Genomic DNA, 144,179 nt, shown 5'->3' on the forward strand with positions numbered 1-144,179 from the left:
TCTGTCCTCCCTCTCACTGTATGTAACTCTCTTAAAAAAAAAAAAAAAAATCCACCAAAGAACTAAAGCCATGGTTCTGAGCTCCTGAGTGATTTTTGGGAATGTTCCTCTCTGATTCATCACTTCTTCTAATCCTCTCCACAACCTTGGCATCTTAGGTTTAAAACAATGTCTCAGCATTACCTTTAGGACTTTTTTTTTTTTTTTTTTTTTTTTGAAAACTAGAGTTTTTGATGTCTTGCATAAATGGCAACTGGTTGAGAGGGTTATAGAATCCTTATCAACTGTTAAATGTGCCCAGATATCAGAGCTAATAAAATATTTTAAAAATAGTGAAGCACAGTCACTATCTCACTTAGGACATCTTCCCTTGTCTTTATTTCTTTAAAATACAATTTTAATAGGATTTTATTATATTGAGGTGCCATAATTGAGTCTTGTTATCCTTTGAAAAGGGTTGATTTTGTTCCTCTGGAAACATTACAAAATAACTGGGGATGCCACCACTGATGTCTACCTAGTAAGTAGGGGCTAGGGATATTCTAAAATGCATACAACAGTCCTTACAACAAAGAATTAACTAGCTCCAAATGTCAGTAATATCGAGACTGACAAAGTTTGCAGCCTATTACTTGTCATTTAAGTTCTCATTTTTTTTTTTTCCACCTTATTTGGGTCAACACCAAATTAAGAGGCAGCACAGTATAGTGTTTAAAGGTACAGCCTATGGAATTGAATTACCTGGGTTGAAATCCTGATCCTGTTAGTTGCTGAAGAACATTAACCAGTAGGAAGTACATTTAATTAGTAATGTAACCTTTCCATGCCTTGGTTCCCCATCTGTAAGCACTGGAGAGAATTTATTGAAATTCTTAAGAAAATTAAACAAGTTTATAAATTAAAACCCTGGTCTGGCGTCTTTGGTATCCTCAAAGTGTTTCAGGAGCACTGGTTATTTTCCTTTTAAATAAACACAACCATTAACTTCACTGTTGAGTCAAAATAGGAAGGCACTGAATGAAAAACCCAGAATAAAAAAGCTCAGGGATTGGGGTCTGTGTCATGCCATCTTTTCAAACCATGAGATGGTGGTACAATTAACAGTAGCTCAAGAGAGCAGTGGGAAAAAAAAGAATAGACAATATCAGAATACATTATAAGCTACAAATCTTTATGAAATATCTCATTGATGCAGTAGCCTATATGTGTATATTTGCTTACAATGTTAAAATGTATTTCTGGATATGAAAGTATGATAGTAAAAAAGATGGAACTCCATCTACTAGCTGGCCTTTTGAGTCAACTCTTCATCATTATATAATTAGCGTCATGTCTACTTTGGACATTTTGCTAAGCTCTTCAAGGTAATAAAAGATAACCCAATAAAATATGCTAAGGACATGTCATCCTTTCTATGTGAAAAATGATAGATGTTTTATCTAAGTCTTTGGAAAAATTTGGCATGCTAGAAGTATCTTCTCGCATGTGTTGTTGCAACAATGGAAAGTGTTGCTCACTTAGCTCATCAAGCTCATCACTAGCTTTGAAGGTAGTCATTCCTTAGTTAACTATCATCATCATTATTATTAATAATACGGTGAGCACCAAACAGACCAACTGAGTAGGGCAGCTGTAAGGTCTGTAAATAGTACTAAAAACATTAATGTAATAATCATAGTGCCCACAGCTTCTAAATATTACATGATCATATACATGAAATTAATGATCTTAAAAACAAAAACCAGAACAGCACATCTTTTTAACTCTTTATGATTCACATTTTGAACAAAGGCCAATTATGTGAATTGTGGTTGCTGGCTGTTTAACTTAAAAGAAAATTAGGGCTCAAAATTGAGAAACATCCAATGCATGTGCTGAATGAAATCCTGCATCAGGCAGAGCTGGCAAAATTAAGATCTGTACCATTTCCTTCCTGATAGCCTGAATGTCTTTCAGTGAAGCATTAATGCCATCTGAACTTGTCCCTGTTACTTTTTTTGCTGGTCTTCTGTACTAGCCTTTCAGATATCCAAGGGAAAGAATTTTCTTACTTAGATAATAGTCAGCATAAATATTTGTGGAATTTGTTATAGTAAACAGTATTTTTAATAAAGATTTTTATTTTTTATGATTTGTAAGTCAGAATTAGAGAGAGATCTTCCATTCCCTGGTTTACTTCCCAGATGGCCACAATAGCCAGGGCTGCTTCTTCCAGGTCTGCCACATGGATGACAGGTACCCAAATACTTAGGTCATCTTCTGTTGCTTTTCCCAGGCCATTAACAGGGAGCTAGATTGGATGAGGAGCAGCTGGGATGGAATCTGGCACTCATACTGGATGCCAGAATTGTAGGCAGTGGTTTTCTATACCACATCAGCAGCTCCCACAAAGATTTTATTAATTGCTGACTGTGCTTGCCATAAAGTCTTAAGAATTTAAAAAAATAACAATGCATAGTTTCTAATCTTAAGAATTTTATTGATTTAGAAGGGAGACAAAAGAATGATAGTTGTATGATATGAAACAGGTCCAGTAAAGGGTCACCTGTTGGTGTAGAAGCTGGAAGCTCCAGGTGTCCAAGCTGTGTTTTAGATGCCTTTAAAAGGTGAATTATGATGAAGAAATGCATGTAAGGCATGTGAAAGGGGAAAGTGCAGAGAGAAACTGCTGGAGTTGAATTGCATTTTTAAGATTTATTTTTGTTTGAAAGAGTTACAGAGAGAGGTAGAAACAGAGAGAGCAAGAAGTCTCCCATCTGCTGATTCACTCCCTAAATGGCTGCAACTGCCAGAGCTGATTGGATCTGAAGTCAGGAGCTTCTTCTGGGTTTCCCACATGGGTGCAGGGCCCAAGGAGTTGGGCCATCTTCTGCTCTCCCAGGCCATAGCAAAGAGCTGGATTGGAAGAGGGGCAGCCAGGACTTTAACCTGCTGCACCACAGGGTAGGCCCCTAAACTGTATCTTGTATACAAAAAAGATCGGATTGGCCGGCGCCGTGGCTTAACAGGCTAATCCTCCACCTTGCGGCGCCCGGTTGGGGCGCTGGATTCTATCCCGGTTGCCCCTCTTCCAGGCCAGCTCTCTGCTATGGCCCGGAAAGGCAGTGGAGGATGGCCCAGGTCTTTGGGCCCTGCACCCGCATGGGAGACCAGGAGAAGCACCTGGCTCCTGGCTTTGGATCAGCGAGATGCGCCGGCCGCAGCGGCCATTGGAGGGTGAACCAACGGCAAAAAGGAAGACCTTTCTCTCTGTCTTTCTCTCTCACTATCCACTCTGCCTGTCAAAAAAAAAAAAAAAAAAAAAAAAGAGAGAGGATGGTTGATAGGCAGGAAAGAGACATCAGTGGACTGAACACTCAGTAAATAATGGGAGGCTGTGGAGGTCAGTGCAGTATAAATGGAAGGCCTGAAGAAGGTATGTGGTAATGCTACCAAATGTTTACTGGGCACACACTACAGTACACCAGGTATTGAAACATAATGCCTAAAAAATTTCTATATTAGGCAAGTTAAACACTGAAAAATATGAGAATTTGTTGGAATTACAGGCAAGTCAGGGAAGGTCTCTGAGGAAGTGACATTAAACTGAGACATGAGTGGCCAGTGCTGTGTGGACCAGGTTAAGCCACTGCCTGCAGCACTGGCAACCCATCTGGGCACTGGTTCTAGTCGGGGCTGCTCGGCTTCCCATCCAGCTCCCTGCTGATGTGCCTGGGAAAGCATTGGAGGATGGCTCAGGTTCTTGGGCCCCTGCACCCATGTGGGAGACAAAGAAGTTCCGGGCTCCTGGTTTGGTCTGGCACAGCCCTGGCCATTGCTGTGGCCATTTGGGAAGTGAGCCAGCAGATGGAAGAGTTCTTTCTCTCTCCGTCTCTGGCTCTCCCTAACTTCACTTTTCAAATAAATAAATAATAAATCTTTTTTAAAAATTGAGACATGAAGAGAAAACTGTTTTATAGATGTCATCTGATTTGAAGCACCAAGGGTGCTTTTTCATTAAGTCCTGCAAAATCCTCTATATCCCTCCTAAAGTAAGCTACTTTTGCATTTATTGTTATTCTACCACAGCATCTAAAATCATTGTCAAATTTAAAAAATAAAGTGATGAGGACAGCATTAACAGTGCATAATTTTTGCATCGTTCACATACTATTATAATTAGCTTAAAATTTAGAAGAGGTTGTGAAATAAAAGGTCAGAGACTCAGGAGCACTGGGGTAGGGCTGGGGGAGGGCAGCAGAAAAGGTAAAGGGAAGATAAAAAATTGAATAATTTAAAATGCCAAATGCCTTTCAAAGTTCAAATAAAGTCTCAGCACTGACCATTTAATGTAATAATTTGGAGGTCTGTGTTAAACTATTTTCAGCTTCAGGGAAAAAAGCATAAAAGCATAAAAGGCCAAAAAACAAGACTGTGGATTGAGGAATTCCCATCGCGGAATGTGGTTGAGAAGTGATGCTGTCAGGATGACTGATTCTCATTTTTTGTTAAGGAAGGAAAAATACAGATGGTGTTCAGTAGGCTTGGTATGGCAAATAACTTGTGACAGGGGACATTATCATGAAACCATGCATTATTAATAACTTGTATCTCCTTAAGATACTTCATTCATGTAATAAAATTAGTTAATATATTCAGGTTTTCCAGGAAACAATTTCAGATGCTTACAAATGCTTAACATTTACACTAGAGGTGCAAATCTTTAAGATGTGAAATAGTTATTTTTGGAATTTCTTCCTGCCTACAATTAAGGGAGATAAAGCAGCAGGCATTAGGAATTAAGGTGTCCCAATCCTACATCAGAGTACCTGGGCTCACTCCTTTCTCCACCTTTCTGCCAATGCTGAAACTGGGAAGTAGTGACAATAGCTGAAGTAACTGGGTTCCTGGCACCCAATTATCCTGTGTCATCCACGTGGGTGCAGGGCCCAAGAACCTGGGCTATCTTCCGCTGCTTTCCCAGGTGCATTAGCAGGGAGCTGGATCTAAATGGGGCACCCAGGACTCCAACTGGTGCCCATATGGCACGCCAGTGTTACAGAATGAGGCTTAATCCCCTATATTACAACGCCAGCCCGTTTGTACATCCTAATTTGGACTTTCTTTTTGTAACGATCAATGACACTGATAATGAAGAGGAAGTATAAGCAGGAGTATGTTCTTTAGAGGTCTCACAGTGTTGTTTTTCATAGTCAATTTTCTGGTCAAACTCATCTTTACTACTTCATTTCTATGTGCTGATTAATATGCCGTGTCTACTAAAATCAGCTTTTTTTCAGGCTTGTCAGTTCATACTTTGTTGTCTGGCCTAACAATTCAGTGCTAAATTTTCTTTCTTTCTTTCTTTTTTTTTGACAGGCAGAGTGGACAGTGAGAGAGAGACAGAGAGAAAGGTCTTCCTTTGCCGTTGGTTCACCCTCCAATGGCTACTGCAGCTGGCGCGCTGCAGCCAACACACTGCACTGATCCGAAGCCAGGAGCCAGGTGCTTCTCCTGGCCTCCCATTGGGTGCAGGGCCCAAGGACTTGGGCCATCCTCCACTGCACTCCCAGGCCATAGCAGAGAGCTGGCCTGGAAGAGGGGCAACCGGGACAAAATCCGGCACCCCGACAGGGACTAGAACCCGCTGTGCCCGCGCTGCAAGGCGGAGGATTAGCCTATTGAGCCACTGCGCCGGCCTATCAGTGCTAAATTTTCATTGCTCTGCTCTATCTTGCTTGGGATGTGTAATAAAATTCCTGCGTAAAAAAACTAAGTGAAATGACTTGCCAAAGATCCGAAAGACAAGGTTTTTCAGAAAAAGATGAAAAACAAAGAGGTAAAGACAAGCTAATATCAATCATAACTTTCAGACACCGGACAGGTGTGATTAAAAACTGAAAATCACTAGCGCTTACCATCTTCTCCTGCCTAACAAATGAAGGGTTGCAAACTTCGGTTTGGTGCTCTGTTTTTGCAAACACAACCTCAAAGTCCCAATGACTTAGGTCTTACCACCCTGCCATACTCCTGGATTAAACAGGAATTTTAAAAGTGTAATTACTCTACTTGTAACATCGGCTCGATTTTCGTACTCAAACCTTGTGACTTCAAGTCATTGCCCGTGACTTATCATCTTTACAAACGCAGATTTCTCTGACATTCTCTCATGCTAACTGCTAGACCACAAGAGAAGTCAGTATTTAAGACGCTAAAACAGAGTGGTCGTGGCGTTTTCATCCCAATCGGCTTCTACGTTTCCTACACCCTACCTGTCCTGAGAAAAACTGCGCCGTCCCACCCTTGCAGAGATATCTTGGACACCTGACGGCTTCCCGAGGTCCCAGCAGTCCGAGTTTTTGGGGCGGTGGCGGCAGGCCTGCCCGAGTCAGGCATCCTGTCACAGACCTTGGATCAGTCCCGTGGGTTGTCCCGAGGACAGGCGACCAGGATACCAGATCCTCCCCGGGCTGGTTCCGCTCCTCCGCCACTGGCTCAAGGGGAGGAGTTCCCTTTGACTCCTGGCTGATCCCAAATTCCGAGGGGTCGGCCTAGCTTGGGCCTACTCGACGCAGCAACGAAGGTCAGGCTCACCTTGGGAACCTATACGCCCTGAGGCGGATAGGACCAACCAAGTCGTCCCAGCAAACTCGCCCCAGGTCAGGGCAGGACAGCCTAGACGCGCCTGGCCCAAGTCAGCGGGAGGCGGAGACGCACCGATCCCGGCAGCCCGCTGACTTCCGCACCTGCGCAGACGTCTCCCTACGCCGCCCGGGCAGCCCAGAGCGCCCCTCCCCCCCGGACTGGCCGCTTCCCGGCATGCTCCGCGGAGGAAGAGACGGAGTCGACAATAACAAACCCTGCCGCGGCTGTGTCCGCGGCCCTGCGGAGACCTCGGCGCTGCCTCTGGGTCCCTTGGTTGTCCCGGCCCCTCGGCTCTGACCGGCCGCGGCCCTTTGTTCCTCGGCCCCCGACGCAGAGCCGAGGGGCCTAACCAGGTCCTTCTAGCCGACCCCTCCCTCCTGCCCGGAGTTTGGGGCCGCGGCGGGCGGGCGCCCGGGACGCCGGCGTTTGGGTTGTTTGACGGTGCCGAATGGGCGGTTGGTAGCCGCCGTCTAGGACTAGGCGGCGGCGGAAGATGGTGCCGGGGGCCGCCGGCTCTGCTGTTGCCACCGGTGGAGGAGGAGGCGCTGCCGGGTAAGTGCCGCCACCGCCCGCGGCCCCTTCCCCCCTCTGGACGCCGCGGCCGACCGACAGGTCCCGGTACGGTGGGCTGGGGACCCGGGGTTCGGACTGGCGCGAGCCAGGCCCGCGCACAGGTGTGTGCGCCCGCGAACCTGGGTGTCCGCCCGGACAGGTGTTTCCCAGCTGCCGTGTTCCCGGCGCCTCGGGCCCTGGGGTGACAAAAGCAGCTCCAGCCGAAGCCCCACCGGGCTGCGGGAAGTGTTGATGTTGAGGCCGGGCTCGCTGGGTGCCAGGCTGCCTGTGGCTTCCTTGGCCGGTGTCCCTGAGGTTCCTCCCTGTTCGCACCTCGATCCGCACCTGGCCCAGTGGCGGGAGTGGCCAAGGGCCAGAGACACCTGAACCCACCGGGACACATCCTCACAAGTGGTCACCTCTGGCAGGGCTCAGCCCTAATGTCGTATTGAACTCGGAAACCGTGGAGAGGGGTTGGGCGGAGGCCGAACGCGGCGCACGGACTGGAGAACCGGAGCGATGATGTCTTTGTCCCGACCCCGGGAGTGCGAGGATGGGTATAAAGTTACTCCTAGCAATGACTCAGCCTCTGCCCGCCCAGTGATAGATTTGGGATAGGGTGTGCGTGCGTATTTCACAACTTCTTGGTAGAAACAAAAATACATCAGCCAGCCGGAGGAGAGGCAGCTTCAGACTGGAATAACTATAGTTTTCTGTTTAGGATTTCGAAATGTAGGCTTTTCCGTCATGACTCTTTTGAAAAAGTGTGGTCGTACCATGAAGTGGTGTAGGCCTGGGTGCCAAGGAAAACTGATGTACTCCCTGTTGATAGAGAAGAGACATGCCAGACATGCAGCTAAGCGGGAGTACTCCCTTCACGTCTGTAGTAACACAATCAGTGTACCTATATTCCTAGCAATTCTTTATTACTGTTCGGAGTTTCTTAACTGTGTGTGTTGATGGAGTTTGTATGATTTACCTGAACGTTTGGAAAGTTAGCAGTTTAAAAGGAGACTTTGGATTTATAGCGATCTAAATGTATCTTTAACCAAAGATGTTATACTTCTGTAGGTGATCCAAAGAGAATCCTTCTAATTCTTGTCAGTTATTACTTGGAGAAGCTTAGGGACTACTGAGGATAGTGGCTGATTTTATTTTTTTTGGATTACTGAATTTATAGGCAGCCAACTTCTAAGGTGTGAAAATCATTTTCTTTTTGTGTTTAATGTTGTAACAGAATGTGGCCTGAATAAACATTGTCTTAGTAACATTACTCTCTCTCTCTTTCTTTCTTTTTTTATTTTTTGCTGTTTATGGTTTGCTCAAAACTTAGCTTTATTTCAGGGATGCTGTAGGCACATAATGTTTATTTTATAAATCTGTTTATGGAATTTGGATATGAAGTCAGGCCTGAATTAAAAGTAATTTTATTCAGTATGTTTTGACTCTTTTATATTAATTAATTGTAATACAATTTAATTATTTATGTTGTTATTGGGTGTTGGGAAAGACATGGAAGCAATACTCCTGTGGCTGAAAATTTTTCTGGCCCTTGCTTAAGATACAGGGTCAGAATGCATGGCAGATCTACTTTTTGCAAGTAAAATTTGTAAAGGCCAAAGGGCAGAGGACACAGATCTTTGTTGTTTTGCAATTTTTACTTATTTATTTTCATTTAGTTTGAAAGACAGATGGGGGCCAGAGAGACAGAGGGAGATAAAAACACGCAGAGAAACTGAGTGTACCCTTCCATCTGCTTTATTGTGCCCCAAATGTTCACAACAGCTAGGACTTTGCCAGTCAAAGCCAAAAGCCTATAAAGCAACTCCATGCAAGTTTCTCACGTGGGTGGCAAGGGACCCAAGCACTTAACCATCATCTGCTCTATCCTAGGATGCCCATTAGCAGGAACCTGGATCACAAACAGGAGCAAGGACTTGAACCAGACACTGATGTCCCAAGTGGCATAGTAACTGCAGAAAGCCCCAATTTTGAAAGCAAATGTTGATAATGTAGACTTAAAAAGCTTTTATTTGGCCTCTAATTTGGGGATTATATTTAAATTTTTATTCATTCAGCAAACATTTTGTCACTAAAATGCTTTACTTTGCAGATTTGTATCATTTCTGAATTTTTTTTTGAAAATCATGGCTAGTAAAATTTTATTACTCAGCTGGTGATATTCTCTAACCCTAAGTAAGTACTGGCCCAAGAAACATGAGGGGAAGTCTAGCAAATACTGGCCCAAGAAATGTGAAGGAAAGTCTAGCAATCCCTCTCAACACACATTCAAGATCTTTTTAGTACTTATTTGCTATAATGAGACCATTAGACCAGTTACTACAGGGACTATAAGAATGTTTAAGAAATTTTTTCTTTATAAAAGAAAATTGGAGTCCTGTAGATGGATATTATTTGAAATCACTAGAAAGGATTTGAGTTGTTTTTATTTTTAAGATCTATTTATTTATTTTGAAAATCAGAGCTGCAGAGAGAGAGGGAGGGAGAGGCACACAGAGAGATCTTCCATCCACTGGTTCACTCCCCAGAGTTCTGCAGTGGCCAGCACTGGACCAGGCCAAAGACAGGAGCTTCATCCGTATCTCTCATATGGGTTGCAGGGACCCAAACACTTGGGCCATCCTCTGCTACTTTTCCCATTTTATTAGCAGGGAGCTGGATGGAGACTGGAACAGCAGAGACGTGAACCAGTGCCCATAAGGGATGTCAGCATTGGAGGTGGCAACCTCACCTGCTTTGCCACAATGCTAGCCCTGGGATTTGAGCTTTTATAGGGCATGTGATGGTATTTCTGGAAGAAGAAAAAGGATGAGGTGATAAATCACTTGGGCTCTGTTTAAAAATGACCTAGCCATCTTGCAGAGTTGTGACATTCATTGTGACATTCACTTGCTGTTTTGGGCACTGCTGTGTAAGTACAGGGGATTTAGCAGTGAGCAAATGAAACTAAAATCCCTATTATTCAAAGAAAATATGGAGCAGGAGAGTGTTAAATGCTAAGGAGAAAAATAAAGTAGGAAAAAGAGGATTGGCAACATTTTGAAATTTTAGATAAGTTGAATGAGGTGACCTCATTGAGTAAAGGCTTGTAGTAAGAAAGCTATGTGTGCTGACCATCTGACAGAATAGTAAATGCAGATATTCTGAGATCCATGGCATCTAGAAGAGAAAAAAGGAAGAGGTTACTGAGACAGGACTGGTATGAAAGGGGTGGGGGGAATAGTGGTAGAATCAGGGGGTCTCTACAGATATTCAGTCTTTAAAGGGAATAGCAAGTAACTGGAATATACTCTAGCTTTGCTTATGGAAATGCTTAGAAGTGAGTTCCAGTAAATGTAGCAAGACTAGGAAGCATTCTTTTATTCACTGCTAGCTTCACCAGCATCACTGTGCACAAAAATGGACATAGATATACACAAGGGCACTTCCAGAAGTTAGTGGAAGAGTGGAATCAAAACAGGTTTATTTTGATGCAAAACAGTTTTTGAAATCCATATAGTTTTTGAAAATTCATTTTCTTGGGAGGCAAACAGCCAGACAGATAGCTGGAGATAGTGGACAGCAGCTGGGATGAGCCAAGCTGAAGCCAGGACCTTCTAACCCAATCCGTGTCTCTAGTGGGTGCCAGGAGCCTAATTACTTGAACCAACCCTGCTGCTTTCCAGGGTTTGCATTAGAAGGGAGCTGGAGTCAGGAGACAGCCAAAGTCAGTCGTTGAACCCAGGTACTGATATGGGACATGAACCTCTGAACCACTAGGCTAAATGTTCGTCCCACTTCCCACCTCTAATGCAAGTTTTTCATAATACACATTTACATGAAGATGCTATTTATGCACAGATTTCAGGGTGTGTTTTTTTTTTTTTTTGCACCAAAATAAACTTACCTAGTAGAAGTACACACACACATGTGCAACCAGGTACTTCCAAAAGTTCATGGAAAAATGCACATTAGGAAAAATAAGCTTATCTGGCTAGTTCTCTTTTCCCACAAAGTGTTTTAAGTGCCCTCACATGTATATATGAAATGATGAACCATTGGGAATCTCATAGAATGTAAAATGACAAATGCAGATTGTTTTGAGATGGTAGAATAAATCCAAGGCTAAATAAGCAGATTGTGGAGTGTAAGGGTGAAGAGTTTGTACTTATTCTTGTTGGTAAAATGATATAAAGATTAGTCGTTACTTTTCTCTGATTCTTTCATTATTGTAGGCCTAAGAAACCCAATTTACCTATGCAATGGATCTCTCATTATCCAGGTTCCTGAGAGGTTGGCATTTCTTTCTGTCCTTCTATGAAGTTCTGATCATTACTTTTTGCAAGTACATAAAATATTTTAGTACCTCTAAGCACCTTTATTTGATTGGTGTTTCTGCTTTCACAACTGTTGACTGAGGGCTTTAAGGATTGTGGAACAACAGTTTTCCCATTCATGAATTTAAAATGATTCTCATTTTATTTGGCTTGTAAATATGTTAAGAGATGCAAATAATTGTGACAGGGTTTCAGGTCTTGTTGATTTGGGACTATTTAGATTCCCTTCATATTCTGCACATTAATTGTTCAATGGTTATCCAGCTTATCTGTCGAAATTTTAATCAATTCAGTGGAGTGCTGTTATTTCCATGACTTTTTTTTTTTTTTTGACAGGCAGAGAGGACAGTGAGAGAGAGAGAGAAAGGTCTTCCTTTGCTGTTGGTTCACCCTCCAATGGCTGCTGTGGCCGGTGCACCGCACTGATCCGAAGCCAGGAGCTTCTCCTGGTCTCCCATGGGGCGCAGGGTCCAAGCACTTGGGCCATCCTTCACTGCCTTCCTGGGCCACAGCAGAGAGCTGGCCTGGAAGAGTGGCAACCAGGACAGAATCCGGCGCCCCGACCAGGACTAGAACCTGGTGTGCCGGCACCGCAAGGCGGAGGATTAGCCTGTTGAGCCACGGCGCCGGCTTATTTCCATGACTTCTGGTAACATTTACTGCAAAAAGCACATGTCTGCATAATTTTTTTTGGGTATGGTTATATCCAGACAAGATAGTCTTAGTTTAGTAGAGTGAAGTAGATTCAACATTGGCTATATAGATAATACCTTTTTAACCTAATAACCATTGTAAAATAAAAATATAACTAACTTGCATCATATAGTTTTATGAATGATGAAACACCAAAATCAATAATGTTTATGTACTCTTTGTGCAAACATTTTTATGTTATATAGTTCAAGCAAGATGTATAGTAGTATGCGTAGTGTTATGTTTATAAAACTAAATTGGTTTTTTTTTTTTTTTTAATTTATTTAACAGGTAGAGTTAGAGACAGAGAGAGAGAGAGAGACAGAGAGAAAGGTCTTCCTTCTGTTGGTTCATTCCCCAAATGGCTGCTATGGCTGGCACTGTGCCGATCTGAAGCCAGGAGCCAGGTGCTTCTTCCTAGTCTCCCATGCGGGTGCAGGGGCCCAAGCACTTGGACCATCTTCCGCTGCTTTTCCCAAACCATTATCTGGAAGCTTGATCAGAAGTGGAACAGCCAGAACATGAACTGTTGCCCAGATGGGTTGTCAATATCACAGCCAGTGGCTTTACCGGCTATGCCACAAAGCCGGCCCCATGTCCTGCTATTTTTACCTTTCTGTGGCTGCTGCCTTTCTAAATGTTATCTCTCTCTGTCTCTCCTTTTGGTACTGTCCTTATATGGGGTTGCTTGTCTACTTGTAGACAAGGCATACATTTAGAGGCCCTGAATCTTTATGAAAAGGTTTTTCTCTCAGGGAGTTTGAGGAAGATTCTCTTCCCTTTTCTCTGACCTACTCTTCTTTCCTTCTTGGTAGAGCAGGGGCATGTCAGATGGGAATACACCTGATTTCAAGAAACAAAAGACTCCCAGTTTTCAGTCCCTGGGAAACCTGGACACTCCCATTTGTGGTGGATGTTATTTTCATGGAAGCTAGAGCCAGTGACTCTTCACTGAGGCAAAATTGCTAAGATTTTCAATTTGTAGCATTGGAAATCAGGAAGAATTACTCCCCAGGCCGACACTGGCATAGCTGGTAACGCTGCTGCCTACAGTGCTGGCATCCCATATGGGCACCAGTTCAAGTTCTGGATGCTCTACTTCTGATTCAGCTCTCTGCTATGGCCTGGGAAAGCAGTAGAAGATGGCCCAAATCCTTGGGCCCCTGCACCCACGTGGGAGACCTGGAAGAAGCTCCTGGCTCCTAGCTTTGGATCAGCGCAGCTCCAGCTATTGCAGCCCTCTGAGGAGTGAACCAGCAGCTAAAGATATCTCTCTCTCTCTCCCTCTCTGCCTCTGCCTCTCTGTAGCTCTGCTTTTAAATAAATAAATCCTTTAAAAAAAAATTGCTCCCAATTTTCTTTTTTCTATGAAGTATTTCATCTACTGTAAGCAGAGGCATCCAAATTTCATGTTTTCTTTTCAACTTGAAAGCAACTTGAAGGCATTTGTATTCCTATCACTAGTAGAGTATCTGGCAGATTTTTCAGAAAGTTTGTGGTAATGTGTATTACAAAAAAACTATGCATGAATTTCAGTTGTTTTTGGCACCAAATTAAACTTATTTTTAATTTTTTTTCCATGAACTTAAAACTTTTTAAAATTTATTTTTGTTTATTTGAAAGTCAGAGACAGAGGCTGACAGATTCCATCTGCTGATTTACTCTCCAAATGTCCACCACTTCTGGGTTTGGGCTGGGCCAAAATCTGGAGTCCAGATGGACACTCACATGGGTGTCAAGAACCCAAGTACTCGAGCCGTTGTAGGTAGCTCCCAGTGTTCGCATTATCTGGATGCTGGAATCTGAAGTGGAGCTGGGACTCTTAACATAGGTGCTTGGGCACAGGATGCAAGTGCCCCAAACAGTGTCCTAACCACTGTGGCAAATGGTATGAGCACAATGAAGTTGTTTTTTTTTTTTTTTTTTTTTAATTGATTTAAAAGGCAAAGTGATGGAGAGGGAGAGGAGGAGAGTATGGAGAGAGGGAGGGATCAATCCTCCATCTGCTGGTTCACTTCCCAAATGCCTGCAATAGCTGGGTCTTGACTAGTCCAAAAGAGCCCATACCCCATCTCGTTTCCCAGAGGGATGGCAGGGGGCTTAGGTAATTGGAGTGTTCTGATGCTCTTCCAAGCACATTTGGAATCTGGATCAGAAACAGAGTAGCCAGGACTTGAACCAGCACTCTGATGTGGGATTTCAGTGTTGCAGGCCATGGCTTACGCAGCTGCACCACAGTGCCTATCCTCCATCATGCATTTTTTGAAGCTCCTTCATATTAGATACTCTTTAAATATTAAATGAGTGATAATGAACATATTTAGTTTTGAACATCAGAAATTGGGTATTCTGCCTTTCATCTCCCTGTATGAGGAGGTTAATTCTAAGTTTTGAATGGTTGACAGTAGGCTGAAATGACTGACCTAATAATAATCATCACAGAAGCAAGCTCAAGAGAAAATTGTAAATTAATCTCTAGCTGATAAGTTCATTTTTTATGAGTCTATGAAGGTTTTCTGGTTCGTTTTTGTATATATAGAGGCATGAAAGTCCAGTCATTGTTCCTATACATATAGAATTAAGTGAAGATCAATATTTTACCCCTATGCATTATCCCTATACATCTAGAATTAAATAAGATTATTTTTAATGCCTTTCCTTCTCCCCCCTTATTTATAGCTGATTATATCCCAGAAGGACCTAAGAGAAGCAAATAATGTCAAGTTTTTTTTTTCAACCGCATAATTTGCACTGTTTTATATGGCTCTTTTTTTTTTTTTTTTTTTAAAGATTGATTGATTTATTTGAAAGTCAGAGAGAGAGAGAAGTCTTCTATCCACTGGTTCACTCCTCAAATGGCCACGATGGCTGGAGCTGGGCCATTTCAAAGCCAGGAGCCAGGAGCTTCTTCTGGGTCTCCCTTGTGAGCACAGGAGCCTGAGGACTTGGGCCATCTTCTGTTGCTTTCCCAGGCCACAGAAGAGAGCAGCAGGGACTCGAACTGGTGCCCATATGGGATGCTGACACTGCAGGCAGTGGCTTTACCTGCTACACCACAGCGCTGGTCCCTTATATAGCTCTTCAAGAGCTCTGTAAATTCAAAGGAAGGGAAAAGAATACTGTGAATCAGAAAGACTTCCCAGAACTGGTAATAGAACCATACTTGAATTTTTAAGGATGAGTAAAATTAAGATAAGCAGAGATGGGGGGTAATTTTACTTGGTAGGAAGATGTAAAGTGAGGGTATAGGTTTCATGTGATATTTTTAGAAGGGTAAACTGGAATTAATTTTAATGTCCATGGTGCTGGAGTTTATTAAATAAAGTCAGAGTTGCCACCCTTTTTTAAGCTTTACATTCCTGTATCTGAAAAAATTTTGACATAGGTTGCTATCTTTCTTATCTATTCTGTTAAATGTATCATTTCACTTTATGTTATGTAGACGTTGTCTCTGCCTGAGTGGTATTCAAATAAGCGTAGATCTTGTTCCAAAGACTGCCATTTTTATGTCAGTCTAGCCCATGTCAGAGCTGGCAAATTCATATGCTTAGAGGACAGCCCAATAATGAAATTAAATGAAGCTGTCTGGGTACCAAACCTGGGGCCACAGGAGAGGTAGCTCCCAAGTTACAAACAACATGTCATGTTGGACCACTGGTTGAGCCCTTTTGTCTGTAAGATAAAGCACTAGGGAAGATGCCTAGTTGCTATCTATGGTGTTTGTAACTGGCAGTGGGAATGTTCTGGAAGGCTATAGTCAGGATAGAGATTTAAAGGCAGACAGAAGTTTGTGGGGTGTAAAGTAAAGGTTATGTCATTGCAAGACAGGGTTGGATTGTAAAGGGGAGAATGGATAGGATTTGAACAGAAGTAACAAGTTTAGGATAGCAGGAGTAAAGTAATTTGATTGAACTGTATGGAAATTTAGATATGTTGAGTTTGAGGTAGCAACAGGATCTTTAATTGTAGACAGCAGTGCTAGTCCTATGCTCAGAACATAAATCTGTGTGAATCATAGCACCTGATGTTTGCATTGTGCTTTGTTCCATATATATGTTCATTACTCAGAAGACTCACTGCAACCCTGTGAGACAGATAGTTTTTTTTTTTCCCTTTTTGTAATTAATAGAATAAACTTTTTGCACCAAGGCAATAAAAGTCACGTAGACTGTAGGGGCAGGAGTTCAATATAGGTCTTCTGATTCCTTATCTCATGCTATTTTTACAGATCTATTCTTTCTCTAATGTCTACATTAAGGATAACAATTGGAGGAAAAACTATGACTGACTATTTAGGAAAGATTATATGGGATCTACATAAGGATAACAATTGGAGGAAAAACTGAATGACTATTTAGGAAAGATTATATAGGGTGGGGCAGAACTCTTTTGGTACCTCAGATTGGTTTCTGAAATGGGGAAGTTGGTGGAATCTTTGGCCCTGTGGGTAGGACCAACTCTTCAGGGGCAGCCATTCAGGTTTCTTCGTAATGCATGGAATGTCACCATTTTCTAAACAATGGAGATAATTTGTTTTTCCATGAATTATAAAACTGATTTTAAAGGAAACCTGAGAAGGTGAAAATCTGGTGTCCAGAGATAGCTGGTGTTGAAAGGATTGTTGCAGTCTTTTAAAGTGATTGTATACATAAACAGGTCCTTCTGAATTAGTTGTGCAATAAAAATTCAGAAACAAACTTGATATATTATGTAAATTTTATTGGATGATAAATATATTGCTAGTCAGTATGTGTAGATATAAATGAACATTTTTCAGTTTCTAAATCACGTCACATTATGTAGTTACATCATACTGTATTTTACAAACCACAGTGGATAGTCAGTTTTCTATATTTTTTATTGATAATGGTGTAATGAAGCTCATTCAGTGTATACCTTTGTACACCTGTCTCATTGTTTGCTTCCAGTACATTCTCAGAAGCTGAATTACTGATTTGTACATTTAAAATTTTGGTGTTTATTGTCAGTTTAAATCTCCCTGTGAATCTTATCAGTTTGTTGTCAGAAATGTTCCAGTGGGCCCACTGTTGTCAACACTTAGTACTTATTTTAACCAGTAGTTGTAATCAGAAGGGTAAAAAATGGTATCCCATTGACATTTTTAGGTCTCTTTTCTTTTTCTTTGCCTTTTTTTTTTTTTTTAAAGATTTAATTATTTGAAAGGCAGAGTTAGAGGGAGAGACAGCAGAGAGAGAGAGAGAGAGAGAGAGAGATCTTCCATCCTCTCTTTCACTCCCCACATGGCCACAAAAGCCAGGGCTCGGCCAGAAGCTTCTTCCCTGTCTCCCAAGTGGGTGCAGGGCCCCAGACACTTGAACCATCTTCCGTTGCTGTCCCAGTGCATTAGCAGGGAGCTGGATCGGAAGTGAAACTGCCAGCACTCAAATTGGTGCCCATTTGTGTTGCCAGTGTCACAGGTGGCAGCTTTATCTGCTATGGGCAGCAGCTTTGATAGTATGTGCCACAATGTGACTGTGCCACAATGCTGACCCCAGTTTTTATTTCTGAAGTGCCTCCAGATAGTTTATTTTTCCTGATGTTACAGATAGCCACCTGTTGTAATGCTATTTAAAAAATTCATCCTTTCCCCCAGTTTGAAATTTTACTACAATATCTGTGTGTGTGCATATAAAAAGTGTTTGGATCTGCTTTGTTTTCTTCATTATTTGCTTATTAATGTGTCACAATCCCACACTGTTAACTACTGTGAGTTTATAGTATGTATGACATGTTTTGGCAATCTGCATTGTCTCAATACAAAAAATTCATGGAATTAAAAGATAATGTGTGTTCTGGTGCTGTGGTATAGTGGGTAAAGCCGCCTGTGGTGCCAGCCAGTTCGAGTCCCGGCTGCTCCACTTCTGATCCAGCTCTCTGCTTTGGCCTGGGAAAGCAGTAGAAGATGGCCCAACACCTTGGGCCCCTGCACCTGTATGGGAGACCCGGAAGTAGCTCCTGGCTTCGGATCGGTACAGCTCTGGCTGTTGCTGCCAATTGGGAAATGACCCATTAGATGGAAAACCTCTCTCTTTCTCTGCCTCTCTTCCTCTGTCTGTGTAACTTTGACTTTCAAATAATCTTTTTTAAAGAAAGAGATAATGTAATAGATTCGGTAGTTTGCCTGGCAGTTAAGATGCCTGTTGTGATGACCACATCCCACCTGACTGTGGCTCCTGACTCCAGCTTTTTGCTGATGTAAACCCTGGGAAGCAGTGGTCATGGCCCAAGTAATTTAATTGGATTCTTGCCATCTATGTGGGAGACTTGGGTAGCATTTCCAAAGCTCCTTGGCTTTGACTTTGGCCTTGGTCTTTGCCTAGCCCCTGCCAAAAGACAACGTGATTTTTTTTTTTTTAACTTTTATTTAATGAATATAAATTTCCAGTATACAGCTTATGGATTACAATGGCTTCCCCTTCCCATAATTTCCCTCCCACCCGCAACCCTCCCCTCTCCCGCTCCCTCTCCCCTTCCATTCACATTAAAATTAATTTTCAATTCTCTTTATATAAAGAAGATCAATTTAGTATATATTAAGTTAAGATTTCAACAGTTTGCACCCACATAGAAACACAAAGTGAAACATACTGTTTGAGTACTAGTTATAGCATTAAATCAAAATGTACAGTACATTAAGGACAGAGATCCCACATCAGGAGCAAGCGCACAGTGGCTCCTGTTGTTGATTTTTTTTTTTAATGAACTCTTTGAAGTCCTCTTGTATATGTTAGATAATTACTGTCTTCAGGAACAAAAACCAAAGGCAGTATTTAGGCAAATGATCATGTAATAATTTTAAGAAAATCTCAATTTTTGAGTTCCTTACCTGTTAGTTTTAGTGTAGAATTGGTTTGTATTATCTTGCGCAATACTAAGTATGACTTAGTTTATTAAAAGTTAGGAAAATTTTTATATGAAATGAGCATCATGTCAAATTTTAGGAAATCTTGACCATTTGAAAATAATAAAATAATACGGTTGGCCTTCTATGTCTTTGAGTTCCACATCTGTGGAGTCAGTGAACTACTGGCAAAAAATGTTTAAAAAAAAATTATATCCAAACTGAACATACACAGATTGCCCCACCCTTTCAGTGATTCCTTAAACAGTATAGTATAACAGCTATGTATATATCACATACATTATATTAGGTATTTTAGGTAATTTAGAGATTTCAGTATGGAGAAGGATATTCAGGGAATATGTGGGTGGATTAGATGCAGATTTTGCACCATTTTATATAAGGGACTTGAGCATCCCAGATTTTGGTTTTGGTGGAGGTGGTGGGAGAGGTAGCTCCTGGAATCAATCCTGCTGAAGGAGGATTGTACTTAAAATACTACTAGATTTATGTAAGACTTAAAAGTAAATTTGTAATCCCTTTAACAGTGGTCGATTTCTGTGTACACCTTATTATTACATGGAATGACCCATTTGTGGAATTTAATGGGTTATATATGTTAAAAGAAAATGCATATGAGCATTCCCAAAAGTTGCAAGTTGATAAAAGGATCAGCTCTTTTTTTAGCGATAGTTTTCTTATGTCAGTGGTTTGCTAAATGTACACTTTTTGGGGTATTTAACACAATTAAGTTTATTGTAATTTTTATTTTAATGTGATTAGGCTTTTGGAAGGCAGACTGTGTAGCTCTAGAGTTGATTTTGGTCACTGGCACACAGATTTTCTTGTACAGTTAATATTTATTCAGTAACTGTTAGAACTGAGTTTAATAAATAATCTGAATACATAGCATTTTTATAAGATTAGGGGAATTATCTAGCATACCTTTTTCTTTTTTTTTTTAAAGATTTTATTTATTTATTTATTTGCAAGTCAGAGTTACGCAGAGAGAGAGAGGTCATCCATCCGATGGTTCACTCTCTAATTGGCCACAACGGCCAGAGCTGCGCCCATCTGGAGCCAGGATCCAGGAGTCTCCTCAGGGTCTCCCATGTGGGTGCAGGGGCCCAAGGACCAGGGCCATCCTCCGCTGCCCTCCCAGGCCACAGCAGAGAGCTGGATCAGAAGTGGAGCAGCCAGGTCTCTCCCATATGGGATGCTGGCGCTTCAGGCCAGGACGTTAACCTGCTGTGCCACAGCACCGGCCCCTAGCATACCTTTTTCATTTTGCAGATAAAGAAGCAGATTTGAAGTAATTGGATGACTTATTGTCAAGGTGTGAAACTAGAATTAAAATCCATATCTCTTCAGTCCAAGTTTTTATTTCAGGATGACTATCTACTTGGGTCCCTAACATCACCTTTTTGCTTAATGTTTTAAGTGACTTCAGCTTTATTGGGGTCATCTTGTATTAGAAGCATATAGATATGTACATGAATTATACATTCTTATAAATAGTACTCCTGTGAATTTTCTTTGAGCTACTTGCTTTGTGATTTCAATTGTGGCTGCTTTACCTACTATGCCACAGTGCTGGCTCCATCAGTTTTTTGGTTCTTGTTTTAGTCTATCCATGATTTTAGCCTCAAAATTGTTAGACTGTCCATTATCTCTAGGTAATATGTTAGTAATATGTGGTGTTTCAAAAAGAGGCATAATGAATGACCAACTTTTCTCTAGTCATTTACAATACAGTTTGGCAATGTAATGTATTTGGCAAAGCATATCAAGCATTTATTTATGATTTTTTTTAATCATTAGGCAATTTCATCACTGTGTGAACATCATAAAGCGCAGTAACACAAACCCAGATAGCATAGCTTACTACACACCTAGGCTGTATTTTTTTTTTTTTTTTATAGCCTATTGCTCCTAGGAACATGATGAACAATGCAATATGAGATAAAACTAAGCAAAAACTCCGTAAACATAAGGTGTAGGAATCCGCTCTTGGCCTAATGTGGCAATCTGTTTTTTGATAATCTTTTTTATGAGTAGAAGGCATATGCTCTAAAATAATTATTTAAAAATTAGCATATTAACTGTATAAACCAGAAACATAGTCATTTATTGCCGTTATCCAGGATTATATACTATCCACAATTACACTGCTATACTTTTATTTAACTGGCAGGACAACAGGTTTGTTTCCACTGTCACACCACAAACACACGCATGATGCATTGCTCTATGACCTCAGGACAGCTATGACATCCGTATATGGTAGGAATATTTCAGCTCCCATCATAATCTTATGGGATCATCTTCTGTCATCGGCTGAAACATCACTATGCAGCTCATGATACATTTCTCTTCTGTTCACTTGTTTTATCTATCTATCTATCTATCTTTGCAGCTTATTCTCCCCCCCATAAACCTTTTATGCAAGTATACAAACTTCATGCATTTCATAAATACAAGTTTAGAAACACAGTGATGGTGATTCTTCCCACCATACCTACCCTCCCATCTTTTTCCCTCCTTCTTCTATTCCCATTCTTATTTCTTTACTAACATCTATTTTCAATTAACTTTATACACAGAAGATTAACTCAGCACAAATACTATGAAAAAAAAAAAAAAACCCTATTCCTCAATAGTTCTTTGATTTCGCTTTTGATTTCTTCAATGACCCACTGTTCAACAGGAACATACTGTTCTGTCTCCATGTGTTTGCATATGTTCTAGAGACTCTTGAGTTGTTGATCTCCAGATTCATTCCACTGTGGTCAGAGAAGATGCATGGTATGATTTCAGTTCCTTTGAATTTGCAGAGACTTGCTTTATGGCCTGGCTTGTGGTCTATCCTAGAGAAAGTTTCAGGCATGGGTGAGAAGAATGTGTTTTCTGCAACTGTAGGTTGAAAAGTTCTGTAGATATGTTAGGTCCATTTGGTCTATAGTGTTGATTAACTGTTGTTTCCTTGCTGATTTTCTGTCTGGTTGATCTATCCATTGCTGAAAATGGGGTATTGAAGTTCCCCATTACTATTGTATGGGAGTCTATGTCTCCTTTTAGATCCATCAACATTTCTTATAAATAGCTAGATGCCCTGTAATTAGGTACATATACATTTATTATAGCCCCCTGTTAATTTTTCTAGCCAGACTCAGGTGTCTCCTCTCGACTGGTTGCTGGATGTTGGACACGAGCTGTTACAGGTTTTTTTTTATGTCCAAAATGGCACCCTCCTGCTCTTGGGTAGTTACACAGTTGGTCGAGAACAGAGAAATGTACCCCGCCTTTTTTCCTCTAGGTTGGCAAGTGTACTGTCCCCCAAAGGGCTCTAAGCCAGACTCATGCCAGACTCTTCCCACAGCTTTATTGCCAGTGGTTAGGGTGCTGCAATCTGGCCTCACCTCACAAAGATGGTGCTGAGGCCCTCAGCTGCTTGGGTCCTGAATTGTGCATGTCCACACCCTCCACATATATCCATGGTGTCCCTCTAATTTGCGTGGAGTTTTCTCTGCAATTTCTCCCTAACTCTTCCCTGAAATTGCAGTCTCTCCACATTTTTTTTAACTATGTTATCCTAGACTTGAGCAGTAAGCTCCCTCCTCATTCCACCATCTTGGTGCCTCTCCCTCTCTTGTTTTTATTTATGTTCTTTAAACACTATTTACATGGGTTGAAATTTGAACTATGGGCTGTAAGTGCTTTAGAATATGGTAAAATGTTAGCCAATAGATTGGGGAAGACTTTCACATGTTTCTGAGTTCTTGGTTGGAAAGTGGAAGATGCTGAATGACATGAGTAAAGTCGCTTGAAAGCAAGTTTGTCTTATGTTAGGACAGCTTAAATGTTGTGGAGCTTTATCTAGTGAGCCATAGAGGGTAGCAGTGGAATGTTAGTCTAAGGAATTTGTACTTTGTTGAGTAGATGTTATGACATCTTCTAAGTTTGGTGAACTAAGAACTAACTCAAAACTAAGAACTAACTACCATACTGTTTGGAGAACATTGTTCTCCTAGATGTAGTATTCTCCTAGATGCAGTCTGGATATAGAAAGAATGTAATCCTACTCAGAACTAAGATATGCAGAAGAAAGAACTGTGAATTAGGTGACTTAATAGGAATAAAGTGGAAGAGAGGGCTCAAGAGTTAGTTGACAGTAGTGGGACCACCCAGGGTATACTTAGTCACATATGATGTTAAACCATATTAAGCCAAATTGATTTGCTTTTTTTAAAAAAAAAAAAAAAAAGTAAGAGCCTGAAACATTGGTTAATAACGAAACAGCCAAAAACTATCTACTTGGATATGATCTCTTACTATTTGAACTCTGCTTTGTCATTTATGTGAAGACTGCTAGTGAAATCCTCAACAGGTACCTTTCAGTGCTTTCTGTTATACTAAAAGATTATTTCTTGTCTCTTGATAACATTTTTGGAATAGTTACGATCTTAAGTTGTCATTGCACTTCATTGCACTAATAAGCTTTATTTAAATATTTTTTTTTTTTTTTTTTTTTTTACATTTTAAGATTTTTATTTGTTTGAGAGGCAGAGACACACACAAAGAACTCCCGTTTTCGTTGGCTCACTCCCCAAATGACCAAAGCTACGGAACTCATTCCAGGTCTACCATGTCAGTAGTAGGAACCCAATTACTTGAGCCATTATTCCTGCCTTCCAGGGTCTACATTAGCAGGAAGTAGGAGTCAGGAGCTGAAGCTGGGAGTCAAACCATGTACTCTTATGAGATGCAGGTGTGTTAACCGCTAGGCTAAATTCCTGCTCCTAAATGAAGTCTTTATGTGGATTATTTGTTTTTTACAGTAGCCTCTGAGGTAGGTATTACTAACATCCCCATTTACAATTTGAGGAATGAAAATTTGATAAATGCATACTGATGAGGAAGTTTTTTAATCTATAATTTTTGTTTTGATAGTAAAGGCATGTGGTCCATGGATTGGCTGTAGAAGATGCATATCAATAGAATTTTATAATTTTGATTTAGATTACACAAAATTGGTATTAGTATAGGTCTCAACATTTCTTTTAAATCAGAGAATTTAAAACAGCATGAATAAATGTTTTATTTGTACTGTTAGCCACATACATCATTAAATTTTTATTAATCATATAAATTCATTGTTTAATTGTGTTCAATTTGAGGAATATGGAAGAATGGAATTTTTTAAATCCATTATTCTTGTTGTGTGAAGCTAAACCAAAGCTAAAGCCACCTAGAACTGAAAACAGCATCCCTGTTCAAAGAACATATTTAAAGTAATTTTTTTAGATTTGTTTTATTTCTTTGAAAACAGAGATACAGAGAGAGGTAGAGACAGAGAGGTCTTCCATCCTCTGTTTTTTTCCCCAAATGGCTGGACCAGCCAGAGCTGAGCCAATCCAAAGCCAGGAGCCAGGAGCTTCTTCCAGGCCTTCCACATGGGTGCAGGTACCCAAGGACTTGGGGTCCTCCACTGCTTTTCCAAGCACATTAGCAGGCAGCTGGATCGGAAGTGGAGCAGCTGGGACTAGAACCTGTGCCCATAAGGGATACCAGCACTGCAGGCTGGGGCTTTAACCCATTGTGCTATAGCACTGCCCGCTAAAAAATATTTTTAAGCGAAGAATTTAGTTGTGAAGGAGCTCAGTGAGAACTTGAGATCAGGGACCTTTATTAAGAGATTTAGTTGATGAAAAGTGGTGATCTGTGTGAGCAGAAGTGGGGCACAGTCTCTCTTGTTTGACCACGCGATAGCATGTGTGCAAGAGAGTAGTGGGACTTTTTCCCATTTTCTGGCCTTTCGGTATCCTCTAACCTTTATATGAGTGATCTTGATAAAATTAATGGAAAATGCATATTGTGAGAATATTGTGCAAAGATTGATAAAACTGCATGATGATAAATCTTTCAGTTCCATTTTTCCATGTCATTTTGAAGTGTCCTTATTGGTTAGGTATTGGTGCACTGTGGAAGTTTGTGTGTTTCTACTGTACATACACTCATAGAAGCTATGATTTTATAAAATTTATTCAAACCTTTACATTTACCTGTAATTTACAGTTTATAGGCATTATGGAATAGAAACAATCATCTAAACTTAGAATTCTATGAGCATTCCATGGTACAATGACTTAATCTTTTCAGCAAATAGTTTCAAAAAGAAAAGAGAATAGAAGACTTTTACAGGTTAGGAGAGAAATAAGAGACAAAAATTATAACATAGACCTGTTTGAAAAAAAAAAAAAGGCCGTCACCGCGGCTCAATAGGCTAATCCTCCACCTTGCGGCGCTGGCACACCGGGTTCTAGTCCCGGTCGGGGTGCCGGATTCTGTCCCAGTTGCCCCTCTTCCAGGCCAGCTCTCTGCTGTGGCCCGGGAGTACAGTGGAGGATGGCCCAAATGCTTGGGTCCTGCACCCCATGGGAGACCAGGATAAGCACCTGGCTCCTGCCGGATTGGAGGGTGAACCAACGGCAAAAGGAAGACCTTTCTCCCTGTCTCTCTCTCTCACTGTCCACTCTGCCTGTCAAAAAATAAAAAAAAAAAAATAATAACATAGACCTGTTTGGATTCTAAATCAAATCAACTGTAAATAGACATTTTGGGATAAGTATGAAGAGATTCCATCCACTGGTTGCCCCAAGAAATGCCCACAACTTGGTGGGGTTGGGCCATGCCAAAGCTGGGAGCCTAGAACTCAGTCCAGGTCTCATTTGGGCATCATATATCCAAGTCTTTTAGCATGAAAGTGGTTGGAAGTGGAGTAGCCCAGACTGGAACCCAGGCACTCAAATATGGGATGCAGGTGTCCCTAGTAGTGTCTGAATTACTGTGCTAAATGCCTACCCCCCTCCTTCAGTTTTTATAATGAGATCTGTCCTAGTACACTGAGGGTTTTTTAAAATATTATTATTATTATGAATACTTGAATTTTTATTGGTTAGATGCTATTTACTTTTTTGCAATCATTTTTTTCATGTTCAAACTGCCCCATCATAGCCAACCTAATCTCCACCCCAACTATGCTGCTCTGGCAGAGGTCTTTGACTCTAATAAATCTTGCTATTTAAATCTCAAAAAAAAAAAAAAAGTTGATCTCTGCCCTTTTGCCATGATCTCATTAGTCTTTTGATAACTTCCTCGTTTTATGGCATATTAAGCTGTTCCAGGCTTATATGATTGGTATATTTTCTACTTTAGAATCAGCTGTTTCAGCAAAGCTTCCTTTCTGAAACCACAATATGGCTGTGCAGTGCAGTGAGTTTAGCTTACTCTAGCGAACAAAGGAAAAAGACTGCCCTCACTCTATACCAGCTGACTATAAATTGCAGATTCCTCATGACAACTCTCTAAAAAAAATCCTTAGTAAAGCTCACAGAACCAAAGGAAGCACACTATACTTAGAAGTACTATATAGCAAAAGATGAAAATTAAAATCAGGCAAAGGAAGATACACAGAGAGCAAGATCTGGAAGGGCTCCAAATGCAGAGCGTCTGACCTTTGTCTTCTGTGGAGTCAAACAGCATTTACCTCCCCTTAGCCACCATGTGCTAACATGTACAGAGTGTTCCTAGCTAAGAAAGTTTTTGGTGCCCAGTGTTTTTTATTGAGGCTCGATCACATATTGTCTGGGTGGCTGATCTTTAGACTTCAGCCAATCCTGAAGGTCAGACTAATGTCTTTGATGTCCATTTACGTTGGACAGCAGAACTGCTATTGTGGGTCTTCAAACTCCCAGGCAAATTAAGGTAATCCTATCAGGCTGGATATTCCAGGGGCTTCAGAATCACCTCCCAGTAGCCAGAAGGCATAGATTAGACCTGTAACTGGGTAAGGTCAGTTCTTCACTATATTGGGTACAGTGGGGACTGAGAGCTTTAGGGTTGTCACTCCTGTTCTACCCTCTCCCAGTAGAGCTGTGGAAAAATGGAAAGAGAAAAATTCCTTGTTTATAATAGTATTTCCAAAGTAGTTTTTCATGAGCACATACTTATTTGAAAAGCAGAGTTATATATAGAGAGAGATGTAGAGAGAAATAGAGACAGGGCTGGTGCATTTCCTAAATGGCTACAATATTTTAGCAACCTAGAACTCCATCCAAATATCCCACATGAGTGGCAGAGGCCCAAACACTTGGGTCATCTTTTGCTGCTTTCCCCTGGACATTAGAAGGTAGCTGGATTGGAGCAGCTGGGACTCAAACTGGCACACATATGGGATGCTGGTATTGGGGGTGGCAGCTTAACCCACTGTGCCACAACACTGGCTTCCAGTTTTACTTATTTTATACATTTTATCCCTTTTTTTTTCTTTGGCTGAAAATCTTGAAATCTTTGGTTGAACTTGCTTGTTTGATAGGTGAAAAATGCTGTCTTCTACTTCATGTATTTGACAGAGCAGGTTTCAGATGTTTTTAATATTTGTTAGCCAAATTTGAATTACCTACTCAAGCCTCTGGTCTGCTTATTTTGAATCTTTAGTGGGTTTTTAACAATTTTTGGGATGGGGCCAGCGCTGTGGCTCACTAGGTTAATCCTCCACCTGTGGCGCCGGCATCCCATATGGGCACTGGGTTCTAGTCTCAGTTGCTCCTCTTCCAGTCCAGTTCTCTGCTGTGGCCCGGAAAGGCAGTGGAGGATGGCCCAAGTCCTTGGGCCCTGCACCTGCATGGGAGACCAGGGAGAAGCACCTGGCTCCTGGCTTTGGATTGGCGCAGCACCGGCCGTAGCGGCTATTTGGGGGGATGAACCAATGGAAGGAAGACCTTTCTCTCGGTCTCTCTCTCACTGTCTGTCCAATAAAAAAAAAAAAAAATTAAAAAATGAAAACAATTTATGGGAATTTTTTTTTTAAAGATTTATTTTATTTATTTGACAGGTAGAGTTACAGAGAGAGGTAGAGACAGAGAGGGAGGTCCTCCATCTGCTGGTTCACTACCCAGATGGCTGCAACGGCTGGAGCTGTGCCGATCCAAAGGCAGGAGCCAGGAGCCTCTTCCGGGTCTCCCATGCAGGTCTAGGAGCCTAAGGATTTGGGCCATCCTCCACTGCTATCCCAGGCCATAGCAGAGAGCTGGATGAGAAGTGGAGCAGCCAGGACTCGAGCCAGTGCCCATATGGGATGCTGGGGCTTCAGACCAGGGTGTTAACCCGCTGAGCCACAGCGCCGGCCCCGGGAATTCTTTTAAAGATTTACTTATGTAGTAGAAATGGAAAGTGATAGAAAGGGAAAGACAATGAGGTATATTCCATTTGGTTGTTGACACCCCAGATGGCTGCAGTAGGCAGAGATGGACCAAATTGAAACCAGGAAACTGAAACTCCATTTGGGTCTTCTGTGTGAGTGACAAGCGCTGAAGTGAGTGACAAGCGCTGAAGTGCTTGGTCCATCTTCCTGCTGCCTCCCTAGGTGTTATCAGTACGAAGCTGGATTGCAAGTAGTGCAGTCAGTACTCGATCCCACAAAAGAACTTGAACCAGTGCTCTGATAGGGGATACTGGCGTCAGAAGCAGAGGCTTAACCTGCTGCACCATGAGGCAGGCTCCCGGAACACTTTTAAAGGCTAAAAATGCTAATAGTAATCCTTTAGACCCCTCTTGTACTGTCATATTTTACCAGTTTTGTGGAGGAAGTAGTCACATCTTTGGATATTCAAAAGTAATGATGAGGCTAGGTGATGTAAATAGCTTATTTCTTTGATTCTCACCTTTTCCCTTCCACTTTAAGTCAAAGAAGACGTCATTTCTATAGTCAGTCCTTGATCAGTCTGTGGTCTATTAGAAAGAAAACTGGGAAATTGGGCGTTTCCTGAGTGACTTCTGTTATTTCCATCACTCCCATATGGTGTTACTGTTGCAAATTGTGTGAGTTTTCTAGGAGGCTTCAGTCCTTGAGAATTAGGTGCCTGGTAGTAGCTGAGCAACTCTCACTGATAGGTACAATTGATAAAGCTTTAGAGCAGAATTCTCAAACTTTTTCTTCGAAGTACCAGTGGCTACCTATTTTAGACTTTGGTAATAGGAGAAATTGAGGCTGTGATGAAGGTTCTTAAATAACAAGAGAGAAAACTCTTTGTCAGGACCAGTTTATCCAGTACAGGGTATCCAGTGGTAGCGGGCATGCTTTGTGCCTTGGTGCCATCAGTTGGATACTTGCCCTGGTTTTAGATGGATTACCTGTGGGGGATGGGCCTGGCAGCCTGGGAGTGGATGCCACAATCATTTTACTTTTAAGAGATTCACAGGTCCTGAATCACTCTTCTCATCTTCCTGAAAGCTGAGTGGAAGGCCACATGGTCTGTTTGGGCTCCCACTCCAGGGCTGAGATTGTATTCTTCTCTGCCCTGCACTTGTTCAGCAGTGGCAGCAACTGTGTATATATGGCTCCAGTGTATGCCCTAGGCAGCAGGAGGCAGCTCTGGTAGGGAATAGGTAAGGGTGCAAAGGTGAGGCCCCTGTTAATGTTTTTTACCTTGAGCTTTGGTTCTTCTGTGTACATTTCTTTTATCTATGAAATTTTCAGTGTACACATTCCCAGAGTAACTCATACTGCCAGCCTGCCCAGGTGTGGAATTTCTAGTCTTTGCTGCATGCCGTGAATTGTCTTTTAATTTGTGGACCAAGGAAATCTTGTTATCCCAAGACCTAAAATGGTCATATAAAGTGGTGAAATTAGTGGGAGGACAAAAAGTGTTGAGATTTCTAAAGGGTTTGCAAAATTCCAGATAATAGAATTAGTTCTTATTACATGCATTTTCATGTAAGGGATTTTATTGTTCAATAGTATGATAATGTTCTTTTTTCCATATTGATCCATTCAGTACAACTCTGGTTGTACTACTTTCTTGCTGTGTGGCTTTGGGAAATAACTGAACTTTGAGCAATCAATCAGTGGAAGCTGTTGCTGTGCTGACAATATCATTATCTTTAAAGGAAATCCAATGAAATGTAAGTGTATACTTTGAATTTTGTTTTTATTTAAAAATGAGTGCTTTTTTGTGAGAATATGTATATTTTATGCCCCCCCTCCCCCCCAAAAAAAACTTTCATTTAAGGAACACAAACTTCATGCATTTCACAAAGTACAACTCTAGGAATATAGTGATTCTTCCACACCATACCTGCCCTCCACCCACTATCTCACTCCACCTCCTCCCACTTCTCCAAAGTCCCATTCTTCACCAAGATCCATTTTTGATTAACTTTATATACAGAAGACCAACTCTATACTAAATAGAGTTCAACAATTTGCACGAAAACAACAACAAAACTGTTCCTCAACGGTCTAGACCAGGGCTGTTCGAAGTCATTGCCTCTTGAAGTCAGTTTCTCCCCCCTGCTTTTTTTTTTTTTTTTTTTTTTTTTTAGAAACTTAATTAACTTTACAGAAGCACCAAGAATATGTCTTTTGTAAGCACTTAGACATAATTATAGTACAACTCTGAGGACAGAGGTCTTGCATGGGAAGTTAGTGCACAATGACTCTTATTGTTGATTTAACAATTAACACTCTTATGTATGTCATCAGTGATCACCTGAAGCTCTTGACATGAGCTGCCTAGGCTATAGAATCCTTTTGAATCCACAAACTCCATCAGTGTTTAGACAAGGCCGTAAGCAAAGTAGAAGTTCTCTCCTCCCTTCAGAGAAAAGTACCACTTCCTTTGACAGCTTCTTTCCACTGGGGTCTCATCCACTGAAGTCCTTCATGTAAGACACTTTTGGCCACAGTGTCTTGGTTTTTCATGCCTGAAATGCTTTTGTGGGCTTTTCAGCCAAACCAGAATGCCCTAAGGACTGATTCTGAGGTCAGAGTGCTATTTAAAATGATTGTCATTCTATGAGTCTGCTGTGTGGACTGCTTCCCATGCTGGATCTCCTTTTTAATTCTATTATTATTACCAGACACTCAGTCCAATCCATATGATCACTTTAACACTTAAGGTAGTATTTTTACCACCCAGCCTAAGGGGATTTGGGGCTCCCATGGCAAGTTTTTTAAACTGTACTCTGTCTTCTATCCACTGGTTCACTCCTTAAATGACTGCAATGGCTGGAGCTGGGCCATTCGGAAGCCAGGAGCCTGGAGCTTCTTCAGGGTCTCCCATGTGGGCGCAGGGGCCCAAGCACTTGGGCCATCTTCTACTGCTTTCCCAAGTCATAGCAGAGAGCTGGATCAGAAGTGGAGCAGTCGGGACTCGAACTGGCACCCATATGGGATGCCAACACTTCAGGCATCAGCTTTACCTGCTATGCCACAGTGCAGGCCCCAATTGGTGCTGTTCATATTGAGTGAATCTGTGTTCTAGCTCCTAGAATTTTTATTTGCTAAGACTCTTCCTTAAGGCAAATTGAATAACTTCTAAATTTGTATCCTACCTGCAAATGGAAACAGTAATAATATTAACATCTTACACATTTGAAAAATGAAGTGATACATATAAAACTTCTTAATTTAATGAGTGGCATGTAATGAATTCACTCATTATATGTTAGCAATCATTTTTATTTATCTTAAGTAGCATATGTGGAATAAAAAAAGAAAATTTGTGGCCATAAAAGCCACAAACCTGACTTTTTTTTTTTTTTTTTTTTTTTTTTTTTTTAAAAGACTACAAGTGCTATTGACCCATGTGGAAATGATGCCTTGTCTTACTGTGCCGATTTTTTTCTGTTCTATTCTTGGGTAGGCCTTTGATGTAGCTGAGTGTTAATGAGATGTAGAGGCTGATTCAAAAGGAGGCCTCTGATTAGTGTTGCCGGTCTTATAGCTATTAAAAATGATTGAAAACATGAGATACCATATTTAAATAGGTAAGGAGTAGCTTCATATCACTTAGGAGCAAATGATGAATACCTGGCACTTGTTTATACAAAATCTGATTGAATTCATTTGAGTACTTGTCTTAGATATTAAGTTGGGTGATTATAACCTTCTGTAAGTCTTTGTAAATTTCAAAGAGAGGGAGAGACACAGAGAGGTCTTCTATCTGCTGGTTCACTCCCCCAGTTGTTGCAATAGCCAAGACTGAACTAGGCTGAAGCTGTGAGTTTCATATGGGTCTCTCATAGATGGCAGGGGCCCAAGTACTTGGACCTTGTTTTGCTGCTTTTCCCAAGCCATTCACAGGGAGCTGAACTGGAAGAGCAGCCGGGACACACACAAACAGGCACCCACATGGGATACTGGTATTGTAGGTGTCAGCTTTACCTGCACTGCCACAGTACCAGCCCCAAGCTTTGCTTACTCTTTCTGTATCTATCTATCTATGAAACTGATGACGTTATCCTTTTTTCTAGTATTGAGGTTTGTAGTAGTCTCAGGACTGTATTTATTTGCTCACTGGTACTTTCCATGTCTAGTGTAGTACCTGGAACATAGTAAACAACCTAGAAATGAATAATGTTTAATAATCAAAGATGACATGTAATTATAAAAGCTTGAAATATTGACAAGCATTTAAAATTAGGATGCTGGCACGGATATACTGACCTTGTTGACGGGGTACATTTCTTGTGTATAAATTGATAAAAGAAGCAATTATTGCATATTCTAAAGGCCTTGAAATATTTAAATGTTTAATCTAACAGTTTTACTTTAGTACTTGTTTTTTAAAGATTTTATTTATTTGAGAGGTAGAGTTATATAGAGAGAGGGAGAGACAGAGAGTAAGGTCTTCCATCTGTTGGTTCAGTCCCCAAATGGCTGCAGTGGCTGCAGCTGGGCTGATCTAAAGCCAAAAGCCAGGAGCTTCTTCCCGATCTTCTACTGCTTTCCCAGGCCATAGCAGAGAGCCAGATCAGAGGAGGAGCAGCTGGGACATGAACCGGCGCCCATATAGAATGCCGACGCTGTAGGTGGAGGCTTAGCCTGCTATGCCACAACCCCAACCCCTGTCTTATCGAACTGTTACTGTACAGAAGAAAAAAAAATATGTCTGTGAGATTGAAAAATCCTGGGAGATAGTAAGTTAATTATGATGAATTTACAAGTTATAATATTTTTAGACAATATTGATAAGTATGAAGCATTTGTAATAATATGGAAAAGTGCTTAAAGTTAATGAAAAGTATATGAGCCAGGATACACTTCATAATGCTGTTATGAAACCCTCAATTTTAGCAATATAACAATTTTTTTCTTTGTTTTACTTGTAATTTTCTACTGGAGTTGGCAGAGGACTTTGCCTACTGTTAGGAAGTTTTCTTTGTTACTGGAATATTCTGTTTCTCTGCTTTACTCTATTGGTTTCCTAATTGTTTTCTCTCATTCATTAAAATATTTGATACTACTAATCTATAGTATAACAAGACATATTTTAATCTATGTTAGGTAGGTAGAACTGTAGTATCTATTTAGTTGGGCTGAACAATGAGGGCAGTGTTTATCAGGTGTCTGCATCACCCATCATTGGTAGTGATTGGGGGAATATATTGAACCGAAGTCTTACTATTGTCATGTAAATAATGATATTGGAAAACCTAGAGATTTCCCTTAAAGAACAAGTTGAAGAAATCCTGGGTTTGATCTCAAACGTGGTACTTGCTAGGAGTCTGCCCAATGATATAGAAAATCAAAGATTTTTTTGTTTGAAAGGCAAAGTGACAGAGGGATACACATACATACCACACACACATACACATACACACATATCTTCCATCTCCTGGTTCATGCCCAAATGCCCCAAACAGCCAGCACTGGGCAAGTCGGAAACGAGGAGCTAGGAACTCCACCCAGGTTTCCCACATGGGTGGCAAGGACACAAGGACTTGGGCCATCATCTGCTGCCTTCCCAGACACATTAGCAGGGAGATGGTTAAGAAGCTGAGTAGCCGAGACTCAGAACCAGTACTACAATATGAGAGGTCAGTGTCACAAGCTGTGCACTGTGCCACAATGCTGGCCCATTTGTTTTCTTCCTGAGGAAAGCATAGTTCTAGCTTTAAAAAATGTTTATTCATTAATTTTAAATATTTGTTTATTTGAAAGTCAGGGTTAAACAGAGAGAGGAGAGGCAAAGAGAGGTCTTCCATCTGCTGGTTCACTCTCCAGTTGGCCGCAATGGCCCAAGCGGTGCCGACCCATCCGAAGGCAGGAGCCAGGAGCCTCCTCAGGGTCTTTCCACGCAGGTGCAGGGGCCCAAAGACTTGGGCCATCGTCTGCTACTTTCCTAGGTCATAGCAGAGTGCTGGATCGGAAGCGAAGCAGCCAGGACTTAAACCAGTGCCCATATGGGATGCTGGCACTATAGGCGATGGCTTTACCCACTACACCACAGTGCTGGCCTCAGAATCTGTTTATTTAGTAGAGATGAGGACAGTGTATGCAAGCATAAAAGAACATGTAGAGTACATAGCGCAGCTAATAAAGTAATTGGTCCCATTTGATTGCATCAGTGAGATAAAATGTGTAGAGCAAGAGGAAGGGATCATAGCATCAAGAGAATTCATCCTCTGATTAAGAGAATTGGGAGAACCGCCCTTATAAATTATCACAGATTTTATCAACCTGCTTTGTAGAGGAATTTAATCAATGTGATATTTGGGAGGGAAAAGTTGGGGTGGCAGAAGGATGAGGGTAGGAAGTTGTGGTGGAGAGAAAGAGGCTATATTTATATTTGCTTTGTAGCAGGATTAGTATACCGAGAGAAGACACCAAGGCCTTTTAACAGGAAGTAGTATTCCCAGTTGGAATTTCTTATCCAAAATCTTAAACCCCGAACAAAGAAGGGTTTTTCCTTATATATGGTTTTAGCCCCTTATATGGTTTACATGTATACATTTGGTTGGATATTCTAACCTTACATGGTGGCCACTGGATTGATAACAATATTGTGCGTGGGAACCTAGTTAGCTGAATATTTTAAACACAAATACTGAGCAGTCTGCTGTCTGGCAAGGGTTAACATCATTGACATGTACTAACAAGCAGAACCTGAAATGGTTACATATAAGCAGATAGTAACCAAAGTTGAAGCATTCATAGGCAAGCAGATAACAACTACATTTCATTCCCAAGTAAGATGGCTCCCTTGTTCTTTTTCTGACCTTGGAAAGATTACTACCACTGCTTTAATCATAATGAGAAACAAGTCTAATTAAAAAGACAAAGGCCTCTGCCACATGCTGGCTTGAATATTGTTATAGTGTGTAAAGGCATGAAATGGTATAGAGTTGGAGTGCCTGAATTTGAAGTTTCACGCATTAAGCTGTGGCATTTAACTCCTGAATTATTTGCTTACCCGCAAAGTGACGATCGCAATAATATCTGCTTTAAAGAATTAAAACAACAATTTTTGAAAAGATTTATTTATTTGAAAGGTGGAGATAAAGTGGTGGTGAGGGAGAGTATGAATATCTTGCATCCTCTGGTTCACTCCCCAAATGGCCACAGTGGCTGGGGTTGGGCCAGGCCAAAGCCAGGAGCCTCTTCAGATCTCCCATATGGGTATAGGTTTCCAAGCACCTGGGCCATGGTCTGGTGCTTTCCCAGAAGCATTAGCAGGGAGCTGGATTGGAAGTGAAGCAACCTGGACTCAAACCAGCACTCACATGGGATGCTGACACTGAGGTGGAGGCTTAACTTTCCATGCCACAACACTGGCCCCTCAAACAAAATTTTAAGACCAACTTTTATATATCTATTTTAAAGAAAGTGAAAGAGAGATAGACAACGCTCATCTGTTTTTAACTACAAATTAACTGCAATTTATGGGACTGGGTCAGGTAAAAAGCTGGGAGCTGGGAACTCAGTCCACGTATCCCATGCACTTGGGCCATTTCCTGCTGCGTTCCAGGGTATGAATTATTAAAAAGCTGGCATTTGTTAGCAAAACCAGGAACTGAACCCAGGCACTCCAGAAGTGGGATATAGCTAGGCATCAGCTGGCAATTTAACTTCTGCATCAAATGCTTGCCCCTTATGGATTCTATGAGACTCTAACGAGCATTTCATTTAATGAAACATTTAGAATAGTTTCTTGGGATATAGTAAATTCTCAAAAAATTGTGATTGAATTTCTTTTTTTTAAAAAAGACTATTCATTTATATATTTATTTGAAAGAGAGAGAAGGAGAGGCAGAGACAGAGAGAAGGGAGGTCTTCCATCATCTACTGGTTCACTCCCCAATAGGCTGCAACGACTGGTGGTGTGCCAGGAGCCTGGAGCTTTTTCCAGGTCTCCTACGTGGGTGCAGGGGCCCAAGGACTTGGGCCATCTTCTACTGCTTTCCCAGGGCATAGCAGAGAGCTGGATCGGAAGTGGAATAGCTGGAACTCGAACTGGCCCCTGTATGGGATGCCGGCACTGCAGCTTTACCCGCTACGCCACAGCACTGGCCCTGTAATCTTGAATTTCAAGCAGAACAACTGGGTCATCCTACCATTTAGAAGATATCTTTGGAGGAATGCAGAGGATGGTATAGCAGAAATTGAGGAAATATGAGCAGGTTGAGAAGCTTTGTAGATGAAGAACAGTGAAGGTAGTAGCAATTTGAATAGGGATGGATGGTCAATAAATAAGTTACCGATTTCTTGATGTTTATCTGCTGAGAGGGTTAGAATAGCACGTGTGAGATGGAATGTAGAATCCATCATCAAAGATGATGATGAAAAGCAAGGTGGTTTAGGGGGCAGAGAAGATAAGGAGTTCAGTTTTAGGAACAGTAATATTGAAGATCAGCACAGAGGAAATAAATTTGGATCTGTTATGTTTGAGAAGGGTTGGATTGATAATTCAGGAGAGAGTTGATCTAGATGTAGGAGTCAGTAGTTAAGAGGAATATTGTAGCCTTAGAAGTTGGTGAGCTTTTCTGTGCTAAGGTGAGTAAGGAGAGCTAAGATTCCAGGCAGACATTGTAGAGGTGACTTATTTGCCAGGGACCATGCTACCACGTAAAAGTTTTTTATCAGATTCTCTGACACTTCAATGATGTGGTTGTATTGTATCATCAATTGCTTAATAAGAAATTACTATTAACTTGGCTGTTTGAAACTTAAATATATTTCAAAGATTGTGGACATGTCTTAGCTGAGTCCCTTGCTAAAAGATTTCTCTACAACTATATGGTCAAGGTGTTGGCAGGGCCTGCTGTCATGTCTGAGGCTCAACCAGGAAAGAATCTGCTTCCAGTGTCACGTAATTATGTTGAAATTTAGTTCCTTAAGGATTATGAGACTGAGGCCACCACTGAGTCAGCTTCTTGCTGACTGTTGGCCCTTACCATATGGCTGTTTACTGCCTCAAAGCTGGTAAGGCAGAGTTAGCTGTTAAGATACTAGTTACAATTTTGAGTATCAGTCATATATATAATATTCACTTTGCCATATTTTATTAGTTAGAAGTAGATTACAGGGGCCGGTGCCGCGGCTCAATAGGCTAATCCTCCGCCTTGCGGCACCGGCACACCGGGTTCTACTCCCGGTCGCGGCACTGGATTCTGTCCCGGTTGCCCCTCTTCCAGGCCAGCTCTCTGCTGTGGCCCGGGAGTGCAGTGGAGGATGGCCCAAGTCCTTGGGCCCTGCACCTGCATGGGAGACCAGGAGAAGCACCTGGCTCCTGGCTTCGGATCAGTGCGATGCACCAGCTGCAGTGCGGCGGCCATTGGAGGGTGAACCAATGGCAAAAGGAAGACCTTTCTCTCTGTCTCTCTCTCTCACTGTCCACTCTGCCTGTCAAAAAATAAAAAAAAAATAAATAAATAAATAAAAAAAGAAGTAGATTACAGGGCCAGCACTGTGGCGCAGCGAGTTAACGCCCTGACCTGAAGCATCGGCATCCCGTATGGGCAGCGGTTCTAGTCCCTGCTGCTCCACTTCCCATCCAGCTCTCTGCTATGGCCTGGGAAAGCAGTAGAAGATGGCCCAAGTCCTTGGGCCCCTGTACCCGCGTGGGAGACCTGGAAGAAGCTCCGGGCTCCTGGCTTTGGATCAGCTCAGCTCTGGTCGTTGCAGTCATTTGGGGAGTGAACTAGTGGAATGGAAGACTCTCTCTCTGGCTCTACCTCTCTGTATCTCTGTCTTTCAAATAAAATAAAATAATTCTTTAAAAAAATAGAGAGAGAAGTACAGGCCCTGTTTACAGGTTGGAAGGAAGGAATTCCAATAGAGTGGAGATACCAGGAAATGAAGGTGGCACAGATAATTAGCGTTATCTTAGAGATTTTCTGCTACAATTAGTACTTTTATTCCTATTTACAAAAGAGGAAATTGAAACAAGTAATGTACTTGTTCAAGGTCATCAAGTTGTCGTTAATGGGGCTGGATCCAAAGATAGGATGACTGACTCTATATCCTGGGTTCCTCTTATATTTTCAGGACTATGAAATGATTGTAGAAACAGGAGTTCATTGGTGACTTTTGTTTGAAGTCTTAATGGAGTCAAGGGGTCAAAGTCATGTAGATGTGGTTTCAGTGGATACCTACGTAGCAAAAGGACTGAGATTGCTCTCATAGATGGTAATTTCAGAACAGAATAGTGACTATATATCATTGTTACTTATTGACTTGCTTATTCTATAGTCATCCAGAATTTTTTGTTTTACAGTTCTCTTAGCTTAACCAGTAAGACCATCCAGTTGCCAACACCAAGCAAAGCAAACATAAGCCAGTTTTAATCAGCTGTTTAAGGAAAAGTAGTCCCTGTTACAGTGCCTGACGGTAAGTCACAGGTCTTCTCTTTATGTGTTTTCATCAAATGCACTTAAAATAATTTTGGAAGTCTTAAATTTAAGGCCTTCCTTGCTTTTTCCTTCCTTCTTTGTTGATCATTTCCTTCTTTGTTGATTGTTTCACTATAAGGAAAAAGCATAAAACAAGTGTTACTTCTAGTTCCTGGAAACTTATTTGTTGTTGTCTTTTAACCATTTTTGTTAATGAGTTGTTGGGATTTTGATCTCCAGTTTTAAAAAAGTAACCAGATCTTAAATTTTGTGGGTTTATATGTTTTAGTTTTATAAATGAGGAAGCTTTATTTAATAGTTAAGGTTTATAATGGAGAAGTTAATGGTAGAGTTATGTTAAATATTCTGATTTCTAGAACCTCAGTTCTTTCTGTTGCACAAGGTGGTAGAGGACCAGAGTTTTCTTGATCAGTATAGAGGTGCGACACACAAAAATATGCAAGTAGGGGAAGGAATTGTGATTTGTTTCCCCTAATTAGTAAATAGTGGCTACTGTTGCTATTACTAAATTTGTCCCTGTGATTAGTCTTTTTTATTATATTAAAGAAATTGGGAAAGAACTTTTGGGGATTAGATGTATTATCAAATATTTTATTTTCTGATAAAATATTCTTAATACAGAAAACTGTGGAATATACTTATGAAGTTTTGTTCTCACTAGTGGACTCTGTCCTGAAAACTAGTTATTTTTTCAATAGTAGAACTTTGCTGCTTTTGTTTTTTAATTAATTTCTTATTACTTACTCTTTTTTAGTATTGAATTGACCAAATAGATATTAAAATTCGTTTTTTTCTTGTTTAAATAATATATAGTAAGTGTGTGTTGTGTCTTAATGATGAAAGTCTTTGCACATTTGTTTGTAAAATTGATGAATTTTCTTGGCTTCCTTTAGTAACCATATCAGAGGGTGAGGTATTATCTCACAGAATCCGGAGAAATCATCATGAAGTTATATGTATTTCTGGTTAACACTGGAACTACTCTAACATTTGACACTGAACTTACAGTGCAAACGTGAGTTGTTTTACATTTATTCCCATCAGTTTTGTGTTTTGTGTGTTTGCAAAAAAAAATATATTTAGATTTTGAGAGAAGACTCCATGTGTGGCCTGGTTGACATTCTATACCTTGACATTTGACATTTAGAGTTGTATGTGAAATGTTAAAATTACATTAAGTTGTGCTTTGTTTGCATGAATATATTATTTACAATAAACCTACCTCAAAACAAACTGGTTTCATGCTGACACTGTCATTTTAAGTACTCACAGCTACTTGTTATTCCGAGTTTTTTAGGACATTGTTAAGAAATTTTGCTGTGAAGCAATGTGTCAAAAACCATATTTACTTTTTGGCAATTTGTTTTTATTCCTTTACATGAATGAAGGTTTTGTTTTGAAAGCAAAATAAGTTTAGTAATTTTAGCTAAATTATTAGGATTCATATGCCTAATCATTCTCATTATTTACAGGGATTTCAAATATTTGGCCAAGGAATGTTCTCTCTTTTTTTTTAAGTTTTATTTTTTATTTATTTGAAAGAGTTAGAGAGACAGAGAGAGAGGGAGGGAGAGAGACCTTCCATCTGCTGGTTCACTTCCCAAATGACTGGGGATAAACCAGGCCAAAGCTAGGAGCACAAAACTTCTATCTGGTCTTCCATGTGGGTACAGGGACCCAAGGACTTGGCCATCTTCTACTGCTTTTCCAAGCCCATTCAGGGATCTGGATCAGAAGTGAAGCAGCTGAGTCTCTGGCCCCAGCGTAGGATGCTTGGTTCACAGGCAGAGGCTTAATCTGTGGCAGAACACCGGCCTCGGAATGGTCTCTCTCTTTTTAAAAGATTTATTATTTATTTGAAAGGCAGAGTCACAGAGAGGAAGAGGAAGAGGCAGAGAGCAAGAGAGGTCTTCCATAATCTGGTGGACTCCCCAGATGGCTGCAGCTGCCGGAGCCGCACTGATCCAAAGGCAGGAGCCAGGAGCTTTTTGTGGGCTTCCCACACAGGTGCAGGGGCCTAAGCACTTGGGCCATCTTCCACTGCTTTCCAGGCCATAGCAGAGAGCTGGATTGGAAGTGGAGCAACTGGGACTCGAACCGGCACCCATATGGGATGCTGTCATTGCAAGTAGCGACCTTACCTGCTATGCCACAGCACCAGCCCCCAGAATGTTTTCTTTAAAAAATTTTTATTTTCCTCAAATTTTAACAGACATAAAACTTGTACCTATTTATGATGTATTATGTGTTGATGCTTCAGTAACTTACACATATACATTGTATTGTCCACCAGGGTAAATATATTTATCTCTTCAAACATTGAACTTTTCTTTGTAATAAAAACATCCAAAATCTCATCTTGTTATTTTTTTCTCCTAGCAATACATGCAATATATTGACATTATCTGTAGTTACCTTAGAATATCTTCTTTTATTTTTGAAAAATGGGGACAGCTGTCATAGGAGGAAGGGTATGTTACATGTATACTTTTTGTTTTTAAGATTTATTTATTTTATTTGAAAGTCAGAGTTACACAAAGAGGAGAGGCGGAGAGAGAGAGAGAGGTCTTCCATCTGATGGTTCACTCCCCAATAGACTGCAACGGCCAGAGCTGTGCCGATCTGAAGCCAGGAGCCAGGAGCTTCTTCCGGGTCTCCCATGTGGGTGCAGGGCCCAAGGACTTGGGCCATCTTCCACTGCTTTCCCAGACCATAGCAGAGAGCTGGGTCAGAAGTGGAGCAGCCAGAACTTGAACCGGCATCAATATGGGATGCCGGTGCTTCAGGCCAGGGTGTTAACCTATTGCGCCACAGCGCTGGCTCCACATATATACTTTTTAAATAATTTCTTTATTTGGAACCAGAATGACACTGAGAGGGGGATGGGGTTGGGGAGATAAGATCCTCTATCCTCTGGTTTACTTCCCACATGGCCATTATGACCCAGGGCTGAGCTAGGCCAAATCAGCATCTAGGAGCTCCCACATGGTGGCAGGGGCCAAATACTTGGAATGTCTCACACTGCTTTTTCTGGTAGGAAACTGGATTCAGAGCAGACTAGCAGGGAGTTGAACTGGCACTCTGATAAGAGATGCTGGAGTTACAAGTGGAGGCCTAACCCATTAGATGTTGAGCCTAAATAGAAAAGAAAAAGAAATAGTGAATATAATTTCCAAACCTGCTTATATTTTTATAGTTTCTGTAACAGTAACAACTATAAAATTAAAAATCTGACACCAAAATAATTATAAGCCACTTGTGTTATAAGTAACTTTGTTACTTATAATATATATAGAGGTATGGAATTTCTCTCTTTTAAAAGGACTAGTTTCCATTAAATGCAGTTTTATATAAAGGAATTTTTTAAAAGATTTATTTATTTATTTATTTATTTGAAAGTTAGAGAGTGGCAGAGACAAATAAAGAGAAAATTTCTTCCATCTACTGGTTCAGTCCCCAAATGGTTGCAATGGCTGGAGATGGGCCAATCTGAAGCCATTAGGCAGGAGCTTCTTCTGGGCCTCCCACAAAAATGCATGGGCCCAAGGTCTTGGGCCATCTGCTACTGCTTTCCCAGGCCATTAGCAGAGAGCTGTATTGGAAATGGTGCAGCCAGGGCTCAAACTGGTGCCCACATGGGATGCTGGCACTGAGGCAGCAGCTTTACCTGATACGCCACCGTGTTGGCCCCAGCGAATACTTTTTTGAAAGATTGGAACAGGAAGGAATTTTTTCATAGTTTAGATTTAATGTTGTTTCTGTACTGTGATATGAAACTTTTAGTAACGAATCTTGTATTCCAAGGATCTAACAGAACAGACCTGATGCCCCTCTGAGTGTATTTTCTTTTCTTTACACATTTTTGCTTTAGAGAACACAAAAACAAATGTGACCAGTGCTTGTAGTTCTTAGTCTGACTTTTAGATGTGACAAAATGTGTGAATAACTTTCTAAGTGATTAATTTACTAATTTCACAATCAGTTAATTGTGGAAAATCCATTTTAAGAAAAGGAAGCTTATATTTTGTATAACTACTTTTTGGAGAAAGTTTTAGAATGAAATTCATTAGCTCATCAGGAATCTTTGCATAGTATTAGTTTTATAGTAAAGTCACTGGGAAAATGTAACTGAAACTTTTGATTTTTCTTCTTATGGGGGAAGTGTGGCAGACCTGAAGCATGCCATTCAAAGCAAATACAAGATTGCTATTCAACACCAGGTGCTGGTGGTCAATGGAGGAGAATGCATGGCTGCAGATAGAAGAGTATGCACCTACAGTGCTGGAACGGTAGGTATTCAAGGGTGCTTTCATGGAACAGTGTTCCAACTTGAGCTAGAAATCATTGTTCAAATAAGGTTTGTTTCATATATTGTGTGCAGTGTGAATATTCAGTACTTGTAACATTTTATTTCATTTCTGCCTTTTTGAAATACAGGACACAAATCCAATTTTTCTTTTTAACAAAGAAATGATCTTATGTGATCGTGCACCTGCTATTCCTAAAGCTACCTTTTCAACAGAAAATGACATGGAGTTAAAAGTTGAAGAGTCTCTTATGATGCCTGCAGTTTTTCATACTGTTGCTTCAAGGACACAGCTTGCAGTGGTAAGACATAAACGGTTGTTTTAACTAGCTGATTACTCTTAAGTGAATTCAAATCTAAATGATTATTCTTACACGAATTCAAGTCTAAATAGTAGAAATAGTCTTAAGTTTTATGGCAATAACGAAGAAACATATGGAAAGCGACCCTTTGAAAAATATCTTTATATATATATTTTCTTAAGACATCTAGAATGGTAAATCATTTCCAGAAGGCCATCAATTTGCTTTGCCCAGACCCATCAGAAGAATTACTAATAACTATGGCAGCTGTAGCCTTATTAGATAATATTTCTCCAATAATAAGACTTGAAAGTCAATATGAGTTCTTGATCCATGAGATGCAGAATGGATATTGTGTTAGCAGGCATGAAAATAACATGAATCTTATACATTTCCATCAGAGCTCTTGGATGACCAGATGTATTGTTACATTTTCAAAGTTACATCTTCAAAGTGGTCTTTGTTTTCTGAGCAGATCTCCACCATGAACTTTAAGTACTTATAAAGGAGAGAGGTTAGGGTGGGAAGAATTACTGTGTTCTTAAATTTGTATTTGTGAAATGCATGAAGTTTGTATACTCTAAATGAAAGGTTTCTGGGAAAAAATACTTATTAAGTCACTTTGTGAACATACATGCTGCCATCCATGCTATGTTGTTCTTGTTAAAGAGCACATGCAGAATAGATTTAATATAATTCTTAGGGACCCTAGAATTTTGGAATGGTAAAGAACATTGGCCTCGACTTAGTCACCAACTGCATCAGTCTCTAACAAGAGAATCAGACTGCCCTTTGAAGTTTTAAGTCAGGTATTGACTTCTTCCTAGATATGAACATAGTAGACAGCACCTTCTGATATCAGGGTGTTTCAACTACACTGAAAGTAGTTCTTTAACTACCATCATTTTTCTTAGATCATGTGGATAGCTTGCTACAGATAATACAAAAGCATTTGTTGCTTCTCCTAACACTTCTGTGTTATGGAGACAGATTCCTTGAACCTTATGAATCAACCTCTGCTAGCTTGAAACTTCTGCAGCTTCCTTACCCTCTCCCAGCCTTTATAGAATTGAGGAGCGTTAGGGCCTTGCTTTGAATTAGACTTTGACATAAAGTGATATTGTGATTGGTTTATCCTTTATCCAGACCACTGAAACTGTGTGTATCAGCATTACCGCTGTTTCTGCCATCATTTGTGTGTTCCCTGGAGTAGTATTTTTAATTCCCTTCAGAAACTTTAACTTTGCTTCACAACTTTGCTGTTTGGCACAAGAGGCCTGCCTTTCAGTTTATTTAATCTTTTGACATGCCTTCCTCAAAAAGCTTGATGATTTCTAGATTGTGATATATAATGGGTGTTCACTTGAATACTTAGAGACCATCATAAGATTATTAATTGGCTTAGATTCAGTATTATGCTCAGTGAATGAGGAAGCCCAAAGGGGAGAGAAAGATGAGAAAATGGCTGGTCAACTGAGCAGTCATCATATTTATCAAAGTTTTCTGATTTATGTGAGCGTGGCTTATGGTACCCCATACCAGCTGCAAAAGTAACCTCAAAGACTACACTGATCACAGATCATCATAGCAGATACATTAGCAAAATAATTGAAATGTGAGAACTATTAAATATGAGAGAATTGTTCTATGCAGCATTGCCACAAGTCTTAGATTTGTAAAAAATATAGCATCTGCAAATTACAGGGGTACAAAATACAGTAAAATGAGGTATGCCTGTATTCTTTTACAGGTTTGGGGAAATATACTAAAATTTAAAAAATGAATTATTAGTTCAAATGATAAAAAGTGAAAAACATCTTTGGTGATGATGTCTTGGGGTATTTGGAAAATTCAAGAGATTTTAATTAAAACCTGTTAGAATTTGGTGAGGTGACTGAGTATGTCATAAATATATAAAAATTAATAAAATTTCTCTGTTCTGGCCAATGCTTTGGAGCGGAAATGGGCAAAATGACAAACTCTAGCAGCAGAAATTCTGAAATATAAAAATATATTTAACAATTTTGCTTTTATAAAGAAATGCACATAAATTATTTTAAGAAGATATAATAAGATATGAACAAATGAAAAAACATCTGATTTTATTTTATTTTTGTAATTTGAAAGGGAGAGAGAGGAAAAGAAAATAAGACAGATTTCCCATTGGCTTGGTTTAGTCCCCAAATGTCCATAACAGCTAGGGCTGAGATATGCTGAAGCCAGGAGTCAGGAACTTTCATTTATTTATTTATTTATTTATTCAAGATTTATTTTATTTATTTGAGAGGTAGAGTTACAAACAGTGAGAGGGAGAGACAGGTCTTCCCCTCCGTTGGTTTACTCGCCAAATGGCTGCAACGGCTGGAGCTGCACTGATCTGAAGCCAGTCTCTCCCATCGGGTGCAGGGGCCCAAAGACTTGGGCCATCCTCCACTGCTCTCCCAGGCCACAGCAGAGAGCTGGATTGGAAGAGGAGCAGCCAGGACTAGAACCAGTGCCCATATGGGATGTCGGTGCTTCAGGCCAGGCAGAGGATTAACCCACTGCGCCACAGTGCCAGCCCCAGGAGTCAGGAACTTAATCCAGTTGTCCCATGTGGGTAAAACAAGTACTCTTCTTGAACCTGTTGTTTCTCAGAGTGAGCATTCACAGGAAGCCTGAATCCGAAGTGGAGCCCAGACTCAAACCCAAGCACTGCCTTGTGGGATGTTAAGAGTCTCAAAAGCTTAACTAATAGGGCTAATGCCCATCCAGAAATATAATGGACTTACTGAATTCATGATGATATGATTTTATTGTGGGGAATTTTAGGTTTCCTTTTGTTTCAGATTTAAAATAGTTCATATGAAACAGTGTCTAGGAATATGTATGAGATTTACACAAAAGAAGGGTAAGGGACTGCTGTGGGGCATAATGAGTTAAGCCCGCAATGCCAGCATCTCATACGGTTGTAAATTTGTCCTATCCCTCTCCCTGCTATTGCGCCTGGGAAAGCAGAAGATGCCACAAATGCTTGGGCATCCATACTCACATAGGAGACTCGGAAGAAGCTCCTGGCTTTGGCTTGGCACAGCCCCTGCTGTTGTGGCCATTTGGGGAGTGAATGGAAGTTTGATCTCTTTCTCCCTTTCTCTTTGTAACTCTGCCTTTCAAATAAATAAAAATAAATCTTTAAAACATATATAAGCTGGAGGAAAGAACATACTTCCTCAGATTTCAAAATTATGTCAGCCTTGGAGATAGCTCTTTATAGGACAGTGATATTTGGATGTTACATGTTTGTCATTAGTCAAAATATTGTAATCTTCTATTCTGTATTTTCTGGACATAGTATATTAGGAATCCTTTTGATCATCTATTAAGGTACCTGCCTCGGTTTTCATTATCTTGTGTCACATCTAGGCATGGACAATAAGATAAATCATCCTTTATAAAACCACTGTCTTTAGAATATGCTTAGAATGTGTTTGTACATACACTCATGTTCACACAAACCAAGCTGTGTTTTACTGTGCTGTTTTTTGTTTTTGTTTTTTTTTTCAATATAGGAAATGTATGAAGTTGCCAAGAAACTTTGTTCTTTTTGTGAAGGGCTTGTCCATGATGAACACCTTCAACACCAAGGCTGGGCTGCAATCATGGCCAATCTGGAAGACTGTACAAATTCGTACCAAAAGCTACTTTCCAAGTTTGAAAGTATTTATTCAAATTATCTGAAATCCATAGAGGACATCAAGTTAAAACTTACTCAGTATGTTTACCATTAAAGTGAATAATATTTTTTTTGAAATGCCTTAGAAATTTATCAGTAGTTTTATTCACTCTGTAAGTTTCTTTATAAGAAAATAGAGTCCATATATTTATAGAGTCCATATATTTATTGTAACTGACCATCTTTTTTTGAGCCTTTTGTCATACTGCTCTGTGGTTTGTTGTTTACATACTTTCAAGGTTTTGGCTAAAAACTGTGGTTTTATTTACCATGTATTTTATGAGCCTCTCACATTTCTTTTCCTTGAGCTGTTTATTTATGAAAAAGGCTCAGAAGTCTTTGGGAATTATTCACAAAATCAAGAATTTTTACCTGTCTTCTGCCCAGTTTAAAAAAAAAAGTTCAGAATGTAAAACAGCAAATATATATATTTTTTAAGATTTATTTTTTTTATTTGAAAGAAAATTACACAGAGAGAGAGGGGAGGCAGAGAGAGGTCTTCCATCTGCTGGTTCACTCCCCACTTGGCCACAACAGCTGGAGCTGCGCTGATCCGAAGCCAGGAGCTTCTTCCGGGTCTCCCACGTGGTTGCAGGGACCCAAGGACTTGGGCCATCTTCTACTGCTATCCCAGGCCATAGCAGAGAGCTGGATCAGAAGAGGAGCAGCCGGGACTAGAACCGGCGCCCATATGGGATGCTAGTGCTTCAAGCGAGAGCGTTATCCCGCTGCGCCACAGCGCTGGCCCCCAAATATATTCTGCTGGATATGAAAAAATTATCAAACAAGCATTGCATAATCAAGGAAGATTTTATATTCCCTTTGAGATATTGTCATCCTGATACATGTTTGGGAAGATAGAAAAAAGTCCAGTGTGTTTTAGAATCTCATTTAGTTACTTTTTACTTTGCAGTGAAACACACCTAATTGCCATTGGTTCTTCTTAATAAAGAGCTGTTAATAAAAAAAAAAAAGCAATAATTCAACATGAATATTGCCATTTATTGTGTGTACGTGTGCACCCACATACCTCGAGTATTTTGTATTGTGTTTTTTGTTTTGGGTTCTATGGGGGTTTTTGTTTGTGTTTTACTTTGACCAGAATTAGAAGTAGGTCACATATTATTTTTTTGACTGCTTGCCTTCTTGTTCTTATATCTGTCCATCCCTCCCTCTCTTTTCCTTGCTTCCTCCCCTTTCTTTCTTTGCTTTCTTTCCTCTCTCCTTTCTTTTCCTTCCCTCCTCCTTTCCATTCCTCCATTGCAGGTAACCTCTTTGAGCTTTCTTTTCTATTGTGGATATTTTAGATAGATTTTGGCCTTAAACTGACAATGAAATCTTGGGAAAGAGAGATCCTTTTGAAATTTATGAAATGACTTTTCAAGTAACTTTTTCTGAAGAGTTCAATAAGCTATTTTAACTTAATGTAGGAACCTGAATTATTTTGTATATGATTTTATAAAAGTGAAATCTTAAGATTTTATAAAAAACCAAATCATCTGTAAATTTTCAGGGTTCTAGCCTAATCTTTACTGGGATTAATAATTTCATCTTGTACTTTATGTATATCAGATATGTTTCATTTCCTTACAGATTGTAGTATAAAGTACTACTATGGTAAATCTTTTTTTTGTAAATTTGGGTTTGTTATACTTAAGGTTTCATGAAAGCCAGGGTCCATTTGTTTAGTATGATCTAGCCAGGTTTACTTTAGAGTATTTTAGTGTGTTAATGATACACTGTCTGTTCTAATGTAAACTTCTTTGACTAAACAGCAAGCTCCTGATACAATATAGAGGTGGTAATATTTACATGTGTGATGACAGAACATGATTAATTCAAATGATGATTCCTTACAAGAGGAATTTCATTTTTTACTGACAGATCTTTTGTATTTTAAGTTTAGGAACTGCTGTTTCAGTAATGGCCAAGATTCCACTGTTGGAGTGCCTAACCAGACATAGTTACAGAGAATGTTTAGAAAGACTGGATTCTTTACCTGAACATGATGGCTCAGAAAAGGCGGAGATGAAAAGATCCACTGAACTGGTGCTCTCTCCTGATATGCCTAACAAATCCTCGTTAACCTCACTTCACAAGTCAGTGGAGCATGTAGCTTCAGATACCACAGATGCTGAAAGTGGCAAAGAAATTAAAGAATCAAGTCCCATCCAGCAGGAAGAAGCATCAATAGATGCTAAAGATAGTGATCTGCCTTTTTTTAATGTTTCATTATTAGACTGGATAAATGTTCAAGATAGACCTAATGATGTGGAGTCTTTGGTCAGGAAGTGCTTTGATTCTATGAGTAGGGTGAGTAATGGAAATTTGTTTCCTCTGTTTATTTTAAGTTATATTATCTATGTTTGCTAAAGATTTTATATGATGAGAGATATTATTTATAGCAGAAATAAAGAGCCTTGAAGTTAAACTTTTTAACCTAGGTCAAAATAGATTATGTAACTCATAAGTGTATTTAAAAGCTGACTAAATTTGTGAAGATTATTGGAAAATATATAGGTAAAATTTCTAGTGAAATTAGAATGATTTACTTATACTGTACAAGTTTTAAGTGTTTAGTTCAATGAATAGCAACCGCTATAACAAGTAAAAACATGGGACAGCTGTCAGAAGAATATTAATCTAACAAAAACACCATTGCAAAGTGCATTTATTATTTGATATAACCAAATCATACAATATTAAGTATTAAGTAAAATATAAGGCAATATACATAAACAAAATTTCTCAACATGTGATTTAGCTATTGTAGAGCAGATTTTTTTTTTTTTCATGTAATGGGCATTTACAACTGATAAGTGTATGGGCAGTATTCTAAGTCATATTAACTAATTTTATTAACAATCATGTATTACAAATCAAAGTTTGTATTTTTTCCTCTCAGTAACCATGAAATATATCACAAACACTACAGACATTGCTATGCCTTATGAAAATAACAAATAACATCCAAGTACTCAGTAATATGCTAATTTCCATTTTCTGTAGGTATAAAATTTTTTAAACTTTTTATTATTAAGCCATAATATTGTTTCTTCTGGTTACATTAAATGAACAAAACCTATGACTCTTCTATGTTCTGCATTTATGCATACAAACTTGTGGCTAATCTCAGGTCCTATTCAGTCTATAACCCTGTTATTACTAAATCTTTTGGCACATGTTTTGTTTTGATTGGGTTTTCTAGGGGGAAGTTTCTCAAGGATCCTTGGGCCACACTTTTAAATCCTCAAGTTAGGTTGGAAACACATGTTACAAATATTGCCATAGCTAGAATCTGTAAAAAAATTTTTTTTTTTTAAATACAGTTTGCTTTTACAGATCATCACTTAAGCACAGCTTATTGCTTTATTGGCAGATATCACTATCGATGTCAGATATCAAGTAGGTACTTCTTTGGGACAAATATAATTATATATACATCCCATACTCAGTCAATCTTAAGAAATTAAAAAAAAGGCTTCTATTTTTATTTCAAAGGCAGAGTTACAGAGAGAGGGACAGAAGATTGAAGAGGGGGAGAGAGGGGGAGAGAGAGGCAGGGGGAGAGAGAGAGAGAGAGAGAGAGAGAGAGAGAGAGAGATGGTCTTCCATTTTGGCCTCTAACCGTAAGGCCCCACACATTCTGGGATGGGTGGGGCAATGGCATTCTTTGACAAGAGTCACCAGAGACAATTTTCAGTGAACATGTCCACTTTATTAAGGAGCAAGCACATCTTTTAAAGGTCAGGCAGAGGGGGCTTAGCTAATTTAGGGCAACACTAATTCTATAGGATAGAACTGATACTGGCACCTCTATGCTTCTCCAATCAGCTTGAAGGTCATGTAGCTTTCCAGGTGGTCCTAATGGGCCTGGGCCACACCTGGGAGCTGTTTAGCTGATCTTGTCAACAGAAGGTGGGGGGTCGGGGAAATGTGCCTGGGGCTCCTGCTGCCTGTCAGCCAGGCTATGGGCTGGCTAGGCAGGCATACTCCCAGCCTGGTGCAGGATTACCCACATTCCATCTGCTGGTTCACTTCCCAAAATGGCCACAACAACTGGGGTTGGGCCAGGCCATAGCCAGGAGCTTGAAACTGCATCCAGGTCTCCCATGTAAGTTACAGGGGCTCAGAGACTTGAGTCATCTTCTGCTGTTTTCCCAGGCACTCTAGAGAGAGCTGTATAGAAAAAGGAGCACCCAAGACTTGAACCAACACCCATATGGGATGCTGGCATCATAGTGGCTTAACCCACTGTACCACAATGCCAAACCCCCAGGACAGTTTTTATTATTAAAAAACAAAAATCACACTTCAGTTCTCCTGATCACAATCATGAATAATTCTCCGTAATCATAAATGGAATTTTTAGGCTACTAAAATGTCAATAGTTTCAACAGAAATATTTAATTCACCTTTGGCAATAATCTTTGCACAATGTATTACGTACATCACTGCCCTGGCAAACATGTTTGAATTGAATGAAATGCTTATCTGTGGGATCTCATCAAAGAAACAGATACAGAAATAATTAGGAAATGTAAAATTGTCTAATGTTTTTGGTTTTATAATGACCAACAACTTACACCAGAAAAGCATGTGAACTTTCTACACATCCCAGATGATTTGCTTCTCTAATCAATCAATAGATTTCAAAGAAAGAACCCTAGTGTAGCACCATGTGTCAGTTGTTGAAAATTTGGTGTTAACATGATTATGTTTTTTAAATGTCATCTACAAATTTCAAAAGCCTTTGAAAAAATTTGAGTTTTAATTGATATGTAATAAATATTCAGTCCAGTGCTTTTAGGAAGTCATGTTACATAAATTGTGTTCAATGAATCATAAAATCCTCTTCTGTGTTTTATTAGTGCAGTTGTATCGTACTTTCAATAATTTGAAACACGAAAACATAATCAAGGCCATTGGTTTATCTTCTTTAAATCATTAAGTTTATATAGATTTGTAGTTTTGACTTTTTTGAAAATTTTAACCAATTTTAGTAACCTCTTCTATCCTTTTATTTTTCTAATAATAATTTATAACCATGCTTTTGGTTGTATAGTACTACAGAATGAAAATACTTGCATATTAGACTCAGTTCAGACAAGTTACAGTTAAGATGATATTGTGCAAAATGAGTGTTCTGCTGTTTATACTTAAATAATGGCTCTGTTAACTTTTTTTGGTGGTGTTAGCAGTGCTACTTCTTAACTCCATTTCATTGACTGTTTTAAAAAAAATGCTCACCTTTTTTATTTAATAGGTTAATTTATTTGAGTGGGAAAGAGAGAGATCTCTTGATTCCAATGGTTCACTCCTCAAATGCCTGGGATGGCTTGAGCTGGTCCTGGCCAAAACCTGGAACTCCATACAGGTTTACCACCTGGGTGGCAGGGGCCCATGTGCTTGGACCACCTTCCACTGCTTTCTTAGGTGCATTAACACGGAGCTGGATTGGAAGTGCAGCAGCCAGAATTCCAAATGCACTCTGATACAGGATGTTGGCATCACCAAGCAGCAGCTTAACCTGCTGAGCCACCATACCTGGCCTCTCCACTTGATTCTTGATGTAGAATAGTTCAGTTTTCACTATTTTTTTTAATATATTCTCTGTTTAAAAGTCACTATACATAAAATAAATTGTTACAGTGCTTCTGACTATGGAGATTAGAGAAGCTATCATGAAGAAGGTAGAATTTGACTGGAATCTTTAAATGGGGGCAGAGAAAAACATCTAGTATAGTTCAGGTATTCTTTACTTGAAGTCCTTGGGACAAGAAGTGTTTCAGAATTTGAATTTTTTCAGATTTTGGAATATTTTAATGTATGCAATGAGAACTTGGAGGTGGGACCAAGTGTAACAGTGAAATTAGTTATGTTTTATCTTTATTTTATATCCATAACCTGAAGGTGATTGATATCCACATATGGCTATTAGCATGAAGAATATGTGAGCCTGAGAATATGTGAGATAGATCAGAGATTGATATGCTAATGTAGAAATCATGTACAGTAGAGTAAAAGTGGGCAAAGGGCAAAGTCATTCTGGATCATTTACATATATATAAATATTTATTTATTTGAGAGGCAGAGTTACAGAGAGAGGGAGAGACAGTTCTTCCATCCTCTGCTTCGCTCCCCAAATGGCTGCAATGGCCGGAGCTGCACCTCTTTGAAGCCATGAGCTTCTTCCGGGTCTCCCACTTGGGTTCAGGGACCCAAGCACTTGGGCCATCTTCCACTGCTTTCCCAGGCCATCAGCAGAAAGCTGGGTTGGAAAAGGAGCAGTTGGGACACTAACCGGTGCCCATGTGGGATGCATGTGCTGCAGGCAGAGACAGCCTGTTACACCACGGCTTCGGTCCCTGGATCATTTTTACTTAAAGATTAGTCACTAGAAAAGCATCCCAAGACTAGCGTTGTAAAGAACCAGCAAAGTTAATGTTCTAAAGCCTGTATGGGTTTGTAAAAGTTGATCTGCTATGCTAAATCCTCAAGCGAAGTAAGGATGTTGGTTATTTTTGCCAAATGGTTTTAATGGGAAATGTAGACCAAGTCAGCTAGTGTTTTTTTTGTTTTGTTTTGTTTTGTTTTGTTTTTTTTTTAAAGAGAAAGGGAGAAGTACTGAAAAATTTCTTTAGGTTCTATGAATTCCAGCAAATCTGTAAAATTGAAGAATTAGAAAGTATGACTGATTATAGAAATTCCCAGAGAGAGAGAGAGAGAGCGTGCAAAAATACAAACATTTTATATTTGGTTCCAGGAGGAACCAGGCTTAGTTTAAATGAACAAGTTGCTAAGCTTTAGAAATTGGATTGATTGGAGAATGAGTTTTAGTCAGTATGTCTGCTGTATTTCATAAGAAGAATTTGAAAGTAACATTTTCTGAGGCAAGTTGAGGATCAGTTATGTATTGTGGCATTGATGGAAGTGTGTGATTCATGGAAGTATATTCTAAATTATTTATTGTATTCTGTAGTAATGTTTTAGGTTCATTTATCTTGTTGTTAAATGTTGTAAAAATGTGACTTAGATTTCTCATGCTTTCGCTTTTCTGTGTCTTTTATCACTTTAATTTCTCTGAAACTGTGTCAAAATAAAATATTTTAAAGCTATTTCAACAAAATTGTGCTCATATGTGTCTCCTTGTCATTTAGCTTGACCCAAGAATTATTCGACCATTTATAGCAGAATGCCATCAAACAATTGCCAAACTTGATAATCAGAATATGAAAGCTATTAAAGGGCTTGAAGATCGACTGTATGCCCTGGACCAGATGATCGCTAGCTGTGGCCGGCTGGTGAATGAACAGAAAGAACTTGCTCAGGTACTTCTTTCAGACTTCTCTCAAGAAAACAAATTTGTAATTACAAGTATTTTATGTGCTATGGCAATTTGGTATGTTCCATGTTTTTTCTTCATTCTTGAATGTTGACAGTTTGTTACTGTGTTGTCTCTGTGTAATAAAGGCATGTTCCTAGTGGTTGGAGTGGTTAAAGTGAACTCAAGCATTGTATAAATGAAACCTGAAAGATAAGTTATGAAACTACTAATTGCTACTAACTGCAGGGGAAAAAATAAGCTTAAAAATATATTTTCACCTTAGTTGAAAGACAAGGGTTGGGGGTGAGGTGTGATCAAGAGGAAAAGAGAGAAAACAAAGAGAAGTCTTCCATCTGCTGGGCTAGGCTGAAGCTGGGAGTCTAGAGTCCAATCCTTGTTTCCCAGGTGAGTTGCAAGAACAGGAACCCAAGTTCTTGAGTCGTCATTGTACATAGAGGGGGAGCTGTGTCTGTGGCAGGCACTCCAGTATGGGATGTGGGTATCCCATTTGGTGTCTTAACTATGAAGCCAAATGCTTGCCCCTCTACTCTTCTTTAGAGTATGATAAAAGCAGTTATGGTATTAAATGTTGGAATGCTTTTGCTCTCTCAAAAAAGATAAAAATGACAAGTGAAATCAGAAGACACAAGGGAAATATGAAACCTTAAAGGATTTACTAGTTGTTACTTTTTATGTTTAATTTTATTCTTCCAAGGGCTATACTGTCAAAACAGATTTATAATCAAAAGAATGTGATGGAATTACAAAGAGTTCTGTGCTTGCACATTTTCCTTTAAGCTAGTGCCTTTAATTTGTGACATCTTCTAGGCATTATGGCAAAATAACCCATAGCTAAACAGTTGAATTTCATAATCAGATTCTGACACATGTTCTTGGTTAACTTTCTGCTAATATTTTACCTCTAAATACATATACTTTTTCATCAAACATCCATCTTTGATGTAGTCACGGCTGATATGTTAGAAGTTGTTCAGTGTTATTTCAGTAACAAATTCAGTTGTTTGAAAATCTCTGTAAAATCACTTTGATTTTCTGGAAACCCTCAGTTTATTTTCAAATTTTTCTGTTGCCTCACTTGCTTTTCCTTTTCAGTGATTCTAGTGTTAAATTTTTCAACACATCCTTTCAGTTTACAAATTTACTGTATTTTCCATTCTTTTGTCTGTCTATGCCTTAATGAAGGTATTTGACTTGTCTCACCATTCTGCTTTTTTTTTTAAAGGTTTATTTATTTATTTGAAAGGCAGAGTTCAGAGAGAGAGAAAGAGATCTTCCATCTGCTGGTTCATTCCTCAGTGTCCACAATCACTAGAGCTTGTTGGTTATGAAGCCATTAGCCAGCAGCTTCTGGGTATCCCACGTGGGTGCAGGGGCTCAAGAACTTCAGCCATCTTCTGCTGCTTTCCCAGTCACATTAGCAGGAAGCTGGATTGGAAGTGGAGCAGCTGGCTTTCAAACTAGCACCTGTATGGGATGCCAGTATTGCAGGCAGTGGCTTCACCTGCTACGCCACAACACTGGCAACTTGTCTCATCATTTTTTTTTTTTTTTTTTTTTTTTTTTAATACTTGTTTTGGAGCAGGTGTTTGGCCTAGTGCTTGCTTGCTTGCTTCCTTCCTTCCTTCCTTCCTTCCTCCCTTTCTCTCTTCCTTTCTTTCTCACTCTTCCTCCCTCCCTCCCTTCCTTTCTTCCTAAGATTTATTTATTTGAAAGACAGAGTTACAGAGAGGGGTAGAGAGGTCTTCCATCCGTTGGTTTACTCCCCAGATGGTCGCAATGGCCGGAGGGAGCCAGGAGCCAGGATCTTCCTCCAGGTTTCCCATGTTGGGTGCAGAGGTCCAAGGACTTGGGCCATCCTGCACTGCTTTCCCAGGCCATCGCAGAGAGCTGGATCTGGAAGAGAAGCAGCTGGGACTAGAACCAGCAAGCACATGGGATGCCGGCGTTTCAGGCACTTCAGGCCAGGGCGTTAACCTGCTGTGCCACAGTGCCGGCCCCTTGTCTCATCATTCTGATTCATTTTTCACCATTGACTAGTCGTAATTAACTGTGTTTTGATTTGTTCAGCTCTACAATTCCCTTGTACATCATTTGTTTATACAATTTCAGATTTTTGACCAAACTATTTGACCTTATTGATCCTCTCTTTGAACAAATAATGCTCTTACTAATTTAAAAGTCTCTTGTCTGTTAACTTCATTATCCTTACCTATGGGTCTGTTTATATTTTCTGGTGTTTGTTACCAGCTTTAACTCATGTAGTCTTTCCTTTTTCATATGACTGACTGTGTTTGATAGGAGAAACTAAAGAACTATTATGAAGCCAAAGATAATTTCCTCCAAGAGAAAGTTTGTTTTGGGATGTGCTAGGAACAGTTAATTATCTTAAATCACTTTAATCCAGTTTTAGAGATTTATATTAATTGAAGTTGGTAGTTCTAGTTTTTGCCATGAGCCATGATCAGTCTACTTGTCATTTATGCTGCTTTTTTTTTTTTTTTTGACAGGCAGAGTGGACAGTGAGAGAGAGAGAGACAGAGAGAAAGGTCTTCCTTTGCCGTTGGTTCACTCTCCAATGGCCGCCGCGGCCGGCGCACTGCGGCCAGGGCATCACACTGATTCGAAGCCAGGAGCCAGGTGCTTCTCCTGGTCTCCCATGCGGGTGCAGGGCCCAAGCACTTGGGCCATCCTCCACTGCACTCCCGGGCCATAGCAGAGAGCTGGCCTGGAAGAGGGGCAACTGGGACAGAATCCGGCGCCCCGACCGGGACTAGAACCCGGTGTGCTGGCGCCGTAAGGCGGAGGATTAGCCTAGTGAGCCGCGGCGCCGGCCCATAATGTAGCTTTTAAAGATCCAAATGTGATGTATGTTCCATTGTCCTTTCCCTTGACTGACTGGCTATGTTCCCCATGCACCTCCCCCTCTCCTGCTTCATCTGGAAATCAGGACTATTAAGTATTTATTCTTTGCTTTGCTAGCTTCCTGCCTTACCTCTCAGTTTGTTTTACTTCCCTCCATTCCCTTTGATCTTCCCATTTCCTTTCACTTTTTCCTTAGAGAGAAAGAGATTGGTTTTCCATCTGCTGGTTCATTCCCCGAATGACTGCTGGTGCTGGGTCAAGCTGAAGTTCGGTAGGAGACAGGAACTCTCTCCTGATCTCCCATGTGGGTGGGCAGGAGCCAAAGCACTTGCACCATCTTCAGCTGTTTATCTAGGTACATTGATAGAGAACAGATGTCTATCATAGCTGTTTAGAAACTACTTGGGATGTCCACATCCATATTGGAGTGCCTGGTCCCAACTCCTCTGCTTCTCATCAACTTTAGTTCCAGTATGCTCCCTGGGAGACAGCATTAATTTCTTATGGTACTTGGGACTCTGTCACACATTGGGAAGACCTGAATTGAGTTGCCTGCTCCTGGTTTCAGTCTGGCGTAGGCCTCACTATTGGAGACATTTGGGAAGTGAACCAGTGTATGGGTGATCTCTGTCTCTTCTACCCTTGAAATAAAATAAAAATAAAAAACTCATGGAACATCCCTCCCACTTTTTTCATGAAAATTACAACATTGATTTTTTTGTGATCATAGAGCATCATGTTTAAATGTCTTTCTCTTCTAATTTATTTGCATTTTTTGTTAATGTTTGAAACTATAGTATCCCATGAAAGTTAACTTCTGGATTACATTATCAAAATTGGAAATATTTTTTATTTATATTTAAAGATTTCTCTTTTTATTTGAAAGGCAGGGTGACAGAGGTAAAGGGAAATACATATATAGAAAGAGATTTTTCAGTTTTGCTGGTTGTAACATCTTAGGCTAGTCCGGTTCAAAGCCAGGAATCCAGAACTCCATCCTGGCCTCCCGTGTAAGAGACTGAGATTTAGTAACGATTTAGTAAGTTAATTCGAGTTGACCAAATGATATTGAATACCCTTATAAAAGTAAATGAGTAGGCCAGTGCCTCGGCTCACTAGGCTAATCCTCTACCTGCGGTGCCGGCACTCTGGGTTCTAGTCCCAGTTGGGGTGCTGGATTCTGTCCCTGTTGCTCCTCTTCCAGTCCAGCTCTCTCTGTGGCCCGGGAGGGCAGTGGAGGATGGCCCAAGTGCTTGGGCCCTGCACCCGCATGGGAGACCGGGAGGAGGCACCTGGCTCCTGGCTTCGGACTGGCGCAGCACACCTGCCATGGTGGCCATTTGGGGCGTGAACCAACAGAAGGAAGACTTCTCTCTCTCTCTCTCTCTCTCTCTCTCTCACACTGTGAATAAAAAAAAAAAGTAAATGAGTGAACAATAGAAGATTAGAAAATTATTCCCACCAATAATAAGGTATAGTCAGGGGGTTGCCTAATGATGAAGCTACATGCTGAGAAATACGTCATTAAGTAATTACATTGTCTTATGAACATTATAGAGTACAGTTACACAAGCCCAGATCTTAACAGACTAAACCACTCAGTTGGCCTCTTGAGGCAATCAAGATGTGAATAAAAACAAGATTTGTGATGCTAGTATAACAGCATGCTGTTTTGTAATTAACTTTTTTTGTAATGAGTAGGAGGAGTACAAGCTAAAATAACCATTGAAACTGTAATATATTAAATATATACATCAGTAACATGGTCCTTTATTATCTTGATCAACTGTTATGAACAGTGCCTAATTTTATGTACTGTATTTTCTGTATTACTTGCTGCATTGTAGGTTTGTTTATACCAGATCCACCAAAAAGTTTTGAGTGCTGTGTTGTACTGTGATGTTAGGAATGCTATGGCATCAGAAGCCAATGGATGTTTTTCAGTTCTGTTTTAATCATAGTGGACCACCATCATATGTACATATGTATCTTTATGGGTATATGACTGTATACTATAAAATTCAGTCATGTAACGATAAGAGGGTAGCTTGGGAAAATATAGTCTTAAAGTAATTGCAGATGGTAATTAGCTATCTGTAAATACTTCAAAGGTGGTTATTTTTCAGTGATCATATTTTATTTATGCTCTAACTGATCTGTGGTTTACTAGGAGTAGATGCATAGGCTCTTGTTCTAATTCAGCTATTAAGTCTGTTCGTGGGTAAGCTTTTTCATCTTCTTGGTCCTCATTTTCCCTAGTTGGAAAAAGGAAAGAAAGTTAGATAACCATAGTTTCAGGATCTGTACCTTATTCAGAAAAAACAAAACAAAACAAAACAGGATCTTAAAATCTTGTTTGAAATTGAATAGTTCTGTATAACATAAGGACTTAGGTAAACATTCATGTTGTTTTTGGGGAGATAAAATTAATGTTTTTAAAATATCTTTTGTCAAAGGGATTTTTAGCTAATCAGATGAGAGCAGAAAACTTGAAGGATGCATCTGTATTACCTGATTTGTGCCTGAGTCATGCAAATCAGTTGATGATTATGTTGCAAAATCATAGAAAACTGTTGGATATTAAACAGAAGTGTACCACTGCCAAACAAGAACTAGCTAATAATCTACATGTTAGACTGAAGTAAGTAGTTCAATTATATTTGAGTTGGATATATTGGGTTGATGTTTTATTTCTCTCAAGTGATGGGACAATTTTCTCTTCCTAGTATATTGAAATATTTGATGATTAATTTCGGGATTGTACTGTTTTTTATGTAGCCTGTTTGTCTTGGTAGTTTCTTAACTTTACTAGTAAGGAATTATTTTACCAATTGTGGATTTTGAAATATTGAATTTCATTCTCCAGGTGGTGTTGTTTTGTAATGCTTCATGCTGATCAAGATGGAGAGAAATTACAAGCCTTGCTCCGCCTTGTAATAGAGCTGTTAGAGAGAGTTAAAATTGTTGAAGCTCTCAGTACAGTTCCTCAGATGTACTGCTTAGCTGTTGTTGAGGTTGTAAGGAGAAAAATGTTCATAAAACACTACAGGGAGGTATGCAAGTTGAATTCTATTTTAATTTCTACATTTACTTTGTGATTCAGTATAGGTTATAATCATATATTTTCCTCTCCTAGTGGGCTGGTGCTTTAGTCAAAGATGGAAAACAATTATATGAAGCTGAAAAGTCAAAAAGGGAATCCTTTGGGAAATTATTTAGTAAGTGTTCTTCTGTAATAGCTTTCTTTTTAATGGAAGCAGATGTTTTTATTTCATAGACATGAATTATTTAAATCATTATATTCTGACCATTAATTATCATTGAAATTTAGAGAAACATTGCTTTTAAAACTTAGGGAATTAAATCTGCTAAATTTTCAATGTAAAGTATTATAAAAGTTTAGTCTACATTTTGAAAAAAAGAATTTTTTTTGCATTAAACAGAGTGCTAAAGTGATTGTATTGTTGATTTCTTTATACAGGGAAATCTTTTTTAAGAAATCGTCTGTTTAGGGGATTGGACTCCTGGCCACCTTCTTTTTGTGTATGTATTTATTTCCTAATCATGACTAAATTTAGTATGTTTCAAAATCTTTTTTCCAGAAGTAGACATATTAGAAACTAAGAATTGTTGTATTTTAAAACTTTTAAGATATAATTATTGATCAAGTCTTCATAACATATAAAGATACCTTATACTACACTTTTAAGATTGATTGGTTCTTTTGTTCTTTTTTATGTTTTATTCCTCCCTTTTCTTTTACCAGCCCATCGTCTCCTCCCTGCCTCTGTTTTACATCTGCCTCTTCTCCCTTTTATACTTCCCCACTCCTTTTCACGTCTTGAGAAATTAGCATAGGATAACTCATGAAATTTTCATTGAAACTAAATCATGAAAAATAAATGTGTCATATGTCTAAACTATTATTTGAGCTCTTAATTTCATTACAAGAGAAAAAATATTTCCATGATCAATGAAGTCTGAGAGATTCTGGGTCTACCCTCTGCCTTCTAACGTACTACTTAGCTTTTCAACATGTTTCTATATTGAAAGATTTCCCATGACTTCAAATGTCTGTATTTTCTAAAATATATTAATGGATGATGCAATAGGAATTGACTCCTAAACTCTCTTTTACTCCAGAATCCTTTTTTATAAAGGACATCTTGACATCTCTTAATATGTTGAGGTAATATCTAAAACAAAGTTATTTTACAGTGTGAAATTCTTTTTATTGTTATGAAAAAAGAGAGGATTGGGCTTACTAAGTTAGTATTTGAAAAAAAACTGAAATTTATCTGGATTCTGTATTTAGGAAAAAAATAATCAAAATGTCAAGGTAAAGGCAAGGAAAGAAATTATACACAGGAGAAAATATATTTTTTCCATATTATAGCAACAAGACATGGTAACTGGTAATAGGAATAGATTCACATCTAGAGAAATCTTCATGATCATGCTGTTAATTAAGGAAGAATTTCTGAATAGTCTGTGCACTAATGAAACAAATGCTTTCACTTAGTTGATGGGAATGCTAGAGTTACTATAAAGTGAAGCTAAAAACAGAATTGGGGAGGAAGCACATGAATTTATTTCCAAGTCTATTAATATGTGAGAAAATATGTTGTATACTAGGTCTTCACTGAACATTACTTCGTTTTTACTTTACTCTTTGTTTTTGTTTTCGTAAGTGTGACTATCCATTTGAATCATTTTTAACTCATTTGGTGTATTGTACTTGATTGGAGTAAGAAACTACATTTGTTGTTTATGTTTTTGGAAAAAAAAAAAAAAAAAACTTTGTTTTTTGGTGTAGACTCAAAAACCTCGAAAGTTTGACTGTGAACTTCCAGATATTTCATTAAAAGATTTACAGTTCCTGCAATCATTTTGTCCTTCGGAAGTTCAGCCTTTGCTCAGGTAAGTGTCATTAGAGTTTTTAATTTCAGTCATAACCTTATTATCCTGTAGCTAAGGAGAGCAGCACCAGTATTCTTCAGAAATACCAGGATAAAGAAATGTTCTATGATGGACTTATTCTTTTGATTGCTTTAGGAAATTACTGGGGAATGTAAAAAGGTTTACCTCTCATTTGTGTGTTTTTCTGGTCGTTTCACTGACTTTCCTTACTCCTGAGATTTCTACCTTGTTGCTTTCCTAATTTCCATGATCTAAGGTTCTTAAAATATTCCTAGTATTGATTAAATTGAAATGACAATGCTGTACTCATTTTTAACATTGAAATACTTGGCTGTACTTATCCAGTTTTTCATTGAGAAATCTGGGATGGCTCTTGTAGCATACTGGGTGAAACTGCTGGTTGGATTCCCGGTATCTCATGTTAGAGTGCCAATTTGAGACCAGCTATTCTGCTTCCAATCTAGTTTCCTGTTAATACACACCTTGGGGGAGGCATCAGAAGAAGGCTCAAGTCCTTGGGTCTCTGCTACTCATGTGGTAGACACTGATGAAATTAACAGCTTCTGGCTCCATTGTGGCCCAGCCCTGAGTATTGTAGGCATTTTGGGTAATGAACCAGCAATTGGTTGATATCTCTATGTCTCCCCTTTTTCTTTGCCTGTCAAGTAATTGGAAAATGTGTAAGTAAACACAAACAAAGGAGAGACCAGAATTGTAATTTGTTTGCATTGTGTTTCAGGGTTCCCTTACTTTGTGACTTTGAACCTCTACACCAGCATGTACTTGCTCTACATAATTTGGTAAAGGCAGCACAAAGTTTGGATGAAATGTCACAGACCATTACAGACCTGCTCAATGAACAAAAGGCAAATGAAATTCTTTCAGATGCTTCTCTTTATTAGTGTGAAATATTTGCATTATTGCTGCTCTTATAACCGTTTCTCTCTGTCTTCTAGGCATCTGTAAGTCAGGCCTCCCCACAGTCGGCTTCTTCACCAAGGATAGAAAGTGCAACAGGAATGACAACTACTACCTCACCAAGAAGTCCTCCCCCACTCACTGTTCAAGATCCCTTATGTCCCACAGTATGTCCATTAGAAGAATTATCTCCAGATAGCATTGATGCACATACATTTGATTTTGAAACGATCCCCCATCCAAACATAGAACAAACTATTCACCAAGTTTCTTTAGACTTGGATTCATTAGCAGAAAGTCCTGAATCAGATTTTATGTCTGCTGTGAATGAGTTTGTAATAGAAGAAAATTTATCATCTCCTAATCCTATAAGTGATCCACAAAGTCCAGAAATGATGGTGGAATCACTTTATTCATCCGTTATCAATGCAATTGACAGTAGACGTATGCAGGATACGAATACATGTAAAGAGAATTTTGGAGATCATGCTTCTTTAAACATCCAGTTAGAAAAATGTAAAGTTGTTGCCCAGGACTCTCATTTCAGTATTCAAACCATCAAGGAAGACCTTTGTCACTTTAGAACATTTGTACAAAAAGAACAGTGTGACTTCTCCAATTCTTTAAAATGTACAGCAGTGGAAATAAGAAATATTATTGAAAAAGTAAAATGTTCCCTAGAAATAACACTAAAAGAGAAACATCAGAAAGAACTACAATCCTTAAAAAATGAATATGAAAGTAAACTTGAGGCACTAATAAAGGAAAGTGAAGAAAATGAAAACAAAATTAAAAAATTGAAAGGAGACTTAGCATGTCTTGAGGAGGTTTTACAAAATAAAGATAATGAATTTGCTTTAGTTAAAAATGAAAAAGAAGCTGTTATCTGCTTGCAGAATGAAAAAGATCAGAAGTTGTTAGAGATGGAAAATTTAATGCACACTCAAAATTGTGAAATTAGAGAACTGAAGCACTCAAGAGAACTAATGTTAGAAGACTTAAAGAAGCTCCACGTTGAAAACGATGAGAAGATACAGTCATTGAGGGAAGAACTTCAGTCCTTAGAGCAAAGTCATTTAAAGGAGTTAGAGGATACACTGCACATTAGGCACACACAGGCATTTGAGAAAGTTATGGAAGACCACAAAATTTCTTTGGAGAAATTGAAAAAGGAAAACCAACAACAAATTGATCAGCTACAAGCATCTCATGCTACAGTGATCCAGGAGAAAGAGCAACAGCTCCAAGAATTAAAACTCAAGGTTTCTGACTTGTCAGACATGAGATGTAAGTTAGAGGTTGAACTTGCATTGAAGGAAGCAGAAACTGATGAAATAAAAATTTTGTTGGAAGAAAGCAGAACTCAGCAGAAAGAGACCTTGAAATCTCTCCTTGAAAAAGAAACAGAAAATTTGAGAACAGAAATTAGTAAATTAAACCAAAAGATTCAGGATAATAATGAAAATTATCAGGTGGGCCTAGAAGAGCTAAGAACTTTAATGGCAGTTGAAAAAGATCAATGCATTTCAGAGTTGATTAGTAGACATGAAGAAGAATCTAATGTGCTTAAAGCTGAATTAAGCAAAGTAACATCTTTGCATCACCAAGCATTTGAGATGGAACAAAACCTAAAAGAACAAATAGTTGAACTGCAGAATAAATTGGACTCAGAATTGAGTGCTCTTGAAAAACAGAAAGATGAAAAAATTAGTCAACAAGAAGATAAATATGAAATTATTATACACCGCCTTGTGAAAGACAAAGAGACATTGGTTGTGCACCATGAACAAGACAGAGAACAGTTAATTCAGAAGCTTAATTGTGAAAAAGATGAAGCTATTCAGACTGCCCTAAAAGAATTTAAATTGGAAAGAGAAGTTGTTGAAAAAGAGTTATTAGAAAAAATTAAGCATCTTGAAAATCAAATAGCAAAAAGGTAAGAATTAAGTTTAGTGTAATTATACAATTAAAATATTGTTGGTTCAAATGTGCCTGTGTGTAATCATAGTATTTTGATTTGTTCCTTTACTTTAGGTAAATGTAGCAATTTGAATATTTTCATGAAGCAAAAACTTTTTTTAAATGGTCACTCTTTCTTGCAAACATTATAAGAACAGGAAAACAGATAACTTTTAAAAAATTAATCTCTATAGTTTATGGATTTTTCCAAGAAATGTTTTGAAGATTTGAAATCTTTTATGGTGCCTGATTTTTCCTTTCCTAATTCATAATTTATATTTAAGTTTCTAAATCCTTCACTTGAAAATTTCTTATTTTTGTTCTCTTTAACTTTACTGTGTATGTATTAAAGACTACAAAAGATTGCTCTGAGCAATGTTGAACAAAGGCTAAGTCATAGTTTGAGAATATGTAGAATGCTCATCATTGTTATTTTATTGATATTACTGCTTATTTTACCCGTGGTTTGAAAGATAATGTTTTAAATTCCAGATCTGATATTGTAGTTTGGGATTACTTTTTGTTCTTTTTGCCTTTATTATTGTTACTATCTGATGTTCCTACCTTCTGGTCACAGATGATGATGTTTAGTATGTCTGAGTTTTAAAAAGTTTTGATGGGGATTTGTGGACAAATAAACACTTTGAAGAGTATAATATATTAGTTAGTTCTATCATTAATTCTCCAAATGAATGTTTCTGTGGTTTTTTTTAACCTGTTCTTTTGTATTACTACTTTTAAACAGTCTCTCTGGCTATATTGGTATAGTTAAATCTTCCATTTGGGTTGGAAATAGCTGTTTTTTTATTTGGAGGTGACTAGGAGGTTTAATGGCGGCTTGTTCTTGCATGAAAGTTTAAAGATCTGAGGAAGTGAAGATCCAGTAAGTTACTGCTAAAGACCAAGAAAATTTGTTATGGAGATCCAAAGCTGGACACTAAAAGTGGTATAAAAAAATTACATTCAAGAACTACTGGAATAGGGGGAAGATAACTCTGTAGAACTGGACTCAGTTCAGTACATAGCATGAACAAGTTGAGATTTATAGCCAAGGACCAGCATAGAGATCAATGGAGGGAAAATAAGAGAAGACATTAGAGAAGGGGGATTTTGGCTAAATTCACCTAACATAATTCGTGGTTGAATGCAGGCCAGGTTGGTTGGATATTCAGGTTGAAGGATGAGGAGTTTGATGCAAAGGGTGATATCCATCTGTTGTAAATTTTTCTGTTAACTGACTTAGCAAGGTTATTGCTACAGCTGAGCACTGCAGATCAGAGAAGACCAAATGCCAAAGTCAAATCCAAGAGGGCTGTGAAGAACTTGACTGAAGTTTAGTTGGAGGGTTTTTATCAAACTCTTAAGTGAAATATCAGGAAACTGAAGCATCCACCGAAGCTGATGATTCATGATTGTTCAAGAATCTCTTCAAAGCATCAGTGTTCTGCATTACAGAAGAGTAGTTACATCTTCCTTGGCAGAATAAGCCTGAGCTTTTTGCAAACCTGGGCTTTCATTGGCATAATGTATATGGGTTGCTGGGAAATGCAGAATATCTGCATTGCATTATGGATGATATATAAAAAGGGTGAGAGAAATTCTGAATGGACAACAGAGAGGCTAGCACCCTATACTCTCTGCATCAGACATCTTTCTCTTTTGCCCATATTGCACTCTCAAATAAAGACACTTAAATATCATATTTCTGTCTGACATAATGCAACTTAAATCCCTCTTATCACCTCAGGTATTCTCAACCTGTCTTCAAAAGGTAAGTCTAAAACTTAGGCCACTCTAGCGTTCCAAGAGTGAAGTTTTGATACCCAGTCCCTCTTTTGCTCTGTTACAATCTCTTTGGTATTCTATGAGTTTAATGCTGAAATATAAGGTTTTCTACCTTTACCGTACTTTATTTTCCATACTAACACAATGGGAGAAAGGGATAAAGATGAAAAAATTGATTAGTAGCTATGTCGTCTTTACTAGTCTTTATTTCTCTTAGCAGCCTCAACATTGTAGTAAGTGTAGTTTCTGTTACCCTGTTTTTTTTTTTTTTAATACTTCAGCTGATTTTACTTTCTAGGCATGATTTAAATCTTGTTAATTTAGAGATTTCCAGGAATTATACTCCTGTAATACATTTATATAGTTTTTAGGTGACTTTTTTTTTTTTTTTTTTTTTTTTTTGACAGGCAGATGTAGACAGAGACAGAGGGAAAGGTCTTCCTATTCTGTTGGTCCCCCCCCCCCCCCCAATGGCCGCTACGGCTGGAGCTACACCGATCCGAAGCCAAGGTGCTTCCTCCTGGTCTCCCATGCGGGTGCAGGGCCCAAGCACTTGGGCCATCCTCCACTGCCTTCCCGGGCCACAGCAGAGAGCTGGACTGGAAGACGAATAGCCGGGACAGAATCTGGCGCCCCAACCGGGACTAGAACCCGAGTGAGCCATGGCACCGGCTTTAGTTGACTCTTTTCACTGCTGACCACACCAATGCCAATGTCCTCTCCAGAAGAAGCCCATGGGGTCAAGTATTGTTTCTCTTTGCCCCTATTGTATAGTAGCAACTTCTTTCCCACTGAAAATGAGGTTTAGTAATCCATACAACAGTCTCCTTCTTTGCCTGTTGGTCAAATGAGGAGTCTTAAGAGTCCAAATAATATTAGTATACTTCCAGTTTAGTGGTACCTTGTTAATTTTTTCTGGTAAAGGAATTTTGTTAGAGGGAAGGAAACATATTCTAAATCAGCATAGCCCCAAAATACAGAGGATGCAAAAATTTATTTTAATTCACTATGTTAATACAATACTGATTATTATTTTCATTTCTGTTTCTTTCCTTTAAAAAAAAAACTTCTGATTTATTTTAAAGTGTTACAGAGAACTGCCATCTACTGGTTTACTCCTCAAATGGCTGCAACAGTCAGGGTTGGGCCTGACCTATGCCAGGAGTCAGGAGCCTTTTTCAGGTCTTCATATGGATACAGGGTCCCAAGTACTTATTCCATCTTCTGCTGCTTTCCCTGGCATGTTAGCAGGGCACTGGATTGGAAGTGGAGTAGCCAGGACTTGAACCAGTACCCTAAAGGGATATGGTATTGCAGGCAGTGGCTTTACTCACTATGCCATAACACCAGCCCCCTCATTTCTGTTTCTCCAGTGTGTGTACCCTCCCTCATTTTTTAATTTTTTCTTTTTGAAAGGGAGAGATCTTCCATCCGATGGTTTGCTCCTCAAGTGACTGCAGCAGGGTTGGGGAAAGCTTAAGGCAGGGGCCAGGACTTCATCCTGGTCTACCATATAGTTGGCAGGGGCCCAAGCTCTTGGGCAGTCTAATGCTACTTTCCTGGGCATATTAGCAGGAAGCTGGATCAGAACTGGTGCAGCTTTGACTGGAACCAGCATTTCTATATGGGATGCTGATATCACATGCTAGAAGTTAGCTACAATGCTGGCTCCTAATCTGTGTATTCTCACTGTGAAAATTCAAGTCAAGCAGTGATCTGTGGTTTAGAGCACACAATACATTTGAACATTATCTTAATCCTGTAGAATGGTAGCCATCTGGTATTGTTAAGTCTTTGGTAGTTCTATCACAATTGCATCAGGCTAATTACTATAGAAATTGGCATATGTGGTAAGACAATAACTTTAATGGGCATCAGGTCGTGGCTGTACATTTTTTTTTTTCTTTTTCTTTTTTAGGCAGAGTACATAGAGAGAGACAGAGAGAAAGGTCTTCCTTTGCCGTTGGTTCACCCTCCAATGGCCACCGCAGCCGGCGCACCGCGCTGATCCGAAGCCAGGAGCCAGGTGCTTCTCCTGGTCTCCCATGGGGTGCAGGGCCCAAGCACTTGGGCCATCCTCCTCTGTACTCCCGGGCCACAACAGAGAGCTGGCCTGGAAGAGGGACAACCGGGACAGAATCCGGCGCCCCGACCGGGACTAGAACCCGGTGTGCCAGCACCACAAGGTGGAGGATTAGCCTAGTGAGCCGCGGCACTGCTCGATGGCTGTACATGTTTTACTGTAAATGGGTTCCTGTATTCAGTAGCAACTCTGAATCAGGTGTTATGTAGGTTCTATAAGTTTTGGCTGAAATCTTTTGGCATAGATGGTAAAAATCATATGGAGAATAAATGTTGTGAAGACATACTGCTGTTCATCATGGACATGGTCCAGTGAGTGTACTTGCTGCTACTAAGTGGCCTTTCTCCGTAGGGAACCGTTGTGCAAGGAGCTCAGTGTTTTATTGCTAGATATATGTAAAACCATGTTGCTGAACTTGTAGATAACCTCATGTCATTCCTTGCTGGACACATCTTTATCAGCCTATTGAACAGAGACTGATATGAATGGATAAAGAAGTTTCCTGACAGTGAAATTTTGAGCTTGCCTGTGTGGTTATTAACAAGTTCTTAGGAGTGGGACATAGTATCTTCAAAAGACTTCAGTCTCCTCACGTGTTGTGCCTATTTTAAGATATTCATCCATATTCTTCTTCCATAAATAACTTGTCACCAAATTTGAATTTAGTCCATTTCATATCCTTCACTGTCTAGCCCAGCCTGTTAGCTAATCTGCATGAGTCATGTTTCTGTATCGCTGTCCATTTCTCCTAGGTAACTTTGGGTTCACTGCTTGCAGTATTTCCAGTGCAGAGGTTTACCTTCACTGCTATTCTTCAGGTTTACTTCTCAGTGGGCCCATTAGTTTTCACTGTTCTGAAGAATATGAGCACATTGTACAGAATCAAAAGGATACCAGGCCTGCTATTTTTTTCCCATGATAGTGATGGAGAAAAGAAGCAATGTAAAAGGAACCGGAAATTCCTGTACTTTCCCTTTTTTGTTTAGGAATTGTTTGAACTTGGTTTCATTTTTTGCCATATTTGTCAAAGTGAGAGAGTGGTGATTTGCAAACTCATAGTTTGATTAATTAACTGAGAGCTATGTATTGAGAGACTATAGTGTCCTGGTCATTTGGGATCCTGTGGTCAGCTTCCAGTTTCTACAAGGGTGCAGTGTCAACCCATAAAACTATTTTGCAATGAGGAACTAATTAACTGCTCTGAAGGATCTTGATTGTGATTCTTTTATAGGGTTTGCCAAAGACTCCTTGTGGAATTCTTCTCTGCAGTAGACTTCTCAGTTACCTGCTAGGAAATGTGACCCAAACATAGAGCACCATGCATGATAGTATGGTCCTCATGCAAGAAAGCTTCTGCTCTAGGTTCTGCACAAATAGCCTTAGAAGTTTTTTGGTAAATGCCTCCAAATGCCAAATCCTAATGTGATATATGTTGCTGCCAAAATTCAGAGTTGATTCCCTCTTTAGATTAATAGGAATGAGGGGGTGAGAGTGGGGTAAGATACCAAATCTGCAGGCTCTTTCTTAGGTAGTAGGGGCCTTGTTGATTTGAACCAGCAAGGAGCTCATACTTGAAACAGTAGTTGAATTGCAGTTCTTATCTGATTGACTTCTATGATAACCCACTGCTAGTTTTGGAGAACATATTTAGGTTGAATAAAAATGTGATTAAGGTCTTTATGTCATATGAAGTGTTGTACAGTTCTAGAGATTTTATTTGACCTTTGCTGCTGTAATTTTCTTCATAGAGATACTTGTCAGTAGTTTATTCTGGTAGAGAGTCTGGATGTAAGGAAATACTTGCTTCTGCTGAGAGATTTGTTATGTACAAACTTTATCTCCTGAGTACAAGTAATCTCTGAGGCCACAGTAGCACTGGGATCACATTAGGCCAGGATCAAGTAGTTCCCTGGAAGTGTGGAAAATAGCTGGCCAACTCTTTGATGATGTAATTGATTGCTGATTCAGGTCTGGGAATTGGTTGAGGATTCGTATTTTCTTGATTGCATTACCTTTGAATACCAGATTTAGAGTGTTCGTACTCTAATGGGTTATCATAGTATTAGTATTTTTTGTAGGTTTACTATAAACCTTTAATCAGAACTTTCTATTACAGACCTCAGGACAACCATTGCTAAAGAGTTTTCTGTGTCATACCTCTGGTAGATGCTTTGACTCTTCCTCTAGTGGAGCCACATCATGTGGTTGATGATGACATTCCACTGACTGACCTCTGTCACACCAAAATCCTATCATTTACACTATGAATTATTAGTGGTTTGTTCTCCATCTAGTATCCATGCAAGGAACAAATCTTGAGCCTTTTAAGCTTGCATTTCTCATATTCTTGTTTTAAGTATTTTCTGGACCCTCTCCCTGTACATGCCTTTAGATGCTTTCCCCTAAACCAGTGTTTACTAAACTTGTTCTTTAAATGACTAGCAAATTTAGTATTTACAGGTAATGTTCTGTTTAAGTCACATTCTATATGAAGTACCTACCACCCTTTAAATATTTTTTTTAAAATGAGCAGTTCTGTAACTTTAGTCTCTTTCAAAAACAAAATTGTCTCCAAAGTGATTTTATTGATGCAGATTATATTTGTCATTATTTTCTGTACTAAACATGAAAACAAGTAGCTTAGAAAATTTTTCATCATTTAATCCTTTACATATTTGCATGAATGAGGTTTTTTTTCTTCTCTCTTTTTTTTTTTTTTTTTTTACTTTAATTTATTCATTTGAGATGCCAAGAGTGGGGTAAAGGTGAGTGGGGAGTCTTTTCGGATCACTCTCCAAATGTGTGAAATGTCCAGGTCTGCGCCAGGCTGAAGACAAGAGCCAAGACATCAGTCTAGGTCTCTGAAGTGAGTGGCAGGTACCCAATTAGTTGAGCCATCGTCTGCCTCCCAGGGTGCACTTAACCGGAAGCTAGAGTTAGAAGTGTAACTAGGTCTTCAATGTAGCCACTCCAATGCGGGACGTGGATATTCCCAAATTGTTGGCTTACCTACTAGGGCAAATGCTTGACTCAGATTATTTTATTTTTGAAAATATTTTATATATGTAAATTGTTTGAGCATTTGTCCTAATGGATTCTCCTGCATCCGCTGTGTTGCAATACATTTTGACCAGAATTTTCAAGAAAAGAACCTCCAGCCTTACACTCATGTAACTGGAAAAGGAGAGAAATATTTAAATAGTCATTTTATGTAACTGTAACTGTTCTTCTCTATTACTATATTAAAATTCAAATAATTTTCTCAATATTTTACTGGGGACTGGGAAGCTCTATCAGTGTATTATTTCATAATCTTTTTTAAGAAGCTAAATCTGTTTTTAAAGATTTATTTATTTATTTGAAAGGCAGAGTTACAGAGAGGAACAGAGAGGTCTTCCATCCACTGGTTCACTCCCCCAAATGGCCACAATAGCCCGAATAGAGCTGATTGAAAACCAGGAGCCTCTTCGGGGTCTCCCACGTTGGTGCAGGACCCAAGCACTTTGCCTTCTTCTGCTGCTTTCTGGCGCACATTAGCAGGGAGCTGGATCAAAATTGGAGTAGCCAGGACTTGAACTGGTATCGATATGGGATGCCAGTACTGTAGGCAGTGGCTTTACTTGCTGTACCATAGCACCAGCCCCTCTTAATCTTTACGTTATCATTTATTGGCTATCTCTGTTATAAACAATCTTTTATCCATGCTTTTTTGTGGCACCATGAATTGGTCATTCTGGGAATAAACTAGGCAAATAAACTAGGAAATACTTTATAATTAGGTGTAATTTTTTCACACAGAATATTAAAAAGTTGTGCTCAGTGATAAAGATATAATAATCTTAATTATTATTCAATTTTTTTTTTAGGTTTTAGTTTTTAAGTGCCAGCAGTTTTATCAGCAGTGCAAATGTCAGCAAGGTGAAAAAGATAACATCTCAGTGTTATGAAAATAGATTTTTGAGTCTCTTACCCTCTGAAAGTCATGACCCCATCAAGTGTCTGTGGAACATACTTGAGAATTACTGATTCAGAGTGGCAAACATTCAAGGCCAGAGAGCAAATGTTTTAGGCTTTGAGGGCCAGATAGTCTCTATTCAAATTATTCAACTGTATCATTGTAGCAAGATAGCAGCAAGGCAATGGAAGTGAATGCTTTGACTATTTCCCACTAGGGCTATTTATAAAACTAAATAATGGGCTCAGTTTGCCTATCATTCGTTCTTTATGGTATCCTTTCATTTATGTTGTCCATTTGGTTCTGGTTTCAAGCAGTCAACCTAGCAAAGTATTAATAGCCCACATGGAATCTTAAATCTGTGATCACTGCATCCATGTAAACAGTCATGGCCTGATGCAACATTAATTTTGTCCTTTCCATTGTATCCATTCTTGTACACATTTCCCATGTTAGTATCAAAATATACACTGAATGCTTTACAATTCTTACTTGGCTAGATTTTTAATCTCCTGGTTATCTGGGAATTCAAAGGTAACAATGGCCTGAAAGCTTTTAAACTGCATGTTGAGAAAGGGACTAGCTCATATGAAATGACACTAAGTACCTCAGACAAGGGAGAAGAGGATAATACTGCCAAGGAAGACTTGGCAGGATTTAAAGTGACAGCTGGGATGTGTCCTGGCTGTTGCTACTTTGTTTTTTGTTTGTTTATTTGTTTTTATCTATTTTCTTATTTGAAGAGTTAACAGCAAGAGAGGGAGAGACAGAGATCCTCCAGTCTGCTGGTTCACTCCCAAAATGGCCGCAGTGAACAGGACTGGGCCAGACAGAAGCTAGGATCTTCCTCCGTGTCTCTCATGAGTGCGGGGGACCAGGCACTCTGCTGCTTTCCCAGACACATTATCTGGGAGCTGTATTAGAAGTGGAGCAGCTGGGACTTGAGCTGCTGTCCACATGGGATGCTGGCGCTGCAGATGGTGACTTAACCCGCCGCAACACAGCACTGGCCCCAGCCTTGGCATCTTTACTCAGCTCATCTCAAAGAACTGTCCTACCATGGAGTGCCCTGGTCTGCCAGTGATTCGCCTTATACTGGCAGTGAGGTCACTGCTGCCTTGAGTCCCAATTAGATGAGAGAATCATTTCTAGATTCTCTGTCAGGAATTTACTCTGGAATCATTTTTTCTATCTCTGTGTAATGAGTTTAAAAAATGACCACTTTTCCAAGATAATGGTATTTAATATCGAACCTTCATGAGGGTTGGGAACTCTGGGGGAATGAATGATAGGAATCAGTTTTAAAGTCCAGGAAATCTGCAAGCTGAATGTCAGCAGATCTTCAGGATGCTGCTAGAGTCATTGGAAGACTACAACAATTGTTCAGAGAAACCAAAGTTGGCAGATTACTAGAAAACCTCTTAGACTTCTCACGGTGTCCAAATATGTGGCTTCCAATATGTAGGGAGAACAGTAGATTCCTTCTTCAGAATTCCTCATATGTGGACATCTTTCATTGCAATGTTGAACACAGAACCTGATGTAAAGGGCACTCCATATGTGTACTCTTGGAGTGGAAACCTTGGAAAAAAACCAATGATAATATAAAGACACACAGTGAAACACAGGTATGCTTTCACTGCACGGTCCTGCATGTATTAGAAACAACTGTGAGGCTAACAGAAAAATGTGTAAGATAAAAAATAAAAGGCACATAATCCATTATAGATAGTGAACAGCAGGTAAGAAAATCTGGATCACAAGAATTGCAAATGGACAGTAAATAAATAGCTGTTAAATCTACCTGGAATTACAGAATTATCTTTTAAAAGTAGGAAATAATAGGTGAATAGTTTACACTATTTTTGACAATATGGGGAAAAAGCTTTCTCATATAACTGTACAACAAGATGAGTGCAGAATGTGTGTGTGGTTTACATGGGTCTGTGGACTCCATGATTAATCACCTTACATGGCATAAAGTAATAATGAAGATCTGGCTGAGTTTAGGTAGTAACATTTTAATTTTACAATTCTAACCTCATTGTTTAATCTCAAAGAGTTTAAAAAAAAAAGTTGTTTACTAGACCCAGATTTAATACAGTCAATTTTAAGTGAGTGTTCAAAGTTCATGACAGTTTATATCCCAGGTACTTCAAACAGTTTCATGGAAAGGTAAAAGTAAAAGAGATAGTGATTTTAGTGGGAAGATTTGAAATTGACACAAAGTTCATGGTAAATGTATTATGAAAAAACTGCATAGATTTCAAAAAAATTTGCACCATGATAAATTTTATTTCTTTGAGCTCTTTACAGTACTCTTGTATGCAAATAAAAGGGCACATGCATTTTTTTTTTTTTTTTGGCAGGAGGAGTTAACCAATTTTTAAGTTTCTTAAGTTTCTTTGGTAGTTTTATTAGATTAAATGTTTTTCTTCATGACGTCCTGCTCTCCCCAGGGCATCATAGCTTATTCCCCAAAGAAAACTAATCCCTATTGCTGGTGAAAAACAAAATATCTTTCGCTGTTGCGAGCTAGGTTTAATTTGCACTTTTGTCAAATACATTTCTGTTTCTAAGGTAATATAAAGTTATGTGACTGATAGTCACTTACAACCATTGTCTATTGAGAAAATTCCAACAGTGTAGCATAATGTGTACTTTCATCTGGATTAATACAACCACAAGAAATTCTGGCCCCCAGCACAGGATAATTATTGATTGTTCTTCATATCATAAGCTCTCCTTTCTTTGCTTTTACTGCTAAACATCTTTGACTTCACTGGTCATTGTATCATATAGCCTGTAGTAAGCATCCAGTGTGTTCATTCTAGGGTTGGGGCTGATAGTGTTTTCAAAGAGATGATGATGTGTATGCATAATTGTGTGCCTGGAACTATCCTTTGGTGCCTGTGTTATCTCAGCCCTGATATTGAGTACACCAGGCAATCCAAATATGTAAGACACCTAGAAATTAGAAATACTGGGCTCCTGTGTATAATATCCCGCCCATATGCACACACAATTTGAACCATACTGTTTTATTATTTCTAGCTGAAATCTACTCTATTTCAGGATTGTTTACTGTATTCCAGTTTCTTACCAATACTGCTTTTCATAGTTTTCTTTTTAAAACCAAAATTCACATCATATTGTTTTCTAGACAGAATTTTTTATTAACTTCTATCGTACTTAAAGGAAAAATTGAAACCATCACTATTCGTGATGGTCCCACTTCTCCAACCTCAGTCCATATTATTTTCCTTGATTTGCTGCCTGGAACCTGGCATCTTAGCTTTTGCTCATGATAATGAAAGTTTACCATAAAATGGTAGAGATATTTCTTCAAGGAAAGCATGAGTTAAACAGGGTTATTTTTAATCACTGTCCATACTTAATTTTATCCTAAGCACTTTTTTTGTTAATCTGAGAGTTTTTGTATTCTGATTTCTCAGTAACACTTTGGTTTATGCAGCCTGTCACTTTTCCAGCAATGCTATGATTTTTAACCTTCTGTCTCTCCTGTAGTTCTAGAGAAAAATAGCAATTTCTCTTCTTTTCCTTCTATTTAGATGAATTATAGAATAGAAAGTTACTATTCCAGCTTTTCTAGAAACAAAGCATGAAAACTTAGATTTTCCTAGAGGTTTTAGTCTCAAGGTATATTTTTGACAACCACATATCTCTGTCTTTTAGGAGGGTAATTTGAGCATCAAGCAAAGTTTGAGGAAAATAAGTGGGTACAGGAATGTGTAGATGTGCTTTCTGTTATTTATTTTTTTTTCTTTTATATGTTTATTATCTAGCAAAATGGACCAGATTCTAATTTATGGAAATTATAATCTTTCAATGTATATAACTGTAAGGTATTTTTAAATATTTTGCTCAGTCATGAAAATTATAGGAATTACAAAACAAATTTGAAACTGACTTTTTCTGAAAATAGATTAATTTTTCATCTTGAAATTATCTGATAAAATTATTCTACCATTTATTGGCAAAGTGCTTATCATCTGTATAAGTCTTTTATGTTTTACTTGTGTTCTGGTTTACTTTTTTTTAAAGATTTATTTATTTATTTGCAAGTCAGAGTTAGAGAGAGGTCTTCCATCTGATGGTTCACTACCCAATTGGCTGTAACAGCTGGAGCTGTGCTGATCTGAAGCCAGGAGCCAGGAGCTTCTTCCGGGTTGGGGCCCAAGGACTTGGGCCATCTTCTACTGCTTTCCCAGGCCATAGCAGAGAACTGGATCGGAAGTGGAGCAGTCAGGTCTTGAACTGGCGCCCATATGGGATGCCGGTGCTTCAAGTCAGAACATTAATCAGCTGTGCCACAGCGCTGGCCCCTATGGTTTACTTTTTAGCTAGAATTCACATAGAAAATTTTTTCACACCATATTAGTTCAAGGAAGACCAGTCTGTATACTTTGATTGCATCTGTAATTATAAAAAATTAATAGTATTTTTAACTTTGAAGTTCTGCTGCTGAATCTGCCAGGGAGGATTCTTCAAGCTTAGTTGCTGAACTTCAAGAAAAGCTACAGGAAGAAAAAGCTAAATTTCTAGAACAGCTTGAAGAGCAAGAAAAAAGAAAGAATGAAGAAATGCAGAATGTTCGAACATCTTTGATTGCAGAGCAACAGGTTTGCTTCATCCCCATTTCATTTGCGAATTAAATTCATTGTGTAGCTGTTTCTAATATCTTAGATGTGATTTTCCTTACATTGAATATTATTTCCATTAAATTTCTACACAATAGTAGTACATCTTAAAATAATGTTAACAGTAATTATGTCATTTGATCTCAGGCGCTTCAAAATTAGGAAATATGAATGCTTTGTCTGGTTTCTTCATTACCTGTATTATCTCGTGTGGATCATTTAACATCGTTAAAGCTAGAGTTAGTTTTCTCCAAAGTAATGAATGATGTTTACCACATAGAGGATATTTGAATTTTTTCCCTGAGCTCTGAAATTCTATTATCCTAAGATAAAGGCTGATTAGTACCAATTTATCACACATTTCTTTTTGTGATTCTTACGAGGCTGAGTGGTACATTAAGATGGGAGTATTGCTGAACTTTGCTGATTTGGTTATTCATTTTTGTTGGTCAATGATAAGAGTTTGTGTTTATGAGGTAAAGGTGAACCAGATCACACAGGACTAGAATGCCTTGAGAGGACAGCAGTTGAAGAGAAAGAGTGTCATAGTTGTGTTTACATTTAGTGGACATCAGCCATGAGACTATGGGAAAAATGAGAGGACTACACGACAGGCAGCTTCAGGGGCAGTTGAGTGGCTGTTGCAAGCCTTGCTAAGGAAGATAATGACATACTTTTTCATCCTGAGGGATACATCTCTCAAGCTACTATGTGTTATGAAATATGTACACCCATAATGTGGTATTTTTCTTTTTCCAAAAATACTATGATTAATTAAAGTCTTTATAGAATTTGAAAAGGAAATTAGGAAACACAATGAAAATAAGAAAAAAAGCAGCTCAAGCTCCTTGAGAATTTTTAAGTTTCAGAAGCCTAGTGGGAGAAAAGTGTCCCAGAAAAAAGCAAAATGTGGCTTCCTAAAAATCAAGGAAAGCAAGTGTTTAGAGAATGGGAATAGTAGTTCTCTTATATTCTGTCCCTAGTCGTCTTTGTGAGCACATACACAATATCACGTTTTCAAAATTAAGTAGGATATGAATTAACTGAAATCAAAACTATGAAATTAATGGCTGTGTAATTTTTTTTAAAATTTATTTATTTTTTTTGACAGGCAGAGTGGACAGTGAGAGAGAGAGAGACAGAGAGAAAGGTCTTCCTTTGCTGTTGGTTCACCCTCCAGTGACCGCCACGGCTGGCGCACTGCGGCCGGCGCACCGCGCTGATCCGATGCCAGGAGCCAGGTGCTTCTCCTGGTCTCCCATGGGGTGCAGGGCCCAAGCACTTGGGCCATCCTCCACTGCACTCCCTGGCCACAGCGGAGAGCTGGCCTGGAAGAGGGGCAACCGGGACAGAATCCGGCGCCCCGACCGGGACTAGAACCCGGTGTGCCGGCACCTCAAGGTGGAGGATTAGCCTATTGAGCCGCGGCACTGCCCGATGGCTGTGTAATTTAAGTATTTTAAGGCCTCTTTTAATATTTGTAAAAGAAAATTAGAAAAGATGAGTTATGAGATGCCTTATAATTTTCAGTAGTGTATGTTTGTGTGTGTGTGTGTGTGTGTTTAGTGGTACTTAGATGCTTTTACTGGTATCTATCTCTATGCAGATTATTTTTGTGTTGTGGCTACATGGTTCTTATTTAGCCTTCTTTCTAACATGCCTGTTACAGCTTGTGATAATCATCCTAAAATCCTTTTCATATTATAGAAATAGCAGAGATATAAAAATAAGCAAAATTGCTCAATGTGATTTTACAAATATTTTATGTATAGAGAGATAATATATGAGGATACTTCAAGAAGTTCACTGAAAGTTTCTGATAGAAAAAACTGCTAATGTTTCAATATTTAGAAATTTATTTATTTGGAAGCCACAGTGACAGAAAGTGGGGAGATAGATATCTTTCATGCACTGGTTCACTTCTTGCTTGGGCCAGGAACCAAGAACCAGGAAGTCTGTTAAGGTCTTCCATGTGTGTAGCAGGAACCCAAGTACTTGCCATCCTCTGCTGTCTCCCAAGCAAAACAGGATGCTAGATCATGAGTCATGCAACCAGGACTTGAACCCAGCGTTCACACATGGGATTTTGGCATCCCAAGCAGCTACTTGTGTCACAATCCATTTCCTCTATTAATCTTTTTTTCAAAAAATGTCATTCTTTCCCGTTAATTCTCCCAATTGTCAGCATTACTGAGATTATTCATTGATCAGGAGACCATAGAACTCTATGGGAAGAGTCAATCTAGATAATTTCATCATTCTTCCCATTATCTTTATATGTCAGCAGTTTTCTCATGAGATCTGTGCACATACATAGATGTGTTTCTTGGTAAGAGCATTTAACAGTTGAGTAATAACAAATCAAACCAATACAGATCAGATCTACTGATCATTGCAAATAGCCAGATGTGAGAAACAGGATAGAGTAACCTGTAAATTGTAAAGTGATAATCAAGATTTAGCTAAAGAACAAAGGAAGAATTTTGAAACAAGAAGATCACTCAGAGAGAAAGGTGTCTAACAGCAGTCTTCAGGTTGTTGATCATTTCACTTGTTTATCTCAAAATGATTGCTAGTGCTTTTCCTCTGACAATAAATACATGGGTAATAATGAGAATTTATTTTAGATACTATATTGGAATGAAAGAAAATGCAACCTTTAGCATTTATATAGCATTTTTATTGAAAATAAACATTCATGACTCATATTTTCTACATGTGTAACTGTACCACAGAAAAGAATATTTGCAAGTTTATTTTCCCAGCCTTCTCTGTTAAATGTGGGCATAAAATTAAAATAATTATTCTGTTGTTCCAGACCAATTTTAACACTGTTTTAACAAGAGAGAAAATGAGAAAAGAAAACATAATAAATGATCTTAGTGATAAGTTGAAAAGTACAATGCAACAACAAGAACGGGACAAAGGTTAGTACTGCTTGTGATGTCTTTTTAGCTCCTTTTTTAAAGTGGAAGAAATATGCATTTGGTTTTTCCATTTTGTATGCTTATTTTAATTTGGTGATCTTTCAGATTTGATAGAGTCACTTTCTGAAGATCGAGCTCGATTGCTTGAGGAAAAGAAAAAGCTTGAAGAAGAAGTCAGTAAGTTGAGAAGTAGCAGTTTTGTTCCTTCACCATATGTAGCTGCAGCCCCAGAACTCTATGGAGCTTGTGCACCTGAAGTCCCAGGTGAAATAGATAGACCTGTCCTGGAAACAGCAGAAGAAGGAAGAGTGGATTCAGCAATGGAGACAAGCATGATGTCTGTACAGTAAGTTTGCCAGTCTTCTACTGTGTTATATAAGACATTTATTTATTTATTTTCAACATTTTATTTAAGGCATATAGATTTTATGTATTTCATATATACAGATTGAGAAACATAGACTTCCCACCATACCCTTCTTCTTGCCCGCATGCCCACCCTTCTGCCTCCTCCCTCTATTATTATCACTCTTAATTTTTTTTAAAAAAAATTTATTTGAGAGGTTAAGTTACAGACAGAGGGAGAGACAACAAGAAAGGTCTTCCTTCTCCTGGTTCACTCCCTAAATGGCCACAACGGCTGGAGCTGGGCTGATCCAAAGCCAGGAGCTGGAAGCTTCTTCCGGGTCTCCACTCAGGTGCAGGGGCCCAAGTGCTTGGGCCATATTTTGCTGCTTTCTCAGGCCATACCAGAAAGCTGGATCAGAAGAGAAGCAACTGGGACTAGAACTGGTGCCCAGGCCATAACAGAGAGCTGGACTGTAAGAGGAGCAGCTGGGACTAGAACCAGTGCCCATATGGGATGCCGGCACCACAGGTGGAGGATCAACCTACCATGCCACAGCACCGGCCCCCAACTCTTAATTTTCATAAAGATCTGTTTTCACTTTACTTTATACTCATAAGATTAACCCTACACACTAAATAAAGAGTTCAGCTAATAGTAGGAGGAAAAAACACTGTTCCTCAACAACAGAAACAAGGGCTGTAAACAACCATTGGATCTCAAAATGTCAGTTTCACATGTACACATCTCCATTTATGTGATCTCTTAGTTACCACAGATCAGGAGAAATTATGGTATTTGTCTTTTTGGAACTGGCTTATTTCACTAAGTATGATGTTTTCCAGATTCACCCATTCTGCTGCAAATGACAGGATTTTTTTTTTTTTTTACTGCTGTGTAATATTATATAGTGTATATGTGTATATATATATATATATATATACACACACACACACACACACACATAACCATAATCCCCTGCCATGTTTCTAGCTCTACCATTAGGGGTGTGTCCGAGTGAGTGTGTGCCGAACTGTACATCTCTCTCTCTTATTCCCACTCTTTATTTTTAACTGATCAAATTTTAATTTGGTTTAAACACCGTAGAATAATTCTATGTTAAGTAAAGAGTTCAACCGATGGTATTAAGTAGAAAAAGAAAATACTGAAAAGAATAAAATAGTAAGCTGTTCCTCAACAGGACAAGGGCTGATCAAGTCATTGCTTCTCATAGTATCAGTTTCACATCTACAGGTTTCCTTTTAGGTGTTCAGTTAGCTGTCACATACAAGGGAGAACATAGGCCATTTGTCCCTTTGGGATTGGCTTATTTCACTCAACATGATGTTTTCCAGATTCCTCCATTTAGTTGCAAATGACTGGATTTCATTTCTTTTTACAGCTATGTAGTATTATGTAGAGTATATATCCCATAATTTCTTTATCCAATCTTCTGTTGATGGGCATTTAAGTTGATTCCATGTCTTAGCTATTGTGAATTGAGCTGCCGTAAACATGGAGGTGCAGACAGCTCTTTGATTTGCCAATATAATTTCCCTTGGGTAACTTCCAAGGAGTGGGATGGCTGGGTTGTATGGTAGGGCTATGTTCAGATTTCTCAGGTATCTCCAAACTGTCTTCCATAGTGGCTTTACCAGTATGCATTCCCACCAACAGTGGATTAATGTGCCTTTTTTCCCACATCATCTCCAGCACCTGTTGTTTGTTGGTTCCTGTATGAAAGCCATTCTAACTGGGGTGAGGTGAAACCTCATTGTGGTTTTGATTTGCATTTCCCTGATGGCTAGTGATCATGAACATTTTTTCATGTCTGTTGGCCATTTGGATTTCCTCTTGAAAAATGTCTATTTAAGTGCTTTGCCCATCTCTTGAGCGGGTTGTTTGTTGTTTTGGAGTTTCTTGATCTCTTTGTAGATTCTGGTTATTAATCCTTTATCAGTTGCATAATTTGCAAATGATTTCTCCCATTCTTTCAGTTGCCTCTTCACTTTCCTGACTGTTTGTTTTGCAGTACAGAAACTTCTCAATTTGATGTATCCATATCCCAGTTGTTAATTTTGGCTTTGGCTGCCTGTGCCTCTGGGGTCTTTTCTAAGAAGTCTTTGCCTGTGCCATTATCTTGCAGGTTTTCTCCAATAATTTGATGGGTTGGAGATTTAGATATTTAATCCATGTTGTGTGGATTTTTGTGTAAACATGTAAGATAGGAATCTAGCTTCATACTTCTGCATGTGGAAATTGAGTTTTCCCAGAACCATTTGTTGAATAGACTGTCCTTGCTTCAGGAATTGATTTTTAGCTCCTTGATCAAATATAAGTTGGTTGTAGATGTGTGGATTGAATTCTGGTGTTTCTATTCCATTACACTGGTCTATTGACTGTTTTTCTACCAGTACCATGCTGTTTTGATTATAACTGCCCTGTAGTATGTCTTGAAATCTGGTATTGTGATGCCTCCAGCTCTGTTTTTTTGTATGTATAAGATTGCTTTAGCTGTTTGAATTCTCCTGTGCCTCCATATGAATTTAAGCATCATTTTTTTTCTAGATCTCATGTCTTTGGTATTTTGATTGGTATTGCCTTGAATCTGTAAATTGCTTTTATAAGAATGGACATTTTGATGATACTGATTCTTCCAATCCATGAACATGGTAGATTTTTTCATTTTTTGGTATCTTCTTCTGTTTCTTTCTTTAATGTTTTGTAATTCTCATCATAGAGATCTTTGACATCCTTGATTAAATTTATCCCAAGGTATTTGATTTTTCTTTTGTAGCTATTGTGAATGAGATTGATCTTGAAGGTTCTTTCTGAACCATGGCATTGTCTGTGTATACAAAAGCTGCTAATTTTTGTGTATTGATTTTATATCCAGCTACTTTACCAAACTCTTCTATGAGTTCCAATAGTCTCTTTTTATTTTTTTTATTTTTTGACAGGCAGAGTGGACAGTGAGAGAGACAGAGAGAAAGGTCTTCCTTTTGCCGTTGGCTCACCCTCCAATGGCTGCTGCGGCTGGCGCACCATGCTGATCCGAAGCCAGGAGCCAGGTGCTTCTTTTGGTCTCCCATGCTGGTGCAGGGCCTAAGGACTTGGGCCATCCTCCACTGCACTCCCAGGCCACAGCAGAGAGCTGGCCTGGAAGAGGGGCAACCGGGATAGAATCCGGCACCCCGACCAGGACTAGAACCCGGTGTGCTGGCGCCGCAGGATTAGCCTATTGAGCCGCAGCGCCAGCCTCCAATAGTCTTTTAATGGAGTTCTTTGGTCCCTTTACATAAAGAATTATGTAGTTTGACTTCTTCCTTACCAATTTGTATCCCTTCGATTTCTTTTTGTTGCCTAATGGCTGTCTCTGGCTAAAACTTCCAGAACTATATTGAATAGCAATGGTGAGTGTGGGCATCCTTGTCTGGTAACAAATTTCAGTGGGAATGCTTCCAACTTTTCCCCATTCAATATGATGCTGGCTGTGGGTTTGTCTTAAATTGCCTTGATTGTGTTGAGGAATATTCCTTCTATACCCAATTTGTTTAGAGTTTTCATCATGAAAGGGTGTTATATTTTATCAAATGCTTTCCCTGCATCTGTTGAGATAATCATATGGCTTTTATTTAACAGTTTGTTAATGTGGTATATCATATTTAATGATTTTCAAATGTTGAGCCACTCCTGCCTACCAGGGAGAAATCCCACTTGGTCTGGGTGGATGATCTTTCTGATGTGTTATTGGATTCCATTGGCTAGAATTTTGTTGAGGATTTTTGTGTCCATGTTCACCAGGGAAATTGGTCTGTAATTCTCTTTGTTGCATCCTTTTCAGGTTTAGGAATTAAGGTGATGCTGGCTTCGTAGAAAGAATTTGGGAGGATTCCCTCTCTTTCAGTTGTTTTGAATAGTTCAAGAAGAATTGGAGTTAGTTCTTTAAATAGATAAACTGATAGAATTCAGCAGTGAATCCGTCCATTCCTGGGCTTTTCTTTTTTGGGAGGGCCTTTAATACTGATTCATTTTCTGTCTTGGTTATGGGTCTGTTTAGGTTTTCTATATCTTTGTGGCTCAGTTTAGGTTGGTTATACTTGTCCAGGAATCTATTCATTTCCTCTAGGTTTCCCAGTTTGTTGGCATATAGCTCTTTGAAGTAATTTCTGGTAATTCTTTTTTATTTCTTTAGTGTCTGTTGTCACATTTCTCTTTTCATCTCTAGTTTTATTCACTTGGGTCTTCTTTTTTTGGTTAGTTGGCCCAATGGTGTGTCTCTTTTGTTTGTATACCCTAAAACTCCGAAGAAATTACATATTACAGTCTTTAGAGCTCATATATCTTGTAAACTGTGCTATTTTAATTCTTTATGTTAAGGAATTGTGAGAAATAATTTTAATGTAACAGGTTAATCATTTTGTTGTTTTCATACTGCATCTAGTATGTACACCAAAACTTACCTGGACTGCCGTAATAATCACTGTAATAGAGTTGGAATGTTCTCATTTACAAGGGGCTGTTTAAGTTTTGCCATCCATTACTTAGGAGGTCATGGAGTTTCTGTAGTAATCAATATATTCATTTTGGTGAGGGAATAGCAATAGGCTGTTTCTGAAGTATATAATTGATGTAGATTTCTCTAGTTTGGAGAAAAATACTACAACTTTGTTACCTTTAGAATTGCAGAGGTTTAGGGCTTAAGAGTTGATGTTACGGGCCTGGTGCTGTGGCATAGCAGGTAAAGCCACTTTCTACAGTGCCGACATCCCATATGGGCACTGGTTCAGGTCCCAGCTGCTCCACTTCAATCCAGCTCTCTGCTATGGCCTGAGAAAGCAGTACAAGATGGCCCAAGTGCTTGGGCCCCTGCACCCATGAAGTTAGAGGGAATTTCAGAATTGGAGAGGGCTCCTGTTCCTCAGTTCACCAAAATAGTTATTTACTATTTAGATGCTTTGAAGTGTGACTTTGACCCACTCTAATGAATCAGAAATGGATTGAAAGGAGAATGAGTACTTTCAGACACAAAATCAGAGTATGAGACTCCTGTGTCATAGGAAACAATGAAGTAAATAAGGCTTTAGAGGAATAGAGCAATGCAGTTACAATCTTAGAAAATAGTTTTGCAACTCAAGTATGTATCAAATCACAGAGTAAGTCTCAGAATTCTAAAAATTGATATTAACTAAAATAAGAATCAATACATCTGGTATTGATCAATACATCAATACATTCTGATTTCATATCAGAAAATAAATTATTCAGAGTTATTCAGAACATACCTTCATACTTCTCAAGGAAAGAGTTGTCAAATTTATTGCTAGTCTACAGAGTTTTGTTTTTTTAAAGATAACGATCTTCCATCTACTACTAGTACACTTCCCCAAATGGCTGCAACAGCTGGAGCTAGGCCGAATCAAAGCCAGGAACCTGGAGCTTCTTCCAGGTCTCCCAGGTAGATGCAAGTTCTCAAGTACTTGAGCCATCTTCTACTGCTTTTCCAGACAAATTATCAGGGAGCTGGATCGGAAGTGGAGCGCCAGGACTTGAGTTGGAGCCCATATGAGATGCAGGCACTGGGGACGGCAGCTATTCTGCTATGCCACAGCACCAGCCCCACAAAGATTTTTTTTTTTTTAAGTTATATTTAATTAAGAACCGTCAGTTTATCAATTGACAGATCTACTACTACTGAGATGATTACATAATTCTTTCCAAGTAATCAGTGAATATGATTACATGAGGAGATTTTCTATCTAGCCTTTACTTTGCATTACTCAAATACCTCATTAGAAGTCATGACAACTATGTCATATTCAGACTGCATGGAATTTAACAAGATAAAATTGTCAGTATGATTCTTTTCATCTATAATTTGCAAATATTATTAACTTAATATCTATAAACATAAAAATCAGATCTGTGGTTATGTTCTGCTTCAATCCACATATTTGTATTTTGTATTTATTTGAATATTCACTAAACACACTTTCTACATTGTAACTCATTTACTATCATTAATTCATTTTCAAATTACTGCTAAATATACTTCTAATACACTACTTGGCATATACATGGGATACCCAGATGGAGTTCCATGCTCCTGGCTTCAGCCTGGCCCATCCCTGGCCATTGTGGCCCTTTGTCAAGTGAATCAGGGAATGGTTCTCTTTTCTGTATCACCGGTGGTAAGACTTAAGTGCTTGGGTCATCTTCAGTTGCCTTCCCAGGCACATTAGCAGGAAGATAGATTGGAATCAGAACAGCCAGGACTCAACTTCCAGGAGCTGAGAGCTTTGTCTGGGTATCCCACATGGGTACAGGAGCCCAAGGACTTGAACCATTTTCCACTGCTTTCCCAGGAACATTAGCAGGGAGCTGGATTAGAATTGGGAGTGGCTGCCACTTGCACTGGTGCCCACATCGGATGTAGGTGTCATGGGCCCACTATATCACAGTGACCCACTATATCACAATGCACTCCTCACAACTGCCTCCTGTTGCAGAAAAGGACAAGCTAATCATGAAATTAATATGGAATACTAAGGGACCCAGAATTGCCAAACACCTTAAAGAAAAAAGTTGCCAGGCTTTAAAAATTTGTAAACTAAAGTAATAAGCCATGATTTTAGTGGCCTGACATAGGTATCAATGAAATAGATTTGTGATTTCAGAAATTAATGCCTACATTACAGTCCAAGATACAAGACATCTTAATACAGGAAATCATTGCCTTTCAACAAATGGTGCTGGGACAGCTGGATATCCACATGCAAAAGGGTGAAACTGGTCTCTTTCCTCCCTATGTACAATAACTTACAATAGATCATACTTAAATATAAAAATTAATATTATAAACCTCTTACAGGAGTAAGTCTTCATTACCTTGTATTAGGCAGAACCTCATCCTAGAAGAATTAATATGATACAAAAAAATTGGGGAAATTATACCTATAAAAGGACTTTAAAACCTTAGCAATATTTTCCCTTCTTTTTAATTTTTGAATTTTTTAACTTTTGTAGTTATGCTTTGGGTGTTTTACTGTAATGGACAAGAGCACATGTGGGATAGTGACTGCATTACAGTCATTTAGTAAGTCTGTTGATGTTCTTAGTAAATAGGTTCACTCATTCAGAGTAAGAAGAATGGTTCTTAAGCCTTGCAGAAAAATGTGAAATTTAGAGATTAGCCTAACATAACTGTATACACAAAGTTTTGGTTATAATTTCAAAAGATTTATTGACCTAAGTCTTGGTACAATAAGTAAACAACACTAATTTTAAATAAGCCGATTTTGAAAAATTAGTACAAATTATAAATTTGTTATAATATATAGATTTACATCTCTAAATTCTTAATTGGAAAATACAAAGTTCAGAATTTCAGAAAGCTAAAATCATTCTCTCACTTTTAGAGAAAATATCCATACACTATCTGAAGAAAAACAGAGGATAATGCTGTTAGAACGTGTAAGTACATTCTCTTCTTAAAATGCCATTTGTAATATGTTCACTTCTGATATGCAATTGTGGAAACTAATTATGAAAACATATAATGTACTGTCTTTGTTAATGTTTTGAGAAGTCTTATCATTTGCATTCCTAGTTGCTACACAGTATGCAGTGGTATTTCAAGGCTCTTATTTGTCATAATTAGAGTTCAGTAAAATTACATATGTGAATTTTATATATTTCAGAAAGAAATTATTAAGTGTTTTATTTTGGAAATAGACAAAAATATAATGAAAAAAGGAATTATGTGATTTTTTTAAAGTTATGTTTTTAGTAAAGTTTAATTGAAAGGAGCAGAAGAAAATTGACCATAAGAGGTTTCTCTGTAATTGTGTATAAAATTGCACATGTTTGGCAAATCTTTATTCATAGACTTGTTTTTGTACTTTAAGATTTTTGGCATTATCTTTCTACAAGCTTAATTTTATGATAAAAATCCAGTCAAAGTATCACAACTTGTTCAAATACAGAATTATATTGTTTCGGTTTTTTTATTTGAAAAGCTATGGGGCAGGGTACAGGGAAGAGAGAGAGAGAGAGAGAATGAATCTTCCAGCCGTTTGCTAGTTCACTCACCAGATGCCAGCAGCAGCTGCTTCTGGGTCAGGCCGAAGCCAAGAGCCTGCACTCAGTCTGGATCTCAAACTGCTTGAGTGGCAGGATCCCAATTACTTGAACCATCACCTGCTGCCTGCCAGGCTGCAGGGTAACAAACAGGAAGCTGGAATCAGAAGCACAGTTGAAATTCAAACCCAGGCATTTCCATATGACATGGAATCTTTACCACAGTTCCAAATGCACACCCCTATTCTTTTGTGGTTACCCACCTCAGGATCAACTGAGATGACTTTAAATTCAGACTCCTTCTCTTAGATGAGACCTATTAGTTTATGGAGGAAGATCTTGGGTGTTTACTGCATATTAGCAAGTTGTATTGATGTTTCAGGTGCATATTAAAGCTTGATAATCCTTAGGTAGAAACATCAAAAAAACTACCTTATTCTCATTAAGCCAGTAAATAATTAAAAGTTGCAAAAGATATATAAAAATGGTATCCCCATTAACCTTCCATACCTGAACATTAGTTTGAACACAGAAACTTTTTTTAAAAAAATTTATTCATTTGTTTATTTGGTAGAGTGATAGAGATCTTGCACTCGCTGTTCTCTTTTGAAATACCCACAGCATCCAGGACTGGGCCAGGCTGAAGCAGGGAGCACAGAATTCAATCCAAGTCTCCTCCAAAGATTGCAGGGATCCAAGTACCTGCTCCTTCCAGAGTACACAGTAGCAGGAATCTGGAATCAAAGGTGGAACCAGGATAGGAACTTTTTTTTTTAAAGATTTATTTATTTATTTATTTGAAGGACAAAGAGAGATAAGGCGAAGGGGGAGAAGGGAGGGAGGGGGATATCTTCCATCCACTAGTTCACTCCCCCAATGACTGCAGTGGCCAGGTCTGGGCCAGGCCGAGGCCAGGAGCTTCTCCCAATCTTCCACATGAGTGTAGGGGCCCAAGCACTTGGGCCATCTTCTGCTGCTTTCCCAGGTGCATTAGCAGGGAGTTGGATCAGAAGTGGAGCACCAATATGGAATGCTGGCACTGCAGGTGGTGGCTTAACCTTCTATGCCACTGCGCTGGCCCCAGGATAGAAACTTTTTGACAGTTGTTCTATTTGGATTTATTTGAGTAGGCACAAAGATAAACCATAGGACTGTTCTTTCTACTTGCAGACACTGCAGTTAAAGGAAGAAGAAAATAAGCGGTTAAATCAAAGACTGGTAAGTTTTTCCCTGATGAACTTGACATTTTAAAATTATTTTAAAATTATTCCTTAGGGTGATTGACCATCTGAAGGAAGTGCGCTTTGATTAATTTATTTCTAGTATTTTGTTGAGCTGTTTTGTTGTTAACGACTTGATTCTCGGTGTTAAGTTAGGTCAGAGTTAGTCACCTGAGACTTTTTTTTTTTTTTTTTTTTTTTGACAGGCAGAGTGGACAGTGAGAGAGAGACAGAGAGAAAGGTCTTCCTTTTGCCGTTGTTTCACCCTCCAATGGCCGCCGCGGTAGCGCGCTGCGGCCGGCGCACCGCGCTGTTCCGATGGCAGGAGCCAGGTGCTTCTCCTGGTCTCCCATGGGGTGCAGGGCCCAAGCACTTGGGCCATCCTCCACTGCACTCCCTGGCCACAACAGAGAGCTGGCCTGGAAGAGGGGCAACCGGGACAGGATCGGTGCCCCGACCGGGACTAGAACCCGGTGTGCCGGCGCCGCAAGGCGGAGGATTAGCCTGTTGAGCCACGGCGCCAGCCCACCTGTGACTATTGATTCAGTCCTTTTCTTATTTTGCATATAAACATGTCTCAGTGAATTTTAAGATTCTAAATGAACTACCATATTGAGACACTTTTAGAAACAATGAGAAGTATTCATGCCATATTCTCTAATTCTAATAAGACTTATTTCTTAGGATTCCATAATTAAATGCATTTGTGATCTTAGTTATTATTAAGTCACTGAGTGGATTAAACATTAGAGCTGTGCTTCATGAGCTTCCTAAAAGGTAAACATGTTCATTCCCAGTGGTGTGTGTAATTCTAATACATCACATCCTTTCATCAGTCTTTTCTTTATTAAAATGAAGGTATCTGATCAAAGACCCTCTGATAATTTTCTAAATTGCCTTGGGCTTACTTTTACCTGTAACTTCACCCAGTTGTATCAGTAGCCCATTTTATAGTGAATCAATATTTCAATATAGCAGGTGCTTTCTTTTTGTGTCCAGTTCTAATAACTTTCATTTATAATGCCCTAGAAACAGTTTAATTATTATTGAAAACTTTTCAACTTACTTTTAGAATTAATTATTTTTTTTAAGATTTATTTATTTGAAAGGCAAAGTTACATAGACATTCTGTCTACTGGTTCATTCCCCAAATGGCTGCAACAGCTGGGGCTGTGCCAGGTGGGAGCCAAGAGCCCAGCACTCCATCTGAATCCGCCATGTAAGTAGCAGTGGCCAAATACTTGGGCCATCAATCACAGCTTTCCCAGGCATATTAGAAGGGAGCGATACTGGGGCTGGCGCTGTGGTGTAGCAAGTAAAGCCTCTGCCTGTGGTGCCAGCATCCCATATGGGCCCCATTTCAAATCCTGGCTACTTCACTTCCCATCCAGCTCCCTGGTAATGCACCTGGGAAAGCAGTGGAAGATGGCCCAAGTGCTTGGGCAGCCATGTGGGAGACACAGAAGTGTCTGCTCCTGGTTTCGGATCCTCCCAGCTCCAGCAGTTCAGGCCATTTGGGGAGTGAACCAGAGGATGGAAGACCTCTCTTTCTGTCCTTCTGTCCTTACCTCTGACTCTCTTTCTCTCTAACTCTGCCTCTCAAATAAATATTTTTTTTTTAAAGGAGCTGGATCATAAGTGGACCAAGCAGGACTTGAATTTGTACTTACATGGGATGCTAGCATTGCAGGCAATGACTTAACCCACTGCACCATGTTGCCAGTCCCTCAGACTTGATTTTTAAAAAAGAATCCCTTTTGTTGTTCTTGCTGTATTTGTCAAAGAAAAGGTTTTAAAACTGATATGCTATAGTTTTCAAACTGTTTTTAAAAAATTTCAGTCTGTTTTTCTATATTTTAAGATTAAATATAAATAACATGTGATTCTAAAATCAGTTTTTAATCTAACTTATCTAAAATAACTGAAAGTGTAGGTGCATTGATTTAATGAAACTGATTGTTTCAAAAAATTATATTAATGAACATAAGTTCTACATTTTAGGTTTGTGTGCCTGAAAGGAGAGACACAGACTTGAAGATAGAATAGCACATTTAAACAAATTTTTACACTAAATATACAGTAAATATATTTGGTGCTATAATATTCTGGAAGGTTCATGAAGTTCTTTTTTTTAGATGTCTCAGAGTATGTCTTCTGTATCTTCAAGGCATTCTGAAAAGATAGCTATAAGAGAGTAAGTATTTTATTTTTGGTTTTTGTTTGGTGGGCAAAAATTTGGTGACTTGAATTATTACTTAATGAAAATGTAATAATCATTCCATTGCAGAGTCAGTGAGTAACGGAATGTTTTGCTGCAGTAACAGTTTTCTGTTGACACAAAATTTTTCTCATTTGTTATCCTGGAAACATTAGAATTGCATTCCAACACTTTACTTCTCTAGTTTTATCCTTATCATATATTTCCTTTAGGCTTTTTTAATTCTAATTTTCAACTGGTGCCACCTTTTTAGAATCCCATCTATTTGTTTAGTCTTTTTCATTTTAGATTTGAAAGCCTTATTTCTTTTTTAATTTGTCAAATGTCCTCATTTCTGTTGTTCAGCTTTCATTTGTACAAGTTCAAAAAACATGAAGTGTATCATTTGATCCAATTGAATTTACTGCACTGAATTTATTCCATAGTGATAGTTTTTCTTTGTCTTGGGTTATGTAAAAGGTGCTCTAAAATAAAACAAAAACTTTATTAGGAACTCATGAATGATGATCAGTCTTTACCTGACAGGAAGGATGCAAAAATTACTGAAGTATATAAGTAATAGATATGCTTTATTTTAAATACCTTTATTTTATTTATGATAGGTGTGTTTGCAAAAGTTTTGATTATCAGATACAGTGGTTTTGACCTTTCACATCTCACTAGAATTTTGTCTTTGAATGTTTTTAAAGGGTTGATGATATCTGTCAGAACCAGCTGTATGTCACATCAGAATGGGCAGGGATTCGTTCATGATATTTTAAAGATTATAAAGAGATGAGGTTTGTTTTTTTTTTTTTTTTTAAGATTTATTTATTTAAGAGGCAGAGATACAGAGAGAGAGAGAGACAGAGAAATCTTCCATCTGCCGGATCATTCCCTAAATGGCTGCACAGTCAGAGCTAGGCCAATCCAAAGCCAGGCACCAGGAGCTTCTTCCGGGTCTCCAAAGTGGGAGCAGGGGTACAAGCACTTGGGCCATCTGTTGCTGCTCTTCCAGGCCATTAGCAGAGAGCTGGATTGGAAGAGGAGCAGCTGGGACATGAACTGTTGCCCATATGGGACGCTGGCGCTGCGGGCAGAGGCTTAGCCTACTATACCACAGTGCCAGCCCTGAGAAAGATAAGTTTTTAAATTTTTTTTACTTTTAACATGTTAGTATGTTTACCTAAAACTGCCTGCCACATCATTAGGCTACTAGTAAGCATTTGTGGGATTGTCCATTAACGAATGAAAAGCTAGTTTCCTCTAAAGACTTCCAAGCTGATTTTGAGAACCTGCTTCATTAAATCATCTTGACAGCCAGGAAATCTGAGATTAGTTTTTGAAGGCCTGTTGAAGTTTTGAGCAACAGTTCTGAAAAGGTTCTAAAAAGTAATACGTAAGCTTGCACGCAGTTGTATCCTCTTTTTCCTTTGTTCCCTTCCTTCAGACCCATACCCCAATATTACAAGTGTAATAACCATTTGTTTAAACCCATGTAAGCACATGGTCCTAGCTTAGTTGTTTTTTTCAGCAACACTGTGCCTGGAAAGTGGAGTAGCAGAATCTAACACTGTCTTTGCTACTGTACCTGTAAATAAGATCTCTCTGAATTTGTTTCTTTGTATAAAATGAAAGATTTCAACAAAAACGGATAGATAAACTGTAAAGGTTTTGTTACTAAAGCTCATATGAGCAGTTTTTTTCCTCTTTGTAAATTTAGATAGTGGAAACACAATTTAGGAAACGTGTGATCTTTGACAATTGCTGATGTCATCTTTTTAATTTGTACCTGAGCAGCACTCCTGTTAGGAGCAGTTGAGAATACAAAGATTATTATGTGAATGTGAAATTTAATATTGCCTTCCTATTTTAACATACAGTTGAGCACTGCAGAATATGTACTTAAGTTTTCAGAGTAGAGTGATTGATGGTAGCTCTCCCTAGGGTAATAAAATTATATTCCTTTATCCAGTTTTCAGGTGGGAGATTTGGTACTCATCATCCTAGATGAACGCCACGACAATTATGTTTTGTTTACTGTTAGTCCTACTTTATATTTCCTGCACTCAGAGTCTCTGCCTGCCCTGGATCTCAAACCAGGTGAGGGTGGTAAGTGTCACAACCATGGCTAAAATACTAAGCCTGAAATGGAAAGAATACATATAAGATTTTTTTTTCCTGTTGTCTAGTTATATTCAAATTAAGTCACTGAGAGGAAACTCTGCTTTATACTTTTTTAAAAATGAAATCCACATTATTTAGATTATTTTTGTATATTTTATCAACAGTCCAAATTAGAATGTGGTTCATGCAGTGAGTTAACTGATCAGAAATGGAATGATGCAAACATCTTCTACTCCAGCAATTGCAAGAACTGTATTTTCAGAATTCTTAAGTACAACCTGTTTTTTCTAAAGAGTAGGTATGATATACCTCACCTAAATTTATTTTAAAATGAAAATAAACGTATGTCCTTTTTTATTTATTTATTTGTTTATTTATTTATTTGAAAGGCATAGTTACAGAGAGACAGAGAGAGAGAAAGAGATCCTGCACCCACCGTTTCACTCCCCAAATGGCCACTACAGAGCTGAGCCGATCCGAAGCCAGGAGCTTCTTCCAGGTCTCCCATGTGGGTGCAGGGCCCAAGCACTTGGATCATCTCCCACTATCTCCCACTATTTTCTCAGGCCATAGCAGAGAGCTGAAAGTAGAGAAGTAGAGCAGCCAGGACTTGAATCAGGGCTCATGTGGGATGCCAGCACTGCAGGCAGTGGCTTTACCCGCTACACCACAGCACCGGCCCCAACATGTGTCCTTTTTCTTTGATGTTTCTGTTAGGAGTAACTTATGAACAGAGTCATATCATTTCTTAAAGCAGGCCAGTGAGGGCTATTCCATCACAGCTCCTGGAGGGATATTAGCAATAATGCTCATAGTTAGAGCAGTCCGGTAACCATAAAAACTAAGATGAGCCTAGGTTTTCCTGCCTTGAAACCAATGAATTTGATGGATATTTTTATTTTATTTGTGTGGCTTTTTAAATTCTTCATTTATTTAAACTTTCTTTTTGAAAATAATCTTTAAGTTTAGAAACATGTTGCAAAAATTAATGTAGTATTGACTTCTTGCCCCTTTTGTATTACCTCTACATGCATGTGTGTCTAAATAGACATAGATGAATGCATACTTTTTTCTCCCTAGAACCATATGAGCGTAAGTTACATCATAGCCCTTCAGTGTGCATTTCCTAAGCCTAGACAGAGTTCAGTGTTTAAGTCTGGGAAATTTTGTCAACTCCCCTTGCATTATAAAAATCTTACACTGCTTACACTGCTTCCATTACCATTATAAGGCCCTCACAAGTCCTGCAGGAAAGAATTTATTAAAGGATTCTTATTAACCATAAATTCCACAAACCACCCCTCCTGCCCCCCTCTTCCTTTTCAGAATTCCTTTGAGAAATACATAACAGATGGTGCCAATTAAGATCCTGCAACCCCTTGTGTTGTTGCAGAGGGTGAGGGGATTGCCAGAGTGCCTTTGTGCCTGGGATAGTATGACTCATCATCCTCTGACATAATATGAGCATTTAGTTTTCACTGATTATTTCCAGATGTCATCAATTGGTTATAAAGTGCTATTTTACTCTTCAGAACCAGCCTCTCTCCCTCCCCCCACTTCCTTCCAAAAAAAGATTTATTTTATGTATTTGAAAGGCAGAGTTACAGAGAGGGAGAGATATGGAGGGAGAGATCTTCCATCCTCTGGTTTACTTCCCAAAGGGCCACAATGGCTAGTGCTAGGCAGGCCAAAGCCAGGAACTTCATCCTGGTCTCCCACGTGGGTGCAGGGGCTCAAACACTTGAGACAGCTAACACTGCTTTCCCCAGGTCCATCAGCACGGAGCTGGATCAGAAGTGGAGCAGCTGGGACTAAAACCAGCTCCCATATGGGATGGCCAGTGTCACAGTTGGAGGCTTAACCCATTACACACAATGCCGGCCCCCAGAGTATTTTTTACCTCCTACTGTCCAGGGGCTTTTATTTTTCTGTCACATGAGAGTATGCTTATATAATCAGTTCATTTCTGGTAATTTATTCAGCATAACTTTCATGTATGTCTTGGCAATTTTGTTTTTCTTTGAATGGCGGAGTTACATAGAGATGGATAGACATAGAGATCTTCCATCTGCTGGCTCATTCCCCAATTGCCAAGACAGGAGCTTAGAATTCTACCCAGGTCTCCCATGTGAGTGGCAGGGACCCAAATACTTCAGCCATTCTCTGCTGCCTCCTCAAGCACATTGGCAGGGAGCTAGATTGGAAGCAGAACAGTTGGGACTCCAGTCAACATACCAGTGTGGGATGCTGGCATCACAAGTGGTAGCTTAATCTTCTGTGCTACAGCGCGTTCTCTGGCAAATTGTTTTTAGTGGAATAAAAATCTCTTAGGACTTTTGTTGGGAATCTAAACAGTTTTAGCTAAAAGAGAAGAATTTATTGACTGGATATTTTAAAAATAATCTTTATTTTTAATTTAAAGGGGAATGAGTATTCATCTTTTAGCTTATATCTCATTGGCTCTGAGAACTAGCCTTCTCATTCTATGTTCTCCAGTATTGTTCCTCTCCCCTTCTCACAGGTACTGCCCATCTAGAATTTATTTAGTTCTTTACCCTTGGGCACCAACTGTGTTTATATTACCTTGCCAGCCATTCTGGTGTGCATGTGTGCCTTTAAGGACTTGGTTAAAAGTGCTGTCCCTCTAAATCAGTGTTTTGCTTTGATTTTTGTAAATATATTTTGCCAGCTTTCAGAAACTGAGAAGGTCAGCTTTGTTAGCTCTTTCAGTAGATAGCACTGTTGAGTTAGCTTAGAACTTCCAGATATATTTGTTTATGATTTGTACTTACATTACTGGTTTTTCCTGTACTATAATTAGTTCTTTGAAGAAATGATGTGCTCTATGTATTTAGTTAACAAATAATAAAAACCATGTACTACTGGTGAAAAGCAACATGAATTAAGTTTTATAAATCATTAAGCATTTCAGTGCTCCATTAGTATGTTTTGGCATTAAAATTATTCTCATAAATAATTATAACTGTACTTCAAAAAAGAAATTTAACAGCTTGATTAATTAGCTTCAGGTGCATCTAGAAGACCCTGGGTACTTGGAAAAGTAATGGAGAAGGAATATTGTCAAGCCAAAAAGGTAAGAACTACATCATGTGATATAGCCTATGAATTATAAAGAAGATTCTTACACTGCTTTGTAGAGAATTTATTCTAGTGCTGTTCTTGGCCTTTAGTTTATTTGGGTTAAAGCTTAAATTTAACCAGAGTTTGAACTAGTAATTTTAATAATTATTTGTTTTTCTTTGGATAGTTTATCAACAATCCATTAACCTATATATAGGAAACAACTACATAGTTTCTGTTCTATAACTATTATTAGTGTAACTTCTCTGCAAAAGAAACATCTTGCATAATTGATGACAAAGGCAAAAGCTATTTGTTTGTAGAGTCAGTGTTTTCTATTTTGTACTGTACTTCCCATTGAAAAAAGGTAGTTTCAAGTATTTGGTTTTTTGAAATGGACCTGTTAGTAACATCACCAATATTCCTGAAGAATTGGTGAAACTTACTGAGGTGCCCTCTTTACTCAGTGTGATTTTCAGTTTTATAAAACTCTTAATACAAGTTGAAGTATATATAGTAGTGAGGTTTCTTTGATATTTAAAATAGTGACATGGCTCACTTTGTAGACTTGGCCACCAACTTTGGCTTCCATCAGTAGTTGTAGTCTCAGTTGGACAGGGACAAATCTTGTGTGGTTTGATAAAGATGCCCATCCATTCCCCCAAATATATTCTGGAAGTGAGTAGTATGATAGGAGGATATCTCTGTAATTTGGTTTAATCAAGTAACATCACGTCCCCCTCTTTCTTTCCTCTTAGGCACAAAACAGATTTAAAGTTCCTTTGGGAACAAAGTTTTACCGAGTGAAAGCTGTGTCGTGGAATAAGAAAGTATAACTTAATGGAAGATGTTAATATATGTACTATGACATTTTGCTGATTTGTCCGGCAGTGCTCATTAATCACTCCAAACACAGCAGGCCATCTTTTTATACAGAAGTCACCTGACAAGATACTTCATTGGTGTACATCATTTCTTTTTAACTGGCTATATTATAGGAACAATAAATTCATCAAAGCCCTTGCCTGAATTACAGTGGTTTTGTTTCTACTTTTTTTTTTTTTTTTAAGAGAAAAAAAAATAAACCCAGATAACTCTAGACTTGCGGACCAAATTAGTTCATTTTCTCAAAGGGCATCCCCTGTGCATTATGTGGCTGATGATTAGCCATATTAATTGCCTGTCAAATATACACTAGCTTGAACTTAGGTGTTAAATATTAGTTATTATTACCAGCATTTGTCCTTTTGTGAAATCAGTATCAGAATACTTGCACTCATTAACACATTCTTTATAAAATGTGTAAATTCTTCAATACTATTTAAAAAGGAGTGTTACTGCATGCAGATAATCATAATTTTGAGTTTGCCTCTGTAGATGACTAAAGCAAATTCTTTCATTTATTTTTTTAAATGCCCTTTGATATTTCAAAAAAAACCCCTCTAATTTGATTGACTGATTTTAAGATCAGCCATAGTTTATCAGCAATCTTCAAAAGCACTTTCAACAGATCCATCATGTGGGTTCTAAAGGGAAGAGTCTGTGCTGTTGACTGTTTGAAATGCAGCACTCAAACCTTCCCAACATCTTATGACTCTGTTTAGAATAATCAAATTAATGAAGTCATATTTCATGGTTGAGTTTCAGAAAAAGATATTCATTGTACATTAACCATTTAGAGGTCATTTAAATAACAAAATATTGTATTGTAAAAGATCTGAACAATTTTAAAACAATAAAGATTTGAACCTGTAAATGTGTGTGCCTTTTAAAGGAGGATACATTTTTAATATATTTGAGTGATTGCTGGGGAGTATGAAGAAATTGTTCTGAATAATATCAAAGAGAAACTTGTTTATTATGGAAATGTTTAACTATATACCATGTAACAGGGTAAAACAGTGTTGTGTAGAATAGAAATGTGTAAACTAGACATTCAGACATTGTCATTGAACAAAGGTATTTAAATGGGTTTATTGAATTGGATGAGACTTGTTTCAGTTTTGTTGCTAGCAAATAATAAAGTGATTCAAAAATATTTAATTTCTTCATAATAAGTTAAATATTTTTTTAAATATATGTATCTAATAGTACAAAAATGGAATAAACATAGTGTATAGAAAACTGAATTTGACAACATATTAATGAATAAATGAACAAATGATTCCACATGTTTCTATTCAGTCCTTCTATGGCATTTTTATGCAGTGAATATTAAGATAATAAATTACTTTATATAAGCAGATTTGGTTGCTTCCAAATGAATCTTCCATTTAGGCCGTTTTGACTTCATTGTTCCCTCTCAGATTTAATATATGGTCATCGTACCATGGAATTGAAGTGGGTTGTGACACTTGATGTCAAATCTTCATCACCTTAATGTTGCTCTTCAAAGTTGAATGTTCTCATTGTAGTTTTCCTTAGGACATATTTTGTATCCATCTTGTCAGTGTTCATGTGCACCTTTATAAAATCAATTAAAAAACTGAACTACTTTTCTTAGTTAAAAAGAGAAATGAAACTTGAAACTTTCCACTCATCAAATGACATCTTAGTTTGGTTAATGACTGTCAGTGTGCTATAAGCTTTAGCATGAACATGTCTTTTTTTTGTATTTTTTTTTCAACTTTAATAAATATAAATTTCCAAAGTACAATTTTTGGATTATAGTGGCTTTTCCCTCCATAGCCTCCCTCCCACCTGCAACCATCCCATCTCCCACACCCTCTCCCATCCCATTCTTCATCAAGATTCATTTTCAATTATCTTTACATACAGAAGATCAACTTAGTGTATACTAAGTAAAGATTTCAACAGACTGCACCCACACAGACACACACTGTTTGAGTAGTAGTTTTACAGTTAATTCACATAGTACAACACACTAAGGACAGAGATCCAACATGGGGAATAGGTGCACAGTGACTCCCGTTGTTGATTTAACAATTGACACTCTTATTTATGACATCACCTGAAGCTCTTGTCATGAGCTGCCAAGGCTATGGAAGCCTCTTGAGTTCTCCAACTCTGATCTTATTTAGACAAGGCCATAGTCAAAGTGGAAGTTCTCTCCTCCCTTCAGAGAAAGGTACCTCCTTCTTTGATGGCCCGATGAACATGTCTTATGTGAAGATTGAATTTTCTCCTACTCCAATTGACTGCCAAGCCAAATTCTGACTGTGATTACACTTTGTTTCATGGATAGCCTATACATTTTTCTTTGAAGATCTTCCCATGTTTTACCTTGTACGATTATCTTGTAATTGTCATAGCATTAACATTTTCAAATCCTTCTCTGTGTTTTATTTTTTGAATTCACATTTTTCTCTGAAAACTCTTTTGGAACCATTAGCTCGTCTCACATCTGGTTACTCTGTATGTCTACTTACTATATTAGGACCACTTTTAATATTTTTTGGAAAGCCATTGCTTTGTGGTTCTCTTTTGCTAGAGTTTATGGTCAAGCAATTTCTTAGGAAAGAATCAGAAATTTTCTGAATCTCTTAAGTGTAATAGGGTCACACTTGATTGATAGTTGCATATAGTTACAAGTTTTGGGGGGCAGGCTCTGCTCTCCTATTTCTGTAGTATATATCATTCCATCTCTTGCTTTTTTTACAAATTTTCTGTTCCCTGTCTCATTCTGAGGCTCTGTAGGAACTTTTAGGAGCTTCTTTTTAGTTCTGGTATTAGAAAACACAGTTCCAAACTACAGCTATTTTTGCTTCTAGGCAGCCCAGAGATGCGTGTCACACAGCTATAAGGACTTTTTTTTTTTTTTTTAATTGTCCTTCACTTACTGGGTGTTGCACATTTTAGGTCTGCATTTTACTTATATCATCTCTAATTGTTCCTGGGATTTTCCCCAGTGTTGTTATTTTTTTTTTCATTAACCATTTCATTGACTTTTTGTAAAGATTTATTTATTTATTTGAAAGAGTTATACAGAGATGGAGAGGCAGGGAGGGAGAGAGAGGTCTTTCATCTGATTTACTCCCCAGTTGGCCACAACAGCTGAAGCTGCGCCAATTCGAAGCTCCTCCAGGAGCTTCCAGGTTTCCCACATGGATGCAGGGGCCCAAGTTCTTGGGCTTTCCCAGGCCGTAGCAGAGAGCTGGATTGGAAGTGGAGCAGCTGGGACTCTAACCAGCACCCATATGGGATGCTGGCACCGCAGGTGGTGGCTTTACCTACTGTGCCACAATGCTAGCTCCATTGAATTTTTTAAGTTGGCAGTTACAGTTTTAACTTTCAAGAATGCTGATCACCTTTTAGGAGTTCTGTGAATTCATTATTTTTTCAAATCTCTAAAAATGCAAATCTGTTTTTTTAAAGTTTTCTGCTCCTTTAATGCCTCCTAAGGTGTGGAGGCTCTTGACCCCCGGGACCTGCGAGACTCCTCTCTGGAAAACACAGGACACTGACAGCTCTTAGAGAGATTGCCAAAAGCTTTATTTCTCAGCATTCCTTCTATAGGGTGAAACACCATAGTCAGCAGATTAAGGAAACAAGCAAAGTTGAGGGCCTTCGTGCTTACTAGTAGAGTCTGTCTCAAGGGGATTTATCAGTCAAGGCCGGGCCGCCTCGTCTTGCACCACAAACGGAGGTCTGTTTCTACAGAGGAAAACATGCTTGATGACTGTTTTACTCAGGGCCTTATGCCAAGTCCTTCACTGGACCTTCTGTGTGAGCAGTCAGTCCTTGGATGTAATCTCCTGCACTAAGGGTTTTTTTTTCTCCCTCGTTAGTTAATTTTAGTCCTCATCCACTGGACCATTCCCCAAATGGCCACAACAGCGAGGGCTGGGCCAGGGCAAGATTAGAAACCTAGAACTCCATCTGAGTCTCCCATATGTGTGCAGGGGACAAGCTGCTTGGGCTGTCATCATCCGTGCAGGAACATTAGCAGGAAGCTGGATCAGAAGTAAAACAGCCAGGACTCAAGCTGGCACTCCAGTAGGCTGTTGGAAGCAGCAGCTTAATCTGCTACGCCACAATATCAGGCCCTAATTTTTTTTTTTTTTTTTTTGCATAGAGTTGAAATAAAGTTACCAATTTGAAAGTAAGCAGTTTTAATGTTAATTCTTTTATGGTTAAATGCATGTAAAATATATATGCTATATTTTGCCCATTTATCTGTTAATGGATATTTGGATTGTTTTCACCTTGTGGCCATAGGTACAGTGCTTCTGTGATACTGTGTATGCCTGTTTTCATTTCCTTAGATTATATCTTAAGAGAGGAATTGCTGTGACACATAATTATTGTGTTTACCTTTCTGAGAGTTAACAGTTGATCTGCATCCTTGCTAACACTACTTTCATGCATACACACACACAGGGCAATCCTCATGGGTGTTTAACACACTTATGGACCATTTTGTATCTTCATTGCAGAAAGGGGTATCATTTAATTTCTTTGCTCATTTAAAAAGATTATTTTTTGACGGGCAGTTGACGAGATCTTCCATCTGCTGGTTCAGTCCCTAAGTGGCTCCAATAGCCAGGGCTGGTCCAGGCTGAAGCCAGGAAGGTGGAGCTCCGTTCAGGTCCCCACATGGTATGAGTGCCTGGAACATCCTCAGCTTTCCCAGGCACATTAGCAGGACGCTGGATCGGAAGCAGAGTATCTGGGACTTGAACCAGTACTCCATTATGGGATGCTGGCTTTGCATATGGCAGCTCAGCTTGCTGTGCAACAACACTGGCCCCTCGTCCCATCTTTTAAATTGAAATGTCTTTTTACCATCTAGTTCTAAGTTCTTCATGCATTCTGGATACTGTACAGATACGATTTACTTGTATTTTTCTCATTCTATAGGTTTTGTTTTTTTCTATAATCTCCTTTGATACAAAGAAGTGTTTTTTAATAGAAAGCTTTTATTTAATAAATATAAATTTCATAAGTACAACTTTTGGATTATAGCAGTTCTTCCCCCCATACCCACCCTCCCACCTTCAAACCATTCCACCTCCTGCTCCCTCTCCCATCCCATTCTTCATAAAGATTCATTTTTAATTATATACAGAAGATCAACTTAGTATATACTAAGTAAAGATTTCAGCAGATTGCACCTACACAGACACACAAAGTACTGTTTGAAGACTAGTTTTACCTTTAATTCTCAAGGTACAACATAGTACAATAATGACAGAGGTCCTACATGGGGAGTAGGTGCACAGTGACTCCTGTTGTTTATTTAACAATTGACACTCTTATTTATGACGTCAGTGATCACCCAGGGCTCTTGTCAGGAGCTGGCAAGGCTGTGGAAGATTCTTGAGTCCACAAACTCCAGCATTATTTAGACAAGGCAATAGTCAAAGTTCTCTCCTCCCTTCAGAGAAAGGTACCTCCTTTGATGGCACCTTTCCACCAGGATCTCATAGAGATCTTTCATGTAGGTCATTTTTTGCCACAATGTCTTGGCTTTCCATGCCCGAAATGCTCTCATGGGCTCTTTAGCCAGATCTGAATGACTTAATGGCTGATTCTGAGGCCAGAGTGCTGATTAGGGCATTTGTCATTCTGTGAGTCTGCTTTGTGTCCTGCTTCCCACGTTAGATCGTTCCCTCCTTTTTAATTCTTATCAATTATTATTGGCAGACACTTGGTCTTAATTATGTGATCCCTTTGACACTTAATCCTATCTTTATGATCAGTTATGAACTTAAACTGATAACTTTAGTAAGATGTCATTGGTATCTGCCAACTTAATGGGGATTAAGAGTCCCATGGCAGGTTTTTAGCTTTACCTTTAGGGGTAAGTCCGAGGGAACGTGTACATCTTCCTCTCTTATTCCCACTCTTATTTTTAACAGGAATCAAGTTTCAGTTGCGTTTAAACACCTAAGAATAATTATGTGTTAAGAGTTCAACCAATGGTATTAAGTAGGAAAGGAAAAGACTCAAAAGAATACTGTTCCTTGATGAGGGCTGATCAAGTCATTGCTTCTCATAATGTCAGTTTCATTTCTACAGGTTTCCTATTAGGAGCTCAGTTCTCAGAGATCATAGAAAACATATTTGTCCCTTTGGGACTGGCATATTTCACTCAGCATGATGTTTTTCAGATTCCTCTTTTTTTTTTTTTAACTAAAAGGAATAAAATATTAAGTTGTTCCTCAACAGTCTAGACAAGGGCTGATCCTGTCATTGTCTCTCATAGTGTCCATTTCACTTAGCAACAACAACAGCAACAACAACAAAAATACTAAAAGGAATAAAATAGTAAGTTGTTCCTCGACAGTCAAGACAAGGGCTGATCATGTCATTGTCTCTCATAGTGTCCATTTCACTTCAATGGGTATCATTTTAGATGCTCGTTTAGTTGCCATCGATCAGGGAGAACATATGATATTTGTCCCTTTTGGACTGGCTTATTTCACTCAGCATGACGTTTTCCAGCGTCCTCCATTTTGTTGTAAATGCCCGGATTTCATTGTTTTTTACTGCTATATAGTGTTCCATAGAGTACATATCCCATAGTTTCTTTATCCAGTCATCCGTTGATGGACATTTAGGTTGATTCCATGTCTTAGCTATTGTGAATTGAGTTGCAACAAATATCAAGGTGCAAATGGCTCTTTTTTTTCTCCCCTTTAATTCCATTTGGGTAAATTCCAAGGAGTGGAATGGCTGGGACCTGTGGTAGTGCTATATTCAGGATTCTGAGGACTCTCCAAACTGTCTTCCATAGTGGCTTTACCAGTTTGCATTCCCACCAACAGTGGATTAGTGTCCCTTTTCCCCCACATCCTCGCCAGCATCTGTTGTTGGTTGATTTCTGTATGTAAGCCAGTCTAACCGGGGTGAGGTGAAACCTCATTGTGGTTTTGATCTGCATTTCCCTGATGGCTAGGGATCCTGAGCATTTTTTCATGTGTCTGTTGGCTATTTGGATTTCCTCTTTTGAAAAATGTCTGTTAAGGTCCTTGGCCCATTTTTTTTATTGGGTTGTTTGTTTTGATTCTGTGGTGTTTTTTGATCATTTTGTAGATTCTAGTTGTTAATCCTTTCTCTGTTGTGTAATTTGCGAATAACATCTCCCATTCTGTTGGTTGCCTCTTCACTTTCCTGACTGTTTCCTTCCTGTAAAGAAACTCTTCAATTTGAGGTAATCCCATTTGTTTATTTTATCTCTGATTACCCATGCCTCTGGGGTCTTCTCCAGGAATTCTTCACCTGTTCCAATATCTTGAAGGGGTCTCCTATGCTCTCAATTAGTTTCATGGTGTCGCGGCACATCTCTAGTTCTTTGATCCATGTTGAGTGGATTTTTGTATAAGGTGTAAGATAGGGGTCTTGCTTCATACTTCGACATGTGGACATCCAGTTTTCCCAGCACCATTTGTTGAAGAGGCTGTCCTTATTCCAGGGGTTGGTTTTAGGTCCTTTGTCGAATATGAGTTGGTTATAGATGTTTGGATTGATCTCCAGTGTTTCTATTCTGTTCCATTGGTCTATCCCTCTGTTTTTGTACCAGTACCAGGCTGTTTTGATTATAACTGCCCTGTACTATGTCTTGAGGTCTGGAATTGCGATGCCTCCAGCCTTATTTTTATTGTAAAGGATTGCTTTAGCTACTCTCGGTCTCCTGTTTCTCCATATGAATTTCACCATCATTTTTTCTAGGTCTTTGAAGAATGACTTTGGTATTTTGATTGGTATTGCATTGAACTTGTAAATTGCTTTTGGGAGAATGGACATTTTGATGATATTGATTCTTCCAATCCATGAGCATGGCAGGTTTTTCCATTTTTTTGTGTCATCTTCTATTTCTTTCTTTAGTGTTTTGTAATTTTCATCATAGAGGTCTTTGACACATCCTTGGTTAAATTTATTCCAAGATACTTTATTGTTTTTGTGGCTATTGTGAATGGGATTGATCTTAGAAGTTCTTCCTCAGCCCTGGCATTATCTGTGTATACGAAGGCTGTTGATTTCTGAGCATTGACTTTGTATCCTGCTACTTTACCAAACTCTTCTATGAGTTCCAATAGTCTCTTATAGGAGTTTATCGGGTCCTCTATATATAGTATCATGTCATCTGCAAATAAGGATAGTTTAACTTCCTCCTTTCCCATTTGTATCCCTTTAATTTCTTTTTCTTGCCTGATGTCCCTGGCTAACACTTCTAGGACTATATTGAACAGCAATGGTGAGAGTAGGCATCCCTGTCTGGTGCCAGTTTTCAATGGAAATGCCTCCAACTTTTCCCTATTCAATATGATGCTGGCCATTGGTTTATCATATACTGCCTTAATATTGTTGAGGAATGTTCCTTCTAACCCCAATTTGCTTAGGGTTTTCATCATGAAAGGGTGTTGTATTTTGTCGAATGCTTTCTCTGCATCTATTGAGATAATCATATGATTTTTGTTTCTCAATTTATTAATGTGATTTATTACATTGATTGACTTTCGAATATTGAACCATCCTTGCATACCAGGGATAAACCCCACTTGGTCCGGGTGAATGATCTTTCTGATGTGCAGTTGGATTCGGTTTGCCAGAATTTTGTTGAGTATTTTTGCATCTATGTTCATCAGGGAGATAGGTCTGTAGTTTTCTTTCTCTGTTGTGTCTTTTCCAGGCTTAGGAATTAAGGTGATATTGGCTTTGTAGAAAGAATTTGGGAGGGTTCCCTCCCTTTCAATCGTTTTGAGTAATTTGAGAAGAACTGGGGTTAGTTGTTCTCTAAATGTCTGGTAAAATTCGGCAGTGAAGCCATCCGGTCCTGGGCTCTTCTTTTTTGGTAGTGCGTTTATTACTGATTCAATTTCTTCCATGGTTATGGGTCTGTTTAGATTTTCTATATCTTCATGGCTCAGTTTAGGAAGGTTGTATGTGTCCAGGAATCTATCCATTTCTTCCAGGTTCCCCGATTTGTTAGCATACATCTCTTTGTAGTGGTTTCTAATGATTCTTTGTATTTCTGTTGTGTCTGTTGTTACATTTCCATTACTATCTTTGATTTTACAGATTTGGGTCTTCTCTCTCCTTTTTTTGATTAGTTGGGCCAATGGTATGTCGATTTTGTTTACTTTTTCAAAGAACCAGCTCCTGGTTTTGTTGATCTTTTGTATTGTTTTTTTGGTTTCAATTCTGTTTATTTCTTCTCTGATCTTTAGTATTTCTCTCCTCCTGCTGGATTTGGGCTTGACTTGCTGCTGTTTTTCTAAATCCTTGAGGTGCATGGAGAGTTCCTTTGTTTGGTTCCTTTCCAGCTTCTTGATGTAGGCACCAATTGCTATAAACTTTCCTCTTAGCACTGCTTTTGCTGTGTCCCACAGGTTTTGATAGGTTGTGTTATCATTTTCATTTGTTTCTAGAAATCTTTTGATTTCTCTTTTAATTTCTTCAATGACCCACTGTTCATTTAGGATCATGTTGTCCATTCTCCATATATTTGCATATGGTGTAGAGATTCTTGGGTTGTTGATTTCGAGTTTCACTGCACTATGGTCTGAGAAGCTGCATGGTATAGTTTCAACTTTTTTGAATTTGTTGAGGCTCCCTTTATGGCCTAGCATATGGTCAATCCTAGAGAACGTTCCATGTACTGGGGAGAAATACATGAACTCTGTGGCTGTGGGGTGGAAGGTTCTGAAGATATCTATTAGGTCTATTTGGTCTATAGCGTCAGTTAACTCTATTGTTTCCTTGTTGAATGTCTGTCTTTTTGATCTGTCTATTGGTGAGAGTGGGGTGTTGAAGTCCCCTGTTACTATTGTATTTGAATCTATATCTCCCTTTAAATCCTTTAGTAATTCTTTCAGGTAGCCAGGCGCCCTGTAATTAGGTGCGTATACATATATAATAGTAATGTCTTCCTGTTGGATAGATCCTTTAATCATTATAAAGTGCCCTTCTCTGTCTCTTTTAATAGTTTTTATGTTAAAGTCTATTTTGTCTGATATCAGGATGGCCACACCAGCTCTTTTCTCATTTCTGTTAGCTTGGAGTATCTTTTTCCATCCTTTCACTTTCAGTCTGCATGCATCTTTGCTGATAAGGTGTGTCTCTTGAAGGCAGCATATAGATGGATTCTCTTTCTTGATCCAATCAGCTAGTCTATGTCTTTTGGTAGTAGAATGAAGACCATTCACATTCAGTGTGATTACTGTTAAGTACTGTTTTTTCCCATTCATGATTCCTAAAATGAGCTGTTTATGTATTTTGAACTTTGTTTGTAGGTTACTCTACATTTGCTTTTTTTTTTGTAGTGAAGTTCTTGTTTTTGTATTTCTGTGTGCAGCACGTCTTTGAGCAAGTGTTGCAGGGTTGGACGCATGGATACAAATTCTTTCAGTTTCTGTTTGTCTTGGAAGATCTTTATTTCCCCTTCATTCATAAATGATAGCTTTGCAGGGTATAGTATTCTAGGTTGGCATTGTTTGTCTTTTAAAACTTCACACTTGATCTTAGCCAAAAGGCCGAGAAGCGATGTCTTTTAAAACTTGAAATATATCATGCCGTTGTCTCCTTGCCTGTAGTGTTTGCGATGAGAAGTCTGGGGTGAGTCGGATTAACTTACCCCTGAATGTGATTTGTCATTTTTCTCTGGCACGTTTTAGGATTTGTTCTTTGTGTGTCACTGAGCTGAGTGTTGCCACAATGTGTCGCGGTGAATTTCTCTTCTGGTCTACCCTATACGGAGTCCTGGCTATCTGTTGAATTTGGCTGTTATTATCCAGCTGCCTTTGTTTGAAGTTTTCTGATATTATTTCATTGAAAACACCTTCCAATCCATTCTCTCTTTCCACCCCTTCAGGGACTCCTATTATCCGAACATTACACCGTTTGATTGAATCTTGTAGGTCTCTGACCGTATTTTTAAATTTTTTAATTTCTTCTTCCTGTGTTTGAACTGACTGTATTATTTCTGGAAGTCTGTCTTCAAATTCTGATATTCGGTCTTCTATTTCATCTGTTCGATTTCTGAGGGATTCCACGGTGTTTTTTATATGGTCAATTGAGTTTTTCATTTCCAGTATTTCATTCTGGCTTCTCTTTAGGATCTCTAATCCTTGGGCTTGTTTTTCGTTCAGCTCTCGACACTGTTTCTCATTATTTCTAAGTAATCTGATTATTAATTTTCTGAATTCTTTTTCTGGCATGGTTTCAAATTCTTCTTCAGCCTCTGTTATGGTTGGTTTAATCTGCTCCATTGGCGAGTTTATATGTTCTTCTGTATTCTTATTGTGGGTTTTTGTTTTGTTTTTTGGCATTCTGTCTGGGTGGTTTTTCTGGTTGATTTTCTTCTGCTATAGACTGCTGTAAGTCTGTACCAATATCCAGTGTAAGCAGGCTGCTCTGCCTTCTAGAGTTTGTTTATTTATTTTTTACTTATTTATTTTTTTATTTTATTTATTTATTTTTGTAGCTTGCGTGGGTTGGTGTTAGGGCTTTGAGGTGCCAATCTCCTCCCCTTAGGGGCTGGTTTCCTTGTTCCTATGTTTGCCCTTACGTGTCTGTGCCTGGGGTTCGTTGGTCAGCCACTCGCTCTCACTGCACCTCCTTCGTGAGGAGTGTCAAGTAGCTCCAGACCACCTTTGGACTCCACCCCTGCTGCTTCCCCCTTTGGAGCAGAGGCCAGCCTCCTTTAAGCCCGAATGTAAACAAACAGGATGGCCACACTCTGCCCGCTGCAGCTCTGATTGTGGGTTGGGCGGTTCCTAAGGATCCTGGTGTCTTTGATCCCTCAGTTCACCCCCTGGATCCTGCTCTCTTCCTGCGGGCGCTATTCAGATTTTTTTTCCTGGTAACTTGAGTAGACTGGCGTCAGGGCTTTGAGCTGCCCTCCCTCACTGCCCACCCCTGCGCAAGGTGTCCTGTTGCTCCACTCCACCTTTGGGCTCCGCCCCCGAAGGTTAGCGTGGCGGGGAAGCAGCTCCCTTTAAGCCCGAATGTAAACACACAAGATGGCTGCTTCCCGCCCACTGCAGCTCCGATTTGGGGGAGGGATCCTGGATTGTTTAGACTCTCAATTAGTCCGCCTGAATCACGCACTCTTTCCGCAGGTGCTACTCACTCTGTTCCATTTTCTATTTCCTCCCTCACTTGGTCGTGCGTGTCTCAATGTCCATCCCAGGGTGGGTTGGGGGAAGGGCGGCGGTGGCTGGTGCAGTGGTGCCCAACGAGCGCCCTGTCTCACCTCGGTTTCCAGAGCTCCCCTTTCAGTGCTGGCACGTGGATTCTGCGGCTGGGCTCCTGACTCTGTGGCTGGGCTCCCGCAGCTGGGCTCCCGTGGCTGGGTTCCCCACGGCGGCTGGGTTCCCCATGGCACCTGGGCTCTGGTGGGGCTGGGCTTCCACGCGGTGGGCAACCTTGCTCTCCCCGTAGGTCCTCCGTGTCACATCCACTAGATCCGGGAGAGTTTCCTCTGCAATTTTTCCCTGAGCCTTTTTCTGAGGCTATAGTAACTCCATTTTTGTTAAACTATCTTTTCCCAGACTATTGGTGCACGCCCTCACTATTCCGCCATCTTGGCTCTGCCCCAGATTCCTCTATTTTTGTATAAAGTCCTATATAGTGTTGTTGTAAGTCGTTGCTATTGGCCACCATTGTTCAAGTCCCAGCTGTCCTATTTTTTTTTTAAATATATTTATTTGAAAGTGAGGCACAGAGAAAGAGTGAGAGTGTCCACCTGCTGGTTCACTCCCCAAATGGCTGTGACGGCCAGGGCTGGGCTGAGCCAAAGCTAGGAATTTCATCTAGGTCTCCCACGTGGGTGCAGGGACCCAAGGACTTTGGCTGTCTTCTGCTGCTTTCCTTCATGCATTATCAGGGAGCTACCATACCACGTCGGCCCCCAGCTGTTTCACTTCTGATCCAGCTCCCTACTAATGCACATTGAAAGAGCTGTGGAAGATGCCTCAAGTGGTTGGGTCCCTGTCAACTATGTGTGGGACCCAGATGGGGTTACTGGCTCCTGGTTTCAGCCTGGCCCAATCCTGGCTGTTAGCAGCCACTTGAGGTATGAACTAGCATCCATCATATGAAAGAACTCTATTTCCCTGTCTGTCTTTGTGCTTTAACAACACAAAAGTCATTGCCAAATCCAAAGTCATAAATATTTTACCCATATGTTTTCTTCTAAGAATATTACAGTATTTGCTGTGAGACTTTGGTTCAATTTTGAGTTAATTTTTATATATAGTGAGACCTAAAGGTCCAACTACCTTGCTTTGCATGCAAATATCCAGTAACCCCTAGCACCACTAACCAGCCCCCCAGTTCCTGTTTTTAATTGATATAAAAAGATGTTGAATTTAGTTCAATGTTTGGCCTACCTCAGCTGAGATGGTCACGTGGGTTATTTACATTATCCTATTAATATGGTGTACTGATGTCTTTGTATGTTAAACCATGCTCTCTGTGTGACCTGCATTGTGGTGTAGCAGGGAAACTGCCACCTGCAGTGTTGGCATCCCATATGGGCGCTGGTTCGAGTCCCAGCTGCTCTATTTCTGATCCAGCTCTCTCCTATGGCCTGGGAAAGCAGCAGAAAAAGGCCCAAGTCTTTGGGCCCCTGCACCTATGTGGGAGAACCAGAAGAAGCTCCTGGCTCCTGGCTTCGGATCAGCACAGCTCTGGCTGTTGCGGCCAGTTGGGGAGTGCACCAGCGGATGGAAGATCTCTCTCTCTGTGTCTTTTCTTCTCTCTGTGTGTAACTCTGACTTTCAAATAAATAAATCTTAAAAAAAAATACTTTCATTCTGGGAATAAAAGATCCAACTTGGTCTTGGTGTATAATTTTTTAATATGCTGTTGAATTCTATTTGATAGTATTTTGTTCAGAACTTCTGCATCAATGATTTAAGTAAAGAACGCATTGAGATTCCTAATCAGCGATTTTCTGTGACATCACTAATGACCTAACCCTTTGAAAGATAAAATAGACTCGGGTAAGTAATTTGACTAGTATCTAAGAATTAGGATCTGATCTGGAAGTTAAATTGATCACCCTTGACATCTACCATGGAAACTTCTAGCATGCTTCCAATTAGGAGGAAAAATCTAGCTTAATTTATTTCAGTGGTTATAGTAGCTCATATTATTTTGAAGCCCGGACCCATGAGAACTCAAAGGGACTAAAAGATACACATTTACAAGAAGTTGGAAGCATTTGTCTTAGTGCTTTGAGGTGGGCAGGTGGGCTCCTGCGGTGGATTTGTTATTTTCTGCTTATTCAAAGTTGGAGACCTAGAGGCCTATTTCATTTTGAAATGTCTTTGTGCGTAAGCATTCAACAAAGTGCAGCCCCTTAAAAGCTTTGGATTTCCTATCAGACCGACTAAAGTTGTCTATACCTTTGACAGCTAACTCATAATTCACACAGATTTCTTCTTAAGATTTATTTATTTATTTGAAAGTCAGATTTACACACACACACACGCACACACACACAGGTCTTCTATCAGTTGGTTCGCTCCCTAACTGGCTGCAACAGCTGGAGCTGCGCCACTCCAGAGCCTTCAGGTCTCCCATGCTGGTGCAGGGACCCAAGGACTTGGGCCATCTTCCACTGCTTTCCCAGGCCATGGCAGAGAGCTAGATTGGAAGTGGAGCAGTGGGTCTTGAACCGGCACCTGTATAGGATGCCGGTGCTTCAGGCCACGACATTAACCTGCTGTGCCATAGCGGCGGCCCCTCACACAGATTTTTTTTTAAAGTGGTAGAATGCTATGGGGAAACACCATTAAGAGTCTTAGGAGCCAATTTGTCTTGCTAAGAGGATCTCCTAGGTACTGACTTAAGCCTAAAGTTTTAACAAAGCAGATAATACAGCCTTGATGTGACTATTTCTCTGAAACTTCACCTTAATGAAAAGACTAGGTCTGACTAAGCAGCTCCTAAGTTTCTTTTATTTTTGCTAATTTATTGTTGCAGATTAAAGTTTCTTGGGGCCGGCACTGTAGCGCAGTGGGTTAATCCTCCACTTGTGGTGCCGGCATCCCATATGGGTGCTGGTTCTAGTCCGGGCTGCTCCTCTTACAGTCCAGCTCTCTGCTGTGGACTGGGAAAGCAGTAGGGGATGGCCCGGGTCCTTGGGCCCCTGCAACCACATGGGAGACTGGGAAGAAGCTCCTGGTTTCGGATTGGCATAGCTCCGACCGTGCAGCCATTGGGGAGTGAACCAGTGGACAGAAGACCTTTCTCTCTGTTTCTCCCTCTCACTGTCTGTAACTCTACCTCTCAAATAAATAAAATCTTTTTTTAAAACAAAAGTTTCCTCTCTATTTGGTTATTTGCTATCTTTTTAAAAATTTTGTTAAGATTTATTTATTTATTTGAAAGGTAGACTTAGGCAGAGGCGGCGGAGGGGGGGCTTCCATCCGCTAGTTCACTCCCCAAATGGCCGCAACAGCTGGAGCTGGGCCTATCCGTAGGCAGAAGCCAGGAGCTTCCTCCAGGTCCCTCATGCAGATGCAGGGGCCCAAGGACTTAGGCCATCTTCCACTGCTTTCCCAGGTCATAACAGAGAGCTGGATCGGAAGTGGAGCAGCCAGGACTCGAACTGACGCCCACAGCACTACAGATGGTGGCTTTACCTGCTATGCCACAGCACCAGCCCCACTATCTCTCTTGTGCTAAAATAATCCATTTGACACCTTCAATATTTCCTGGACACTTTTTTAGCCAGCATTATAAAACTTTGATAGTTTGGCAAATTGTTTTGCTACCACAAGGCGTGAGTCCCCAATTTTTCAGCTTCCACTAGCAGTTTCTTTCCTTTTTTCAGCCTTTACTAAACTGCCAATATGTTCCATGTTTTTGTTATGGTATCATCTCACTGTTGGTGCCTATTACTGTATCAGACATAGGCTGTGTAAACTGATTATTGGCACACTTTGTGGCTTCAGATAGCAACCAAGTGTTGGCTCATGTGGCTGTAGTAATCAACCAGGGGCAGATGACCCGCAGTGCCCTGACTAGCAAGTCTGCACCTTAGCCAGAGCTACTTTGGGGATGCCTTGGTTCCTTGTGTAGCCTCTGTCCAAATGATGTTGCAGGGAAAGTAGCTGCAAAGTTGGGCTTGGAAGTCACATTACTTCTTCCACATTCTTTTGTTCAAAAGTGAGTCACAGAGCCAACTCAGACTCAGATTCCGAGGGTGGGAGTAGCTGTGAAAGGGGTTGGGAGCAGGGGTCTTTTTAAAACCACCGCATTTCTTTTTGTAGTTCTAAAATTGGTTTGCGTTTTGTTTTAAGATTTAGAAAGAGATTTGTAAATCCTTGAACATTTCTAGAAAAGAAAGGATGGGGTTCAGCGGTGTCTAAAGCCAACCAAACTTAGTAATGTTTACTTTAAAATCTAATTTTCATAAACTTACCTATTTTACTTATTAGTGGTAACTAAGAAGGAACTAAAACTGTTATTAATGTCCACTAATTGATAGCTCTTATATTAGTCATGCTCTTAGGACATAAACAAGCTGTCTTTGGCCAATTTTTAAAAATACTTTGTGTAATTTATCATCTTTATGGGTAAGCTAGAAATTCTTTCAAACAATTCTTAACATAGTGGTAATGAGACTGAACAGTCAGCACTAAGCTATTTAGTTTACATACTCCTTTGGTGTCTCAGACTCGGAGACCATTTAGGGTGAGTTCCACCTGCTTCACTCCTGCCCTAACGCTTGATGGCAGTGACAGTTCTAATGTTGGAAACAAATTGCAAGGCTCAAGATAATAAAATGCAAGTGTAGTCCTTCATGCACCCCTCTAATCAAAGCAATAATACTTGTATTTATCACAGAAGACTGTACCCAGGGCTGCTTGGATATATCCAGTTTCCATGGCCCTAGTCAGATAGTGTGCCTTTCAAATGGTTTATATCCAGTGTCACCCTTTGCTTCAAGAACAGGATACCAGGCTTCTTAGAGGCAGGAATCCCTCCAACTGTACTGTCACCAGACTTTATTGTGGACAATTTAGTAGTTTCTGACACCTTCAGTAGCTCTCAAAGAGTTATTTTTACAATTGTTACATTTTGTTTCAGGATGTTGTCTCTAGTTTTGTGGAATCTGACAAAGAACCTTGTGACAGTCAATAATTCCAAAGATGTTGGAATACTGTTTCCTTAGACTGCTTTAGACTACCAGTTGATTCCTCCAGTACTCATAGTAGTGCTATTACTAAGTGAGTATTTAACAGAGGTGTCATTTGTAATCTCCTTGGAATTCTGTTCTCCCGGTGGATGTCTCCTGAACCAGCCTAGGGTTCTGATATGAATTGCTTGTATTTCTTGAAAAATGAGTTCTTCAGTTCTCCAGAAGTATTCAGAGCCTATCATACAAACATAGACAGTGCCTCCATTCTCTACAGTTTTTGTAATCACGTGTTACAAACTTTTCCCTGCAGCCAGCCCACCTGAGGAGGTGTCAGCATGCCACCTTTAAAGCAGGCTGCTATGGAAATCTATTTCTTTCCTCCTATTTTCATGCCACTATGCATTTAATTATATCACTTTTGGAAATTACACATTTTCATGAATATTCCTCATATTCCACATAGCATCAAGGAGTACAAGAGAGCTTGAGTGTGTGACTTCTGCTTTAAACCTTGTAGCCATTGGATTTTCTGAACCTTTATCAGAAGGTTCTTATTAATAATTAGCACTGAAAGCAATTGTGCATAATACAAAATATTTTGAGGTACTTTACAAATAACAAATTAATAAATGCTGTTCTATACCAGAATTCTGTCATCAGTAGGGTAGGGATCTTCCCACCTGGACTAGCAGTAGCTGATAGAAGTCATCTGCCTGCCCTGGGACTTGACACTGCATTTCCCAAGGGACTTCCACATTAACCTGTGCAGACTGAGCAATTGTGCTCACCTTAAAACATCACAAAGCTTTTCAAGCAATACAAACCTGCATGGATTTCAGATATTTTTGCACCAAAATGAAGTTTAATGTCCATTTTCCACAGACTTTTTGAAGTGCCCTCATCGTTTTAGTTTTATTAGCCAACTTGCCATTTACTCTTAAGAGTTTTCAAAAGGGGGCCAGCGCTGTGGCTCATTTGGCTAATCCTCCATCTGCAGCGCCGGCATCCCATATGGGCGCCAGGTTCTAGTCCCAGCTGCTCCTCTTCCAGTCCAGCTCTCTGCTGTGGTCTGGGAAGACAGTGGAGGATGGCCCAAGTGCTTGGGCACCTGCACCCGCGTGGGAGACCAGGAGGAGGTACCTGGTTCCTGGCTTCGGATCTGTGTAGCTCCGGCCGTGGAGGCCATTTGAGGGGGGTAAACCAACTGAAGGAAGACCTTTCTCTCTGTCTCTCTCTCTCACTGTCTAACTCTATCTGTCAAATAAATAAATAAATAAAAAGAGTGTTCAAATATGCTCATTTAAGATAGGTGAGATCTCAAATCAAGAACTGGTTTTAGAGCAATAGGAGGTGGGTAGAGGCATGTAGATAATAACTGAAATGCCAAAACCAAACTATTCTCAGAGCGTATCTCTCACCCTATTACTTGAAATACTAAGCACTTTCCATTTATATCAGTCCTGCTGTGTCTTCTAAATACCATATTTCCTGAAATTAGAAAAACATTCATGAATCCACAGTGCTAATTTTTCCATGTTTTTATGTAAACGAAGGCCATATCAAAGATGATGGTAGCAACAAAAAAGATAACGCCTTTGAAATGATAATTGCCAGCAGAAATCCTAATAGACGAACTCTTTCTCCAGAATTACCGGTAAAGTTCCTTAGAGAGCTGGAGATCAGAGCCAGGTTAAATTTTTTTGTTTGTTTGTTTCTGGACTCTATTCTGTTTCTTTTTTTTTTTTTAACTTTTATTTAATGAATATAAATTTCTAATGTACAGCTTATGGATTACAATGGCTTCCCCCTCCCATAACTTCCCTCCAACCCGCAACCCTCCCCTCTCCCGCTCCTTTTCCCCTTCCATTCACATCAAGATTCATTTTCAATTCTCTTCATATACAGAAGATCAATTTAGTATATATTAAGTAAAGATTTCAACAGTTTGCACCCACATAGAAACACAAAGTGAAACATACTGTTTGAGTACTAGTTATAGCATTAAATCAAAATGTACAGCACATTAAGGACAGAGATCCCACATGAGGAGCAAGTGCACAGTGACTCATGTTGTTGACCCAACAAATCGACACTCTAGTTTATGGTGCCAGTAACCACCCTAGGCTCTCGTCATGAGTTGCCAAAGCTATGGAAGTCTTCCAGGTTCGCCGACTCTGATCATATTTAGACAAGGTCATAAAAGACAGGGTGAGGATAGTAACCAATGATCCTAAGAGTGGCATTAACCAGTTCTGAACAATTATACAGCATTAAGTGGGGAAGAGGACCATCAGTACACACAGGTTGGGAATAGAGCCATTGGTGGTAGAGTAGAGGTTATGATTACAAAGGAATGAGGCCCAAGTGTGCTAGACAGGGTCTAGAACAAAGGACAGAGTCATTATTAGAGGAGCTAAGAAAGGTGCTGTCTAAGCTACAGTTAAGTTTTCTGATTGAGAGGCAAATAGAACCTGACAGAAGGGGCCTGGTAATAATCTGGTGGGCTTTAGGCCTTGTAAGTTAAGAGGCCCAGACCTATCTATCTCTTCACATGGGGTACATCCTAAGGGAGGTGTGAACCTCCTAGGGGAAGGCACTCTGTTGACTTTCATTACTTAGGAGCCAGGTTAAAATATAAGATCACAGTGGTGGTCCAGTGTGCTGGATTGTTGAATTCCTTGAACCGGCTGTTCCACAAGTCTGAGCTTTGTCATAGGTTTTATACCTTTTCTTACAGGATGGGTACCTGCATTGAGTCAGGTTTTAACATCAGGGAGTTACGTGTGGTTGTCAGTCACATTGAAAATCAAAGGATACCTCATTGGAAATTAAAGAGTGCCTGGTAATAGCTAAAATTTTATTAAGGAGGTGTACCACATTCCCACAATGTGCAGGGAGAGGCATGTGATGGGGTCATTAATCACTCTTTGTACCATGACCTAGGATGGAAAGCTTCCTACTAAAGGCACAGTAGATGTTTCCTCGCTCATGCTTGAGGTTCATTGAGAGCCGAGACAACATCCTTGCTGATTTATACCTGTGCAGAATTTATGTTTACATACTTTCACATTCTCCCTGTCCCCACTTCCCAGAATTTCTGGTCTAAGGCCACTGTTCTCAGCTTTGTTCCGTTACTGCTTTTTCTATTGCTTAGATGTTAGTTTTTATATTACTCCTTTCTAGTCCTGTCTCCTTGAGACTGCAGCTATGTCTTCATTGTCTTAGTTGGACTGCTCATTGTCTTAAAAATCCTAACCACATATCCATAGCCTCTTACACATTTTTCCAGGTAACACATGTGGTTTTTTTTTTAAACTGCTGATTTTACTCAAGAAGTAATGGATGCCTGATACCTTGCATGTGTTCTCTTTAGCTTTTTTTTTTTTTTTTTTGGTAAGGATTCATTTATTTATTTGAAAGGCAGAGCTACAGAGAGGCAGAGAGAGAGAGAGAGAGAGAGAGAGAGAGAGAGAGAGAGAGGTCTTCCATCTGCTGGTTTACTCCCCAGATGGCCGCAATGGCTGGAGCTGGGCCAATCCAGAGCCAGGAGCTTCCTCTAGGTCTCCCACGCAGGTGCAGGGTCCCAAGGACTTGGGCCTTCTTCCACTGCTTTCCCAGGCCATAGCAGAGGGCTGGATCAGAAGTGGAGCATCCGGGATTCGAACTGGTGCCCCTTTGAGATGTCAGAACTGTGGGTGATGGCTTCACCTGCTACGCCACAGTGCTGGCCCCACTCTTTAGCTTTCATTAGAGTAAATCATCCTCAAATTGGAAGTAACCCAGGTTATTTACATAACTTTTAAAAACTTAGTAATTTTGACTATTGAAGTAACCTGCCTCACTGCCTTAGTATTTCTAACTTTTAATTAATTACAGAACATTTCACTAAAAGTCAGTGATTAGATGAGATTCAGGTAATCTCCATTAAAGAATGAGATCTGAATGATTCTGTGTGCTATGTAGCAGTGAAATCCAAAAGTTTTATTTTGATTGAGGGCCAAGAAAAAATGCATATATTGCAAAATGCAAGTTTACTATAATTATAGAGTATCAACTCATTAAAAAATATTTTGTGTGCTATTATTGCCTTGAGTTCTTTTCAAAGTTGCTGGGAAAATAAATAATCAGAGTTCCTGTAGTAACAAACTCGGATGGTAGGTGGTAATCAGGACTGCTTCCTGGAGCGAGTTGTATAAGTGAGCCCCATCCCTAATAGCTTTTTTATTTATTTAATTTATTGATTTATTTGAAAGGTAGAGTTGGATAGGGAGAGAGAGAGAGAGAGCTTCCATCTCCTGGTTCACTTCCCAGATGGCCTCAAAGGCTGCTGCTGGTCCAGGCCAGAGCCAGGGGCTTCATCTGGGTCTCCTATGTGGGTACAGGGGCCCAAGGGAGATGGATTGGAAGTGGAGCAGCTGGGGCTTGAACTGGCACCCAAATGGGATGCCAGCATCACAAGCAGCAGCTTTACCTGCTATGCCACAATGTTGCCTCCCCTAAAAGCCTTTGTTGTAGACTTTATGGGGCCCCAGTATCTTAGCCAACAGCTCTTCTGTAAAGATTAACTCAGTTCTAAGGGATGAACACAAATGCCACACAAATGACATGGTTGACATGTCAGTGTTAGCTTCTGTTCTGGGAAGTTTGGAAACAACTCAGAGGCAGAACACCAAAGTGTAGGCCTTGAAATTCATTATCACCCCCATAGCTGTCATCCTAGTGATAGACTTTAGTTGAGATGTTTTTCAGGAACTTCAAGCCCCGTTCAAAACAAAGTGATAACCAATCTGGCCCATAGGCCCCAGACAGCTAAAGCACTCTCACCCTTCACCCCTTGCTATGATAACATCTTCAAAAAAAAAAAAAAAAAAAAAAGGTGTTCTGTTACTGATCAGTGAAAAGCCAGGTTAGCTGAAGACCAACCTGAGGCTCACACATGAGCTGGGTATGTGCTATTCATCCAGAAGTTGGAGCCTCAGAGAGCCCAGGTATTGAACATTAGTTATCTCTTTACACTGAGCTTTGCCATAAACATTTGCTTTTTCCACCACCCTGGTATCAACGATTGACTTGCTGTGCATCAGGCAAGTGAACCTGGTTTTGAGATCCTACACGCAGTTTAGGGGGTGTTCAATAGCAGTTCCATATGTTAATATGAGAAGAGACAGCTCAGCATGCCTGGAGATAGTACCACTGATCAGACCATGTACAAACTGTTTTCTGCTATAGGCCTCCTTTGATGATGGAGCACCTTGCTACAGGAAGTAGTTCACACCTGGGTTAGCACCCAAGGTACTTGAGTTCACAAAGCTGATCATTGTCATCCTCTCTGAATTTAGCCTTTGGATTTGAAAGAAATACACCTTTTGCTTTAAGAAAAACTTGAACTCTTTCCAAGATAGTGGACCACTAACATTTAACCTGTAGGTCACACCACAACAGTGTTGAAGCCTAATGCTTAGAAAATACATTGGTGACTGGGCCCCCAGGGCAGCATTGAAGTCGCCTGTGTTTAGGGCCTGCAGTCCACTAGTTTGTGTTCATGGTAGGAATTTGATACTTTCCCCAAGTTACCAGTAGCTCCATGTTATCAATGAAGTTGAACTTCAGAAATACTTGAGTTGGACATTATTTATTTGACAAGTCTTTATGTATCTTCAGAACTTGTTTCCTCTGGGAAGTTCCAACGTCTTATGCAGATCCTGCCGCCTAGAGTTGTAGATATAATACACTCTAGCACTCTCTCATAAAGGGTAGAATGTTTTTAGGCTATAGAACTGGATTAAATAAAATGCTGAATCTAAAATAAATAGCTGGTTAACCTATATAACTTATTTTAGCTTCAGTTTTCCATATGTCAGAAATATTTTCATAGTTTATTATGATGACAGAAAGAAAGAAGGTGATTTGAAAAAATTACTGTACAAGGAATGGGTGTTTAGCCTGGAAGTTAAAGTAACACTGGACTAGCTGGATTCCATTTCTGGCTCCTGCTCCCGAATCCAGTTTCCTACCAATGCAGAACCTGGGAGGCAGTGATGAAGGCGGAATTAATTTGGTTCCTGCCACTAAAGGGAGACCTGGATTGGATCTCTGGCTTCTGGCTCCAGCCCTGGAACAGGTCTAGCTATTGGCAGGCATTTGGGGAATTGAACAGTGAATGGGAGATAATATGTATCTCTCTCTCTCTCTCTCTCTCTCTCTCTGTGTGTGTGTGTGTGTGACTCCCCTGTCACTTTGCCTTTTAAATAAAAAAAGCTTTAATACAATTTTTTACAGTGTTGTACAAATATTAACACATTCCTAGAGATTTCAAAAGGCTACATGCTTTTGGCAGGGTAGTCTTCGAGGCTTCTTGTATCAATATTTTTATTATGTTTCTTTTCACAAAAAGGTATATCAGCTCCTTCCCCATCACCCAATCCCACAAAAATTGAATCATAGCATTCTCAGACATGTAACAAATGACACTCATGTATTTTAGGATACAGACACTAAACAGTACCTCTGCTCCCTTCCATCTTTCTTTGGGATAAAGCTTGTCTTCATTGTTAAAAATGACAAGCACAAATAAAATATTAACTTTTCATTCCAAAATGAATGGTAATATAGCAGTACTCACTAGCATCTATATTTCATATTGAAAATAATTATATCAAATATCTTATAGCTTTATTCATTTTGATCTTTATTTTCTTTGTTTGAAATTATTTGAGAGACAGAATTCTCATCTGATGGTTCACTTCCCAAATACCCAAAATGCCAGGAGCCAGGAACTCAATCCAGGTCTCCTACATGGGTGGAAGGAACCCAACTATTTTAACTATCACAGCTGCATCTCAGGCTCCACACTAGCAAGAAGCTGGAATTGGGAACAGAGCCAGGACTTGAACCCAGGCACTCTGATATTACTAGGCAAGTGCCTGTTCCTGATCATTATTTTAATCTTCTGAAACAACTCTATTTCCACAACTTTTTCTCTAAAATTATGATTTTCAAGGAAAACATGATGTATAGTCCTTCTCTGATTCCCACAGGAATTAAAGATTTTAGAAAATTATACAGTAGGTAGATTAAGGTATGGGCAAAATTTTATTTTCTCTTTTCCAAATGAGAAAAGTTTGTTAACCATCTTGAACCATTTCAAAAATGTTTCCCAATTGTTCCTTAAATCAGTGGACATGCTTCAAAAATAGTTGAGTTAGGCGTGTCATCAGTGCTATCACTTATTCCATAAATACAGATGCTCTGTGACTTATAACTGGGTTACATACCAGTAATTTGAAAACATTATAAATAAAAAATATGTTGCCTTTAATACACCTAGCAGACCTCATAACCTAGCCTACCTTAAATGTCTCCAACACTTACATTGGGCAAAATCATGTAACAGACAATTTAAAATAAAACAATATCCCATAGATGGGCGTTGTGTGGGCAATGGGATGTAAAACTGCAAAACAATATTGAAAAAGCACTGGCAATACAGCACACTGTAACCTGGACTGTTCTCTCAGTGATCCTAGAGCTGCCTGCGAACATTTTAAGAAAGGATGAGACCTAGTTAATAATTAGAAGTATGATTTCCATTGAATACATACCACTTTCACACCATTGTGAAGCTGAAAAATTACAAAACAAGCCACTGAAGGTTGAAGACTATATCCTTTAGTTCACTTTGGCTTATCTTCACAAACTATTATCTTCATAGAGAGATCCTGACCAGAAATGTATATGCTGGCATCCCATACCGGAGTGCTGGTGTACATCCTAGCTACTCTGCTTCCAATCCAGCTTCCTGCTAACATACCTTGGAAGGCAGCAGAGTAGGCCCAAGTGTTTGGGGCCCTGCCACGCATGTGGGAGACTTGGATGGAGTTCTTGGCTCCTGACTTCCACCTGGCTGTTGTGGGCATTTGGGGAGTGAACCACTTCATGGAAGATTCTCTCTCTCTCTCTCTCCTTTTCAAATAAATAAATAAATTTTTCTTTAATATTCCTTTTTGGTCTACCATATATTGTGAATGCAAACAAATTAGGTTTTTTCACAGTCATGAATAGCCCAAATTGGTTTCTTTTAAACAATGCACACTTATTCAAAGTTTATTTTCTTAACAGAAATTTCTTCACATAAATGATTCAAAAGGCTACCTTTTAACAGCTGTCATTTATCAACAATAGGACCTTAGAAGGGATCCTTTACCATCTTGAGGAAGTAGGGGTGAAGCTAGGGATGAGAAAACAAAGAAATCCATAATTTCACAAGTCAAGCTGCACATACTGCTTGACATGTTTGTGTTTAAGGGAGCCAGGTGCAGCCTGAGATGCAGTTTATAAATTTTCATAAGGCATTGAATGTTCAGTGAACCAAATACTTGTAGAGATTGAATTAGGCATACTAGTTCCACTGCTCAGAAAAACTGATTAATACACAAGCCAGAATTTCTTTTAGTTGTCAGTTTTTGAAGAATCATTTCATAAAGGTATCGTAGTCAAAATGTATGTGGATATTTCTTCTTGTAGTTAATGTTTTCATTCACAAGTGAGTTAAAAATGTACTTTTCTACTTAAAATATTGTAAATTGCAAGTACAACACTGCATAAATATGATCATTGAATGCTAAAATTAAAGATAAAGTCATGGGGCAGGCATTTAGCTTAGCAGTTAAGATGTTGGCTATGATGCCCATGTGCCATATTGGAGTGCTCTGGCTTCCATATCCAGCTCTGGCTTCCAATTCCAGTTTCCAGTTTCCTGCCAATGCAGACCCTGGGAGGCAGCAGTGGTGGCTCCTGTGATTGGATACTTGCTACCTGTGTGTGGGGCCTGGACTGCATTCTGGCTGCTACCTTTTCAGCCACTGGGGGAGTAAATTAGTGGATGACATCTCTCTTGCTTCTCAAATAAACAGTTTTTTAATGAAATATGAAATTTATATGTAATATTTTTCTTTATGAAAAAAATAAGAAAAGGAAAAATCAGAAGCCCAGATTGTAGCACTGTTTCTTTCTGAGATCACAAAACATTTGTAAAATATTTTTCATAGGTGTTCATATATACCAATGGTGAAGAATACAGAAAATTAATTATAAATAAAGCAAAAAAGTCTCCTGATTGTATAATTTCATCTCCCTTTCTGGGTGTTGGATTAATGAACACAATAAATTTTGAGTTATTAAACTGCTTCTATGAAGCAAAGTAGGCGTAATAGAACTTACGGCAAACAATGTCTGAGTTTGACCCTGCCAGTGCATGGCTGGAGCTCGCTGACATCTTTGTCCTTATAAAGGTATGAAAAGTCAGTCAGGGGAAGGAATCAAAAGAACTCCATCAAGACAAAGCAATTCCTGTCACAACCTAAAAATAGCATCTTGGGAAATTACTATTTCTGGCTTTGCAAATCCAATGCTGGGTTATGATCACAAGGAAAGTGGAAAACAGTGCCCGAAATAGACCTGCCCAAGTACAGTCACCTGATTCACTACAAAGTAACCACTGTAATCCAGTAGCAAAAGGATGGCCTTAAAAAATTATTTATTTATTTGAAAGGCAGAGAGACAGAGAGACAGAGACAGAGTTCTTCCATCTGCTGTTTCACTCCCTGAATGGCTACAATGGCTGGGGCTGGGCCAGGCTGAAGCCAAGCCAGGAGACAGGAACATCACTCAGGTCTCCCATATCAGTATCAGTGGCCCCAGCTGGATTAGAAGTGGAGTAGCTGGGATTCAAATCAGCATTCTAACATGGGGTGCAATTGTCCCAAGTGGCACCTAAACTCATCGCGCCACAACACCTGCCCCAAGGATGGCCATTTTGATGAAAGATGAAAGTTAAATGAACCTTTGCGGGCAGGCGCCATGGCTCAACAGGCTAATCCTCCACCTTGTGGCGCCGGCACACCGGGTTCTAGTCCCGGTCGGGGTGCCGGATTCTATCCCGGTTGCCCCTCTTCCAGGCCAGCTCTCTGCTATGGCCTGGGAAGGCAGTGGAGGATGGCCCAAGTCCCTGGGCCCTGCACCCGCATGGGAGACCAGGAGAAGCACCTGGCTCCTGGCTTCGGATCAGCGAGATGTGCTGGCCGCAGCGGCCATTGGAGGGTGAACCAATGGCAAAAAGGAAGACCTTTCTCTCTGTCTCTCTCTCACTATCCACTCTGCCTGTCAAAAAAATAAAAATTAAAATTAACATTAAAAAAAAATATGAACCTTTGCCTTAATTGCTGACTCTCCACAGAATTTACCTGAAACATATAAGAAAATATAAGAAAAAATAAAAAGATTGACAAATTGGATTTCATGAAAACTAGGAACTTCTGTTCCACAAAAGATTCCACCAAGAAAGTGAAGACAGGTCATAGACTAGATAAGATATTGCATACATGGCTCCAACAAAACATTACAATACAGAGTATATAGTAATATATATATATATATATATATATATATATATATGAAGAACTACTATAGGGGCCAGAGCTGTGGCATAGTGAGTAAAGCCACCTCTTACAGTGCCATCATCCCATATGGGTGCTGGTTCAAGTACTGGCTGCTCCACTTCCGATCCAGCTCTCTGCTATAGCCTGGGAAAGCAGAAGATGACCCAAGTCCTCGGGTTCCTGCACCCACGTGGGAGACCCAGAAGTAGCTCCTGGCTCCTGGCTTCGGATCGGCCCAGCTCTGGCCATTGTGGCCATTTGGCGAATGAACCAGTGGATAGAAGATGTCTGTCTCGCCGTGCCTCTGCCTCTCTGTAACTCTGCCTTTCAAATAAATAAATAAATCACTACATACCTATTAGAATGCCTGAAATTAAAAAAGTAACAATACCAGCTGTTGGCAAAGATATAGGCAATCGACACTCATACACTAGAGATAAAAGTAACTTTTTAAAAAGATTTATTTATTTGAAAACAAAGTTAGAAGGAGAGAGAGAAAGAGAGCGAGAGTGTGTGTGAGAGAGAGAGGGAGAGCCTCCATACACTGGTTCACTCTCCAAATGGTCGCAATGGCTAGGATGTGCCAGACTGAAGCCAAGAGTCTGGGGCTTTTTCGAGTCTCTCACATGGGTGCAGGGGCTCAAGCACTTGGGCCATCTTCCACTGTTTTCCTAGGCACATTAGCAGGAAGCTGGATCGAAAGTGGAGCAGTGAGGTCTGGAACCAGCACCCATGTGGAATGCTGGCATCACAGGCATTGGCTTAACTTACTATAGCACAATGCTGGACCCATGAAAAGTAATTTTAAAAATTATGACCATATATTGAAATAAACTTAATCTTCCACTTTGACATGTCAACCCTACTCTTAGGTATTTACCCCAAAGTAATGAGTTTATTGGCCAAAAAGACATATAAACTAACATTGATAGATAAAAACTGGAAGTTAATGCTTTAATGTAAGATTTCATAACTATTTATGATTAGTTCACCCAGTGGAACATAAAAAGCAATTTAAAAGAATGAACTACAGCTACAGACAGCAACAACATGGAATAATATCACAGAAAAATGAGTTAAAGATGACAGAGACAAAAGATTACATATTGAAAGTTTGGATTTATATGAAGTTCAAGAATAGACAAATGAACCATATGATAGATTTTGTAGAGAAGGGCCTATGGGAGACTTCATGAATGCTAGACATATTTTGTATTTTCATCTGGGTAAGATTAAGTCAGTGTGTTTATAGACCTCATATGTGGCTTTACTAACTATAGTGGTTGACTTATGGATTTATTTCATAATTCTGCCTTATATCATTATATGTAGTTCAGGCTGTATTGTTAGTTGGATCTATATTCATAATTGTTTTATCTTCTTGGTATATTTCTCTTTAACCTATAAACAACATTCCACTGTATTTTATGTGGTGCATTTAGCTTTGAAAATAATTTTTGTCTTATATTTAGTTGCTACTATATCTTTCAAATTATATTTCCCTGAAATAGCTTTTTTATTTTTATTTTTTTAAAAGATCTATTTAGTTATTTGAAAGGTACAGTTACAGAGGCAGAGGCAGAGAGAGAGGTCTTCCATCTGCTACTTCACTCCCCAGATGACCACAGTAACTGGAGCTGGGCCAATCCGAAGCCAGGAGCCAGGAGCTTCTTCCAGGTCTCCCACACGGGTACAGGGGCCCAAGGACTTGGGCCATCTTCTACTGCTTTTCCAAGGTATAGCAAGGAGCTAGACCAGAAGTAGAGCAGCTGGATCTTGGACCAGTGCCCATATGGGATGCTGGCACTGAAGGTGGTAGCTTTACCCGCTACACCACAGTGTCTGCTCCTGAAATAGCTTTTTTAAATCTATTTTTATCTTTTCTTGTGTCTAAATGTCTCTTGTAGAAAATATATTGATGGATATTTTAAAAATATTTTTATTATTTTTATTTATTTATTTGAAAGGCAGAGTGACAGAGGGAGAGTGAGAGATAAGAGAGAGATCTTCCACTACTTCATTCCCCAAATAGCCCCAACAGTGGAGTCGGGACTAGGCTGAAGCCAGGAATTAGGAACTCTATCAGGGTCTCCCACATGAGTGGCTGGGACCCAAGAACTCAGGCCATCTTCTGATGCCTTCCCAGGTACATTAGCAGGGAGCTGGATTGAAAGCAGAGCAGCTGAACCTGATCCTGTGCTCCCAAGTGGGATGCCAGCATCACAAGTGGTAGCCTAACCCACTGTGCCACAATGCTTGTCCCCTATTGACAAATCTGATTGAATATTTAAGTATTGTTGTTTTAAGACTTAACTCTTCCACTTGATACTGACAGAATTTTATCCTGCTTCCTTTTTATTTTTACTTAGGTAAAAGTTCTACACTAAAAACAACTTTCTGGTGGCTATCTCTAATTTATTGAGAGCATTTATATACTTTGTTCTCACATAATTTCTACCCATGCTTCTCCCCAAATAAAGTCTTAGTGAGCTTATAAATCCCTTTTGCTTCTCTTAACAAAGTTCATCTTAGTATTATTCAGAGTTTTAGTTCCAAATTATTTTGACCACCCATTTCTTTTATAAGCTTTTAAAAATTGAGTCAAGGGCCAGGTTCACCGTCTGTTTCAACCTGGAAACAAAACCTCTGTCTGTGTTTTCACCTGTCAGGACACTGAAGCTTGAAGAGGTTAATGGAATAGTCCAGGGTCAAGATCATGAATTCCATTCCTTACCCAGCAATGTAACTATTACAGACAAATGGAAGTGCCCTCATCTCGAACTAACTCCCACTTCTAGCTTCTGGTGTTCTGTCCTCCCTCTAACCCAGACTTGGGATCTGTTTCTTTAGTGCTATTCATTGTCTACTATGTGCTGGGAGGATGTGGTCCCAATGCTCTACACTGTTCTCATTCCCAAGTGGCCACCACCTCTCCTTTGGTTTTTAAAATGCAAACATTATAAATTACGTATGGGACCACTGCTTTAAGGAACTCAATAGACCTGAAGCTGTCTTGGACTTTTTAAAAAATTAATTGTCTGCTGGGCCGTTGCTGTGGCGCAGAGGGTTAACGCCCTGGCCTGAAGCGCTGGCATCCCATATGGGCTGCTCCACTTCTGATCCAGCTCTCTGCTATGTCCTGGGAAAGCAGTAGAAGATGGCCTAAGTCCTTGGGCCCCTGTACCCGTGTAGGAGACCAGGAAGAAGTTCCTGGTTCCTGGCTTCTGATTGGCACAGCCCCGACCGTTGCAGCCATCTGGGGAGTAAACCATCGGATAGAAGACCTCTCTCTCTCTCTCTCTTTCTCTCTCTCTCGCTCGCTCTCTCACTCTCTTTCTCTCTTTCTCTCTCTCTCTCTCTCTCTGCCTCTCCTCTCTCTGTGTAACTCTGACTTTCAAATAAATAAATAAATAAATAAATCTTCAAAATTTTGACTGCATTTGCATGTATTGACCTTGAATTTATCATCCTACCTTTGTGTTCATCACATTAGGCTGTGGGTTCCAAAAAGGCAAGTTTATTTTATTTGGGGAAGTTCTTTGTATCTACCCTAAATACACCTGATGCAACTTCAGACAACAAAAACTTTTGTCCATGTCTGCTTCCACAATAAACATGGCAGAAAAGGGGAATTCAAAGAAAGAAAATCTGACACATTGAAAGGCTTACCTTTTAATTGCAATGGTTACCAACATTCCTAGAAAGATCTTGAGCTCAGGAGAAATGATCTGCCCTTTTGTGAAATTAAAATTAAATTACATGATGTAGCTTGTGGCCTATGAGGTATCTGCATGAAAAAGAGAAGGGCAGACATATAGATTAGTTGATGGTGTGAAGATGATAACAAGAAAATTTATTTTGAACTTTAAAAACCAATCCCTCATCCCAGCTGGGTGCACACCCCAGCTGGTGCACACCAGCCCCAGTGCTTCCACTCTTCTGGCCAGAAGCACTGTCTGTCCTTGGGTGAAAACTATCACTTCAGGTTGTAGCACTACCTGAAAGAAGAAGCTGAAATCTACGAATTCCTTTCATAAAGCACCAGAGAGGCCAATTAAGTCCAATCAATCCACCAATCAGTTTCGGCAGAGGAGACAACTGCCTTGATTCCTAAAAAAATTTAAAATAAATAAATAAATAAACCGAGCTTCTAACCTCAACTACAACCCCAAATAATATTCACATGAACTGAAGATAAGAATTGTAGATAATATTTAAAAACAAGAATTGGTGAGGGTGGTTAGCCTCACAGTTAAGATGCACACATTCTATGTTGGAGTGCTTTGGTATCTCACTCTGGTGCTGACCCAGCTTCCTGATAATACAAACTCTGGAATGCAGAGGTGATGGCTCAAGTAATTGGGTGCCTGCCAGTCACATGGGAGACCTGGGTTGCATTTCTAGTTCCTGGCATTACTCCTGACCTGGCCATTGCAGGCATTTGGGGAGTGAACTAGCAAATGGGGATGTTTCTCTCTCTCTCTTTCTCTCTCTCTCTTTCTGTGTGTGTGTTTGTGTGTGTTTCTGTCCACTGCTCAAATAAAAGTTTTAAAAAGCCAAAACAGATATAGAATTAAACTCTTAAATACTGTTAAAAACTTGTGGATTTGTCCATATGTAAATGACAAATTCTCTTCAATAAATGTAATTACCAAAATGAAACGGCCAATAATGCACAAAGGAGTATTATTTCTATAAGTCTGACATTATTTTATACCATTAAAAATAACACAACCTAATAAGAAAATCACTAAGATCAATTATAATCAAATGATTTCAAAAGATGACTAGAAATTATCTAAACAAATTGAAACCTGTTTTCTTTTTAAAATTTTAGGAGATATATATATATTTTTTTTGATAGGCAGAGTTAGACAGTGAGAGAGAGACAGAGAGAAAGGTCTTCCTTCCGTTGGTTTACCTCCCAAAATGGTTGCTACGGCTGGTGCACTGAGCCGATCCAAAGCCAAGAGCCAGGTGCTTCCTCCTGGTCTCCTATGCAGGTGCAGGGCCCAAGCACTTGGGCCATCCTCCACTGCCTTCCCAGGCCACAGCATAGGGTTGGACTGGAAGAGGAGCACCTGGGACAGAATCTGGCACCCCAACCGGGACTAGAACCCGGGGTGCCAGCACCGCAGGCAGAAGATTAGCCAAGTGAGCCACGGCGCCAGCCTATTTTAGAAGAAATTTTATCAAAAGACAAAGCTGAAATGGCACAGATTTGGTGGGCTGGTGTTGTGGTGTAAAGGGTTAAGCCACTACTTGGAATGCTGGCATTCCACATGGTGCCAACTTGAGCCCTGGCTTCTCCACTTCCAATCCAGCTCCCTGCTAATGGCTTTGAAAAGCAGTAGAAAAGATGTTCCAACTGCTTGGGCCCCTGCACCCACATGGGAGACCAGGAGGAAGCTCCTGGATCTGGACTTCAACCTGGCCCAGTCCCAGGGAAGGAAGCAGCAGATCTCTCTCTCTCCCTCTCTCTCTCTCTCTTTCTCTCTCTCTGTCTCTCTAAAAAATGCTATCTTTCAAATAAATAAAATAAATCTTAGAAAAAAAAAGAAATGGCAAAGATTTTATTGCTTAATGGTCTGAATCACAAACAATTCCAAAAATTACCTGTTGTGGACCAATAACAGTGGTTTGGTTCCCTGATACCTGGTGACAATTTCGATCCCAAGGATTATAATTTCTCCAAGAAGGACAGAATATTTTCTTACCAAATGACATGTCAAGTGAAACAAAAATAGTTCATGAATTAATTGTTTTATTGTAATGCACACAGAAACAGAATCAGCAAAAGGAATATGTGAAAAGAAAGGCAGAAATAGGTAAAAGAAAATTACTCAAGCACAGAGTGCTAAGACCCAAACTTGGGTGTCCACAGATGGATTGGTCCAAAGGGTGCAGGAGATGGTGCCTTCAAAGTGACAGTCAAATGGGCGTGGATGTGTCAAGTCATAAGCAGTGACAGAGATGACTTTTCACCCCAGCCTAGCCCTTGGCCGCTGATGTCTCTTCAGAGTGAATACCCACAAAGGGTTGAGTCACTATGAGAAGTGTCTCAAAGGCAGGCTGCGGAAACCAGCCTGTATCACCCCAGAAGGAGTAGTATCTCAGCTTCCCGACCTTGGAGGGAAAAGTCCTGGAGACCTGCTATCCCATTTGCATATGGACAAACAGTTGTCAGGGTTGACTGTCAGCCATCCGCTAGGCTCAGTTATAACTTGTCTTACAAGAAAAAACTCAAAGTGAAGTTAGTACTGTCAAGGCAAACTCACATTAGTCATAATTAAAATACCAATTCACTGAGACTTGCAAGAATCATAACCTAGCAAAACACATGTCAGAAGGTTATCTTAATAATTTAATCTCACCTAGTTCTTTATGGGTTTAATTTCCTTTCTGGGGGAAACTCAACTTTTTTTTTTTAACTTTTATTTAATGAATATAAATTTCCAAAGTACAGCTTATGGATTACAATGGCTCCCCCGCCCATAACTTCCCTCCCACCTGCAACCCTCCCCTTTCCCACTCCCTCTCCCCTTCCATTCACATCAAGATTCATTTTCAACTCTCTTTATATACAGAAGATCAGTTTAGTATATATTAAGTAAAGATTTCAACAGTTTGCCCCCACATAGCAACACCAAGTGAAATATACTGTTGGAGTACTAGTTATAGCATTAAATCACAATGTACAGCACATTAAGGACAGAGATCCTACATGATATTTTTTAAAAATTGATTAATTTTCTATGCAATTTCCAATTTAACACCAAGTTTTTTTTTTCATTTTCAATTATCTTTATATACAGAAGGTCGATTCAGTATATACTAAGTAAAGATTTCATCAGCTTGCACCCACACAGAAACACAAAGTGTAAAAATACTGTTTCAGTACTAGCTATAGCATTACTTCACATTGGACAACACATTAAGGACAGATCCCACATGGGATGTAAGTACACAGTACAGTGACTCTTGTTGTTGTAAAGAACGGGGCCATCAAAGAAGGAGGTACCTTTCTCTGAAGGGAGGAGAGAACTTCCACTTTGACTATGACCCTGTCAGAATAAGATCGAAGTCGGCGAACCCTAAAGGCTTCCATAGCCTTGGCAACTCATGACTAGAGCCTAGGGAGATTACTGACGCCATAAACAAGAGTGTCGAATTGTTAAATCAACAACAAGAGTCACTGTGTTCTTACGTCTCATGTGGAAATTCAACCTTTATTTAATTATTTTTATACTTAAAAACAAATTTATTTTATTTATTTAATAAATGTAATTTTTTTAAAAAATTTTTTTGACAGGCAGAGTGGACAGTGAGAGAGAGAGAGACAGAGAGAAAGGTCTTCCTTTTGCCGTTGGTTCACCCTCCAATGGCCACCGTGGCCGGCGCGCTATGGCCGGCGCACCGCGCTGATCCCAAGACAGGAGCCAGGTGCTTATCCTGGTCTCCCATGGGGTGCAGGGCCCAAGGACTTGGGCCGTCCTCCACTGCACTCCCGGGCCATAGCAGAGAGCTGGCCTGGAAGAGGGGCAACCGGGATAGAATCCGGCGCCCCGACCGGGACTAGAACCCGGTGTGCCGGTGCCGCAAGGCGGAGGATTAGCCTGTTGAGCCACGGTGCTGGCTAATAAATGTAAATTTACGAAGTGCAACTTTTCATTGTTTGACTTATCCCCCTGTAACCTCCCTCCCACCCGCAGCCATCCCATTTCCCACTCTCTCTCCCATCCCACTCTTCATCAAGATTCATTCTCAATTATCTTTATATACAGAAGATCAACTTAGTATATACTAAGCAAAGATTTCAACAGACTGCACCCACACAACCACACAAGATAGTAAAATACATTTGAAGGACCCTTATGGGGGAGAGGGACAAGAAACTAGGCCTGGGCAGATATCAGGGGCTTCTTAAGAGGTTAGATGTTCCCCAGGGTCCAGCGGGCACGTTCTCTGGGAAGGAAAAAGTCTATCCCCTTTAGAGAACCTCTAGGCATGCCCAGAGCAGAGCTGCCACTCCCCCTTCGGAGAGTCTCAGTACTCTCCTCAGCATTCTCCTCAGCTGGTTCCCTCAGCACTCTCCTCAGCATTCTCTTCAGCTGGTTCCCTCAGCACTCTCCTCAGCATTCTCCTCAGCTGGTTCCCTCAGCACTCTCCTCAGCACTCTCCGGTATGCTAATTGTCCCTCCGAACCGGCCAATCCCATATGCTAATTTGTTGACTATATAACCTGTGTGAAACTGCCGCTCAGGGCTCCTCACCGCCTTAGGTGGGGGCCCGTTTGCGCAAACGTACAATAAATACCTCATGCTTTTTGCATCAACTGGTCTGGAGTCTGGATTTTTGGGCGTCCTCTCGAGCAAGTGGGCATCTCTACAACTGAGAGGTCCAACACATTAAGGACAGAGATCCTACATGGCGAGCAGGTGTACAGTGACTCCCATTGTTGATTTAACAATTGAAACTCTTATTTATGATGTCAGTAATCACCCTAGGCTCTTGCCATGAGCTGTCAAGGCTATGGAAGCCTCTTGAGTTCACCAACTCTGAACTTATTTAGTCAAGACCATATCACAGTGGAGGTTCCTTCCTCCCTTCAGAGAAAGGTACCTCCTTCTTGATGGCCCGTTCTTTCTGCTGGGATCTTGTTCACTGAGATCTTTCATTCAGGTTGTTTTTGTCACAGTGTCTTGGCTTTCCATACCTGTGAGACTCTCATGGGCCTTTTAGCCAGATCCGAATGCCCCAAGGGTTGATTCTGAGGCCGGAGTGCTGTTTAGGGCCTTTGTCATTCTATGAGTCTACTGTGTGTCCAGCTTCCCCCACAGGATCATTCTCTCCCTTTTAATTCTATCCTTCATTATTTGCAGACACTGGTCTTATTTGTGAAATCTCTTTGACACTTACCCTATCTTTTTGATCAGTTATATACTCAAACTTATCACTTTAACAAGTGAGATGGCGTTGGTCCATGCCTCCTTGATAAGATTGAATTGGAATCCCCTGGCACATTTCTAGCTCTACCATTGCAGGTAAGTCCAAGTGAGCATGTGCCAACCTGTATATCTCCTCCCTCTCTTATTCCCACTCTTATATTTAACAAAGATCACTTTTCCATTAATTTTAAATGCCTAAGAATAATTATGTATTAATTACAGAGTTCAACCAATGGTATTAAGTAGAACAAAGAAACAACAAACAAATACTAAAAGGAATAAAATAGTAAGTTGTTCCTCAACAGTCAAGACAAGGGCTGATCAAGTCATTGTTTCTCATAGTGTCCATTTCACTTCAACAGGTTTCCTTTTAGGTGCTCTGTTAGTTGTCACCAATCAGGGAGAACATATGATATTTGTCCCTTTGGGACTGGCTATGATTTAAAGCCTTTTGATAAATGTCATTTATCACAGTTTCAAACTTGCCCTCCATCAATCATTATTTTATTTTATTGTGTTTCTGCTTTGTACTTACATTGTTTTTGAACTGCCTGGTAAACAAGCACTACAGTCACATCCATGTGCTACAACTAATGGGAAGTCTCAGAGCTCTGAACTTTACTGTGGATAGCAAAAAATGTAAGTAGTCATAGTAATAAATTCAACACTATTCTGGCCAACTCATGAAACTTGGATTAATCTGTGGTGTACAAAAGGTTAGGTCATAGCCATTGAGGAGTTTTGGGAACTGCCTTTTAGTAAGCACCAAGTCCTTCAAAACTTGTAAGTACCTGCACTTAACAGCCTTCCTACCCAAGTCAAGTGCTTTACATTCCTGAGTCAGGCAGTGCGTTAAGCACAGGAGCAAGACTGTACCCAGGCTGCCCATTTGCTCTCCATCTTTGGAAATTCACTCCTAGACTCCCATTTCCAGGCTCAACTTGCTTAGAGAATTCACTCTCAACTCGCGCCTCCTCCCAGAAGAGAAGATCTGAGAAACAAAGGCAGTCTGCTGCCCATAGCAGCTGACTCCAGCTTGCAATGACCACGAGTGTGAAGCAGCATGGAGTCTTAGCCCCTGTGATTGTGCAGATTGAACGCCAGGGAAATCAGTGCTTGTTCCTTCTGCACTCCTAAAGAGGCATGCAAGAAGGCTAATAATGAAAATATTGAAGGAATGTTTGTTTATACATGCGCTATATTGATTATGAATCACTATAAAATCAACACACCTTAAAAATTCTTAAATTTCTTTAAATCAGTAAATCATTCCATAAATAAATGTCACCTCGTAAGCCTCTAATAGTAATCTAATACGGTGCCTGGACTTCGCTGTGCAGGGCGCAAAGGTTGCTGGGACCGACTCTTAGGCAGAAGTTTCTTGATGGCTCGAATGACGAGGAGTGGAAGTGCATCTTCTCTAGCAGGCTTCAGCTGAGGGCGTCGTTAGGGTGACTTAACAGGTTTTTCCTCCTGGCCATAAAAAATCTTAGCGGACTTTGTGGCTTACCTCTCAGTGAGCCCCGCCCTTCGATGCACAGCCTCGGCGTTGGTCTGTGCCTGCGGAACCACGGAGCGTGTTGAGGAGAATGGAGGCGAAGCTAGCGGGATTGCTTTCCTACGCGGGCTTCTTGCCGTGTGTAATTGCCCCCAGCCGCGTCTCTCTTGACTTTCCTGCACTTGGTCAGTCTTTGATGCTCGAATCTCAGTTTCTGTGGTCTACAAAGCGATGCGGATAATATTTGTCACATTTGCTGAGTTGTTCAGAGGTGCCCAGTGTATGTAGTGTGGCATGAATTTTCAAGGCTCCCCAATTTTCTTTAGCCTTGAATATGGACAGGAGAGATTCCAGCGAGGTCAGAGCATATGCAACTTGGATTTTGCTGGACCTGTACGACTTAAATCTTGTCTGTACGTTTTATTTAGAGAGCCTCTTTGATACAACCCTCCACTGCCCCTCTTCCACGTCTGGCCATTAGTCTGGGCTGCTCTATATTTTGCTGCTCGATTTGATACCTCCTGACTGTGTACATGCTTGACTGATCGACCTATGGACACTTCAATTTACAGCATCCCCCAGGAATGGTGCTCTGTCTCATTTGTCTTCATAACCTGACCATCTATCTTGGACCTCACCATAGAGTATGCACTCATTAAATGGTTCTTGAACTGAAACTACACCAAACTCACTGCTATAGCCTGGATAGCAGCAGCAGATGTCCCAAGTGCTTGGGCCCCTGAACCCATGTGAGAGACCCAGAAGATGCTCCTGACTCCTGGCTTCAGATTGGCTTAGCTTCTGCTCTTGCTGCCATTTGAGATGATTTGAGGTATCAGCACTGTGGCATAGTGGGTAAAAAGCTGCCAACTGCGGCACCAGCATCTCATATGGACACTGATTCAAGTCCTGGCTGCTCCACTTCCAATTCAGGTCCTTGCTAATGTGCCTGAGAGAGCAGAGGAAGATGGCTCTGAGAAGGCACCTGCACAACCAGCTTTTACTATGCTTTTATTATCCATTGTACTAGTGCTATCATTATTTCAATGTAACCTAAAGTGTAACCACATTAGCTTGTTAGGCAACCATTAGTAAAAAGAAGCAATGCTAGACTTTATAATATGTATTATTTTAGATGATGAGCTAAGTAATCCAGTAACTATATTAAGTTGATTATTGTATGACCTGAACCGCTGCCCATTCCTGGCACTCGTTATTGTACACTCCCCCTTCCCTCCATCTGGCCAGATGTGACCCTACCCTGACCCAGGTCCAGGAATGTAAAGTAATTATCTATACCTATAGGGTTCAAAGCTTTAGATAACAACCAGCCACTACCCCCGGAGTCAGCAGCTGCGATGCCGGGACTTATCAGAGGTGTCAACTTGATCTACAGCATCCCCTTAACACTTGCTTGTACATGACAATAAAAACTCTGTAACAATTAGGCTCGGGGCTTCTGGGGGGGGGGGGGCTTCCTCTCCTGGAGGCACTGAGAGGCCCGAGTTTGAACTCGTAATAAAAACAACCCTGCTTATTAGCTTCAACTTTGGTCTCTGGTGGTGTGACTTTCGGGGGACCACGGACTTGGGGGCATAACAGCTCAAGTCCTTGGACCCCTGCACCCATATGGAGACCTTGAAGAAGCTCCTGATTCCTGGCTTTGTATTATTCCAGGTCTGGACCTTTGGGGAAGGAAGACCTCTCTTTCTTTCTCTTCTCCCTGACCCCGTAACTCTGCCTTTCAAATAAATAAATCTTTAAAAAAAAAAAAAGTCAGTTGATTTGAAAGACAGAATTACAGAAAGACACACACACACACAGATAGAGAGAGAGTCTTGTATCTGCTGCTTTCATGTGCATTGTAGATTTAGCTTCTGTACTCTGTTTTGATTTCTTCCCATATCCACTTCAACCTTATTTGAGCTTTCAATGTGTCTCTCCTGGACACATTTTGAAATTAATTTTTAACTCTTGTCTTGACATTCTTGTGAAGGATTATTCCTCTTATTTATTGCTGTGGACAAACCAATTGAAGGTCAATATCATAAATAATATTTATTTTATAATACTCATGTATTCTATGAATCAGGAATTTAGACAGGGCATAGTAGCCATGGCTTGTATCTGGTTCTTGGAGTCTAGGGCATCAGTTGGGAATATTTGAATGGTTGATGCTAACTCCAAAGGTTTGAGGCTGTAATCTTCTGGGAGCTTCTTTATCTGATGTCTTGGCAAGGATTGCTAGAAGGCTGGACTATTGAGAAGAGAACATACATGTGACATCTCCAGAATGGAATAATTAGAATCTTGCATTGTTAACTTATTCCAGAGTGAGCATCCAAAGAGAAACAGGCAGAAGCCAGATGACCTGGTACTGGAAGTCAAAACAGAGCCACTTCTTTCAATCTCTACTTGTCAAAATAGTAGCAGACCTGATTTAATTCAAAGGGTGAGAATGGATAGAGGATCAAAGAATTTGTGGTCCTTTAAACAAATCTACAGCATTTTTTTTTTTAAACAGGTGGAGTTAGACAGTGAGAGACAGAGAGACAGAGAGACAGAGAGAAAGGTCTTCCTTTTTTCCCATTGGTTCACCCCCAAATCGCTGCTACTTACGGCGCGCTGCGCCAATCCGAAGCCAGGAGCCAGGTGCTTCCTCCTGGTCTCCTGTGTGGGTGCAGGGCCCAAGCACTTGGGCCTTCCTCCACTGCCTTCCTGGGCCACAGCAGAGAGCTGGACTAGAAGAGGAGCAACCAGGACTAGAATCCTGGGTGCTGGCGCTGCAGGCAGAGGATTAGCCAAGTGAGCCATGGCGCTGGCCACACCATTGGTTTTTATAATATATAAATCTGATCAAATGACTTGCTTGATTAAGATGCTTCTTTTTCCTCCTCTGTAATGAATTAATTGGAGCCTTTGGCAAAAACTCTAAAAAAGAGCATCAAATACAAATAAATCAAATGATAAAATGTCTTGAAATATAAACGTAGACTATATAGTAAAATATTATAGACAAAGGTGAAAAGGCAAAGGACAAATTGTGAAGAATTTGAGGCCAGTGTTGTGGCACAGTGGGTTAAGCCAACTATTGTGATGCCAGCATCCTATCTGAAAGTCAGCTTGAGTCCCAGTTGCTCCATTTCCTGCCCAACTCCCTGTTACTGTGTCTGGGAAAGTGGTAGAGATGGTCCAAGTATTTGGGCTCCTGACACTAACATGGGAAACCTTAAGAATTCCAGGTCCTGGCTTTGGCCTGGCCCAGCTCTAGCCATTGTGGTCATTTGAAGAGTAAGCCACAGACGGGAGTTGTCTCTCTTTCTTTTTCTCTCCCTCTCCCTTTGTAAATCTGCACTTCAAATAAATAAATAAATATTTAAAAATTATGAAGAATTTTTATAATTATAACACACAGGATTGTGTCAATTTTTAGAGATTGGTTACAAATTAGTAACAAAAGAGATAAATGGGCAAAGGAAACGAAGAGACATTTCTCAGAAAAATATATGCAGCAAAACATGTAAGTATATGAAAGATTAATCAAAATTACTACTTATTGAAATGAAAATTGGAAAGGGGATGATGCCTTTTTATTTTGTTTTAATCTACCATTGGGACAGATTAAGAATTTTGTGGAGGCCGGCGCCGTGGCTTAACAGGCTAATCCTCCGCCTAGAGGTGCCGGCATACCGGGTTCTAGTCCCGGTCGGGGCGCCGGATTCTATCCCGGTTGCCCCTCTTCCAGGCCAGCTCTCTGTTATGGCCAGGGAAGGCAATGGAGGATGGCCCAAGTGCTTGGGCCCTGCACCCCATGGGAGACCAGGAGAAGCACCTGGCTCCTGGCTTCGGATCAGCGTGATGCGCCGGCCGCAGCGGCCATTGGAGGGTGAACCAACGGCAAAAAGGAAGACCTTTCTCTCTGTCTCTTTCTCACTATCCACTCTGCCTGTCAAAAAAAAAAAAAAAGAATTTTGTGGAATCTCTTGGTATATAAGCACTTTCATACAGTGCCTTTGACAGAGCATGGTAGAATAAACTTTCTGGAGAACATTTGGGCAGTATGAATCAAAAAAGACTAAAATATATACATTTCCTGTTACAGCATAATTCCAAGTCTAGGAATTTGTCCTCAGGAAATTCTTGCTGAAATTCCCATGAAAAATAAAATGTCTATCTATGGGAAATTTACTTAACACATTATATACAGTCATAGCCATACAGTAGGCTATATACCAAGTAATATATGTATATAGCTTAAAAGTCAAGTAGTACCACAAAGTTTCTAATACAAAAACTACTTCCAAATCATTCCTCCATATTCAATCTTTTTTCACTAGTGTTGACCATTATCAATTCTTTAGCAATTCATTTCCAGAAATTTATGTCCATATTTGAAAACAATATGCTGTACTACCTCTTATGTATTATGCCAGTTTAGATATTACATATTGAATTTCTGTTTTGTGAGATAAGAATGAAGTTCCCTACATGGCTCCATTTCATAACAACTGCATTTCCCCTATATTCTTCTTCCAATGTGCTCATGCCAAATTTTATGGTTAAATTAATATTCACTGTGGAATTTTTTATGGTAGTTCCAGAAAACTAATAAAATCTATTTGATCTAAAGAAAAAAAAAAAAGAAAGAAATCTAATAGAAGCTAGGTAGTAAACAATTTAGCACTGAGTGTGGTTGTGGTTGCCAGTCACTCTGGGGACTGTAAAGACTCAGAGAAGGGGCTTGAGTGCCCCCTGGTGGCACAGGGGGCCAGACACTGTGATCACTGAGTGTGGAACAGAGGTTTTGCAGGTGAGGACTGCTTACATACATGACCACTGCCCATTAGAAGAACCATTGGCCCTTTTGTGGCTGTTGCATCCTAACTGATAATTCTGCTGGTGGAAAAGCAGGAGTTGTTTATTATCTTAGCAGTTATGTGAAAGTGCTTGCAGCCATGCCAGGGAACTAATTGCTAATTTTTGCAGAGATGCAAATGAACTGTCTATAGACAAGAAAAGCCAAATTAATAAAAGCTCTCACCAGTACCATCCTAAAACAGGAAAGAGGAGGGGGAAGGCCACCTGGCACACACACTTGGTGAAATTTGTTTTGCTTAGATGGTTTAGATGAATGAATGAATGTAGAGTGAGGAATCTAACAAGTTTCCAGGGAAGAGTTAAGGATGAAAACCCAAGAGCAGACTGTCTACTTCAAATCCTGACTCTGATGTCAGTCCGGCCTTGTGATACACTCCATCATTCAGTTTTTTCATTTATATGATGAAAATGATGATAGTAGTAATGCTGACATCTGGGAGGGCAATTATAAAGATTCGAGGTGTTAGCACATAAAAATTCCTGGCACAGTGTTGGAGTTAGGTGGCCGGTGATTGTCATTGCACAACCTTGAGTGTTCCTCTGTCCTGTAAGCATATGACACACACTTTGGCATGCCTTGGCCTTTCCTATAATTAGCACATCACCTCCAAATTCATATATGCCAACAATAGGATAAATTTATGTTATATTTTAGTAAAATTACTCTGTATGCTTATATAGCATAAGTGGCGATCTCAAAGTGATTTATTGAAAATTTTTACTGGTGAGTATTAATTAAGAGCAGATCAATAGAAAATAGCCTTATATTGGCCAGTGCCGCGGCTCACTAGGCTAATCCTCCGCCTTGCGGCGCCGGCACACCGGGTTCTAGTCCCGGTCGGGGCACCGATCCTGTCCCAGTTCCCCCTCTTCCAGGCCAGCTCTCTGCTGTGGCCAGGGAGTGCAGTGGAGGATGGCCCAAGTGCTTGGGCCCTGCACCCCATGGGAGACCAGGAGAAGCACCTGGCTCCTGCCATCGGATCAGCGCAGTGCGCCGGCCGCAGCGCGCTACCGCGGCGGCCATTGGAGGGTGAACCAACGGCAAAAGGAAGACCTTTCTCTCTATCTCTCTCTCACTGTCCACTCTGCCTGTCAAAAAAAAAAAAAAAATAGCCTTATGTTCTCTCAATTTTGTTTCATCAAACTTAGTATCAACAGTGATTCATATTAAAAATAGTCTAAACAATAGGCATTCATTAAAACCATATACTCTATGATTCTGAAGATGTACTCAAGACATAAGTTTATAAGCCAGTGATTCTCAAGGTAGTATTCATGTTCTAATGGTTCTATTTCAGTTTTCTTTTAACTTAGACATGATACTTTAAATATTTTACCAGGAAGAATGCCACGTGTGGCTTACTGATTAAGCTATTATTAGTGATGCTTGCACCCCATATCAGAACACTTCACTTTGAGTTCCAGCTCTGCACCTGATTCCAGTTTCCTGCTAACACACATCCTGGGAGGCAGGCTCACGTGGTTGGGTCCCTGTCACCCACGTGGGAGTCCTGAATTGGGTTCCTTGCTCCTATCTTTGACCTGGCTCAGCTACTGTGGGTGTTTGGGAGAATAAAGCAGCAGAAGGGAGCAGTCACTCTCTCTCAAGTAAAAAAAAAGAAAAAATTTCAAAACAATTATTTTACTAGTAGTAAACATAAAATAGGTTTTATAAAAACAGGGATAAATCACAATAGAAGACTGTTTTCACACAATAAGACAATATTTATTTCTACTAAGATGTTTTCCTTTTCATTCTAATTTTTCATGTGAGTCTGGAGGACCAATTTGCAACAAGATCTGAAATATTCACTCCAAAGTATGTTAGCAGAGAAGTCTGACAAGCGCCTCAATGCCAACTGTTGGCAGGGTCAGAAAAAAAATAGTTGAGATTTTGGAATCTGAAACAATATGCTGTGAATGAGGGATGCCTCCAACGAAGGTAATCTATATAGGAATTAGTATATCTAAGTTGTCTGAATTCTTCCAACATACAATAAAATAAATAAATAAATGCAAGGGCATTTGGATCTCGGGTGGTACACGTAGAAGGCATGTATTATTACCATCCATCTGCTCCTCTCAAACATGCCTGGACATGTTTCCTAGTGGCAGAAGGTAAGACCAGGCACAAAAATCTCACAATTGTCAGAATATGGTCCCACTATAGACAGCAATAATTATCTTGCTGAAGTACGTGTGGTGTTTCAATTATTGGTAATCAAGTTTATGATGCTCTATTTTCTCTTTTCAATTTAACGTCCATGAATACTGGATTTGAAAGCAACAGTTGCTTTAATGATTAGGGCACTGAAAGAGTGTATGAAATTAACCTTGCTTCTTTGTGATTGACTACTATTCACACAGACAGTGCAATAAGCCTCTCAGTCATGCATCTCCCTCAAATCTCTCTTTGAGCTGAGGAATACCAGCTGAAGAATCTAATGTGAACATGTAATTTTTTCAATTATTCAGATTTTATTCATACAATAACTACTTGATGGATTTTTCTTGCAATCAATGACTTGAAAATCTTCATTAGTAGAAAATTTATTAGGAATATCAAATTTTACAGACAACTTCATTGACTGGCATACGATCTTTTCACTTGTGGTTTAAATAAAAAGTGTGAATTCAAACATTCACCTTAGCCCTAGGATTCTAAAATTTAAATGTTGTATAAATCATTCATAGGGTTTTATAACACTGTAAAGTATCAGAGAACATGAAGACTATATTTATAGGGGCCGGTGTTGTAGCACAGCAGGTTAAGGTGCCACCTGTGGTGCAAGCATCCCATATGGGTG

The 144,179-nt window shown here is 39.6% G+C and overlaps 1 protein-coding gene across 4 annotated transcripts; it reads left to right on the forward strand.

Annotated features, from left to right (window-relative positions):
• The first annotated feature begins 6,844 nt into the window (after positions 1 to 6,844).
• RB1CC1 (RB1 inducible coiled-coil 1) lies at positions 6,845 to 99,589 on the forward strand. Of its 4 annotated transcripts, none has more exons than XM_062188499.1 (24): positions 6,845 to 7,176; positions 38,628 to 38,740; positions 39,657 to 39,778; positions 42,926 to 43,052; positions 43,201 to 43,371; positions 46,920 to 47,122; positions 48,985 to 49,396; positions 54,244 to 54,414; positions 59,750 to 59,934; positions 60,160 to 60,346; positions 60,430 to 60,511; positions 60,775 to 60,836; positions 62,110 to 62,213; positions 62,953 to 63,079; positions 63,170 to 65,067; positions 77,391 to 77,556; positions 80,393 to 80,501; positions 80,607 to 80,847; positions 88,266 to 88,320; positions 90,097 to 90,144; positions 92,282 to 92,340; positions 94,319 to 94,455; positions 97,494 to 97,564; positions 98,310 to 99,589. In XM_062188499.1, exons 3-24 carry the CDS (start codon positions 39,708 to 39,710, stop codon positions 98,385 to 98,387), a joined length of 4,764 nt encoding a protein of 1,587 aa, XP_062044483.1. In that variant the 5' UTR covers positions 6,845 to 7,176; positions 38,628 to 38,740; positions 39,657 to 39,707; the 3' UTR covers positions 98,388 to 99,589. The 4 variants fall into 4 exon arrangements, with proteins under 4 accessions (XP_062044483.1, XP_062044486.1, XP_062044484.1 ...); XM_062188502.1 differs by having other exon boundaries at positions 94,319 to 94,446; XM_062188500.1 differs by lacking the exon at positions 6,845 to 7,176 and adding an exon at positions 12,020 to 12,162.
• Positions 99,590 to 144,179: the final 44,590 nt, after the last annotated feature.

Source organism: Lepus europaeus, chromosome 4, assembly GCF_033115175.1.
Source record: "Lepus europaeus isolate LE1 chromosome 4, mLepTim1.pri, whole genome shotgun sequence".
Classification (NCBI taxonomy): Eukaryota; Metazoa; Chordata; class Mammalia; order Lagomorpha; family Leporidae; genus Lepus; species Lepus europaeus.

Bases quoted from the DNA above. Each gene is read 5' to 3' on its own strand.
- RB1CC1 (XM_062188499.1), top strand. From the start codon at position 39,708: ATGAAGTTATATGTATTTCTGGTTAACACTGGAACTACTCTAACATTT. The intron at 43,372-46,919 runs GTAAGACATAAA...TTTTCAATATAG, and splicing joins CAAGGACACAGCTTGCAGTG to GAAATGTATGAAGTTGCCAA. The intron at 77,557-80,392 runs GTTTGCTTCATC...CTGTTGTTCCAG, and splicing joins CTTTGATTGCAGAGCAACAG to ACCAATTTTAACACTGTTTT.